Source organism: Entelurus aequoreus, linkage group LG07, assembly GCF_033978785.1.
Source record: "Entelurus aequoreus isolate RoL-2023_Sb linkage group LG07, RoL_Eaeq_v1.1, whole genome shotgun sequence".
NCBI classification, from domain to species: domain Eukaryota; kingdom Metazoa; phylum Chordata; class Actinopteri; order Syngnathiformes; family Syngnathidae; genus Entelurus; species Entelurus aequoreus.
The window spans coordinates 47,503,536-47,647,714 of NC_084737.1; positions in this window are offsets into that span (position 1 = coordinate 47,503,536).

Genomic DNA, 144,179 nt, shown 5'->3' on the forward strand with positions numbered 1-144,179 from the left:
CAATACCACGGACATATATTGCGAGCTGGGCAGTGTCTGTGATGTCTGTGGTCTCATCGAAAGCGACCGAGTATGAACTGAAATATTTGGCTTTCTCGCACAGTTGATTATAAAAGTTAGTTGACAAGTCAGAAATGTGCTCTGCCACGGTATTGGCAGAAAGGCTGATGTTGCTAAACTGATCTTTCTTTTCCGGACAAACTATACTTGCAGCCTGTAACATGCACTTTTTAATAAATTCACCTTCTTTAAATGGCTAGCAACCATCTCACTCACCATGTAGCTAGCTTTAAATGCTGCATCAGTCTTTTCGGTTGCTTTCTTAAAGAAATCTTGTTGCCTCAGTTGACTGCTTTTAAAATGTGCAACCCGGTTCACTCTTTCATCTCCCTGGTATTTTGCATACTCCTCAGCATGTCTAGTGGTATAATGGCGTTTTAAATTGTATTCCTTGTGCACGGCAACTTTCTCTGTGCAAATAAGACACGTAGGGGTGCCCCTGTGCTCAACAAAGAAATATTGCATCTCCCACTTGTCCTGGAATTGTCTTTGCTCATCACTAACCTTTCTCTTCACTGCACGCTTTGAAAAAGACATGTTTGGGGTTGTGGAATATATTTGTATTTAACCGAATAATAATGTTATTTCCGCAATGTGTGTCGTTCCGCTTTTCCTCCCGACAGCAACACGGCGGTGGCGGAAAGTACCGGGAAAAAGTGACTGCTCCCAGAGTGTTATATGGCGTCATATAAAAATATATGTAGTGTTCATCGTGTGAGGCAATGCAAATTAAACAATAAAAAAAAGAAATAACGGTTTGAAATGGTCCAGGTTATCAGGAACTTTATTACTGGCGGACAGGTGTCGCGGTGTGACTGCGCGCAGGCACGTAAGACAACCCTCGTCTCCATGGCAACGTTTCTCTCGCTTTCACTCATTTGCCGCTTTTCCACTAACGCAGGGGTATTTTGGACCCAAATAACAAAAATTGTCTCTGTCCGGAGCCAACGGGAGGGGGCGGGGAGTTTACAGTCACGGTAGCACAATTAGCCCCGATCACGACTAAGAGAGAGAGAGAGAGAGCGAGAGAGAGAGAGAGCGAGGGAGTGAGGGAGAGAGGGAGGGAGGAAGAGCGCGTACCGTCTCGTGGAAAAGCAGCAAAACGTTTCTCTGCTTGCATCACGCAAGTGACGTCAATGTTCGGCCCTCGAGATTGATTGGTAGACTCCTTGCAGCCCGGAAGAGTTAGGGCTACAAGGGATTCTGGGTATTTGTCCTGTTGTGTTTATGTTGTGTTACGTGTGGATGTTCTCCCAAAATGTGTTTGTCATTCTTGTGTGGTGTGGGGTTCACAGTGTGGCGCATATTTGTAAGAGTGTTAAAGTTGTTAAAACGGCCACCCTCAGTGTAACATGTGTGGCTGTTGACCAAGTATGCCTTGTGTGTCTGTAGAAGCCGTATACAACATGTGACCGGGCCGACACGTTGTTTGTATGGAGAAAAAGTGGACGCTAAAGGCAATGCCATCACGGCCCGCCCGCCCTCAATAGTGCCCTCAATATTGTTGTCCTCAGTATTGTTGACGGGTGAAAGTCGGGAGGGTTGGCAAGAATGCTTCAGCTCCGCACACAGCGCTGTCAAGCGCCGTTCATATAAAACTTGTGGGCCGCACTAACATTAAACGTTCATATTAAGGTGCGGGCCGCACAACAACGTCTCGCGGGCCGCAATTGGCCCGCGGGCCGCTTGTTTGAAACCCCTGCTCTAGGCCTTCCTCTCTTTCTCTTGCCTTGCGGGTTCCATGTTAGAGCATGTTTCGTGATTGAGCTATTGTGTCTACGCAGTGTGTGACCAATCCATTTCCATTTCCTCCTCCTGATTTGTGTTTCTATTGTGTCTTGTCTAGTGAGGTCCCACAGGTTGGCATTGTTAGGCCAGTAGATACCTAGGAGGCGACGGAGGCAGCGGTTGAAGAATGTCTGTATTTTGTTGAGTATGTTGGCAGTGATCTTCCAGGTTTCTGAACTGTAGAGAAAGGTGAATTTAACGTTTGAGTTGAAGATTTGCAGTTTGGTCTTGAGTGATATGTTTTTTGCTTTCCAGATTTTATTTAGGATAGTGAATATGGTCCTTGCTTTTCCAATTCTGGCACTGACATCCTCCTCCGTTCCTCCGTCCACAGCAATAATGCTTCCTAGGTATGTAAAGGTGGCAACCTCGTCTAACTGGTTATGATCCATGTTTATTGGGGAGTTGTTCTTGTTGTTGATACGCATTAACTTAGTTTTTGATGTGTTGATTTTGAGTCCAAGTGAAGCAGCTGTTGTTTCCAGTTTGCATGATTTCTTCTGCATACGTTGGTGTGTGTGTGCTAGGCAGGGGCGCCGCTAGGGATTTTGGGCCCCATGAAAATAATCTTTACAGGGCCCCCTGTATTATAATTTCATCATCATTAGGGGCCTCTCTGGGCCCCCCTCCATCATGGGCCCCTAGAATCTGTCTCCTTTACCCCCCTTTTCGGCACCCCTGGTGCTAGGAGTGCTAAATCATCAGCAAAATCCAGGTCTTCCAACTGCCCGGTCAGGCTCCACTGTATGCCGGTTCGGTTATTGCTTGTTGTTTGTGTCATGGTCTATTGAGCAGTTCTCTAAAGTGTTCTGTCCATCTCTTTAGTTGATCCTCCTTGTTTGTGAGTAGTGTACCCTGTGTGTTTTTAATGTGTGATTGTGACTGTTGAAACTTGCCTATGAGTTTTTTTGTAGTTATGTAAAGTTCTTTGAGATTGTTTTTCCCTGCTGCCTCCTCTGCCTGTTGTGCCAAATCCTCAATGAACTTCTTTTTGTCCTTTCTGACACTTTTCTTCACTTCTTTGTTTGCTGCTTCTTATTCCTTCTGTGCTGTGGGCATTGTTGCTCTGGTTTTGCTTCTATTTAGTACCTCCTTTTTTCCCCTTCTCTCACCTACTTTCTTGAACGTTTCCATGGAAAGCAACGGTTTGTTATTTCCCTTTCTTCTCCCAACCACTTCTTGACATGTCTCTTTCCATATTGTTTTCAGACTATTCCATTTATCCTCCACTGATGTAGGAGTTTCTTGCAGACCTTGTAGTGCTTGGAAGCGGTTGTGGAGTGTGACTTTTTACAGTTCTGATGTTCCTATATCTTGAAATTGCTATATGTTGAATTTGACTCGTTCTTCTCAATGTGTTGTGCGTTTTAATTTCAGATGGATTTTTGCTGGAAGTAGGTGATGGTCTGATCCAGCGTCAGCTCCCCTTTTCACTCTGACATCCAGCAATGAGCGTCTAAACTTTTGGCTAATGCAGATGTGGTCGATCTGGTTTTCTGTTACATGGTCAGCAAACACCCAGGTTGCTTTATGCACATCCTTGTGTTGGAAAATTGTCCCACCAATGACCAAGCTGTTGTCTGCACAAACTGCTGCAAATCTTTCTCCGTTTTCATTCATGGTTCCTAGTCCTTGTCTTCCCATGTTCAATTCATAGCCATTGTTGTTTCCTCCTAACTTTGCGTTCACGTCTCCCATCAGAATCATGATGTCCTTTCCTTTTTTGGTCTCAAGTATGTGGTATATACGGTTGTAGAAATTATCCTTGATTTCATCGTCTGCGTCGTTAGTGGGAGCGTAGCATTGTACTACGTGGAGGTTTATTTTCTTGTGTGTAGTTTGGAATTTGGCTGTGATAATCCTCAAATTGACGGGTTCCCAGCTGATGAGGGCCCTCTGTGCCTCTGTGGAGAGCATGAACGCAACTCCCTCTGTGTGTGATGCCAAATCTTCTGGGTGTCCAGAGTACAGAATGGATTCACCGCTCGCCAACTTGACCTGCCCTGACTGGAGCCATCTGGTTTCACACAGACCAAGGAGAGATAGTCTGTACCTCCTCATCTCCTCCGCGATTACTGCCGTCTTTCCGGCTGCATACATAGTTCTCACGTTCCATGTAGCAATGTTGGTGGGTCGTCTATGGTTCAGAAGCTTCGGACGCACTGCCTCCTTGCGGTTTTCCATGTACACCGTCATTTGCTCTTCAGTGTGGGGCACTGAAGAGGCTTCCTTTCCAAGACGTTGGGGTTTAAAGTTTTTCATCAATGTTTCTGTAGCATAAGATATTTTTTACAGGTTTGGGTTGCTAGCCCAAAGCCCAACCTTCCACAAGTACTGGCTTCCGGAGTTTTTGGAGTCGGTTTGTTAGTCCCCTTCCCCTAACCTATTGTCCTCCAGGCAATGGATTACAGTCTCATACCACGTGAGACCAGACCGGTTTTGGGTCGTGTACAAGCTGCCCCGGCACGTCAAGCCCAACCAACTCCTGTTACTGTGTAATGAAAAGGTGCATTTAAGGCGAGCATTTCATACCAGCAGCGCGAGGCAGAACAACATAACAATAACATATGTTTCTGAAATGAACTTCAATTTAATAATAAATTTAAGTGCAAATGAAAATACAGAAAAATACTCGAAGACTTCTATGGAAATACAACAACCGAGACTCAGTTTTCTCTCGCCAGGACACGGGTCACCGGGGCCCCCCTCTGGAGCCAGGTCCGGAGTTGGGGCACAAAGGCGAGCGCCTGGTGGCCTGTCCCTATGGGGCCCAGCCGGGCACAGCCCGAAGAGGCAACGTGGGTCCCCCCTCCAATGGGCTCACCACTCATGGGAGGGGCCATAGAGGTCGGGTGCAATGTGAGCTGGGCGGCAGCCGAAGGCAGGGCACTTGGCGGCCGATCCTCGGCTACAGAAGCTAGCTCTTGGGAAGTGGAATGTCACCTCGCTGGGGGGTAAGGAGCCTGAGCTAGTGCGCGAAGTGGAGAAGTTCCTGCTGGATATAGTCGGACTCACTTCGACACACAGCAAGGGCTCTGGAACCAGTTTTCTCGAGAGGGGCTGGACTCTCTTCCACACTGGCGTTGCACGCAGTGAGAGGCGACGAGCTGGGGTAGCAATTCTTGTTTCCCCCCCGGCTCAAAGCCTGCACGTTGGAGTTCAACCCGGTGAACGAGAGGGTAGCTTCCCTCCGCTTTCGGGTGGGGGGACGGGTCCTGACTGTAGTTTGTGCTTACGCATCAAACAGCAGTTCAGAGTACCCACCCTTTTTGGATACACTCGAGGGAGTACTGGAAAGTGCTCCCCCGGGTGATTCCCTTGTCCTACTGGGGTACTTCAACGCTCATGTTGGCAACGACAGTGAAACCTGGAGAGGCGTGATTGGGAAGAATGGCCACACGGATCTGAACCCGAGTGGTGTTTTGTTATTGGACTTTCGTGCTCATCACAGATTGTCCATAACAAACACCATGTTCAAACATAAGGGTGTCCATATGTGCACTTGGCACCAGGACACCCTAGGCCGCAGTTCCATGATCGACTTTGTAGTTGTGTCATCGAACTTTGAACATGTCATTAGGGAGGTGCTGGACACTGAGTCCGAGTGGACCATGTTCCGCACCTCTATTGTCGAGGCGGCTGATTGGAGCTGTGGCCACAAGGTAGTTGGTGCCTGTCGTAGCGGTAATCCTAAAACCCGCTGGTGTCCAGCGGTGAGGGATGCCGTCAAGCTGAAGAAAGGGTCCTATCGGGTTCTTTTGGCTCATAGGACACCGGAGGCAGCGGACAGGTACCGACAGGCCAAGCGGTGTGCGGCTTCAGCAGTCGCAGAGGCAAAAACTCGAACATGGGAGGAGTTCGGGGAAGCCATGGAAAACGACTTCCGTATGACTTCGAAGCGATTCTGGACCACCATCCGTTGCCTCAGGAAGGGGAAGCAGTGCACTGTCAACACCGTGTATGGTGAGGATGGTGTTCTGATGAGCTCGACTGCGGATGTTGTGGATCTTTGGAGGGAATACTTAGAAGACCTCTTTAATCCCACCAACATGTCTTCCTATGACGAAGCAGTTCTTGGGGAATCTGTGGTGGGCTCTCCTATTTCTGGGGCTGATGTTGCTGAGGTAGTTAAAAAGCTCCTCAGTGGCAAGGCCCCGGGGGTGGATGAGACCCGCCCGGAGTTCTTTAAGGCTCTGGATGCTGTGTAGCTGTCTTGGTTGACAAGACTCTGCAACATCACGTGGACATCGGGGACGGTACCTCTGGATTTGCAGACCGGGGTGGTGGTTCCTCTCTTTAAGAAGGGGAACCGGAGGGTGTGTTCTAACTATCGTGGGATCACACTCCTCAGCCTTCCCGGTAAGGTCTATTCAGGTGTACTACAAAGGAGGCTACGCCGGATAGTCGAACCTCGGATTCAGGAGGAACAGTGTGGTTTTCCTCCTGGTCGTGGAATTATGGACCAGCTCTATACTCTCGGCAGGGTCCTTGAGGGTGCATGGGAGTTTGCCCAACCAATCTACTTGTGCTTTGTGGACTTGGAGAAGGCATTCGACCGTGTCCTTTGGGAAGTCCTGTGGGGAGTGCTCAGAGAGTATGGGGTATCGGACTGTCTGATTGTGGCGGTCCGCTCCCTGTACGATCAGTGTCAGAGCTTGGTCCGCATTGCCGGCAGTAAGTCGGACACGTTTCCAGTGAGGGTTGGACTGCAGGATTAGGTCTCTGCTTTTTGCAGATGATGTGGTCCTGATGGCTTCATCTGGCCAGGATCTTCAGCTCTCACTGGATCGGTTCGCAGCAGAGTGTGAAGCGACTGGGATGAGAAGCAGCACCTCCAAGTCCGAGTCCATGGTTCTCGCCCGGAAAAGGGATTGTCATCTCCGGGTTGGGTAGGAGACCTTGCCCCAAGTGGAGAAGTTCAAGTACCTCGGAATCTTGTTCACGAGTGAGGGAAGAGTGGATCGTGAGATCGACAGGCGGGTCGGTGCGGCGTCTTCAGTAATGTGGACGCTGTATCGATCCGTTGTGGGGAAGAAGGTCTACGTTCCCATCCCCACCTATGGTCATGAGCTTTGGGTTATGACTGAAAGGACAAGATCACGGGTACAAGTGGCCGAAATGAGTTTCCTCCGCCGGGTGGCGGGGCTCTCCCTTAGAGATAGGGTGAGAAGCTCTGCCATCCGGGAGGAGCTCAAAGTAAAGCCGCTGCTCCTCAACATCGAGAGGAGCCAGATGAGGTGGTTCGGGCATCTGGTCAGGATGCCACACGAACGCCTCCCTAGGCAGGTGTTTAGGGCACGTCCGACCGGTAGGAGGCCACGGGGAAGACCCAGGACACGTTGGGAATACTATCTTTCCTTCTTTGGGATCTTACCGAGAAGAGCTGGACGAAGTGGCTGCGGAGAGGGAAGTCTGGGCTTCCCTGCTTAGGCTGCTGGCCCCGCGACCCGACCTCGGATAAGCGGAAGAAGATGGATAGATGAAAATACAGCTTTACCACTTTAGTCATAGTTTTTGCGCTTAAGAAACTTCTATTTGTTTGATATTATCATTACTGCCACACGTGGTGGCAAAGTGTATTACAACTGAGAGCCGCTGCGGCCCATACGGACCGCAGCTGAGAAGCAGATATTTTTTGACGGCCCTCCAGGGCGCGCTTGCGGCCCAGCAATGGGCCCCGGCCCTATGGTTAAGAAGCGGCTCTACGGCTTCCAGCTGGAGGGGAGAGGGTCAACAAGAGGATGTGCAGTGTGGGTGGAATATTTGAGAGCCATCTTTCTGCATTTGCTAATGAACATGTCAGTTTGTGGTGGAAAGGCTACTCCCCACCACTTTCTCTAGTGTAGTCCTCTCTTCTGCGTGTAGCTGCTGTGCCATGCCGTTATGCTGGTGCTGAGGGTGCTCTCCACCACACAGGAAGTGTTATGATTCCAGCTATGGTCTCTGAATAGATGAACCCCGAGATACCTGAAACTGGAGACGACAATCCAGACGTTACGCCAACAAGCCAAATAGATGGTAGCTCGCAGCACCGACGTCATGCACCAAGCCCTGACGACGAGTCAAAGCAGGGGCGCCCAAAGTGTGGTTTGCAAATCGTTTGTCATTGACCCTTGACACACTGCAGAAAGACAATTAGACTAAATCAAAAATTGGAAAATAACAAAAGGCTGAATGAGAAAAAGCCAAAATGTTCACACCAACCAATAACACAAAGCTTTATCTTCAAATAGATATTACTTTTATAAAGACTTTCTACAAAACACAAAACCAGTGAAGTTGGCACGTTGTGTAAGTCGTAAATAAAAACAGAATACAATGATTTGCAAATCCTTTTCAAGTTATATTCAATTGAATAGACTGCAAAGACAAGATACTTAACGTTCGAACTGGAAAACGTTGTTATTTTTTGCAAATATTAGCTCATTTTGAATTTGATGCCCGCAAAATGTTTCAAAAAAGCTGGCACAAGTGGTAAAAAAGACTAAAAAAGTTGAGGAATGCTCATCAAACACTTATTTGGAATATCCCACAGGTGAACAGGCTAATTGGGAACAGGCGGGTGCCATGATTGGGTATAAAAGCAGCTTCCATGAAATGCTCAGTCATTCACAAACAAGGATGGGGCGAGGGTCACCACTTTGTGAACAATTGTCCAACAGTTGAAGAACAACATTTCTCAACAAGTTATTGCAAGGAATTTAGGGATTTCACCATCTACGGTCAGTAATATCATCAAAAAGTTCAGAGAATCTCGAGAAATTACTGCACGTAAGCGATGATGTTAGGGACCTTCGATCCCTCACGCGGTACTGCATAAAAAAGCGACATCAGTGTGTAAAGGATATCACCACATGGGCTCAGGAACACTTCAGAAAACCACTGTCAGTAACTACAGTTGGTCGCTACATCTTTAACTGCAAGTTAAAACTCTATTATGCAATGCGAAAGCCTTTTATTAACAACACCCAGAAACACCGGCAGCTACGCTGGGCCTGAGCTCATCTAAGATGGACTGATGCAAAGTGGAAAAGTGTTCTGTGGTCTGACGAGTCCCCATTTCAAATGTTTTTTGGAAACTGGACACAATATATATATATATTATGTATGTGGGCTCTGTACCGAGGATGTCATTGTGGCTTGTACAGCCCTTTGAGACACTTGTGATTTAGGGCTATATAAATAAACATTGATTGATTGATTGATTGATTGATGTGTATATATATATATATATACATATATATATATATATATATATTAGGGCTGTTAAAGTTAACGCAATACACAGAAAATATACACACAGAAAATAAACCTTTTCATACCGCTAACTTCCTGGTTGCATGCAAACTTCCGTTTTCTTTGCACGTCCGAAGTTGCAGCATTTCTTATTATTATGCATGGGTTTTGGCAGTTTGTGTGGGGTTTTTGGTATGTGCAGAACTTTTCCTTTTGTGATTGTTTTTGATATTGCAGCATTTATCTGATTGCACCATTTTTAATTTGCAAGAGTTTCCTTGTTGCCCGTGGTTTCTGGTGTTTGTGTGGTCTTGGTTTTGGCATCATGTCTGTGGTCGGCTATCAAAGAAAAGCAGGATGAATTTGTACAGCAACATGTTCTCTTTGCCTGAAATGACATGAGCGTGCAGTGAGATTCAACATCAGCACACTCACAGTAGGTACTGTCTATCTTTCAAAATTGAATATTGAATGTGCACGCTAATGACGCTCTCTACTTGACTATGTTTGTGTAGATTTGTATTTAAGGAAAAAAAAGTTAAAAGATACATCTTTTAAATTATTTTTTGAGTTGTTTGGCATTTTTCACTGTATTTGCTTCTTGGGTTTAGAAAATAATATTTCATGTGATGATATATTGACCAAGCATCAGTAGTGTCTGAAGATACAAAGTGAGACTGTGCCTTTGTCTTGTGACATGTGCCTTTGTCTTTATTAATTATTGCTTCTTGCAAGTATTTCAATAGTATGCTTCCCGCAATCCGTCTTAGTTTGTTTCATCTACTGTAGATGTAGGTGTACTGTACTAAAATTGTTCTCCATGGGTTGAGTCTGTAGCTGTGATGGAGTTTATTCTTTGTGTTTCTTCCATTGATCTGGCAGCCTCTCGGTCTACTTGTTTAGGGAGGCAATCGGTGGCCCAGTGTGCTTATAGATATGCTCTTGGCCCCCTTCCAGTTCACAAAGAGACTGAGACATCAGATGCAGTGCACCCATTCCAACCCTGTAGAATGTCACTTTGTCTGCTAATGAACAGATTGTTGGTAAAGTCTCATCAAGGGCTACACTGCTTCAAACAAGTGTTTCATCACCAAGGTTTTTTTTTGTAGTTTCAGTTATAATCGTTCAATAATCTAATGAAGTAAATAATTCATGGTACTGCACAAATCCAACATAGTGCTTGTGTTCTACTTGGCTCCTGTCAATTGCTGGGATGTTTCAAACGTCACGTCTCGCTCACGTCCTGCCCAATGAATATGTCTGGTGGTCAAGCTAGCTCCGTTTTCAGCAGGTTCTAGGGGCCATTTAGCCTTTTTCGAAGAACAAATGCCCTATGTTTGTGTTGTTTTAATCTGTACAAATCGCGAAAATAATAAGCGTTTCTTCAGAGTTCCTCGAGAGGTAATCAAAAAGGGCAGAAGAGTGCAAGATTTTACGAAACGGCGACGAGAAAAGCAGCTCACACTCCATTCCAAGGGAGCAAAGTCGAAGAATGCATGAGTTTGCAGTGATTACTCTGTTAAAGGTTTGTTTGATATACTTTAAACGTTTATTATTTCCCATTTAAGTATTATTTTTATATTATTTGTAATTCTTGAACACGTTTGCTCGAAAAGCACCAACTCTGCAAGTCTAAATCAAAGACAGCAAATGTGAGCAATCAATCAATCAATCAATCAATGTTTATTTATATAGCCCTAAATCACAAGTGTCTCAAAGGGCTGTACAAGCCACAACGACATCCTCGGTACAGAGCCCACATACGGGCAAGGAAAAACTCACCCCAGTGGGACGTCGGTGAATGACTATGAGAAACCTTGGAGAGGACCGCATATGTGGGTAACCCCCCCCCCTCTAGGGGAGACCAAAAGCAATGGATGTCGAGTGGGTCTGACATAACATTGTGAAAGTCCAGTCCACAGTGGATCCAACACATCAGCGGGAGTCCAGTCCACAGCGGGGCCAACAGGAAACCATCGCGAGCGGAGACGGGTCAGCAGCGCAGAGATGTCCCCAACCGATGCACAGGCTAGTGGTCCACCCGGGGTCCCGACTCTGGACAGCCAGCACTTCATCCATGGCCACCGGACCTATGCAACTCCCCCTCGCAAGGGACAGGGGAGAAGAGGAGAGAAGAAAAGAAACGGCAGATCAACTGGTCTAAAAAAGGAGGGTCTATTTAAAGGCTAGATTATACAAATGAGTTTTAAGATGGGACTTAAATGCTTCTACTGAGGTAGCATCTCTAACTGTTACCGGGAGGGCATTCCAGAGTACTGGAGCCCGAATAGAAAACGCTCTATAGCCCGCAGTCTTTTTTTTGGCTCTGGGAATCACTAATAAGCCGGAGTTCTTTGAACGCAGATTTCTTGTCGGGACATATGGTACAATACAATCGGCGAGATAGGCTGGAGCTAAACCGTGTAGTATTTTATATGTAAGTAGTAAAACCTTAAAGTCGCATCTTAAGTGCACAGGAAGCCAGTGCAAGTGAGCCAGTATAGGCATAATATGATCAAACTTTCTTGTTTTTGTCAAAAGCCTTGCAGCCGCATTTTGTACCAACTGTAATCTTTTAATGCTAGACATAGGGAGACCCGAAAATAATACGTTACAGTAATCGAGACGAGACGTAACGAACGCATGAATAATGATCTCAGCGTCGCTAGTGGACAAGATGGAACGAATTTTAGCGATATTACGGAGATGAAAGAAGGCCGTTTTAGTAACACTCTTAATGTGTGACTCAAACGAGAGAGTTGGGTCGAAGATAATACCCAGATTCTTTACCGAGTCGCCTTGTGTAATTGTTTGGTTGTCAAATGTTAAGGTGGTATTATTAAATAGATGTTGGTGTCTAGCAGGACCGATAATCAGCATTTCCGTTTTCTTAGCGTTATGTTGCAAAAAGTTAGCGGACATCCATTGTTTAATTTCATTAAGACACGCCTCCAGCTGACTACAGTCCGGCGTGTTGGTCAGCTTTAGGGGCATGTAGAGTTGAGTGTCATCAGCATAACAGTGAAAGCTAACACCGTACTTGCGTATGATGTCACCCAGCGGCAGCATGTAAATACTAAAGAGTGCAGGGCCAAGAACCGAACCCTGGGGAACTCCGCACGTTACCTTGACATAGTCCGAGGTCACATTGTTATGGGAGACGCACTGCATCCTGTCAGTAAGATAAGAGTTAAACCAAGACAAGGCTAAGTCTGACATACCAATACGTGTTTTGATACGCTCTAATAAAATATTATGATCGACGGTATCGAAAGCGGCGCTAAGATCAAGAAGCAGCAACATAGATGACGCATCAGAATCCATCGTTAGCAATAGATCATTAGTCATTTTTGCGAGGGCTGTCTCCGTAGAGTGATTTGCCCTGAAACCGGATTGAAAAGGTTCACAGAGATTGTTAGTCACTAAGTGTTCATTTAGCTGCTGTGCAACAATTTTTTCGAGAATTTTGGAAATAAACGGAAGGTGGGAGACCGGTCGGTAGTTTACCATGAGGTCAGGATCGAGGTTAGGTCTTTTGAGCAGAGGATGAATAACCGCTTTTTTGAATGCTAGGGGAACAGTGCCGGAGGAAAGTGATAAGTTTATAATATTTAACACTGATGGACCTAATAATACAAACAGTTCCTTGATAAGTTTCCCAGGAAGTGGGTCAAGTAAACATGTTGTTTGTTTTATCCCACTTACACGCTGTAATAATTCATCTAATGTTATTTCATCAAAAATAGAGAGACTATTTTGGAGGGCAGTGTCCGTCGTATATACAGTCGTATTTGTGTTAATAGAACCCAGTTGTAGCTGGGATGCGTTGTCTTTAATCTCCTTTCTAATGAGTTCAATTTTCTTATTAAAGAAATTCATAAAATCATCTGCCGAGTGGGTGGAGCTACTGGGAGGAGTCCCTTGTTGGGTTAGCGATGCTACTGTACTAAACAGAAATTTAGGATCGTTTTTGTTGAGGCGGATGAGATTTGAGTAGTATTTAGCTTTAGCTAAGGTAAGCATGCGTTTATAAGTTATTAAACTATCACTCCATGCTTGATGTAAAACCTCAAGTTTAGTCGCGCGCCATTTGTGTTCCAGTTTTCTACATGATCATTTATGAGCTCTAATTTCTTCTGTAAACCATGGGGTGCGCCTTTTAGGGGCCCTTTTTTGCTTTAGCGGTGCTAAACTATCAATAATTTCGCGCAAGGCATCGTCAAAGTTGTTAGTGAGGTTATCAATAGAGCCGACATAATTTGGGAATGGTGCCATTACCGAAGGCAGTAGGTCAGCAAGAGTCATCGTTGTGGCAGCATTAATGTTGCGGCCGCTATAGCAGTTATTATTATTATTAGCTTATTAGCAAAACCTAAAAGAGTTTAGCTTTTACCAAAGGCAGCAATCATAAATGAATCTGTCAGCACATACACAATGTTGACATCTATGGTAATATTTTGATAACGACGGGGAAAACACGCTACTTGTAAATGGCGCGTGCAACAACAACAAACAGCAGTAGACGACAAGTTAAATCATGAAATGCAACCTGTTGCGTCCGACCAGATGTTCCTCCAGGGAATTTAAGTTTCTGGTCACTCCCAAGTTCTTTTGATGACATAAACTGAGCTCAAATTTGACCACCAGACAGAATGGGTATTTTGTGATTTATTTTCAAAGCTTTGAAAACAAACGTGAGACCAATCCAGTACAGAAGCGTTCACTAGCGCAGCTAAGATTGATCTCCCCCCAAACCCCCGGAAGTGCTGTCTTCTTCCATCTGTTCCTCGCTCCCACCCACATTGTTATGGCTACTCCCTGAGTTATGTCTACTCCCTGCATACCGGTTCTTCAAGGCCGACACACAGTACTTGCAGACCAAAAGAGCACAATTGGAAGAACACTAGCTGTTTTGTAATAAGAATATGAAAATAAAGAAGTAACACTTAAATCTGCTTCCGTCAAACCTTAACCGAGCAAAAACTATCCATATTTTGTTAGATTTTTTTGATCGTATCTGCTTTTTGCCAGAATTTTTAAGCCTCTTTTGTACTTGGATAGTTGCCGTGCTGCTTGCTGTACAACAACCATCTTAGCTTGGTTGACCACCACTGGTTTTCACTTCCGGGAAAAAGTCACATGTCGAAATACAAGCAATATCTCATAAGAGTCGACTGTGAGATTTAATTGAACAAACTGATCATTCTCAGCTTTGCTGTCTGGGGGCAAAAACGCTGGAATTCAACTCTGACTTGCTGCACTGAATTTAGTTTTTCCTGTTTCCTCTGGGGCAGCATGGTGGAAGAGGGGTTAGTGCGTCCTGTCAAAAGGCACTGGAGGAGGTGCGTCAGGCAGCAATGCCCAGCAGGAATTCCATCACCTGTATCTTGATATGTTCAATCTGGAAGCATCCAGTGACTACTGTGAAAGGGCAGTTGGCATCCAGGGAAGTCTGGAAGACAACCAGGAAAGACTGGATGACTGCAGGAAAGTCTGCACCGGGAGTGGAAGGCTAGTTACCTCACCCACTAGTCCTGTAAAAGGGACACCCTAAACTTACTACGAAGACGAATAAAGAAGGTGACCACCTTCAGAGGTTTGCGTATCCACCAGGGAAGGAAAAAGTGCAAAGAGAGAGGCCATCAGCAACATTGCACTGCAACCGCAGGTCAGACAAGAGGAACCCAAAGCCAGGTGGCAAACCACAGTGCTGAGGGATCCACCGTTGCTGATGAAAGGCAGGTGGAGGACACAGTAGGGTCCTTGGTGGACGCCAATGCCTCAGAGTGGCACTGACGAAGATGCACACTGAACACAGAGCAACCCCAACAACCAGGAGCAAAGCCAGAGAGCAGAGAGGAAAGAACCTGGAAGGAGGCAGCTGGTCAAATGGCCTAAAGCAAACGAAGTTGCGGTCTGGCAGAAGCTGGACAAGGACCTCAGCCTTATCTTGGAGCACTCACTGCGTGCCCAGGTGGAAACCAAGCTGAATCGCATTGGAGACATCCTGTACGACGAATGCAGAGGCAGATTTGGAGTAGCCGCTGAAAAGCGGAAATCTGGCTCCGCCACCATGAGACGTTCTGGGGTTAAAGGAGCGAAACGTTGATGAATGGTGGTCCCCAGCTGATGACCCGTTTATGCCCACAGAGTTGTTCGGTGAGGTGTCACAGCACACCTGTCAAAAGGCACTGGAGGAGGTGCGTCAGGCAGCAATGCCCAGCAGGAATTCCATCACCTGTATCTTGATACGTCTGCCTCACAATACGAAGGTCCTGGGTTTGATCCTGCGCTCGGGAGCTTTCTGTGTGGAGTTTGCATGTTCTCCCCGTGACAGCGTGGGTATTCCGGCTTCCTCCCACCTCCAAAAACATGCACCCGGGGATAGGTTGATTGGCAACACTAAATTGGCCCTAGTGTGTGAATGTGAGTGTGAATGTTGTCTATCTATCTGTGTTGGCCCTGCGATGAGATGGCGACTTGTCCAGGGTGTACACCGCCTTCTGCCCGAATGCAGCTGAGATAGGCTCCAGCACCCCTGCGACCCTCAACGGGACAAGCGGTAGAAAAAAATGGATGGATGTTTCCTCTGGAACCACAGTCAGAAGGGTAAACAAGTTGTGAATTTTTTACTCATACAAAAAAATATTTAATACATCCACTTTTTCCCTACATAAAATTCTGCTACTGACGTTTCTTATTGTTTTTGATAAGTGGGAGAAAGCATGCGGCGAACACACAACTCATGCAACTCTCCATCTTTCAACTGCAAAGCCAACTAGCTAACTGTGGCCTACAATGAATACAATACATTTTAAATCCACCATGTGTGTATACAAAAATACTGTTCGACTATACTGTGACAATCACATTGTTTTCAGTCAAAAAGCTGGTAGTAAATAAAATTGTTGCAACGCACTGCCACGCGTTTTTATTTAGGGAAAACACGAATTAAGTCATCAGCGGCTAGTCTACGTTGAATTGACTGTCATCATGTCAGAGTCAACTTTAACAAATCTAAAATCACGCAAATCCTACTACAAAGTTGGAGTGGATCCGAAACAAATACAAGCATGTTATTTATTCTGGGCTATTCTGTGGTCCTACAATATGAGATGGATCGCCCGCAACCACCACAACCTCGTATTGATCGGGTCACAGGAATATGACAGAAGATCATTCTTTGTTCACTAAAACTTGTCTGATTCTCCAGCTTGAATTCCCTCACACCAGCGACAGTTTGCCTCCAGGAGTGGTCAAAAAACACAAAAATGTACTTCAGGTAGGTTTGAGCATGCTTTAACCAGATGAGAACCAAAACCATATGAAAACCAGCTAGGAAGAGCCAAGTGAGGTGGCTCGGACATTTGGTCAGGATGCCCCTCAGGCACCTCCCTGGGGAGGTGGGGCACGTCCAACTGGTAGGAGGCCTTGGGGAAGACACATTGAAAAGACAATGGGTCTGGTTTACCAAAGACAGCGTGTGCCAAAAAAAATAATGTCTACCATGAGTTAGCGTGTTGCGTGTGCAATTGAAAAGTGGTTCAGACCACGTTTTTTAAATGAAGATATCCATGTTGCTGCTACCTGTGTTCGATGCGTTGAACCCGCGGCACACATCTAGAATCTGTAACACCTTTTCTGAATCGCAATCTAGACAACAGAAACATGTGTTTACTGACAATTCAGTGCCCGAGGCTGTTAATCACATCTCCAGAGCATTTGTGCGTTTGGAATAACTCAATTGCAAGAAAATGCATATTAAAAACAAATTTTCATGTTATGTATTAACAGGCACCTTTATAATAACATTTAATATTTCGGTATTTTTATCATTTTAAGCATTTTTTTCATCTTTATCACTTATTTCTGCTCACTGCAGACTAAATGAGAGCTAGCAAACATAATAAAACATCACTTACTGTACAATATCAGTTGTCATTAGGAAGCCGACTGCTGGGATGTTCATGTATTCCCATTTAGACGAAAAATGTCCCATAATCCTCGCGAAGAAACAGGGTGGGAGTAACTAGCTGTTTTCGTGTCTTTATCAGTACCAACTTGTTTTTGAATGGTTATTTATTGGATTTTATGGGCGAAATAGTGGAGTTCCTATTGACTCCGATGTAAGTGTACTTTTATTTACGCTTATTTAATATTTTGAATGCATTAAAAAAAAAATCCATCCGTCGTCATGTATTTCAAAATTATTGTGAACGATAGACAAAAAAATGCAGTTCTCCTTTAAGTCTTCCAGCAGCAATACATCTATGAAAGGAAATTGATAGATAGACGATGAAGTGTGCTATCACTCTGACACGTATTTTGCTACACGCAAACCTTTAGTAAATCAGGCCCTATGTCTCTTAGCTGGCCTGGTAACGCCTCGGGGTCAATCCGGAAGTGTTGTCCGAAGTGACCGTAGAGAGAGAAGTTTGGGTTTCGCTGAGGCTACTTGCTCCGCGACCCTACCGAAGAGGAAGAAGATGGATGGATAGATGGATGCATGAATGGACACAATAGTAAAGCCCTGGTCTCTGCTGCAAGTCTAGTTGATAAAGACTGACAAGGTTTTGTTGCAATAGTGTTATTAAAAGCACAAATACAGCTCTGTTTTTGGCAACTGTATCGTTATCAAAAGGTAGTGGTTTACCTTTCTGGACAATAGCAACAAGGCGGCATTAGCAGACTTTCCCAGTTCTCAAAAACTAGTTTTACAGGGATCGCAGAACACCGTTGCTGTGTGGATGGAAGGGTGAAACAATACATTAGTTTACTGATCCAAGCTAAAAACATTCCCATGGGGGCAGGGCCTAAAGCATGTATCGATTATAGTAGGTTGAGTGACGTCATCGATGACGTTCGAAGTCTTGCTTCCGGCAAATGACTCATGTAGTGGATTATCATTTTATGAAGTTGTTAGAATAATTATGTATATATTATCACCCAATTTTTATGCTTAAGGGCCGTTGCTATAATTATTGTCAATTGTGTTCGTGGTATTTTTCTTTGTCTGTGCAAAGCTGGCAATCCAAAAGATTGCAAGCCAGTCTGGTATCAGTGTTTGTGTCCAGGAACGGCATGTTGACTGCCAAGGCCGAACACCGCCGTAACGCAGACAGAGCAGAGACAAGGCAATATCACCAGCGTCAACACATTTGCATTTTTGTATAATCATATATTGTGTCTAACCGGAGTTGTCGAGATTACCCCCTTCCCTCAGCGACAGCTTCAGTGATGTAAACAGGGACCTCCCAAATAAATAGAGGAAGCACACGGGCTGGACTTTTAGAACGTAGTTTGGATCTGTAACTAGAATACAGCCCAAAACACATGTCTCCTCATTGAGCCAAATTGAACTCTGTCTCTGCATGATTCCTTGCTTCTCGTCTGTTTAATAGATGTCATCAGTGTTTGAACCTGACAGAAGTGCTTGACTCAGAAATTATGCTTAGAAGCTTACATGTTGGAGAACTGCTTAGGTAAAAGGGATTAAGAAACATTTTTAAAAAAAACTGCAACTTTTTATTTTTATTTTGCCACAATCCCTATGTAAGACAAAAACACATCTCTCTATTTTCGTGCAGTCTAAATCGTAAATAAACTCGCTGGCTAAAAACTAAAGGGAGGCAACTATTCCACCTATAAAGCTCTTAAAAAAACACCCAAAAACGTCCGACAGTGCTCCATTTAGCATGCTCCAATTATTAGCGAAATTGTTATTATAAGAGTTAACGCAGAGGAATATTTTTAGGAACACAGCGTCTTGATCACAGAGGAACTATTCCAGATCTTGACAAACTGAGGTCCTGAATCGCTAGGTTATAAATCATGCCTTTCACCTGTTAAGTAGAAGACTGGCAATAAAATGAGAAGTTGGTCAACTATGAAATTCAACTTAGACCTGATTAGACATGAAGCTTAGTGTTTCAATGTAACTGGATCTGCTTAGCACCCAGCTTCCAAAACTTGTAGCTCATCCTCCTTATTTTCAGACTAAAAAGATAAGGTTCTGGATTATCATCGTCGCAAAGTAGTGGTTGTTAGTGTAATGTTTACTGCTTACACCTTTATTGTGAAAGTCTGTATCCTTCCTGCTGTAACAGGATGTATTGGCTTCACTAACCGGAAGTAGGAGAGGAAATGTCGGTGCTCGACCAAGAGGTAAAGAATAAACAAAACTCCCGGGCTAAACTGAGAAATAAGAGTTTTCTACGTCCAGTTATTATCCATATTAGTGTATAGCTAATCACAACAGTTAGCTCACATGAAGAGTGAAATGATTAATAATAGTGTTGCTGATGAAAATAGCAAACGTTGCGATGCGCTCTGTGAAATCAATGCACCCAAAAACAAAATGTTGTGGCAACGCGTAAAATGATCTAAATTGCATTGCATGGTATTATCAATGTGCCTGTTACTACATTACATACATACTTACAGCATGTATTAAAGCAATAATGGTGATTGTTGGATGTTTTTAGAAGGCTTTACAGGCGGAATAGATCAAATCTCCCTTACCTCCACTGTTAGCCACCTCTTGCTAGGGTTTATTTACGATTTAGAATGCATAAAAAAAGAAAGACGTGTGTTCTTGTTGCATGTATTGATTGATTGATTGATTGAAACTTTTATTAGTAGATTGCACAGTGAAGTACATATTCCGTACAATTGACCACTAAATGGTAACACCCGAATAAGTTATTCAACTTGTTTAAGTCGGGGTCCACTTAAATTGATTCATGATACAGATATATACTATCAAATATATACTAACATCATAATACAGTCATCACACAAGATAATCATCAGAGTATATACATTGAATTATTTACATTATTTACAATCCGGGGTGTGGGATATGGATGGGGTGGTGGTGGGGGGGGGTGGTGGTGGAGGGGGGTTTAGGTTAGGTTGGTATCAACACTTCAGTCATCAACAATCAGCATCAACAATTGCATCATCAGAGAAATGGACAGTGAAACAGTGTAGGACTGACTTGGTAGGATATGTACAGCAAGTAGTGGACATAGAGAGAGAGAGATCAGAAAGTATAAGAAAAAGTGTCTACATTTGATTATTTACAATCCGAAGAGGTATTATGTGGAAGGGAGGTTGTTAGTTTAGGGTTGTAGTTGCCTGGAGGTGTTCTTTTAGTGCGGTTTTGAAGGAGGATAGAGATGCCCTTTCTTTTACACCTGTTGGGAGTGCATTCCATATTGATGTGGCATAGAAAGAGAATGAGTTAAGACCTTTGTTAGTTCAGAATCTGGGTTTAACGTGGTTAGTGGAGCTCCCCCTGGTGTTGTGGTTATGGCGGTCATAAGTAGTTTGACATGTACTTCGGTATCAGGGAGGTGTAGCGGATTTTATAGATTAGGCTCAGTGCAAGTTGTTTTACTCTGTCCTCCACCCTGAGCCAGCCCACTTTGGAGAAGTGGGTAGGAGTGAGGTGGGATCTGGGGTGGAGGTCTAGAAGTAATCTGACTAGCTTGTTCTGGGATGCTTGGAGTCTAGATTTCAGGGATTTGGAGGTGCTAGGGTGCCAGGAGGTGCATGCGTAATCGAAAAAGGGTTGAACGAGAGTTACCGCCAGAATCTTCATGGTGCTTTTGTTGACCAGAGAGGAGATTCTGTAGAGAAATCTTGTTCGTTGGTTGACCTTTTTGATTACATTGGTTGCCATTTTATCACAGGAAAGATTAGCCTCTAGAATGGAACCTAGGTAGGGATTGAGAATGATAGGCAATATTTTTTAAAAAAAGTGCAGTACCCCATTAAGAACAAATTTTTACTCATAATGAATTATTTTTTTGTTTTCATTATCCACACAGGAACAGTTATGTGTCCTCAGCACTCAGCCATAAGCACAGCGCAGTGCATTAAGGCAGGGGTTCTTAACCTTCTTGACCTGGGGGCCCGACATGTCCACTCTAGAGGAGCCTGGGGCCCACTCAAATAGTAACACTAAATAGGTAATCTTACTCTTGAATTCAATAATTATTTCTAACCTACTTACAGGTCAACAGGATAAATCTTATCAAATGATATGAAACCATGTGTTAATCACAAAGATTAGCTGCTCCTGTTGAGGCGGTACGGCCTACCTTCACTGCGACGTGCGCTTACTAGTGATGTGCGAATCGATACTACAATATAGATACCGCAGATACCAGATATTTATGCTATAATATCGATTCTCTTTTGATACTTTAGTTATTTGAGAAAATGTATATCACCAACAGCAACACAGTGTAAAGTCACTTAATAACTAAGATCTTGTCTAAATGAAACATGATTGGTGGGATCTACTTTTTCGTCCGCCTAGGTAAGTACGTAATGTGCAAGCAAGAAAAAAAACTGGCAATTAAAATGAGTCACTCAGTATTATAAAACAAGTGTATGTCTACTTTTATTGTAGGCTATTTGGAGGCACTACATACAGAGTACAAGTTGAATAAGATAATGTCCAGTGCAGAATAACAACATTATTTGTTTTTTCTCGTGATTTTTTTTAGCGTTTGAAGACAATTCCCCACGAGCAGCAACACTTGAAATGTACTACTTTTTAAAGTTTACCAGACACATTAGGTATATTTACATTAAGTATCGGATAGGTATTGCTGATACCAGCCTGAGATTTTTACTCGGTATCGGATTGGAAAGAAAGTTAAAGTTAAAGTACCGATGATTGTCACACACACACTAGGTGTGGTGAAATGTGTCCTCTGCATTTGACCCATCCCCTTGTTCACCCACTGGGAGGTGAGGGGAGCAGTGAGCAGCAGCGGTGACCACGCTCGGGAATCATTTTTGGTGATCTAACCCCCAATTCCAACCCTTGATGCTGAGTGCCAAGCAGGGAGGTAATGAGTCCCATTTTTATAGTCTTTGGTATGACTCGGCCGGGGTTTGAACTCACGACCTACCGATCTCAGGGCAGACACTCCAACCATAAGGCCACTGAGCAGGTTAAAATCAGTAGTATCGTACATCGTTTGCGCTTAGCTCCGTGGGACGACCGCAACGAGCTCCAGAGAGGTGCTGAGGGATCGCCTTTTCAGGGCCACATCCTTCTGCCTCCTCCTGTGCAAAATAACGAGAGAAACTTCCCGCTAACGCAGACAAAGCAGCCGTTACAGACACGCACGCGCTGGTTGCGACTGACCCTCAAAGTTTCCTGCGCTCTGCTTCGCCTAAGACACAGCTGGCAGTACAGTGCGCAGCTGAGGACCCGTTGCGGACAATGACTGTCGAGGCGAACCGACCGATTCATCACTGCAAGCGTCCGTGGGCTCTCTCGCGCGTCTAACCTGCAACTCATGGCGCACAAAGACCACTACAGCTTAACAAGCAGGTGCGCCTGCTGAAAAAGAGACCGCCGCCGATCGGCCAACACTGTGGCTTGGGGCGCCACAGCTCACCAGACAAACTGAGGCTCTATATTGCACGCCTGAAACAAGGCGGGTGCGGTATTTGGATTTGATGTAGTTCTTTTTTCAATCAATCAATCAATGTTTATTTATATAGCCCTGAATCACAAGTGTCTCAAAGGGCTGTACAAGCCACAACGACATCCTCGGTACAGAGCCCACATACGGGCAAGGAAAAACTCGTCGGTGAATGACTATGAGAAACCTTGGAGAGGACCGCATATGTGGGTAACCCCCCCCCTCTAGGGGAGACCAAAAGCAATGGATGTCGAGTGGGTCTGACATAACATTGTGAAAGTCCAGTCCACAGTGGATCCAACACATCAGCGAGAGTCCAGTCCACAGCGGGGCCAACAGGAAACCATCCCGAGCGGAGACGGGTCAGCAGCGCAGAGATGTCCCCAACCGATGCACAGGCTAGTGACCACCCGGGGTCCCGACTCTGGACAGCCAGCACTTCATCCATGGCCACCGGACCTATGCAACAACCCCCTCGCAAGGGACAGGGGAGAAGAGGAGAGAAGAAAAGAAACGGCAGATCAACTGGTCTAAAAAAGGGGGGTCTATTTAAAGGCTAGATTATACAAATGAGTTCTAAGATGGGACTTAAATGCTTCTACTGAGGTAGCATCTCTAACTGTTACCGGGAGGGCATTCCAGAGTACTAGAGCCCGAATAGAAAACGCTCTATAGCCCGCAGACTTTTTTTTGGCTCTGGGAATCACTAATAAGCCGGAGTTCTTTGAACGCAGATTTCTTGTCGGGACATATGGTACAATACAATCGGCGAGATAGGCTGGAGCTAAACCGTGTAGTATTTTATACGTAAGTAGTAAAACCTTAAAGTTGCATCTTAAGTGCACAGGAAGCCAGTGCAGGTGAGCCAGTATAGGCGTAATATGATCAAACTTTCTTGTTTTTGTCAAAAGTCTTGCAGCCGCATTTTGTACCAACTGTAATCTTTTAATGCTAGACATAGGGAGACCCGAAAATAATACGTTACAGTAATCGAGACGAGACGTAACGAACGCATGAATAATGATCTCAGCGTCGCTAGTGGACAAGATGGAACGAATTTTAGCGATATTACGGAGATGAAAGAAGGCCGTTTTAGTAACACTCTTAATGTGTGACTCAAACGAGAGAGTTGGGTCGAAGATAATACCCAGATTCTTTACCGAGTCGCCTTGTGTAATTGTTTGGTTGTCAAATGTTAAGGTGGTATTATTAAATAGATGTCGGTGTCTAGCAGGACCGATAATCAGCATTTCCGTTTTCTTAGCGTTGAGTTGCAAAAAGTTAGCGGACATCCATTGTTTAATTTCATTAAGACACGCCTCCAGCTGACTACAATCCGGCGTGTTGGTCAGATTTAGGGGCATGTAGAGTTGAGTGTCATCAGCATAACAGTGAAAGCTAACACCGTACTTGCGTATGATGTCACCCAGCGGCAGCATGTAAATACTAAAGAGTGCAGGGCCAAGAACCGAACCCTGGGGAACTCCGCACGTTACCTTGACATAGTCCGAGGTCACATTGTTATGGGAGACGCACTGCATCCTGTCAGTAAGATAAGAGTTAAACCAAGACAAGGCTAAGTCTGACATACCAATACGTGTTTTGATACGCTCTAATAAAATATTATGATCGACGGTATCGAAAGCGGCGCTAAGATCAAGAAGCAGCAACATAGATGACGCATCAGAATCCATTTTTTGAGAATATCTGCTCGCGCAGGTATTTGTTTTGTTTGCAACAGCCACTGTTTTTTTAGCCGTGCTAAAAGTGTTGACAGAAATGTTGAAATGTAATATTAATTCTGCACATTTTTACAGCATTGTAAAACATTAACAATGTTTGTGTCATGTTTTTCCTCCTAAAGAATCCATATTAAAACAAACAAAAACATTTTTCCCCCATCTTTGACAATCCAAGGAGCCACTAGGACGCTAAAGAGCCGCATGTAGCTCTCGACCCGCGGGTTGCCGACCCCCGACCTGCGCCAATGCAACATTATCTAATGTTGTGAAATGTGTGGCGGATTCAGAGGGTTTGCATAGATAAAAGAAATATGGGAATGTTGTCTGCCAGACAAATTAATCGGATTAAAAGAGCACTTGCTAAAAAGCCATTACAAAGCAGCAAACAGATATTTGAAGCTGTTGGTGCCTCTGGAGTCCCAAAAACCTCAAAGTGTAGGATGCCCCGGAGACTTGCAGTTGTTACAGAAAGTTGCAACGTCGGCAACGAGGTGGCAAAGTCATGTTTTGGGCCAGAGAGCTGGTAGGATCCTTTCAGTATATAGAGTTTATGACGGACTACTTTCTTCCATGGTACAGAAGAAATGTAGCAAAGTGATCTTCATGCACCATCATGCTGCAAAGAATACCTCTATGCTATTGGCTGCAATGGGCATAAAGGGACGGAAACTCATGGTGTGGCCCCCATCTTCCTAAGACATCAACCCTATTGAGAGTCCAGCAAAGAGGTGGGAAGCAGTTCACATCAAAACAGCAGTTGTGGGATGCTATTCTGACTTATTCGCTAAATAGGCAGAAACTGTCCAAACACTCACAAGTTCAATGGATGCAATAATTGTGAAGGTTATAGCAAATAAGGAGCCTTATACCTACATATAACTTGGCCTGTTCAAATTTAAAAAGCATTTACTTTCAGTAAATATAATGAATGCATTTTCGGTAAGGCTGCAGCTAACGATTATTTTTCTATCGATTAATCTATAGATTATTTTTTTCGATTAATCTATAGATTATTTTTCCTTTTACCGATTATTTTTTTATTCAAAATGAAGATGAAAAAATAAATGTAGGCCCGTTTTTTCAAAAGGCATGGCTTTTATTTACAAAAAAAAAGAAGTATGGCCACTCAGTCAACATTGACAACAACATGACTAAATATTCTGTAACAATGTAAACATTTAAAACTTTTAACATTTAACAAAATTAAAAGTAGCTCATTTGCTTTTTAATGTGCAAATATAAAAGTCAACATCCAGTGCAAATCTTAATATTCTGCAATAGTATAAGCATTTCAAAAGTAAAAGTATTGCTTATTTTGCTTTAAAATGTGCAAAAATAAAGATAAACATCCAATACAAAAAAGTGCAAAATGAAATATTCTGTAACAACAGTGTAAACATTTCAACAAAAGTGAAAGTATTGCTTATTTGCTAAAATGTGCAAAAATAAAGATAAACATCCAATACAAAAAAGTGCCAATCTAAATATTCTGGAGCATTGTAAACATTAAGTATTGCTTTTAAAATGTGCAAAATAAACATCCAGTCCAACACAGTACACAATAACCAATTCTACTCATTCCAGTGAGTGTCTAACAGTTGTAATGAAGAAAGGTTAGCATGTCTACATGCTTTGGTTCTTTTCTTGTTTACAATATTCCCAGCAGCTGAAAATAGGCGCTCAGAAGAGGTCGATGTGGCTGGAACTGAGAGCTAATTAGCCTTCACCTCAAGCCAGGATTGTGAGTGAGCTGAGCTGAAGTTTAAGTTTCTAGAAGGTCAACAGGCTCATAGTGATGTTACTAGTAGTTGACTGGGAGGTGTTTATTATCATTTGGGGAGAGTCCGCTGCCTGATGCTCACCTGCTAAACACCTATCTGCTCCACGCTGAAGCGCTGACTACATGCGCTCTGAATACGCACTGCTGATTGGCTGACAAGGCTTCGTGTGTACCAATCAGATGGTTGTGTGGGTGGGACAATGCTGCGTGCTGAGACCGAGGCAGACGGAGCAAAGCAGCTTGTTAAGACTTTAGCTTTAGCTTAGAAACTCGTTCGGTACACCCCCGTACCGAACCGAAAGCCCCGTACCGAAACGGTTCAATACAAAACACGTACCGTTACACCCCTAGCAGATACAAATGACACATTCATGGTTTTGTGTAATGATGACAACGTATGCTCGCGCGGACGATTGACTAGTTGATGGTTTTCTTTTCAAATGTTCGTTCATAGCCGTTGTGCTGCTATGATAGGCCATTTCCGCTCAACACAGTGTGCATACAACAACATTATTAGGCCGTTTATTGAAATACTCCCACACTTTTGACCACTTTTGGCATGCTTTTCCTCCCTCGCTCGCACCGCTCGCATCGTCTTCTTTGATCGTCTGCTTTGCGCTTCGCCGTGACGGTAGTGTGACGTAAATATGCGACGTGTCGACGCACAAAAACGGCGTCGACGTATTTACGTAACCGATGACGTCGACTACGTCGATGCGTCGTTTCAGCCTTAATTTTCGGTTCCTAACAACTACTAAAATATTCTGTAACTCTGTTGTGCATAATACTTTGAAAAGTGGATTTTTTTTAACTTTCTATTCTTGCAAAAAAATTAGGGGGTTTGTTCAATAAAATTTAAACGGTTAATAACCTGAAAGTTATTTTGGCTGGTGTTTGTATCAACTATGTAGGAAAATCAGCGATGAATATAATTTGCATACAAATGTGGAAGGTGGTGTATATGCACAGCCATAACATAACATAACAATACAATCTTAAAACTAAAAATCTAAAACTTACTGCAATAGGTTTCTCCAGTTCGAAGTGGAATTTTAGTAGGCTGAAATTTTTCTCTATAAGGTAAACATTGATTAAAAGGGTGTTATACCATCTATGTGATGTTGCTGTTTGATTCTGATTCTTGGGGTGACGGGGGGTGCTGGAGCCTATCTCAACTGCATTGGGGATGAAGGCAGCGTACACCTTGGACAAGTCGCCACCTCATCGCAGGGCCAACACAGATAGACAGTCAACATTCACACTCACACAATTTAGTGTTGCCAATCAACCTATCCCGTGACTGCGTGGGTTCCCTCCGGGTACTCTGGCTTCCTCCCACCTCCAAAGACATGCACCTGGGGATAGGTTGATTGGCAACACTAAATTGGCCCTAGTGTGTGAATGTGAGTGTGAATGTTGTCTGTCTATCTGTGTTGGCCCTGTGATGAGGTGGCGACTTGTCCAGGGTGTACCCCGCCTTCCGCCCGATTGCAGCTGAGATAGGCTCCAGCGACCCCAGAAAGGGACAAGCGGTAGAAAATGGATGGATGGATTACTATTTGTATTGTTACTGATGTCCATCCATTTCCTACCGCTTATCCCGTTCGGGGTCACGGGGGTGCTGGAGCCTATCTCAGCTGCATTCGGTAGAAAATTATTTTCAAAATTGAACAAATCTGTATGATCCTAGAGGTTCCACTGCATCATAATAATCGGAAAAATGGAATTAAAATGCAAATGGAAGCACTATGGCAGGGGTCAGCAACCCAAAACGTTGAAAGAGCCATACTGGACCAAAAATACAAAAAACAAATCTGTCTGGAGCCGCAAAAAATGAAAAGCTGTATATACAGTAAGTCTTATAATGAAGGCAACACATGACAAGTGTCTATGTTAACTATAATATCCTACTATCAAAATGACTATGTGTCGCAGGCTGCAGCAATTCATTGTTGACAGAAATGTTGAAATGTGATATTTACTCTACACATTTTTACAACATTAGAAACCATTAGTAAATCAGAAGGTGAGGTAACTCCTGGAAATTACTGGCTTTTAATGGCCAAAGGTGTATATCTGTGTGTCCAAGTTAAAGGAAACAGCAGGCTGTCTTCTTTTAATACATTTATTACAATCTTTGGCAAGCTAGGTAATGTTTGCTGTGGTCTGGAACAACATGGCACTCAAACAACAATCTGAAATGCAGCCAATATTACATACAGATAATGTGTCATGAGACATACAAATATAAATGATATACAAAGAGGATAAAAGTAAAGGATATTAAATTAGCTCAAATATACCTACAAATGAGGCATAATGATTCAATATGTACATACAGCTAGCCTAAATAGCATGTTAGCATTGATTGACTTGCAGTCATGCACTGAGCCATAATGTCTGATTAGCTAGCACTCCAACAAGTCAATAACATCAACAAAGCTCACCTTTGTGCGTTCACGCACAGCATGAAACTTTTGGTGGACAAAATGAGACAAAGAAGGAGTGGACGATTTTACATGTGAACAAACTATTGCGTCACAGTCCACACTATGGTGAGTTGAAGAACCGCCAAAATTAGTAGGACAACATTATGTTCACCAAATACTTTCATCAGTGACGCATACACACAAACATATTAAACTGTGGGCTTTCTAACAATTGGGAAGGTTTGTGTCATGTTTGTCCTCAAACAAAAACCATACTAAAACAAAAAAAATGTTTCCCTTTTCTTTTTCCATTTTCAATCCTTTTTTAAAAATGCTCCAGGGAGCCACTAGGGCGGCACTAAAGAGCCGCATGCGGCTCGAGAGCCACGGGTTGCTGACCCCTGCACTACGGCCACAAAATAGACACATGAAGGCAACAAAAAGGTACATTATGTCACTTTGGTGGCATATGACGGTGGATTATGACTTGATCAAATTTACAAGTTGTCTATTTTTTTAAGGAGACGAGAAATACTCGAGAGGGTTATTAGACGCTTGCTATTGATCGTTCGTTACCTTCAGGCAAGGAGATGGGGTGGTGATTAATTCGACTATGGGTGACCATGGCAACATATGTTTGCAGTAAGCTTCTCATGGGCATAAATTAATTTGTGTTTACATATGTGCTCATCAACATTAAATCTCGCGAGAAACACCTGTTTCAATAGCCTATTGATGCTGCATCACTTTGCTTATCATGTTTACCTCATTTTCTGTTAAAATGTAACTCCATGCACGTCAACATTCCCTGCCGTCCCCACAGAATATGCCCAGGGTTTTGATCTGTGCAGGAAGTGCATCCTAATCCTCATATCCTAGAGCAAAGATTTGTTATCTCATCTGTGCATGATAGTCATTAGAGCGGTTTGGTACAAGGTTTGCCAAATGGCGTATTGGAGATTTGGGTCTAATGAAGTAAACAACTCTTGGCTCACTCATAAAGTAGTCAGCTCTGGAAAGCAAGATGTTCATTACGAGCATTGGGTAGGGAAGGGCGAACAAATATTTGTATAGAAATAAGTTAAAAACACTATCTTGAGTATTTCATTAAAAAAAAAAGTCATACATTTCCAATACTTGATATCTTCTTTTTGCACATATTGTGGGACTTGAATAGTTTGTATTTATATTGTGTTTATCTGATCCCAACCACGTATTTAAAATGACAAGAAGCAAAATTGTTTCTCTTTTGCAGCCCAAAAAAATAAGAGAAGGACACAATAAAGATGATGAACCTTTACTGTATTCTTTTATATCATTGCTGTGATTTAAGTATCTACTGCACGTGACAAAGCTGTAGAGCTAATGAAGTTGAAGAATTGTCAAACTCCATCAGACTCCAACAGTGAGAAAAACTTGATTATATTTTGCCTAGTAATAAATACATAATACACCTATAGGAAATGTAATTTGAATACAGTTCTATGATTAACTACATTGCTTCATAAAATAGATAAACAGCTCTGATAAATTTCAATTTTATTTAAGAGAAAACTGGGTTTGTTTGATAAAATTATACCTAAACATTTACTAAAGTGGCTGGACAGAAAATATATTTTGGGGGAAAAAAAACTAATTTTTGATTTTCTTTCTTTGATTTTTTGACACCCCTAATACCGTATTTTCCGCACCATAAGCCGCACCTGAAAACCACAATTTTTCTCAAAAGCTGACAGCGCGGCTAATAACCCGGTGCGGATTTTGTATGGATTAATATTAATATTTGTTTTCATAAAGTTTAGGTCTCGCAACTACGGTAAACAGCCGCCATCTTTTTTCCCCTTAGAAGAGGAAGCGCTTATTCTTCTACGATAAGCAACCGTCCCCATAGAAGAGGAAGCGCTTCTTCTTCTACTGTAAGCAACCTCCAAGGTGAGCACCCGCCCCCGTAGAAGAAGAAGCGCGCGGATAATACGATTCATTTCATTTGTGTGTTACGATTAATTTCATTTGTGTGTTACTGTAAAGACGGCTTTTTTCACACAGCTCCATCCTTGTTGATTTACGACTCCATGCGTGCCCACATAACTGATGGTGTAAAAAAACAAGTGAAACACACTAATTCAACACTCGCCGTCATTCCGGGTGGATTAACCAAAGAACTCCAACCACTGGATATTGGTGTAAACAGCGCATTTAAAGCTCGACTGCGAACGGCGTGGGAACAATGGATGACCGAAGGCGAGCACACCTTCACTAAAGCAGGGAGACAGCGCCGGACAACATACGCCAACATCTGCCAGTGGATTGTAAATGCCTGGGTGGATATATCGGTCTCAACTGTGGCCCGAGGTTTCCGGAAGGCAGGATTCACGGAACTGCTGGACAACAACAGCGACACTGACTCTGATGACTTCGACGAGACGGAGCCAGCCATTTTGGATGCCGTGTTCGCCCAACTTTTTAATTCAGACACCGAAGAAGAAGAATTCGAGGGATTTATGGATGAAGAATAACTTCAGAAAGTGAGCTTTAAATGTTTATTTTGTGTGTTGTGTGACATTATCATTCGAGCAACGTTGAGTTATTGATGTTGCTATTGCTCTGCTCTGTACTATTTTGAGTGTTACTATTTTTGTGATTGCACATTTGCACGTTACATGATTGCACATTACATTTTGGGAGTGAACAGAGTTGTTAGAACGCTGGTTTTTAATATATTAAAGTTTGACTGACCTCCATCAGACTGTTTTTTTGACATTCCCTTTAGCGCAGCGTAGGTGCGGCTAATAACCCCGGTGCGGCTAATGGGTAAACAAAGTTTTGAAATATGCCGTTCATTGAAGGTGCGGCTAATAACATGGGGCGCCTTATGGTGCGGAAAATACGGTATATATATATATATATATATATATATATATATATATATATATATATATATATATATATATATATATATATATATATATATATATATATATATATATATATATATATATATATATATATATATATATGTGTGTGTGTTAGGTCAGGGGAGCAGGGAAAGCTGCGAATCAGGCTTTTATGGATGATATTGTTATGTACGTGAGGGTTGGAAGGAGACGACACCACAAAGGACTTAAGGTTACCAGGTTTATTGTAACCTTTGATGATTGTGTGGGATGTGTATGTATGTTGGTTGCAGGATTAAGTGTAATATTAACCATGTAAATAATTCAAGACGATGTTGTACATGCGTGATGGATGAAATCTTCGTCTGACCAAGAGGGAAGGCACAAGGGAGATCCGGGGACAAGCAGGAGGTCGAGGGCAGGCGGCAAACAACAATGTTTGAGTCCAGGCGAGTGATCAAGGATCAAGGGAGGCAGTCCAATTTCCGGGTGGAGGTCGAGGTACAGCGCTCGAGCACACGGGACAAGACGGGCACTGCAAGGAGGACAAGGGACATAAGTCAACCAGACAAAAAGGGGTGTACTGGCATGCTGCCAGATAGAGTGTGGGAACTTGCTGCGGAAGAATCTTGGGTTCGCATCCGCACCGTGACAGATATAGCCTCTTGTGTTTTTTCCTGACCTAACGTATATTCCGCTCTACCCAGGTATTGAGCACTGTATAACGGATAAACCACAGAAACCTCAACTATATATATATATATATTATGTGTGGGGGAAAAAAATCACAAGACTATTTCATCTCTACAGGCCTGTTTCATGAGGGGTTTCCTCAATCCTCAGGAGATCTCCTGAGGATTGAGGAAACCCCTCATGAAACAGGCCTGTTTTTTTTGTTTTTTTTTCCCCAAGATGGCGGCGCGCACAGACGCAGCGGCTCCGGCTCTCCTTTTCAGTGCTCTTGACTCCTTCTTTTCTTCTTGTTTTTTTTCCTTTTGTGCACCACCTGTACTGCAAACACCCGGTACACCCACCAGTCACTCTTGGATATCGGGAACTCGCACCAGATAACTGTTTCGAGTGACTTTCACCACGAGCACAACATCCCAGACGACATAGCAAGAGCACCGGGCTCTCCGTGGTTTGTTGTCGGGTCTGGGAGACGGCGCAGACGGAGGAGGGAGAGGAAGCAGAAGCGTGGCCGCAGGTCCAGCGTCTTGCTCAGGCTTAGGAAACAAACCCACAAGCCACCTCTATCGAGCCTGTTCCTCTCCAATGCCAGATCCCTCGTACAGAAGATGGACAACCTGGAGTTACAACTCGCTGGAAACCGCTATGTTCGGGACTGTTGTGCTATGATTATCACCGAAACCTGGCTTCACCCGGGAATACCCGATGCTAGCATGCAGCTAGCCGGCCGCACTCTGCTCCGCCGGGACAGAACTAAGGACTCCGGTAAGAGCAGAGGAGGGGGGCTCTGTATTTACGTGCATGAGAACTGGTGCAACAATGGGTCAATCATTGAACAGCACTGTTGCCCGGACGTGGAGTACATGTCTGTTAGATGTTGGCCTTTTTTTCTCCCGAGAGAGCTGTCTGTTGTTATCATCACGGCTGTGTATATTCCACCGGACGCCAAAGTAAACACAGCGCTCTCTCTTCTGCTGAACACCGTCAACGAACAGCAGCGGGCCCACCCCGACGGTGTTCATATCATAGCAGGGGATTTTAATAAGGCCAATCTAAAGACTGTACTCCCTAAGTTCTACCAGCACGTGAAGTGTTCTACAAGGGGTAAGAACACCCTTGACCACGTGTATACCAACGTGAAGCACGCGTACAGAGCTACACCCCTCCCCCAGCTTGGACAGTCAGACCATCTTTCCCTCCTGCTCTCTCCTACCTAGACCTCCATCAGACGCCAGGCCAGGCCCATCACAAAGACTGTTATGACCTGGCCTGACGATGCACTCCCCAAACTTCAGGACTGCTTCCAACACACAAATTGGGACCTCTTCCAACAACAGGAGCTGGAGACAGCCACAGGAACAGTGCTGGACTACATACAGTTCTGCATCGGGAATGTGACTGTGGAAAAAACCATCCGGGTTTACCCCAACAAGAAACCCTGGATGACCAGCCAAGTCCGCACACTCCTCAGGGCCCGCGACGCAGCCTTCAGGTCAGGGGACAGGGCACTGTACAGTGCTGCTAGAGCCGACCTGAAGAGAGGGATTAAAAAAGCAAAGGCGGACCACAGGAGGTGCATAGAGTCCCATCTGTCCAGCAATAACTCACGGGAGGTGTGGCGGGGCATTCATGACATCACGAACTACAGAGGCTGCAATGTGACAACTGCGGATCAGAGTGCGACACTGGCAGAGGAGCTTAACTGTTTCTTTGCCCGTTTTGATACCCCCCAGCGACACTCATCTGCTCCAGCCCTGCCCCCGCCCCCAACGGGCTCCGGCACCATTCCACTCACTGTACAGGAGCACAGTGTCAGACGAGTGCTCCTGGCTGTGAACCCCAGGAAGGCTGCCGGACCAGACGGAGTACCTGGAAAGGTGCTCAGGGCGTGCGCCCACCAGCTCGCTCCCCCCCTCACCAGGATTTTCAACCTCTCCCTGGCTCAGGCAGTCATCCCATCCTGCCTGAAGTCATCTACAATAATCCCGAAGAAGTCTCCCATCACCAGCCTGAATGATTACCGACCAGTGGCCCTCACTCCGGTAATCATGAAGTGCTTCGAGAGACTGGTTCTCCAGCACATCAAGGACCATATCCCTCCAGACTTTGACCCCCACCAGTTCGCATACCGGGCGAACAGATCCACAGAGGACACCATCGCTGTTGCTCTCCACTCTGCTCTGAACCACCTGGAGCAGCAGCAGAGCTACGTCCGGATGCTCTCTGTGGATTATAGTTCTGCCTTCAATACAATAATCCCGGACAGACTCTGCAATAAACTGGACACTCTTGGCCTCCCCCCTCTCACAAACGCCTGGATAAGGGACTTCCTAACGGACCGACCCCAGAATGTGAGACTTGGCCCCCACCTCTCATCCACCCGCACGCTGAGCATTGGCTCCCCACAGGGCTGTGTGCTGAGCCCCCTCCTCTACTGCCTCTACACCCATGACTGCAGTCCAGCCCACAGTGACAACCTTATCGTCAAGTTTGCTGACGATACCACAGTGGTCGGGCTCATCTCCAGGGGTGACGAGGCTGCCTACAGGGAGGAGGTCCTGAAGCTGACGGCCTGGTCTTCAGAGAACAACCTCGCTCTCAACACCAGCAAGACCAGAGAGATCATCGTCGACTTCAGGAGGAGCAGCACCGACCCTGCCCCCCTCTACATCAACGGCGAGTGTGTGGAAGGGGTCCACACCTTCAGGTACCTTGGAGTCCACATCTCTAACGACTTTTCCTGGACAGTCAATACCACAGCAATCATCAAGAAGGCTCAGCAGCGGCTACACTTCCTGAGAGTCCTCGAGAAGTACAACCTGAAGCCTGATCTGCTGCTGACCTTCTACCGCTCGTCCATCAAGAGCCTGCTGACCTACTGTATTACAGTATGGTACGGCAGCTGCACTGCAGCAGACAGGGAGAGGCTGCAAAGAGTGGTCAAGACTAGGGATGTCCGATAATGGCTTTTTGCCGATATCCGATATTGTCCAACTCTTTAATTACCGATACCGATATCAACCGATACCGATATCAACCGATATATGCAGTCGTGGAATTAACACATTATTATGCCTAATTTGGACAACCAGGTATGGTGAAGATAAGGTACTTTTAAAAAAAAAATTGTAAAATAAGATAAATACATGAAAAACATTTTCTTGAATAAAAAAGAAAGTACAACAATATAAAAACAGTTACATAGAAACTAGTAATGAATGAAAATTAGTAAAATTAACTGTTAAAGGTTAGTACTATTAGTGGACCAGCAGCACGCACAATCATGTGTGCTTACGGACTGTATCCCTTGCAGACTGTATTGATATATATTGATATATAATGTAGGAAGCAGAATATTAATAACAGAAAGAAACAACCCTTTTGTGTGAATGAGTGTAAATGGGGGAGGGAGGTTTTTTGGGTTGGTGCACTAATTGTAAGTGTATCTTGTGTTTTTTATGTTGATTTAATTAAAAAAAAAAAAAAATTAAAAAAATCCGATACTGATAATAAAAAAACCGATACCGATAATTTCCGATATTACATTTTAACGCATATATCGGCCGATAATATCGGCAGGCCGATATTATCGGACATCTCTAGTCAAGACGGCTCAAAAGATCATCGGCCGCCCTCTCCCCTCTCTGATGGACATCTACACCTCCCGCTGCCTCAACAGAGCCAGTGCCATCATCAAGGACAGCACCCACCCTGGCTCTGACCTGTTCCACCTGCTGCCCTCTGGGAAGCGCTACAGGTGCATTAAAACCAAGACGAACAGGCTAAAAAACAGCTTCTTCCCCAGGGCCATAACCACCCTGAACAGACTTCCCCATTGACCCTCATAACTGCCTTCTCTTCGGTGCAATAACCCATTCCACCAACCACCCTGTTTCATGTAGATATTCATGTACATATTCATTTCACCCTCTGTATAGAGTGTACTCTTGTTTTATCGCACTGTATGGAATGGCCTCAATCTCGTTACCCTGCGTAATGACAATAAAGCTGATTCTGATTCTGATTCTGTTATATACTGTATATAGTTAGCATGGAAACTGGGACTTCACATTTGGTGAGAAACTAGAAAAAACTTATTACTTGAGAAATCACACTAATTTAGCGCATGGAAACGTACCGAACGTGTTTTTGTTGTAGCAACCGGCTAGCTATACGGTGTTATGCGGTATACGGTTTCTGTGTGTTCAGGTCGGCAACGAAGTTTAAAAAGATTGTCAGACTCTGTGGGCTCCTGCCGTGACACTACATTAATCAACATTAATATCACCGTCAAGCACTTGTTGCAGGTGTCTGAGTCAGCATTTATTTAGCACCAAATCGAGGCACCAATAGCTACTTATTTTTTCAGTGCGGTTACGTTTGCAGTCCAAGGTGTCCACTAAGGCCTCATCCCAGTTAAAGGGGAACCACACTCTTTTTTTGGCATTTTGCTTATCTTTTACAATCCTTATGAGAGACAAAAAGACAAAGGTTGTTGTTTTCTTTTGCAGTTTAACATGTGAAAATCGGCATGTTCTAGGTGGCTAGCAATGCAGCTAATAGGACCATTCTATTCTACCTCTAAATCACTTTAAAAGTGCATTCATAAACCGTCAACAATACTTCATTTATGTTCTACAACCTGTATATTAACCAAGCTTTAGTGACATTGTTATTGTAAGAGCGAACACTGAGCTACTCGTTTTCTAGCGTACTAACACTTCGGCATGCTTCGGTATTAGCCGTATAAGCTAGTTATGGCAAGATATAAGCGAGCTTCTATGTCAGCACCTGAATTGCATTTGATTTTGTAATGCACAACACAATACGATAGGATGCCAATCTGTATTGACTGAAAAACATGAACAATAATATTACGGTATCTGTAAAGTATTAGCCCACATTTCATGTTTTGTTTGTACACTGCTAGCCAGACTGTAGTTGTAATAACATGCATGATGTGCTGCGTGTATCATGATCAATACTAAAGTGACTCACTCGATGGACATTTGTCTGTTTGGTCAAGCTGGTTGGGGACATTGTTTCCTACATATTTTGGGTGAGCACTCCATTTATGTCTAAATAGCTTGGCTCCAAGTTCCTCACTCTTATCGGCTTCCGTCTGCTCCAACGTTTCACCCTCTCTTCGCGCTCGCTTCTAGAAGCAGTGATTCTTTCTCCGTATGTTCAGCTTCAAAAAGATAAGATTGTGAATCCTCATTTGTCCAAAAATATTTGTCTTTGTTGTCTGTTACCAAGTCTGCCTCTTCCATCTTCCTTTTAAAACAACATCAACAAAAACACAAAAGTTAATCATTGGTGCTATTGCTCTATTAAATTATCGCATTAATTAAAATAGGATCAAATAAGGATAGTCTCCAGCAACCCCTGTGACCCCGAGAGGGACAAGCAGTAGAAAATGAAAAAGACATAGAACTGATGAAAAACTAAAGTCTATGCAATGCAGATAACTCAATTTATAATACAATGTAATCTGGCCCAGTGTGCAGCATATGGCTTGGTTCCCCAAGCCGTCATTGTGTTCTTGCTGAAAATGCACTTCTGGCCCCAAACCGGAGCATAGAAAGTTGCACAGTGCATTGAGGAAGCTCTTCTCAAGTTGATTACCATAAATCAGACAGACACCCAAAAGATGTAACATTCCAGTGGAGACTTGTTGAATTTCTGTTTGCTGAGTCAGCTTTTCAGTGAAGGACATATGTAGAATAATGCTGCTGCGTAGTGTACTAGCTAGAAGAGCACACAAAGTTTTTGTCCAAGTAAAAATTCAAGCTCAAGCAAACACAGGCCATTGTTTTTATTTTTATATTTGATTCAATACTATATTTGCAGAGCCTATACTTGTGCAAAACCATCTAAAATTGTACATTTCACGCATGGGACTCTGCTGCGCATGGGCTCATCTTTGTTGTTTTGAATCAGTCAAGAGGAAGGAATTGTGATAGTGATGGAAAGCCCAATAACGCTACTAGCATCTACTCAAAAGATGCATCGTCTCTGGCAAGCCGAGTGGAGCATAATAAGACGCTGTGATACGCAGTTATTGATCACCTCTGTCAGACCAAGTCTGGAATTCACAGGAGCTTATCCTCAGCGCATTATGCTCCTGATTAAGACGTGTCACCCAGTCTTTGCTGCTCAACACATGGATAGAAATGACAAACTCTTTGAATGCTGCTACTTTTATGAATTAACTAACCTTGCTGGCTGCTGAACATTACACAGATACTGTTGTGTACAGACGGAAGGAGACGGCACAGACAACAGGGGTGTAGTATTTAGCTCTATGTTTTATTATATATATACTATATACAGTATATAAACAACAAACAATAATATTAATAAACTAAAGAATGGCGTGTGACTAAATCCAAAAGTATATGGTGTGTGACTATGTGTGGGAATTAGCTGTTGAGTGTTACCGTGAGTGTTGAGCGAGAGAGGCGGAAGTCCAATGGGGGAAAAGCAGGCTCGAAGGTCTGTAAGACAAGCAGGTAGTCGGAGCGATAGCGAGACGTCAGAGGTCTGTGTCCAGGCGGGAGGTCGAGATCCAAGAGGCAGCCAGGGAAGCAGAGGGAACGCGGAAAGACGAGACACACAGCTCGTAACGTGAAAATGGAGGTATACTGAGTACAGGACAGGTCGCTACGTTCTGGCACGGGATAGCAGGCTTATGAAGGCAGATCCCCTGATCAGCCACTGGTGCTCTGATTGCTGGTGATTGATTGCAGCTGCTTGCAGCAGCCGGAATAACGAGCGCCCGGCGCGCTCCCAGAGGTGGGTTTAGCACACTGAGGTGCGCTTGTGCCGTGACAGATACAAGACTTTTGGGTACATTTGGGTACATTTACATTAGTATACACAGTTTAAAATAAATGCATGAATTTTCAGGCATAGTCAAAAAAGGGTTATAAGTTACCATGGAGCACAATTTACCCTAAAGCACATCTAATACCAGTGATGGGCAGTAGCTCGCTACAAGTAGCATGTAACATAACTACATTTCCCAGTAGCGTGGCGGGAGCGGCCCTTTTTGAAAAATAGCGATTCCTGTCGCTTTGCTATTTTTAGAACACTGTAGCGTAGTAGCGCCCTTCAAAAGCTATTTGCTACAAAAGAAGAGAGAGGGAGAAGAGAAAGAAAGGAGAAAGAGAGAAAATGGACTGCAAACCCACGGGGGAAAAAAACAAAAAAATACGGAGAAAATACATGACCGTTGGTGCGTTTACGTATGATGAGTCACGATTGGCTAAGGTTAGGGCAAAACATTACGAGCAGACCAATCAGAGGCAAATTAGGGCAAGTCATCAAATCAGGACGTAAAATCATAACACAACTCACAGCGGCGGGACAAACCACATGAGGAGAGGGTCTCACCTGGGCCGAGGTCATGAGAGCATTTACTGTAGAGATGTAATATTAGCTAAAATGGAAAAGGATGTCACTTTAGAAGAGCTTCCAAAATAAAACCTTGCACGCCGCAAACATCGTATTTTGATGCATGGTTTGTTGCTTTGTTTGTTTAAATAACGATGTCTCTTCCAGGGTGAATGCATGACTAAGCCATTTGCTGGTACTTGGTTTTTTTTTTTACATTATCTTTAACATTTTATGAAAGTTCTGTTTTGTTCTGGCTAACCAGACAGTACACAGCTGTGTAAGTAAACCACTCAAGGAGGAGGGAGGCGATGGGAAGTGTCAATCTCGATTACCCCTTGCTGCTTAGTTAACACTGGTATAAAAGGATTCCAGGCCTGGCACAAAAATATGTTCACTTTTATTGATTTCTGTTCATGAGAAAATGGAGTTTGGTAATGCCTGTTTTGTGACACAAATGTTTTGCACTTTAACTTTGTCATTTTTATTGTCATTTTGCCAGTGGGGTTTCTGTTGAAACCGCAATTTACCCTGTGCAGAAAAGTCTCAATTCCAACAGAGAGTATATATTGTGGTGTTTATTTAATATATTTATTATTGTTTAACTGCCTTTTATTTACTTTGTTTCCAGTGTTTTTCCCCTCATTTTGTACATGGTACAGCAACTTTGTTCAATTAAATACACTGCAAAGACAAGATACTTAACATTCAAACTGGTAAACGTTTCAACATGTTTAAAAAAAGCTGGCACAAGTGGCAAAAAAGACTGAGAAAAATGAGAAATGTTCATCAAACACTTATTTGGAACATCCCACATGTGAACAGGGTTATTGGGAACAGGTGGGTGCCATGATTGGGTATAAAAGCAGCTTCCATGAAATGCTCAGTCATTCACAAACAAGGATGGGGTGAGAGTAACCACTTTGTGAACAAATGCGTGAGCAAATTGTCCAACAGTTTAAGAACAACATTTCTCAACGAGCTATTGCAAGGAATTTAGGGATTTCACCATCTACGGTCTGTAATATCATGAAAAGGTTCAGAGAATCTGGAGAAATCATTGCACGTAAGCGGCAAGGCTGAAAACCAACATTGAATGCCCGTGACCTTCGATCCCTCGGGTGGTACTGCATCAAAAACCAACATCAGTGTGGAAACACTTCAGAAAACCACTGTCACCAAAGTGGAAAAGTGTTCTGTGGTCTGACGAGTCCACATTTCAAATTGTTTTTGGAAACTATGGAGGTCGTGTCCTCCGGAACAAAGAGGAAAATAACCATCCGGACTGTTCTCGGCGCAAAGTTCAAAAGCCAGCATCTGTGATGGTATGGGGGTGTATTAGTGCCCAAGGCATAGGTAACTTACACATCTGTGAAGGCACCATTAATGTTTAAAGGTACATACAGGTTTTGGGGCAATGTATGTTGCCTTCCAAGCAATGTATTTTTCATGGACGCCCCTGCTTATTTCAGCAAGACAATGCCAAGCCACATTCTGCTCGTGTTACAACAGTGTGGCTTCGTAGTAAAAGAGTACTAGACTAGCTTGCCTGTAGTCCAGACCTGTCTCCCATTGAAAATGTGTGGCGCATTATGAAGCGTCAAATACCACAACGGAGACCCCGGACAGTTGAACAACTCAAGCTGTACATCAAGCAAGAATGGGAAAGAATTCTACCTGAAAAGCTTAAAAAATTGGTCTCCTCAGTTCCCATACATTTACTGAGTGTTGTTAAAAGAAAAGGCCATGGTAGACACTCTGGGGGCCTTGTACACATGCATGTGGGGGGGTTGGGGTTCGGCGCACCCCTCATTGCCTCGTCGGCCGGCGCGGATTCCGGGGACTGCGTTCTGGTGGCCAGCCAGGCTTTTATTAATTCATTATTATTATTATTATTATTTTTATTTTTTTTAAAATAATTTTTATTATTTACTTACTTTATTTTATTTTATTTATTTATTTGTATTTGTTATTTTTAATTTAATTTCATTTGTATTTTATTATTATTAGTATTATTATTATTTTTAAATTATTATTATTATTTTTGTTTAATCTTATTATTTATTTGTGTTTGGCGTCGCGCGGGTCTCGCTTCCTGTTGGGTGGGGTCCGTGCCCGTGTGGCCCGACCTTGCACTGCGGGGTCTCTGTTGGCGACTTGATGTGGTGGCGGCGCGGCGCCCGTGTCTGGTCTGGATGCTGTGTCTCGGTTGTTTGGGCGGTGGTGTGTTTGTGCGGGTTTGGGTTGGGGTGGTGGGGTCTTTTGGTGGGGGGGGGGTGTTGGTGTCTCTTGTTTGCGTGTTGGCGTTTGGGCTTGCTGGCGGGCTGGCGCTGGCTGGTCTCCGTGATCCTGTTGGCGTGTGGTTGCCGGTCACGTTTTTTTTTTTATCACTTTGATTTGATTGGGTGGTGCTGGCTGTCTGGGGGTGTTGTGGCTGCTGTTTCTGCTGCCGTTTGTTTGTGGTGTGGGCGCCCGTGGCTGCTGGGTCTGGTGCAAGGGGGTGGCTGATGTTGTGACTGGTGGCAGCGCGCGCGCGTGGTGGTTGTCGGGGCTGACAAACTGTGTATATGTGTGTGTATGTGTGTGTGTGTATGTATGTATGTATGTATGTATGTATGTATGTATGTATGTATGGATGTATGTATGTATGTATGTATGTATGTATGTATGTATATATATGTGTATGTGTATGCATGTGTATGTGTGTGTATGTGTACATGTGTATGTGTATGTATATATATATGTATGTATATTTCTGGGGGTACGTTCTGGGCCTGCCTGTCGGGTGGGGGTCGGCGCCTCAGGCTACTGCATCCGGACTGCGTGTCTGGAGCTCCTGGGTCCCGCCGTCCATCCCTCCCGGGTGCCCGTCTTGGTTGGGGCCTGCTGGGTCTGGTCCCTGCGTCTACTGTGGTAGCTTGGTGCAGCAGGGTATTCCGAGGTGCTGCGAGTCGGCCAGTTGTTGGGGTAGCGATCTTGTGTGTCAGCATGTCTGTGATCTTCTTTTAATTCTTTTTTTTAAAATTTTTTTTATTTTTTTTAATAGATTTAATTATTTATTTATTCTTATTTTTTAATATATTTGATTAATATTATTATTATTATTATTATTTATTTATTTATTTTCCCCTACCTCAGGGGGGGGGGACTCGGCGGGGCGGTTGCTGGTTGTTCCATCTCCATCGTTGGGGTCCCTGCGGGTGGGGTGGGTGGTTCCCGTGGCCCCGTGCTGGGTGGTCCTGTGGCGGCCGGCTTGGGTGGGGTGGCCGTGGGCTGGCCTCGCCGCGCTCTCCGGGGGTGGGGGGGGGCTCGTGGGGGCCCGGTTGCCGGTGGGGGTCTTCCCATCCGGTTGCGGGGGATCTCCGGGCCCCTCGGGTGGGGCGTCCCGCCTTTCTGTCTGTGTGGGGTGTGGTCTCTCGCTGGCTTGGGGTCTGGCTGCCCCCTGCTTTTCTCGTGCCTTGTCCTCTGCCGGGTGCGTCTGTCTGCGGCCTGCTGCTGGCCCTTGTGGGCGGCACGGTGGGCCAGGCTCTGGGGTTCCTGTCGCTGTCCGGCTTGGCTGCGTGGGGGCGGTGGCCCCTGGTTCCCTAGGCACCGCACCTACTGTTTGTGGGATGGGCTCTCGGGGAGGCTGGGGCCGTACTCTGGCTCCCGCACACACTGGGAGTCAAATGTATTGTACATGCAAATTCACATATACTCACATACATACATACACACATACATAGGTACCTACGCTCCCACATATATATACAAATACAGTACATATTTACACACTCAAAGTTTGTACATCCACACGCACATTCATTATACAAACATATTGTATACACATACTGTACATATACATTCACTGTAAAAACATACATATACACGTACTGTACAAACACACACATACACATACTACACATATACATTCACTGTACAAACACACACATACATATACTGTACATATACTTTCACTTTACAAACACACATATACACATACTGTACATATACATTCACTGTACAAACACACATACTGTATACACATACTGTACATATACATTCACTGTACAAACACACACATACACATTCTATACATATACATTCACTGTACAAACACACATATACACATACTGTACATATACAAGTACATATGCACACATACACTCATGCACATAATAACGTTTCATCAAACATATATTAACGTTGTTGCCCTAGGGTAAACTGGGTATAACACATGGCACACTGACAAAGCTTAACCTATTGTTACTATAACAATCTACAAGCTTAATGTAGGTTGCTTCTCTTTCTTCCCCTCCATTTTTCTGCCTTCTTTCGTATCTCAAGTTATCATTACGTATATGTATTGTTGCATTTGAACAATTGTATTGTTGATAATAAAGGTAAAGTATTGGTATTGTTTATTATCAATAGCACTATTTCTATTGGTATTCATATTGCTCCATTTTTAGTGTAATAATGCTCATTGTCATTTCTGTATTATTTTCGCTAACTGCTTATTTGCTATTACTTTTACCATCATATTTGTACATGTCGTATTTGCTGATGTTGCTCTGTTGTTGTTGTTGTTGTGTTTGCTGTTGTTGTTTTTGTCCCTCTGTCTAATCCCCCTCTTGTCCCCACAATTCCCCCCTCTGTCTTCCTTTTTTTCTCTCTTTCTATCCCCTCCTGCTCCGGCCCGGCTGCACCAAATGATAATATAAATACATTTAATAAAGTAAAAATACAAATAAGGCAACAAGAGAAGTATACTACACTTCTCTTTTGTAAAGTAAATCTGATCAGCCGATATGGGCATCTACATCTGCTATATGATTTGCCCGAGAAGCTGGGCAGGACATTATTAAAAAAAAGAAAGAAAGAAAAAAAAAGGCCATGTAACACAGTGGTAAAAATGCCCCTGAGGCAACTTTTTTGCAATGTGTTGCTGGCTTAAATTCAAAGTTAATGATTATTGATGGCACCTAGGCTATGGAATAAACTCCCCCTAAATATTAAGTCCGCCACCACTCTGGACTCTTTTAGAGCACAGCTTAAAGGCCTACTGAAACCCACTACTACCGACCTCGCAGTCTGATAGTTTATATATCAATGATGAAATCTTAACATTGCAACACATGCCAATACGACCGGGTTAACTTATAAAGTGCAATTTTACATTTCCTGGGAAACTTCCGGTTGAAAACGTCTAGATATGATGACGTTTGCGCGTTACGTCAATGGTTGAAGCGGAAGTATTCGGACACATTGTATACCAATACAAACAGCTCTGTTTTCATCGCAAAATTCCACAGTATTCTGGACATCTGCGTTGGTGAATATTTTGCAATTTGTTTAATGAACATTGGAGACTGCAAAGAAGAAAGCTGTAGGTGGGATCGGTGTATTAGCGGCTGGCTGCAGCAACAAAACCAGGAGGACTTTGAGTTGGATAGCAAACGCGCTATCCGACGCTAGCCGCCGACCGCATCGATGATCGGGTGAAGTCCTTCGTCGCGCCGTCGATCGCTGGAAGGCAGGTGAGCACGGGTGTTGATGAGCAGATGAGGGCTGGCGTAGGTGGATAGCTAATGTTTTTAGCATAGCTCTGTGAGGTCCCGTAGCTAAGTTAGCTTCAATGGCGTCGTTAGCAACAGCATTGTTAAGCTTTGCCAGGCGGTACAGCATTAACCGTGTAGTTACAGGTCCAGGGTTTAATAGTATTGTTGATCTCCTGTCTATCCTTCCAGTCAGGGGCTTATTTCTTTTGTTTCTATCTGCAGTTAAAGGCCTACTGAAATGATTTTTTTTTATTTAAACGGGAATAGCAGATCCATTCTATGTGTCATACTTGATCATTTCGCGATATTGACATATTTTTGCTGAAAGGATTTAATAGAGAAAATTGACGATAAAGTTCGCAACTTTTGCTCGCTGATAAAAAAAAGCCTTGCCTGTACCGGAAGTAGCGTGACGTCACAGGAGCTAGTATTCCTCACAATTCCCCATTGTTTACAATGGAGCGAGAGAGATTCGGACCGAGAAAGTGATGATTACCCCATTAATTTGAGCGAGGATGAAAGATTCGTAGATGAGGAACGTTACAGTGAAGGACTTGAGAGACAGTGATGGACGTATCTTTTTTCGCTCTGACCGTAACTTAGGTACAAGCTGGCTCATTGGATTCCACACTCTCCTTTTTTTATTGTGGATCACGGATTTGTATTTTAAACCACCTCGGATACTATATCCTCTTGAAAATGAGAGTCGAGAACGCGAAATGGACATTCAGTGCCTTTTATCTCCACGACAATACATCGGCGAAATGCTTTAGGTACGAGCTAACGTGATAGCATCGTGCTTTAACTGCATATAGAAACAAAAAAATAAAGGATAGAAGGAAGGATAGATAGAAAATCAACAATACTATTAAACCGTGGACATGTAAATACACGGTTAATGCTTTCCAGGCTGGCGAAGGTTAACAATGCTGTGCTAACGACGCCATTGAAGCTAACTTAGCAACTTAGCAACGGGACCTCACAGAGCTATGCTAAAAACATTAGCTCTCCACCTACGCCAGCCAGCCCTCATCTACTCATCAACACCCGTGCTCACCTGCGTTCCAGCGATCGGCAGAAGGACGAAGGACTTCACCCGATGCGTTTGGCGGCCCGGAGACGTAGGAAGTCAAGGTGAGGTCGACGGCTAGCGCGGCTAGCGCTCCAACAAAGTCCTCCTGGTTGTGTTGCTGTAGTCCGCTGCTAATACACCGATCCCACCTACAACTGTCTTCTTTGCAGCCTTCATTTTTCATTAAACAAATTGCAAAAGATGTCCAAAATACTGTGGAATTATGAAATGAAAACAGAGCTTTTTGTATAGGATTCTACGGGTACCATAACTTCCGTTACTCTGACTTCGTCACGCGCATACGTCATCATACCACGACGTTTCAGCCGGATATTTCCCGGGAAGTTTTAAAAGTCACTTTATAAGTTAACCCGGCCATATTGGCATGTGTTGCAATGTTAAGATTTCATCATTGATATATAAACTATCAGACTGCGTGGTCGGTAGTAGTAGGTTTCAGTAGGCCTTTAAGCCCCATGCTATCACGTTAGCTCTGTAGCTAAAGTGCTTCACCGATGTATTGTCGTGGAGATAAAAGTCACTGTGAATGTCCATTTCGCGTTCTCGACTCTCATTTTCAAGAGGATATAGTATCCGAGGTGGTTTAAAATACAAATCCGTGATCCACAATAGAAAAAGGAGAAAGTGTGGAATCCAATGAGCCCTTGTACCTAAGTTACGGTCAGAGAGAAAAAAGAAAGTCCTGCACTGCACTCTAGTCCTTCACTCTGACGTTCCTCATCCACAAATCTTTCATCCTCGCTCAAATTAATGGGGTAATCGTCGCTTTCTCGGTCCGAATCTCTCTCGCTGCTGGTGTTAACAATGGGGAAATGTGAGGAGCCTTTCAACCTGCGACGTCACCCTACTTCCGGTACAGTCAAGGCTTTTTTTATCAGCGACCAAAAGTTGCGAACTTTATCGTCGATGTTCTCTACTAAATCCTTTCAGCAAAAATATGGCAATATCGCGAAATGATCAAGTATGACACATAGAATGGATCTGCTATCCCCGTTTAAATAAAAAAAAATCATTTCAGTAGGCCTTTAAAACTCACCTTTTTACCGCAGATGACTTTTGATTTATGTGTTCACTGTGAGTCGTAAATGTTTAGTTTAGATTCCTTTGTGTGTCTCAGTCTCTGTTTCTGTTTTTTTGTTTTTTTGTTTCCCCACTCGGGCTGCGCCCCTGGCTGATGTAACAGTTGGTTGGGGGGCGCATAATAAATGAAAATAACATAACATAACATAACATAAAATAACATAACATTTGCAAAAAAAAAACAAGTTTCTCAGTTCTTTGCAGTGTATTCAATTGAAAAGGATTTGCAAATCGTTGTATTCTGTTTTTATTTACCATTTACACAACGTGCCAACTTCACTGGTTTTGGGTTTTGTAAAAACAAGGCAGAGTTTTTATTTAACAGTTATATTTATTATTTTTTGGCACTGTAACTTTACTCACAGTTTGAACTATAACACTGTTTGAAAATAGGAAAATAAAACACTGTACTTTAATCAATTGATTATTTAATGTACCACTAAATGAAGCCCGCTTACCACAGTTTGAGAATTATGTTCATATTTTATCTAGTGATTGTTTCCGTGATTAAAAAAAACCAGACTGAACAACAGACTATAATGTAACGGCTCTCTGAAAGAAATGGCTCCTCAAGATCCCTTCAAAGAGCCATACATCTAATTTCTAAAGGATATAATGTACACAGAGCTGCCAAGATTAATAAAGACTTTACTATGTATTTCCCACAGCAATTCCCGTACTGAAAGGGTGTTAAGTATGGTCCAAAAGATTGTGACTGAAAGAAGAATGTCTTTAGACAACATCATTGTCTATGCTTTACCATTTATCTTCTTCCGCTTATCTGAGGTCGGGTAGTGGTCTAAGCAGAGAAGCCCGGACTTCTCTCTCACAAGCTACTTCATCAAGCTCCTCCCTGGGGATCCCGAGGCGTTCCCCGGCCGTCAGGAAGATGGTCACTCCAACGTGTCCTGGGTCTTATCGTTATCCCTCCTTGTCATATCCTCCAGAATGAGAGAGCTTCTCACCCTAACTCTAGGAGAGAGCTCCACCACCCAACGAAGAAAACTAACTTCTGCCATTTTTGCAAGCAATTTTTTCCTTTCAGTTACAACTCAAAGCTCATGACCATAGATAAGGATAGAAACATAAATCGACAGGTAAATTAAGATCCCGAGCTACTTCAACACCTCCACTTAGGGCAGGGCAGTAGATGTCACTTCACCCTTTTTCAGTTGAGAACAATGGACTCGGACTTGGAGGTGCTGATTTCCATCCTGGTTGCTTCACAGTCAGCTACGAACCAATCCAGTGAGAGCTAAAGACCTTGGCCAGATGAAACTAGCAGGACCACATCATCTGAAAAAAGCAGAGACTTTATCTCACAGCTACCAAACCAGATTCCTTCAATGCCCTGATTGCACCTAAAAAGTCTGTCCATAAAGGTTATAAACAGAATCAGTGACAAAAGGAAGCACTAGGGGGACCCAACCTTCACGTGTCTGACGTATTGCTGGTAATGCAGACTGGGCTCTTACACCAATCATACAGGAAGCAGACCGCCACAATCAGGTAATCAGATACCAAATACTCTCTGAGCACTCCCCACAATACTCCCCGAGGGACACGGCAAATGCCTTCCCCAAGTTCACAAAGCCCATGTAGAGTGGTTGGGCAAACTCCCATGTACCCTCAAGGACCCTGCCAAGAGTATAGAGCCGGTCCACAGTTCCACGACCACGACAAAAACCACACTGCTCTTCCTGAATACGAGGTTTGACTATCCAGCGTAGCCTCCTCTCCAGTACACATGAATAGACCTTACCAGGAAGGCTGAGGAGTGTGATCCCGCGATAGTTGGAACACATGCTATGGTTCCCCTTCTTAAATAGAGGAACCACCACCCCGGCCTACCAATCCAGACGCACCGCCCCTGATGTCCACGCAATGTTGCAGAGTCTTGTCAACTAAGACAGCCCCACAGCATTCAGAGCCTTAAGGAACTCTGGGTGGATCTCATCCACCCCCGGGGCCCAGCCACAAAGGAGTTTTTTAAGCTTTTTTACCTTGGAAACCTCAGCCCCAGAAATAGGAGAACCCACCGCAGAGTCCCCAGGTACTGCTTCCTCATAGGATGATGTGCAGGTGGGATTAAGGAGGTCTTCAAAGTATTCCCTCCAACCACAAAAATTACTTTGCACTCCTTCCCCTTCCTGAAGCTGCGAATAGTGGTCCAGAATCCCTTAGAAGTTGTCCGGAAGTCGTTCGAGTCTGAGTTTTTGCCTCCAGAGGCCCATGAGCCGAAGGACTCCTGTCGCCCTTATTAATCCCTTATTTCCCCTTTTTTCTGGGAAATATCATATATTTTGAGATACAAATATTGACAGGTATGCTTCCTAGGAATGTCTTCTGTTCTCAGGGGAATTTTAAAGTTAACCAACTTCTCATTTTATGGCCACAACCTTCTACTATGCTACTATATAATCTAGTACAAACTTCTACATACTCAGAGTCGATGCAGCAGCAGGAGCATTAGTAGCTGCAGTAGTTAGTTTATGCCTTCGTGAGCAAGGCGCCATACTTTTATCTGCCTTAGTTCTTACAATAACAATGTTGTTATAGCTTGGTTAATATTCAGGGCACGTTATGTAAATGGAGTAGTGTTGGCAGTTTTTGGATATTCTTTTAGAACGCTTTATAGGTGGAACAGGTGACATTACACCATTGATGACATTACATAACTACATTGTTAGCCGTTTTTTTACATTTTAGACTGCATGAAAAAGAAAAAGACGTGTGTTTTTGTCTCACATAAGGTTGTGAATGATGGGCAAAATCCCTCAAAAAGTGCAATTCCCTTTTAAATAATAAAAAAAAAGTGAAGAAATGTTAATGAGTGTTATGTATATGTCAAAGGGAAGGAGGCGACACCAGGGCGGAACTGCGGTTTACCAGGTTTATTTAAACCTTTGATGGAATGTGTGGGGTGTGTATGCTACCAAAAGTGAATGAGTGCAGACGATGTGTGGAATTAACAATGTGAGTTTTACCAGAGGATGTTGTTGGTGCGTGTTTAATGAATCTTTCGCCGAATCCAAGGGAGAAGGCAAAGAGGCAGTCAGCGGGGAGGCAAGCAGTCGGGGGCTGGAGAGAGGCAACGATGTCCGTGTCAAAGCAGGGGTCAAGGATCGAGGGAGGCAAGCAGAGATCCGGGCGTAGGTCGTGAGGCAAGACACGATCACAGGCAACAGGAAAGACACTGTGGAAGACACAAAGGACATCCACACGGGAACGAGGAAGAGCACAAAGAAGGCGAGCAAGGATCGAGGGAGGGGTGCCAGACGTGATGCTTTCTCAGGGAGATTGGCTACGTTCTGGCAAAGGTCTCTTGGGTCCGCTGGCTTTTATGCCGCTCCCTCTCATCAGGCCCAGGTGTGCTGATGCGCAATTGCCTGCAGCCTTGTCGCTGCGTGGGCGTGCTGCGCCCAGCATGAGCAGGGGCGTGTCCAAGCGTGCTGCCAGCAGAGGTCCCGGCAGCTCCAGCTGCCAGGGAAAAGCGGGTTTGAGTCCGCGCCGTGACATTGAGTTTTCAAATTGTTATAATAAATATTGTACATATTCGATATTATATAATAATATAGTGCACTATACTATTAATATTAGTATATATAATTATATTTAATATATTACATTATATAATATTCAGCAATGGCCCCCCTCAGCTTCTACTAACATTGAAAAAGGCTGAGACTGAAGGAAGCATTTCTTTATCTGTTTCAATGAGCTTCATATTGCATGATGCTACTGCAAAGTGTCCAGCTATACCACTAGGTCTGCCTTTCTAGACTGCTGCATAAAATGTACATATTGTGTGAATCTTATTCCTCTAACTTTGCAGTCATCACCTTTGATAATCTTGCATGAACATTTGTACACTTACAAAACCCCAGCGAGTCAATCATAAAATGCATTCAGACAACCTTGCAGTCTTTGAGAAAATATATGAGATTCATTAGGCCTGCCCACAAAACATGTATGTTCTCAATTCCCATTTCATCACACATCAATAACAGGCGGAGCATCTGAGCAGAAACGTCTGTTTGCTCAGGGCCATATCTCGCTGGAGTTGTCACATAATGTTCATTTAACTATGATACATGTGTCAAAACATTCAAAAAAGACAGAGGGCCTTGAGCTTGCTGCTGCTGACATCTTACTATTCCAATTGATATGAATTAACATAATAATACCGAAAATGTAATATTGATCATATGGAAAAGTTGAGCTATCCAACTGGATGGATTTGGTCTGACAAGGCATCATAGATTAATGGTATAGCTTTTATTAAAAAGCTTCACAAAACATGGGAATTAAAGGCCTACTGAAACCCACTACTACCGACCACGCAGTCTGATAGTTTATATATCAATGATGAAATCTTAACATTGCAACACATGCCAATACGACCGGGTTAGATTACTAAAGTGTAATTTTAAATTTCGTGCGAAATATCCTGCTGAAAACGTCTCGGTATGATGACGCCTGCGCGTGACGTCACGGATTGTAGAGGACATTTTGGGACAGCATTGTGGCCAGCTATTAAGTCGTCTGTTTTCATCGCAAAATTCCACAGTATTCTGGACATCTGTGTTGGTGAATCTTTGGCAATTTGTTCAATGAACAATGGAGACAGCAAAGAAGAAAGCTGTAGGTGGGAAGCGGTGTATTTCGGCCGGCTGCAGCAACACATCGGCCGACTGCAGCAACACAAACACGTAGGCGGTGTTTCATTGTTTACATTCCCGAAAGATGACAGTCAAGCTTTACCATTGGCCTGTGGAGAACTGGGACAACAGAGACTCTTACCAGGAGGACTTTGAGTTGGATACGCAGACGCGGTACCGTTAGTACGCAACCAGAATGTTGCCATAAGCATTTTGTTTAATTTGTATGTGTAACGCAGTACGCAGCTGCGGCTTCCAAACATTTGATCGCTTGCCCGTACGTGCGTGCCGCTATGTGCATGTCACGTACGTAACTTTGGGGACTTTGGGGAAATATATGTGCTGTATGAACTTTGGGGATGTGAACGGTACTTTGGGCTGTGGGATTGAGTGTGTTGTGCGGGTGTTTGATTTGTATTGGCGGGTTATATGGACGGGAGGGGGGAGGTGTTTGTGGCATATTAAATATAAGCCTGGTTGTGTTGTGGCTAATAATAAGCATCTTCCCTATCGGAATCGCTTCCACTGCCCTCTAGTCCTTCACTCTCACTTTCCTCATCCACAAATCTTTCATCCTCGCTCAAATTAATGGGGAATTCGTCGCTTTCTCGGTCCGAATCTCTCTCGCTGCTGGTGGCCATGATTGTAAACAATGTGCAGATGTGAGGAGCTCCACAACCTTTGACGTCACGCTACTTCCGGTACAGGCAAGGCTTTTTTATCAGCGACCAAAATTTGCGAACTTTATCGTCGATGTTCTCTACTAAATCTTTTCAGCAAAAATATGTCAATATCTCGAATTGATCAAGTATGACACATAGAATGGACCTGCTATCCCTGTTTAAATAAGAAAATCGCATTTCAGTAGGCCTTTAAGGACTGATTTTCAAAAGCATTACATTTTGGGATGTTATATTATTGGCGATTAACTATCGGTTATTACAGGCATATGAAGCTAGTTATATTTTTTATCGCGTTCATTAAATTTTTTTACCTCTAATGTTAATGTCTATGTATGCAAGTTGCCTCACGCTCCACAACGTGCAGCACAAATTGTAGCCATGGCACAAAGGATGAATTATATTGAACAAGTATTGTAAAATGTTTATAATAAACTTAAAGACGTGTCAGAAATGTGTGACGAAGTCGTGCCTCCGCATCCAGCACAGTAGTCTGGGCACTGCACAACCTTGCGGTCGTCACCGCAACTCCTGCCTTGGCCACCTTTGGGTCCCTCGAGTCTCTGTACAGCAACACCTCTCTGGTCCGAGGTTACCTTGAACTTCTCTTCCGGCGACTTCAAAAGCAAGCCGGAGCTTTGTGGTTTTCCCATAGAGGTCAATCTTACTGAGGCTTCTGGGTAACCCCAACCATCTCCTGAGACAGGTGCTGACCTTCCTCTCCTGGGTCTAATTGTGACAAATTTAAACATGTATTTGTTTATTCACCAGTTCTCTTAACCCCGTGTTGGTAGCATTCTAGTTGTCTGTGGTGGTCTTATATTTTTCTGGTATAAAACAAGTCTTGAGTCGGTGACATACACCAGTTTTAGGGGAACCCTTACGCTTGTTTTACTCACCTGTCTTGAAAATAAGTTTGATAAAGGTATATATTTTATATATTTAGGTACACATATTTTAGACAAAGGTGTCAGTAACTCCCATTTAGAGCACATTCAATTATTAAAACATGTTTCCCTCATAATAATGTTTTATTAATTGCACATATAGTTATGGTTGATAAGCTTTTTTTTTTTAGGTCCCACTCCACTCTTTCACCAGTTTAATAACAATAATAGCTTTAATAATAACATACATGTAGACATAAAGAGTTGTCAGCATAATAATGTTTGCAAATAATATTGTCAGTGTCTGTAAAAATTATACAGTAAGGTATAACATAGATTATTTTGTACTGTTTTCTTATTTTCTGTGTTTGTTTCCTGTTCAGCACTCTTATTTCTGTTCATTTCCTGTCTGGTTACAACACTCTGGTCTGAGAGCTGTTTCCCTTACCTGTCCCTGATTGTCAACCTGAGCACACCTGTTTATGGATGCCAAACAGGCTCTTAAGGCAAATTATCTGTTTCCCTCACCTGTCCCTGATTGGCAACCTGAGCACACCTGTTTATGGATGCCAAGCAGGCTCTTTAACAGGCAAGTTATCTTTGTTTTTGTCACTGCCTTTAAGTGCTTTCCTATGTTGTGTTATCAAGACACTTTTCTTACCTGCACAGCGTCCTCCACTCTCCTGCATCTTGAAGTCACAACTATGGCAGCAATGCTCGCGTGTGATATTTCCAGTGTGAATATGCACCCACTTCATTTATCTGAAACGGTTGTACCATGTCTTTCAGTTCATCTGTCATGTTCAAGCCCTGACAGAAAATGAAAAATTTTATAAATAAAAGACCTTCTGATGTCTTTAAATCTCACTTATTAGGCATGACAACAATAGTAATTAAATGTATATGGTGACACATATTGATATCGACTGACTATTATGAAATATTTTTTTTCAAAACGCTTTAGTTGATTTTATTTAAGCACCTGATTTTGTGACGGTGAACAATGTTATGTTCTAATATACAGCACTGTGATTGATGGGTCTGTTTTATTTATTTCATATTTTCTAGAACCGACAGAGGAGTTCAACATTCAATACTTGTATTATTTACAAAAGGGTTCTTGCTGTTTTTTGATGAGTTACTTCAATATTTTATTAGAACCTTATGTTTTATTTTAGGAAATGATTAAGACGGCATGTGTTAATGTATGTTAAACAATACATTACTTTATGTAGCCACTTATTAGGTGATAAAGTAATACATCAACTTTAGAGCTTAATTGGTTCTTTGACGCAGCGCTTAATTTAAAACACTTGTATAACAAATCAACGTCTCCCATTAAAATTGAAATTAATTTAATCTGTGACATCACAATTTTAACATGTAACATTTAAACATTAGTAAGTCTTTTTTTTTTAAAAACAACTACAAATTAGATGACAAATATTTTGTAAAAAAACAATACAATACGTACTACAAACAACTACAGTAGTTTTATGAAGAAATGTAGTAATAATGTTCAGCATTTACCTTGGAGAGCGGACTTCTATGATATCTTCTTGTGTGAACGCATTGCTGTGTGAAAAGCTTGGATGCGGTGTTTGCGTTGAGCTTGGGGGTACATTGAGCGATGCCGCGGTGATGGTGATGACAGTGACTGTTCGGTCGCGATGACTTTGTTTGGACCTTTCACTTTTTCTTTTTGTTGTGTTTATTTGGAGGTCCCCCGCCAGGGGATTGGGCCGATGTTGTTGCTTTTGGTTGTGATTTTTGTTTAGATAAGGGACTCTGTTTGCCTCGAGGCGCCTGTGGGGTCCTGGGCTGTGGGGGTCGGCCTTCTGGCCGTAAATCTAAGTTGCCTCCTGCATTGACTGAGGGGGCTTTGAGGGATGTGTCTGGGCCCTATGCTCCTCCTACTTACAGCGCACACAGACACACTCATATAGGACTTTGAGGGAATTTCCTGCAGGGAGGCATGACAGGGGGATGAGGATGCCTCTATGGGGCTCCAGTCCTCCTGACTTGTCCCCTGATTGTCCATCCCTCAATTTTAACTGCATGTTGGACACTTAGGGTATGGGGGGCTCGGACCCACCATGACCTTGATGTCCCCCCATTTTAATTGCATCATTAGTCCCCACCTGCCTACATACTGTATCTCCCTCATGCTACAGCACACACATTAAAAGGGACTGTAGGTTGGCTGTAATGGTTGACCTCCTACATCACATGTACGGATGGGTTGGGGTTCAGGGGTGTGATGCGCCCCTCATTGCCTCCTCGACTGGCACAGGCTCCGGGGACTGCAGTCTGATTGCCTGCCAATCCTGTGCAGAAACCTTGCTGAGGATGTGAGGGTGAGGCGTACTCTATCTTGCGCCTGGTTGAGATTGCGGCCGGGGGCAGTGGGGTGGGTTCTATCTTTGTTAGGGAGGGAATGGGGGACACTCAGGTAGGCCTGGCCGGGGCGGTGAGTGGAATAGCTGGATGGAGTTGTTGTATGGGGTTGTGGTGTTGTTTAATGTACTCAGGGGATGGTTGTGCACAGGTTGGGGCCTTAGCAAGAGTGTGGCTTTTTTTCCCCCCCCTGGATAACTGGGTTGAGTGGCCTTACGGTAGGTTTTCCTGGTGGAGGGGCCATCCGGTGTTGTTCTGGCTTCATGGGGGCTATGGTATTTTTGTTAGTGTTTGTGGACGTGTCTGTCATATTTTCCTACACGTATATATACAAAACCCAAAACCAGTGAAGTTGGCAAGTTTTGTAATTCGTAAATAAAAACTGAATACAATGATTTGTATATCCTTTTCAACTTATATTCAATTGACTACACTGCAAAGACAAGATATTTAATGTTAGAACTGAGAAACATAATTTTTTTTTTGTGCAAATAATCATTAACTTAGAATTTAATGGCAGCAACACATTGCAAAAAAGTTGGCACAGGGGAATTTTTACCACTGTGTTACATGGCCTTTCCTTTTAACAACACTCAGTAAACCTTTGGGAACTGAGGAGACCAATTTTTGAAGCTTTTCATGTGGAATTCTTTCCCATTCTTGCTTGATGTACAGCTTAAGTTGTTCAACAGTTCGGGGTCTTCGTTGTGGTATTTTAGGTCAAATATTGCGCCACACATTTTCAATGGGAGACAGGTCTGGACTACAGGCAGGCCAGTCCAGTACCCGCACTCTTTTACTATGAAGCCATGCTGTTGTAACACGTGGCTTGGCATTGTCTTGCTGAAATAAGCAGGGGCGTCCATGATAACGTTGTTTGGATGGCAACATAAGTTGCTCCAAAACCTGTATGTACCTTTCAGCATTAATGGTACCTTCACAGATGTGTAAGTTACCCATGCCTTGGACACTAATACTTCCTTATACCATCACGGATTCTGGCATTCCTCAAATTTCTCTAATCTACAAGGTTAATACAGTTTGCTTCTCTATTATCTGCTTTCCTTTCTAATTCAAGTTATCATTACATATATATATATTGTTGCATTTGAAACAATTGTATTGTTGATAATAGAGGTAATTATTGTTATTATTGTTTATCAAAAGTGCTATTTCTATTGGTATTTTTATTGCTCCATTGGCAGTGCAATAATGTTCATTATAATTTCTGTATTATTAATATTTACTTCACGAACTGCTTCTTTGCTATCACTTTTTGTGTCATATTTGTACATGTCGTATTTGCTGATGCTATTCTGTTGTTGTTATTGTTGTTGTTGTCTCTCTGTCTTATTCCCCTTTTGTTCCCGCAATTTCCACCTCTGTCTTCCTTTTTATCCCACACTTCTCTTTTGTAAATTAAACCTGTACAGCAAGTATGGGCATCTACATCAACAATATGATTTGCTTGAGTAGCTGGACAGGACCAAAAAAAAAAAAAAAGTATCCACAGCATGAAGAAATAAGAAGCATAAAAGTGCCGTGAAGCACGTACATTTCCACGTTCAGTTCACTCTTGATACATAGCAACTTTGCCGTGAAAAAGGGCGTACGCCAGGTTTTTGTGCTTATGCATGCTTAATACATGAGGCCCCTGCTCTCCTTCGACTGTTCATCTATTCACCCTCTATTCATCTATTCACCCCCTATCCTTCTCCTGTCATTATTTACCTGTGCAAATTTCAATTAAGAAAGCCGTCTTCATCCTTTTTGGATACTTTTAATTTTTTTCCTACAACTCAAGGCGTGACGTGCCTTCTAAACCCTCAACAACCTTCCTCATCTCAGCTGTTAGTTGTCCACTTTTCTATTCTCCACTGTCCCTCCAACTAATCTCTTTGGATGCTTTGCCATCATTCACTTAAAGTTGCAGTTAAAGGGGTCGTTTGCAACTTTTATGCGGCTGCATCCAGGGAGCTAACTTTCCAATGTTTTCTCAGCATTATAGCCCGCCCTCTTCTGGCTTTTAGCATGGAAACTATGCCCTGCGTAACACACACGGACACACATTAGCTTTGGGGTTGACAGCTAATGATCGTGGTTTGTCAGAGTTTAGCTACTAATGTTAGCTATCATTGATACACACACTTTTTCAGCAGGCGACCTATACATACACACACCCTGGATAAGTCGCCACCTCATTGCAGGGCCAACATAGATAGACAGATTTTACTTATTTATTGATGCCAATCAGCCTATCCCAGGTACATGTCTTTTGAGATGGAATATATATATATATATATATATTCAGAGTTGTCATGTACTGTTTTGTCATGTCCGAGCCAGTCAGTGTGTGTGACGTCACGAGAGCGGGGGAGATGTTTGACTCTCGAGGTTGGTAATAAACCGGAGCCATCCGAGGCATTGAGTTGAAATGTGTTGCCTGACTATTATTACATTAAGACACCTAAATAAGTATATAGGTGAAACAGAGGACATAACAATGGTGAAGAGTGATGCACAGAGCCTGCAAGCCAAGTGAGATAACGCCAGCATACCGAAGTTTAATCTGAAGTGTAACAGAAAATTGCTGCATAGTTAGCATAGCATTAGCATGGAGAAGACGAGCCTGCCTGCGTTTGATTGCTACTCCGACCCGGCGACGTTGGGACCGCGGTGGACAAGATGGCTAATGTCACTTGAACTGTTTGCTGATGGAAAAGGTCTGATCATCACAGAAGACGCAGATGATTTCGTGAAACAGCGGCGGAGAGCACTTCTTTTGCATCATGCAGGACCGGACACACAGGACATCTTCTCGACGCTGGATAACACGGGAGGTGCAGCAGACTATGATGATGCTGTTGCTGCTTTGAACGGATACCTCGTGCCACAAGTAAACGTCACTTTCGCCCGCCAGACATTTCCCAAAATTACACAAAACCCAAGTGAGACTGTACAACAATTCTCCACACATTTAAGACGTGCTGCAAAGGACTGTAGTTTTGGTGCAAGTGCAGACGATCAGATTAGAAATGCTATTATTAGCAAATGCACATCGAGCTATGTTCGCTGTAAACTGCTGGAAGAAAGACATGGGTTGGTGCTCGCTCGCACACTTGAACTGCCGGCACAATGTGAGCGAATTGCGGGACAAATGGCGGAAATGTCTGGGAAAGGGGAGAGAGCAGAGGCGTTTGTGAACCGCGTCACACAGAAAGGAGGGAAATATCAGAAGAAAGGACAAGGAAAATTGGGCATGGACAGAGAGAAAACAGACAAAACTTGCTACCGGTGCGGACATGCTGACCACTTCGGGAGGGATCCTAAATGTCCCGCACGCGGTCAAACATGCCGCAAGTGTAACGGTAAAGACCATTTTGCCAAACAATGCACAACGAAAGTTGGAACAGGAAAAGAAAAAGTGCATAACATAGAGATAGAGCAACATGACTATGCTTTTATACTAAATGACACTAACCGGTCAGAGAGGCTTAACATGAATATGGGAGGAGTTAGCTTGAAGATGCTTATTGACTCGGGGGCTACATGTAATGTGATAGATGAAAAGACATGGGAGGGGTTAAAAGCAGAGAAAATAAAATGCCACTCTTATGTCCCAAAATCAGAGAGGAAACTGTTTTCTTACTCATCCAACCAACCTTTACCTATTAAAGGGGCGTTCACATGCCAATTAAAAATAGGAGAGCGCAGTGAACAAGCAGAGTTCGTAGTAATCAGAGGTGATGGGGAACCTCTACTGGGAAAAGAGTTAGCCATGAAACTAGGTATACTGAAAATAGGGGCCAACATATCAGCAGTCACAGACCTGAAACAATCACTTCAGCAACAGTACCCGGTTGTATTTCAGGGTGTAGGGAAGCTGAAAACAAAACAGATAAACCTACACATAGACCCAGCGGTGACACCAGTAGCACAGCCACTCAGGCGTATACCCTTTAACTTACGGGCGCCTGTGGCGGCTAAGATTAAAGAACTCTTAGACCTAGACATCATAGAACCGGTTGATGGACCAACACCATGGGTAAACCCAGTGGTCATCGTATCCAAGGCAAACTCCGAAATCAGACTTTCTAGATATGCGACAGGCAAACAAGAAATGAATGGATCAGTGGTGTTCAGCAAACTGGACTTAAAGTGGGGCTACCACCAACTCGAAATGACCCCAGAATCACGTGGTATTACCACATTCGCCATCCACCATGGAGTCTACAGATACAAAAGACTTATCTTCGGCGTGTATTCAGCCAGCGAACAGTACCAGCATGAAATCGCTGCTGCTCTTGCTGGTATAGAAGGGGTGGAGAACATCTCAGATGATGTCATAGTTCACGCGAAGGATGAGGAAACACACAACGAGCGACTACATGCAGTCTTGAGAAGACTGGAGGAATGTGGACTGACGCTGAATTCTGACAAGTGTCAGTTCAACATGGATCGGCTGTTCTTCATGGGAATCCTGCTGTCTGAAAAGGGAATCGGTCCAACAGAGGAGAGAGTGAGGCAAGAGAGCCGGAAAATGCATCGGAAATGAGAAGCTTCCTCGGATTTGTGAGTTACAGCAGCAGATTTATTCCACAGTTCGCAACATTGTCAGAGCCACTGCGACGTCTGACAAGACAATTTTGAATTTGGTCCGAACAGAAAAAAGCATTTGAGGCGCTGAAAGAGGGCTTAGCCAAAGCAGGGACACTAGCCTACTTTAACAAAAATGCACCAACCAAGATTATCGCAGACACTAGTCCAGTGGGACTAGGAGCAGTGTTAATACAGAGCCAGAAGGGAGAGAATGTTCCCATATGTTACGTCAGTCGTGGTCTAACTGACTGTGAACGTAGGTACTCTCAGACAGAAAAAGAGGCCTTGGCTCTTGTATGGGCCTGTGAGAGGTTACACCCATACGTATATGGTAGACAGTTTGATTTGGTTACAGACCATAAGCCTTTAGAATCTACCTACAGTCCACGTTCAAAACCATGTGCTCGTATAGAGCGATGGGTTCTAAGGCTACAGCCTTATGATGTTAAAGTAATACATATCTGCGGCAAAAATAACATAGCAGACCTGTTATCACGTCTACTAGGAAACAGCGTACTGAAACAGAAACATGCACACGGATCCGATGAATACGTGAGATTTGTGGCAGTGAGCGCGACACCCAGCGCACTGACAACCCGTGAGGTTGAGGAAGCATCAGCCCACGATGAAGAGCTGAGTGAGGTGCGTAAAGCCATCGCTAGTGAACACTTTGAAAAGTGCACAGCATATGCTGTTGTAGCTAGTGAGTTATGTGTGATAGGACAACTGGTTCTACGCGGGGCGCGCATTGTGCTGCCACAAGCACTGCGGGCACGCGCTCTCTCACTAGCTCATGAAAGACACTTGGGAGTCGTCGGTACCAAACAGCACCTCAGGAGCAAAGTCTGGTGGCCAGCTATGGACAAAGCAGCTGAGAGACATTGTAAATCATGCCACGGTTGCCAAGTTGTTGCTCGCCCAGATGCAGCGGAACCTTTGAGACCAACACAGTTACCGGAGGGGCCTTGGCAAGATGTTGCCATCAACCTACTCGGACCCGTGCTGACAGCTGACTCAATTCTAGTTGTAGTTGATTACTACAGCCGTTATTATGAATATGACGTGTTAAAATCCACAACTACATCAAATGTGATAGACAATCTAGAGACAATTTTCGTTCAACATGGACTTCCCATCACACTGAGGTCAGACCATGGTCCTCAGTTTAAATCAGAGGAGTTCAGTGAGTACTGTGATACCAACGATATTAAGCACGTGAAAACGACGCCACGATGGGCGCGAGCAAACGGCAAGGTGGAGTGTCAAAATGCTTCGCTGATGAACAGCATTCGCATCACTGTTTCAGATGGACTTGATTGGAAGCGAGAACTCAGAAAATGTGTCACAGTATACCGGAGTATCGATCACACAACCACGGGGAAGAGCCCCGCTGAGTTGATTTTCAACCGAAAAATGAGGGGGATGTTGCCAAGCATCACGGCAGCAGCACACGCTGATCTGAAAGTAAGAGACAGAGACGCAGAACAAAAAGGACAATCCAAGATCTATGCAGATGAACGCCGTGGAGCCAGATATTCAGATGTCAATGTTGGAGACACTGTCCTGGTGAGACAAGAAAAGACTGATAAACTCACCACACCTTTCCACACAACGCCACATAAGGTGGTGAGCAAATCAGGAAACCAAGTAGTTGTTGAGTCTCCAACAGGAGCCAGATACACAAGGAATACAACATTTGTGAAATGATACACCAACGCTCATGAGACACTCACCAGAATGCATGCATCCCAGGACGCTGAGGACTGCACAATGAACAGAGAGACACAACCTGCTCAACGTGCAGAGCAGAGTATCACCAGCAATGACACCCGACAGACACACAGAGGCATTCTAGAGAGATACATTTGCCACAGAAGTTGGCAGACTATGTGATGACATAGACTTTTAACTTTATTAAGTATAGTGACAATATTGTGTGATGTTGTAATGTGAAATGAACAAGTTCAAGAGTGAAAATGTGTGTTAATAGTGAATTGATGCATGGTTGAGAATACTGAGAAAACATACAGAATATTTTAGTATGCATTTAATAAGAAATGCTTTGAATACTGCCTGTTTATATTTGATATTTGAAAATAACCTGACGTTTATTTCTCAGGAAAGGAGGGAAGTCATGTACTGTTTTGCCATGTCCGAGCCACCGTAGCCGGTGTTCAGTGTGTGACGTCACGAGAGCGAGGGAGATGTTTGACTCTCGAGGTTGGTAATAAACCGGAGTCCTCCGAGGCATTGAGTTGAAACGTGTTGCCTGACTATTATTAAATGAAAACACCTAAATAAGTATATAGGTGAAACAGAGGACATAACAATAACATTTGTTTTTTGTTAACATGTTAAAAGTCCTTAATAAAAATACAAGAATGTTTAACAAATATAGATTCCTTTCCTTCATGAAGACAAGAATAAAAGTGTGTGTATTACCTGATTCCTGTGACTTGCATTGATTATAATCAGACAGAAGTCACACAATTGCTGATAAGTTCCAGAGCTTCGAATTTTTATTGTGGAGGAAAACAAATGTCCTCCTTTCTGTCCAATATCAAATGAAAGCTGTTTGTTTTTGTCATCTTATTGTCCAGTTTCCATACTTGTTTTTAGACACTTTCCAATAAATACATTGACGGAAAAACTCCCTAACTTGCTAGCTTGTGTGCGCTAGCTTTCTGAGACTCTTATTTTCTTAGCGCAGGCAGGATAGAGCAGCACTTTTATTGTGAAGACGGGAACTGTACGGTCGGTCTTTAGACTTTTGACAGCAGGTACGGCGCGAGAGTCTTTTGAAATTAAAAGTGTTTCTTGCGTTGCTGCGGGTCGTTTTTTTCTTCATATTGAGCTCGCAGCAGCGAGCGTCATGTCACAAGATCATAGTCAAGACTGATTGTGGCTAATTTTTAAGTTTATTTTTTTCTTTTTTCTAATGCCAGTAGCCCGCGATCGACCTAATGGGCATCCCTGGTCTATCATAACAACAACATGACTGTGAATTGATTGACTGCTTTCCTTTGACTGCTTTTCAAACTGTTTGGAAGTGTGTACGAGACAGCAGTGAGTAACAAATAAAACTAAACAATATATAATTAGTAATTGTGAGAAATAGGCAATTAAAATAATATTTTATTTCAAACCACTAATAGTAGTAGTGCGCTAATATTTTTTGGTTTGAAAAATGTACTGTAACCTTGAGCAAGTTGCATGCAGCCCCTTTCATGATGAATGACACAACCCTCTTTAGGGCTCAATCTTAGGTAACACTGTGATTGCAATGGACTGTCCACTGGACTTTCTACCCTACTTTTTATTCATGGGTTACAGGTCTTCTGCGACTATGGCTTTGTCACTCAGATTTTGAAGGGGTTTCATTTCATTTTGTAATTGAGTTTCACACCTCAGTTGTGTCTTTGTTCAAAACAGAGCTTTACTGTGTTCTCTTGACAGACCAAATGATCCTACCCAGACATGTCATCTTTACCTTAATACACTGATATCTTTCCAACAACCTTCCCAATAGGTTGCAGTGTTGAAAACAATACCATTGAATGTTCAGTCAGTGCTTTGGTCATCTAGGACTGCAGAATATACAGGCAAATGGCGGTTTAAACACCGTTATCTTACTGTTCATTTGTAGCGGTATAATCCCCATTTGAATATGCTGTATCCTAGCATCCTATAGCATTAAAGTGAACTGAAGTGTTCAAATTCTCTCCCATCTGGGGGATTATTTTGCTGGTTTTAAGGCTTCACTGTTCCGCTTTTTGTGCAAGAAGGCGAGTTATCGTTTCTATTAATGCGCTGTTAAATGCAGTCGCCTCTTTAAGCACTATTCTCTTGAGAATAACACAACAGTCAGAGAGACATCAACTTCCAGCTTCTCAAGTGTGAGGTAATCCAAGCAGAATAGATGACAGTGCCAGAGGTTCCACTGAAACTCACACTATCAGAGGCACAGGAGCCCCCCTTTGAGCAAGCGATCGAACAAGTCTAATCTGCAGGATGTAAATGAGCAGAGCAAATGTCCTAAGAGACAAAACTAAGAGACTTATTTCAAGTTTATGCATCAGTGTCTTTCAACGCACCCCTCAGTATGGAGATTAATGCTGTTGTCATTCATATCGAGTCGTAATAGTCTAATTTTATGTTGGTCACAACTCACATCCATGCCTCTTTATTGGCCTGTATTGGTCTGTCTATACCAATTATTGCAAATTTGTCAGGACTCATTTACACACATAATACTAATAGATCAGGGGTGTCACACTCATTTTAGCTCAGGGGCCGCATTGAGGAAAATCTATTCCCACGTGGGCCGGACGGGTAAAATCATGGCATAATAACTTAAAAATACAACTACGTCAACTTCATATTTTTTTCTTTGTTTTAGTTTGGGCTAAAATAGAACAGGCACATTCCGAAAATGTACATATTACAAATAATCCTCTAGACAAAACACTTCAAGTTAGTTGAAAATTCTGGGGGAAAGTTTGTGCAGTTTCAAAAACACCATGAAGAACACATAACAGACCTAATCTCATTGTGTTTACAAACCATTAAACTTTAAATCTCAGCCCATCTAGGATTAAACAAACAACAAAATAAAGCATAAATGAAAACTATTCTATGTATCAACTACCTCATTTGTCATTTGTACTTATTAATCCTGTGCTAACTCAACAAACCATACAAACTAAAGTTGGTACCATTATAGTTTATTGAGTTACTATCCTGCCTTCTTGGCACCACTGTGTATTGATTAAAAAAAATGTGAGTGAACAATTTCATCCATCCATCCGTCCATTTTCCTCCGCTTATCCGAGGTCGGGTGGCGGGGGCAGCAGCCTAAGCAGAGAAGCCCAGACTTCCCTCTCCCCAGCCACTTTGTCCAGCTCCTCCCTGGGGATCCCGAGGCGTTCCCAGGCCAGCCGGGAGACATAGTCTTCCCAACGTGGTGAGGCGTTCGGGTGGCATCCTGACCAGATGCCCGAACCACCTCATCTGGCTCCTCTAGATGTGGAGGAGCAGCAGCTTTACTTTGAGCTCCTTCCGGATGGCAGAACTTCTCACCCTATCTTTAAGAGAGAGCCCCGCCACTTCGGCCGCTTGTACCCGTGATCTTGTCCTTTCGGTCATAACCCAAAGCTCATGACCATAAGTGAGGATGGGAACGTAGATCGACCATTAAATTGAGAGCTGCATTGATGTCTTGGCAGATTTAGATTTTTGTAGTCATATAAAATTTGTAGGGCAGCACGGTGGAAAAGGGGTTAGTGCGTCTGCCTCACCATACGAAGGTCCTGGGTTCGATCCTGCACTCAGGATCTTTCTGTGTGGAGTTTGCATGTTCTCCCCGTGACTGCGTGGGTTCCCTCCGGGTACTTCCTCCCACTTCCAAAGACATGCACCTGGGGATAGGTTGATTGGCAACACTAAATTGGCCCTAGTGTGTGAATGTGAGTGTGAATGTTGTCTGTCTATCTGTGTTGGCCCTGCGATGAGGTGGCGACTTGTCCAGGGTGTACCACGCCTTTCGCCCGATTGTAGCTGAGATAGGCTCCAGCACCCCCCGCGACCCCAAAAGGGATAAGCAGTAGAAAATGAATGGATGGATAAAATGTGTATTCCTGTTCTAAGAGCACTTGCATTCAGATAAGAGGAGCTACATTTCCGTGCTTAGATACCAGTTTCAAACAATAATAAAACAAAATATGGATTGTTATGATCATGGTTTGATTGTCAATGATAGGTCATGTAAAATGTGATATTTTTACCTGTTCATTACATGTTGCACAAGTTAATGGTATTCATATGTCTGCATTACAATGCTTTAACCTTCTCTATTTATTAATGAGATGTAATATTCAGTCTGCTAAACATTCTGTATCCGCTGACTATCAATCAGAACAAGTAATACAATAATTTACACTTGAATTCATTCTGCTATAAAAAGTTTTTTTAAATATAAATATAAGTTAAAGTACCAATGATTGTCACACACACACACTAGGTGTGGTGAAATTATTCTCTGCATTTGACCCATCACCCTTTATCACCCCCTGGAAGGTGAGGAGAGCAGTGGGCAGCAATGACATTACAAAAAATTGACAAAGCATGATCCTAATGTAAGCTGATTTTTCATTGTTTTGGAAGTTAGACCGGATGCGACGCGTAACACTATTATTGTCAAACTGGAAGTGTGTTATTGATATGAAAAGGTGTCTTGAAGTGTTTTGATAAAAGTGACTCAAGGCTTTCTTTCTACCGTCTTTTATTCTGCTGAGCATTTATTCCATCTTAATAAAGCAGTTCGAGTAACAATCTCCATTTTATGTTATTAATACACTCAACTGTAATGTAAACACCGACGTGAAGCTCCTCCTTTCTCCTAGCATCAAAGGCGTTCGCTCCAATGATATCATCTTACAGCGATTGAAGATACATTTGTCTTGTTTTGTCAGGAGAACAACTTGCCATGGCTTTGGACCTGAGATTTCCATAATGTCCCCCCTTTTGCATTTCTGCTCACTATTTTTAAGCTTGTGGCTCAACAGTAACTCGACGCCATCAGATTTGCCCACGCTACGTAATGGACCGAGGGTCAAAAAGGTGTCAGGACGCATGCTAAAAAAAATTGCCGGTAAAGGAACTTATAGTTAACATGTTATTGCTTTAACTTTGATAGCCTGTGTATTCTATCCATCCGTTTTCTACCACTTGGCCCTCTCGGGGTCCTGGTATTTAATCCACCTAATTGTTACATCAATATAATGAACATTAGTCAAGCTCTGAAATAATATATGTGAGAAATATTTTATATTATGTCCTTATTAGGTGACAAAAAGGAACAATTACAAACCATATTATACTCAGTAATATGCAACTATATATATATATATATATATATATATATATATATATATATATATATATATATATATATATATATATATATATGTATATATATATATATATACATATATATATATATATATATATATATATATATATATATATATATATATATATATATATATATATATATATATATATATATATATATGTATGTCAAAGTTAACGCGGTGATAACGCGTCAACTATAAATTCCATTTTTGTCACACTATTAACGCCGTGGTCTGAGGAAGTCTAATGGCGACCACTGCGTCCAGTCACTGTTGAGCCACAACAGTGTGGCAGGAAAAATAGCGATCAGATATGCTCAAAGAAAAGGTAACAATATGGAAACATGATATCCAAAGCCACGACAAGTCGTTCTCCAGTCAATACAAAATCATTTTTTCTTCAATCGCCGTGAGACGACGTCACTGGAGCGGATTCAGGCTGGCGTGAATTGCCGCTTGCAGGAAAGAGGAGCTTCACGTCCGAGTTTACATGCCAGTTGAGTGCATTAATAACATAACATGTAGATTGTTACTGTAACTGCTTTAGTAAGATGGGGTAAAAGCTCAACAGAAAGGAAAGACAGAGGCAGGAAATACAAACCCCGTTTCCATATGAGTTGGGAAATTGTGTTAGATGTAAATATAAACGGAATACAATGATTTGCAAATAATTTTCAACCCATATTCAATTGAATGCACTACAAAGACAACATATTTGATGTTCAAACTCATAAACAAAATTTACTCTAGAATTTGATGCCAGCAACACGTGACAAAGAAGTTGGGAAAGGTGGCAATAGATACTGATAAAGTTGAGGAATGCTCATCAAACACTTATTTGGAACATCCCACAGGTGAACAGGCAAATTGGGAACAGGTGGGTGCCATGATTGGGTATAAAAGTAGATTCCTTGAAATGCTCAGTCATTCACAAACAAAGATGGGGCGAGGGTCACCACTTTGTCAACAAATGCGTGAGCAAATTGTTGAACAGTTTAAGAAAAACCTTTCTCAACCAGCTATTGCAAGGAATTTAGGGATTTCACCATCTACGGTCCGTAATATCATCAAAGGGTTCAGAGAATCTGGAGAAATCACTGCACGTAAGCAGCTAAGCCCGTGACCTTCGATCCCTCAGGCTGTACTGCATCAACAAGTGACATCAGTGTGTAAAAGATATCACCACATGGGCTCTGGAACACTTCAGAAACCCACTGTCAGTAACTACAGTTGGTCGCTACATCTGTAAGTGCAAGTTAAAACTCTCCTATGCAAGGCTAAAACCGTTTATCAACTACACCCAGAAACGCCGTCGGCTTCGCTGGGCCTGAGCTCATCTAAGATGGACTGATACAAAGTGGAAAAGTGTTCTGTGGTCTGACGAGTCCACATTTCAAATTGTTTTTGGAAACTGTGGACGTCGTGTCCTCCGGACCAAGGAGGAAAAGAACCATCCGGATTGTTATAAGCGCAAAGTTGAAAAGCCAGCATCTGTGATGGTATGGGGGTGTATTAGTGCCCAAGACATGGGTAACTTACACATCTGTGAAGGCGCCATTAATGCTGAAAGGTACATACAGGTTTTGGAGCAACATATGTTGCCATCCAAGCAACGTTACCATGGACGCCCCTGCTTATTTCAGCAAGACAATGCCAAGCCACGTGTTACATCAACGTGGCTTCATAGTAAAAGAGTGCGGGTACTAGACTGGCCTGCCTGTAGTCCAGACCTGTCTCACATTGAAAATGTATGGCGCATTATGAAGCCTAAAATACCACAACGGAGACCCCCGGACTGTTGAACAACTTAAGCTGTACATCAAGCAAGAATGGGAAAGAATTCCACCTGAGAAGCTTAAAAAATGTGTCTCTTCAGTTCCCAAACGTTTACTGAGTGTTGTTAAAAGGAAATGCCATGTAACACAGTGGTGAACATGCCCTTTCCCAACTACTTTGGCACGTGTTGCAGCCATGAAATTCTAAGTTAATTATTATTTGCAAAAAAAATAAATAAAGTTTGTGAGTTTGAGCATCAACTATCTTGTCTTTGTAGTGCATTCAATTGAATATGGGTTGAAAATGATTTGCAAATCATTGTATTCTGTTTATATTTACATCTAACACAATTTCCCAACTCATATGGAAACGGGGTTTGTATTTACAATTATTTAGTCTTGTCGTCAAAACACCTTCTCAAACCAATCACAGTTCCAACTTCACAGTAAAAGCGCTACGCGTCACATCCGCTAGAGCAGTGTTTTTCAACCACTGTGCCGCGGCACACTAGTGTGCCGTGAGATACAGTCTGGTGTGCCGTGGGAGATTATCTCATTTCACCTATTTGGGGTATAACATTTTTTGCAAACCAGTAATTATAGTCTGCAAATGATGTGTTGTTGTTGAGTGTCGGCAGAGTAACAGTGTAATACTCTTCCATATCAGTAGGTGTCAGCAGGTAGCTAATTCTGATCACAATTTTTCAGATGACAGTGGGAGGCAGTGTGCAGGTAAAAAGGTGGCAAATGCTTAATTTAAAAAAACACTTTAAGACTAATGTCTTGAAAAAATATATCACTCTTGAATCAACACAGTAGTTAATACTATGATCAATGTTAATTCAAATACTAAATGTGGGTTATAAATAATAATGGAAGTACAATTGTTTGTATATAGTATATAAATTGGTACAAAGGTTTAACATGTCTACAAAGATATTTCACATGCCTTTACTGTGTATATAATTGAATTGTGTTTATGTTATGTATAATGTGTATTTATAATATGTTGTACAAAGGACATTTGATAATTTTCGGAAGTTTATTTTGTTCTTGACATTGTTTATAGGGTTAGGCGCAATAAGTGTTCAACTTCAACCTAAACCCTTTCGGTCTGCAACATTTTCATTTTCAATTTATGAATGTACAACTGTTTGTTTATTTTGTTGACGATTGACCGAAGAATAATAAACTTGAAAAATAAACTAAAGGTGAGTGCCCCTAAATAAAAGGCATTTAAGCTTAGGGAAGGCTATGCAGAACGAAACTACAACTGAACTGGCGACAAAGTGAAGAAAAACAGAATGCTGGACGACAGCAAAGACTTACAGCGTGTGGAGTAGACGGCGTCCACAAAGTACATCCGAACATGACAATCAACAATGTCCCCACAAAGAAGGATACAAACAACTGCAATATTCTTGATTGCTAAAACAAAGCAGGCGCGGGGAATATCGCTTAAAGGAAGACATGAAACTGCTACAGGAAAATACCAACAAAACAGGAAAAGCCACCAAAATAGGAGCGCAAGACAAGAACTAAAACACTACACATAAGAAAACAGCAAAAAAGTCCAAATAAGTCAGGGTGTGATGTGACAGGTGGTGACAGTACACCTACTTTGAGACAAGAGCTATAGTGTTGCATGCTTAGTTATGCTTTAAAATCATATCCGACGACTTTTTATTGTCAATATTGAGTTTCATATTTTAATGATTTCTGCTGGTGGTGTGCCTTTGGATTTTTTCAATGAAAAAAATGTGCCTCGGCTCAAAAAAGGTTGAAAAACACTGCGCTAGAGTAACAAAATTAAAAATGTATTTAATTACAATCATGCTTTGATTGTCAAAGATGTTTTGATGTAATCTGTTGTTTTTCTACCTATATAAATGTTAGTACATCAGTTTAGGAATATACTGTAGAGGAGGACATTTTGTGGCAGGTTTTTAGAAAATAACATGCTCTAATTGATTGTCCTCAATCACAGAATGTTTTATCAGGCTGAATATGACAAATTATTGATAAATAGAGAAGATTAAGACATTGTCATTGTTATGTACGGCAGAGGGAAGGAGACGACACCACGGCAGAACTGCGGTTTACCAGGTTTATTGAAACCTTTGATGAGTGAAGACGATGTGTAGAATTAACCATGTAAATGTTACCAGGGTTGTTGTAAGTGCGTGTTGGATGAATCCCTTCGTCAGTCCAGAGGGGCTAGACAAAGAGGTAGTCCGTGGGAAAGCAAGCGGTCGAGGGCAGGAGAGAAGCAACGATGTCTGTGTCCAAGCAGGGGTCGAGGATTGGGGGAGGTAGTCCAAAGTCCAGAGAGGAGTCGAGGCACACAGCTCGATCACAGGGAAGAGGAATGACACTGCGGAAGACACAAGGGACATTAACTAGGGACACAAGGAAGGAGCACAGAGAAGGCGAGCAAGGTACGAGAGAGGGATGTCAGACGTGATGCTTACTGTGACGATAGAGGCTACGTTCTGGCAAAGGTTCCATGGGTCCACTGGTCTTTATGCCGCTCCCTCTCATTACTCCCAGGTTCGCGGATTATCGATTGCCTGCAGCCTTGTCGCTGCGTGGGCGTGATGCGCCCAGCGCGAGCAGGTCTGGGCGCGCTGCCAGCGGAGGTGCTGGCAGACCCAGCTGCCGGAGAAAAGCGGGTTTGAGCCTGCGCCGTGACAGTCATGCATCAAAATAAGTATGATAAACTTGTACAACATGTGATGTACAGAATATCAGAAGCATTTATTCAGATAGATTTTATATATATATATATATTTACTGTATGTATATATATTTACTGTATATATTTACTGTATACATTTACTGTATATATATATATATATATATATATATATATATATATATATATATATATATATATATATATATATATATATATATATATATATATATATATATATATATATATATATTTTTGACAATCAAAGCATGATCATAACAATTCACATTTTGTGTAACTAATGCGTGAAACTGGTATCGAAACATGGAAGTGTACCTCCTCCTCCTCCGAATGCAAGTGCTCCGACAGCAGGAATACAAATTCAAAAATACAAAATACAACATCTGGCAAGACACCAACTCATTGCAGGTAATTTTTTTAATACTCATTAAAATTATTTTATGTCCGTTTTGTGTTGAGCTGTTTAAAAAAGCAAAATGTTAAAAAAAAATTCATTAAAGCAAACTAATTGTCCAGTCAACGTAATAAAAACTTGAAAATAATCTGTATGTGGTACAATTATGATTGACGAAAAATTATATCTATCTGTGATTATTTACGATTAATTTTGAGTTAACTATGAACAAACTGCGATTATCTCGATTATATATTTTAATCGTTTGACATCCATCTCTCTCTCTCTCTCTCTCTCTCTCTCTCTCTCTCTATATATATATATATATATATATATATATATATATATATATATATATATATATATATATATATGTATATATGTGTATATATATATATATATATATATATATATATATATATATATATATATATATATATATATATATATATATATATATATATATATATATACATATATATATTAGGGCTGTGAATCTTTGGGTCACGATTCGATTCAAAATCTTTTTTTTTTTAAATTCAACACGATTCTCGATTCAAAAACGATTTTTTCTCGATTCAAAAGGATTCTCTATTCATTCAATACATAGGATTTCAGCAGGATCTACCCCAGTCTGCTGACATGCAAGCAGATTAGTAGATGTTTGTAAAAAGCTTTTATAATTGTAAAGGACAATGTTTTATCAACTGATTGCAATAATGTAAATTTGTTTTAACTATTAAATGAACCAAAAATATGACTTATTTTATCTTTGTGAAAATATTGGACACGGTGTGTTGTCAAGCTTATGAGATGCGATGCAAGTGTAAGCCACTGTGACACTATTGTTCATTTTAATTTATTTTTATAAATGTCTAATGATAATGTCAATGAGGGATTTTTAATCACTGCTATGTTGAAATTATAACTAATATTGATACTTTTGTTGATAATATTAATTTTTGTTTCACTACTTTTGGTTTGTTCTGTGTCGTGTTTGTGTCTCCTCACAATTGCTCTGTTTATTGCAGTTCTGAGTGTTGCTGGGTTGGGTTTGGTTTTGGAATTTGATTGCATTGTTATGGTATTGCTGTGTATTGTTTTGTTGGATTAAATAATTAAAAAAAAAAATACTTTTTTTGGGAAATAATTAAAAAAAATAAAATAAAAAGATTTTAAAAAAATGAGAATCGATTCTGAATCGCACAACGTGAGAATCGCGACTCGAATTCAAATCGATTTTTTCCCACACCTCTAATATATATATATATATATATATATATATATATATATATATATATATATATATATATATATACATATATATATATATATACATATGTATATATGTGTCATGATCTGGCAACGGTTTTGTTTAGTTTTGTTCTATTAGTTCCACTACCTCAGTTCTGTTTTCAGCACCCCTGGGTTTGTGTTTTAGTTGCCATGGGTGCTGATTAGTTTCACCTGCCTCTGATTAGTGTTTGGCACGCTCACCTGCTGCCGGGCACTAATCAGAGAGCTACTTATTCACGTTGTTCGCCACACACTGCCTGGCTTCCTTGTTTGCTGCATGCAACAGTTACGTTGGCTTATTTCTTGTTTCCTGGCTGAATATTCTTGTGCTAAGTTTTTGTCTTAGCTCCCCGTGCGATCGGTACGCGTCTATTTTGTTTGTTTCCTGTATTTTTGTATTTTGTATGATTTATGACAAATAAATCATATCCTTACCTGCACGCTTCGTCCAGAGTTTTCCGTCTGCATCCTGGGAGAACGACCACGCAGTAAAATGCGACCCCGACGTGACAATATGTAGATATGACCAGAGCGCTGTATCACTATGCCAAAAAAGTAGTTTGTTGGTGTTAGCTACAACAATAACAATGTTGCTAAAGCTGAGCTATTTTGCAGGTCACGACATGTAAATAGAGCTTTGGTGGTTTTTGGATGTTCTTTCAGAAGGCTTTATAGGCAGAATAGATGGTTCCACGTTACATGTCTTGTTAGCCACCTTGTGCTAGCAGTTTTTCACCATTTAGAATACACAGCAAAAGGAAAGACGCCTGTTCTTGTCTCACATGAGGATTGTGTATGATGAGCAACATTTTATAAAAAAGTGCAGTTTTCCTTTTATGTCAGACAGTCTTTTCTTCTCCTGACCTCTTTCAAGCCTTATCTGTTTATCCATATACAAAAGCAGTGGTCATCCACATTATTCAAGACTGCCATATTCAAAGCTGAACACATAATAAATGACTTATCGTAACGGGGTTACATTCCCTTGCAGATAACTCTCCTCCAATATTTCTTATTTATGTCATTATCTGCTTGAAATGCCAGACTAGTAACATTATTTACATTTTCTGACATCAGCTACACCCACATTTATCGCATACTTGACCTGTGCATCTGTATGTTTTATTCATCTCGACTGTCACATGAATGTTTTATAAATGTGTCTCTCTGTATAGCCTTTCATTTCAACTGATCTATGGGTATACAAATAAAATCCCACACATTCCTGTAAGTGTTCTAATACTGTAAGCTCAATGCCTTTTAAGTAGCAAATTAATTGGAGGATCCCTGTGCATATTGCTCCGGGTAAAGAAAGATTTAATTAGATGATCTAAATGGCTAATACATATGAAATATTCATGACTTAACACAAATCTTCCATTGATATCCCATGGCACTATTCTGTTCCGCAACAAATTGATAAAGAAAATATCAAACTTGTACATATGATTGCCCCAAGCTATTTTACAAGATGATTTTACCAAAAGTGTGTTGGTCTGTGGAATCTACTTGGATGAAATAAGGCACAAAAAATAGTTTCCGTTTTTAATCCCCCGCGACTCCCAATGGGACCAGCGGTAGAAAATGGATGGATGGATGGATTACTACCTTATTAAGTACTGTACCTCCACTATCAATGTGCCCGTGTCTTTTAACGATTTGAGCATATCTGGTTTTCACAAACAGATGAGGTGACAACCTGATTAATTTAAAATCAACTTAACATGTGGCGGGGGACAGCGTGGCCTGGGTGGTAGAGCGGCCATGCCAGAAACTTGAGGGTTCCTGGTTCGATCCCAGCTTCCGCCAACTTCGAAATAAACTGAAACTGAACTGAACTGAACTTAGTCACGTCTGTTGGGTTCTTGAGCAAGACACTTCACCCTTGCTCCTGATGTTAGCGCCTCGCAAAGCAGCTTTCGCTATCAGTGTGTGTGTGGGTGTGTTTGTGTGAATGGGTGATAATGTCAAAGGCTTTTTCTATCTTGAAGGTAAAAAAGCGCTATACAAGTATAATACATCTTCATGCTATGAGATATGTTATTATTTCAAATACACAACTTTTTCAATTTTAGCAGACAAAATAGGTATATTTGCAGAAAGTATTGGATCGGCATCACTGATACCAGCCTAAAATGGTACTCGGTATCGGTTCGGAAAGAAAATATGTGGTATCGCACATCACTACCACCCATGGCATTTGTTTACATTCAGGAGCGCTAGCTAGCTGTAAGCTATTGTATCTCCTACAGTGTGTAGTAAATCATGTTTAGCAATTATTTTCCTGCAGGGATGATATTTGTAAGAAACAGATTATTTGTTGCCATGGAGGCAAGAATTAATGATTTAGAAGTAGCTAAAACACTGCTGACTGCAGAAGGACATTAGCCGTGAGCTAGCTAGCTATGTATTAAAGCACTTCTTGCAGAGCTGCGCTTCAGTGTTTACATATTCACCTTTATTGTTAGTTTTTTAACCAAAATGCGTCCATTTTTCCCTTTCTGTCTCCACTCTATGTCTGCTTGTAAGTACTTTGTACGTGTGCGTTGCCTGACATGTGCCTCTTATCTTTTTACCAGCGATGTCACGACGTGAGGACGGCATGCCGTCATATCAGTAAAAAAAAAAAAAAGTACCAGTATTTTTCAGGGGCAGTATACAGTAGTACCATTTTTGATTCATTAGTACCACGGCACTTTATAAGTACCAGTATACCATACAACCCTTGTCAGAACTCCTACTGTAAGATGTATGGAATGGCCTCAATCTCGTTACCCTGCGTAATATCAATAAAGCTGATTCTGATTCTGAAGATGTCCAAAATGACTTACGGGGAGTAAAATAGTTTTCACCCAAGGCACGGGCACAAAGAATGTCATTTTCACAAGGTAATGAGTTTGGTTTTTCAATTAATTCAGATAGAATAGAGCAAACTGATGCACATTGTATAAAGGGATTATGGAAAGATCAAGCACTTGAGCATTTAATGTGTCCCAGAAGTATGTCCATTCAAAATTGTGTCAATGGTAATTTAAAGATTTTACGATGATAGTGTGTTCAGAAATGAGAATTTGTGAATACAAGTTTTAATTCCCTATAAGGGTTTTGATGTCTAACTCTATTCATGTCAGTTTCCCACTCCTCCAACGTGAATAGTATTCTCAAGATCACAGATTTTTATTTTCCAGTTTTATTTTTCTTCTCTGATGTGTTTGTCATTGTTGAAGAGACCACAAGAGGCGAAGATGTGAAAAGATTATATCAAGAGATTATCAGAAACACACACTTGAGGTGGAAAGAGTATTGAAATACTGTACTCGAGTAAAAGTACTACTTCTTCAATGAAAATGTTAGTCGAGCACAAGTAAGATTACTGGTCAAAAACTGCACTAAAATTAACTTGATATCAAATAAAAAGAGGCAGTTTACAGCAGAGATGTGGCTGAGAAACTGATTTCCAACTTGGAGACCGGGCTCTTTATTGTCAGATTTGTAAAATAGCCACAGGCTCTTTAAAGACATCACATGGACAAAGATAAGACCTTCTGGAGGAAAGTTCTGTGGTCAGATGAAACAAAAATTGAGCTGTTTGGCCACAATACCCAGCAATATGTTTGGAGGAGAACAGGTGAGGCCTTTAATCCCAGGAACACCATGACTACCGTCAAGCATGGTGGTGGTAGTATTATGCTTTGGGCCTGTTTTGCTGCCAATGGAACTGGTGCTTTACAGAGAGTAAATGGGACAATGAAAAAGGAGGATTACCTCCAAATTCTTCAGGACAACCTAAAACCATCAGCCCGGAGGTTGGGTCTTGGGCGCAGTTGGGTGTTCCAACAGGACAATGACCCCAAACACACGTCAGAAGTGGTAAAGGAATGGTTAAATCAGGCTAGAATTAAGGTTTTGGAAGGGCCTTCCCAAAGTCCTGACTTAAACGTATGGACAATGCTGAAGAAACAAGTCTATGTCAGAAAACAAAACAAATTTAGCTGAACTGCACCAATTTTGTCAAGAGGAGTGGTCAAAAATTCAACCAGAAGCTTGTGGATGGCTACCAAAAGTGCCTTGTTGCAGTGAAACTATGAGAAACCGGACCTTAAGTATTTGCGCCAGAAAAACAATCTCTTCTGCCTCAATGGTGTTCAGAAAAAGGTTTGTGTCGCTACAACAGTCACATTCTACACCACAGAGCATAGTGAGTTAAATACATCTAAAAAGTAATGACATGTCCCGCCATTAATATGTCAGCCTAATGAAGTGTATAAATTAACTCATATTATTTTCTACAAATGGTGAATGTTCATATTCATCTTGGAGAAAGCAAACCTTCAAGTTTGAGTACACAATGGTATTTCAGTTTGAGCACATAATAAGATAAGGCCCTTTAGTATGATATTCGCAGGTGAATTGGATCACTTCTCGTAGGAAGGAGACCCTAATTGGGACCGCGGACTGCAAAAGTGAAAACCATATCCTTGAGAGGAGACTACCTGTCTAGTACAAACACCAACCTTTAAGTTATTACTTTAAAGGAGTTGTTTCCCAGACATTTACACACGAACATATCATTTTATGGTCAGGTGGTGCTGTTTAGACTTCGCGCACACCCAGACAGACAAAGACGGAATATATAAACTAATGGTTTGGCTTCTCCAGGACAGGAATCCTCCATTTTTGACTAAGATTACTCCGGGTACTGCAGACCTGTTTAAATGAGGCTCGCTTGTAATAAAGCAACTTTTGGTTCAGCAAAGCGTCTCTGACGTCTCTTTTGATCCAACTACGCAGCCGCGTTGTCCTTCGGCACGGGAGGTGACGGCAAGACCAGAATTACACTTCACTAGGCGAAAGAATAACAAGGAAGACTACTTTATGTTCCAGCTAGCGCAGGTGCAGAAAAAGTGTTGATGTATTTCACACTGTACCTGTGCACGTTTGTGTATATGTGCTAATAATACAGGTGAATGTGTCATTGTTTAAATGGTGTCTGATCGAAGGTGTATACGTCAGATTGAAAATATATAGGATGTGAATATATTTCAAAGCTTGTAATACGAATTATTTGTGATACTACAGCAAAATGCCATATTTTGTAGTTTTTAAAGGTACTTATGATACAAGACCTGAAACAGAAAAATAAAGCTACCTGTGTTTGTCATTGTTGAAAAGACCACTACTCGACGTCGAACTGGCAGCCTCAATGTATTATTTTAACTGACCCCGTTTGGAACACATTTAGTGAATGAAATGTACTTTTGTTGTTATTTCCCCACAATAACCCAAATATGCTAACACGATTAGGGATGATGTTCATTAAGAAATTATCGATGTCGATGCCATTATCGAATCTTCTTAGGGAACCGATTCCTTATCGAATCTCTTATCGAATCCAGATAGGTTGTTGTGTGTGCACTGAGTTCCAAAAGCCATAGATGTTATATGACTGGGCCGGCACGCTATTTATATGGAGGAAAAGCGGACGTGACTGAGGACAGCATGCAGGTGAAGGTTTCAGGTGAGAGAGGACGCTAAAGGCACGCCCCCAGTGAGCATATAGTGCTGCTATGTGCGTTGTAAATAAAAAATTTGCCGACATACACATCACCAACATGTACGAGGTGCCGCTCACTTTCGACATCCAGAAGGGGACCAGCACGGTAGCGAATCTATACGCACAACGGGGCAAGAGAAGTCGGCTTTTACTGTTGTGCTAGCTTGCTATGCTGATGGACAACGAGACTGACTTTGAAAATGAGGAGAGGGAATCTGGCGTGTTTGATGAAGAACTTGCCCAGCTGTTCATTTCGGACACAGAAGATGAGGACTTTTAAGGATTTGTGGATGAGGATTGATCAAAAAATAATGTGAGTACATTGATAAATACTTCAATAAAGTACAACCGAACTCAGCTTTGCTCCTGCTGCCTTTTTAAAACAGCGTCCATGCATGCTAGCGTATGTTTTAAGCTAGCGTATGTTTAACCATGCCTGCGCCCCAAAATACGCTGCGCCTTATTTATGCGTTAAATACAGAAGTAGCACCCGTAACTGACACAGCGCCTTTCAATACGGTGCGCCCTATGGTCGCGAAAATACAGTATAGTGGCTTCGATAACGGGAACCGGTTCTCAAAAAGGGATTTGAATCCATGGAATTGTTTCTTTTCTTATCGAAGCATCGGGAGAACCGGTCTTCGAACATCATCCCTAAACACGATCGAGCTGTGAGAATATGTAGTGATTTTTTGTCCAGAACATATTGTACATAATTCTTTGACGTATTTCCTGCCACCTTATGTTGTATATTTTATTATAATTTATTATTATAATGTACCTAGACATTTTAATTATTTTACGTTGTCAATGTCTAATAAGTCGTACAGTTTGACTTTCTCTTTTACTGTTATCAAATAGCGTTATTTTAGTTTTACTGAGATTCAAGGATAGTCTCTTTTTGTCAAACCATCTCTTTAATTCACTTCATGTCGAGTTGTTGATTGTCATGCTGTGCAATGATTGTGGTCTAAAATATTTTTCTATATTTATTTAAAAGCTTTTTTGGAGATTGATGCTTTTTTGTTGATGCCTCTGATTACGGACTGGAATTGTTTGCTTTTTGTTTGGCGCTGCGCCGCTAGCAACTAGTGGTGCGGGGCCGTGCTAACTCCTAGCTGACCGCACTCTGAGCAGTTGACTGGTTGGTGCTGTTTTCGGCATGGCCCTCAAAAGAAGCCCTCTTATCAGAAGAGGTTGAGGAGATCAAGGACTATTTTACACAAAGTTGCCCAAATCGGATTTTTTCTAAATCAGATTTTTTCTAAATCAGATTTTTTCTAAATCAGATTTTTTTCCAGCTGACTGTTTACACTGCAGGTAAAATGTCATCTTTATCAGACTCCAGTATAAACGCACACAGGCTCCAATTATTACCGAGGGGGTCGCATGGCTATGCGCAGGTCGTTTCCCCAAGATACAAATGGACATCCGGAAGCAGTGAGGAGGTAAGAAAAATTATTTATTGTAATAAATAAATCAGGCAAGAATACAAAAACAGAAAAAGCGTGCCGACAGCACGGGAAGCTATGATAAAGCTAAAGGAAAAGCTTAGCACAGGAACAGGCGCAAGAAGTAAGGATAATCAACGTTGCGTGTAGCAAACAAAACAGGCAGAGTGTGTTGTCCTGAAGTCAATCGTAAATATTATTTCCATAATTACCTGATAATACTTTTGTATTAGTGACTGCAATGCTTTAATTTGGAGCCAAAGTTGTTTTTATTTATTATATGCTATAATCGGTAAACAGCAGTTCGATGATGTGACTTCCTCTAAATTACTTACTGTTGGTTGACTTCCGGTATTCGTTCGAAAGCAAGTCGTACATGTTGCGGTCTTCTGTAGTAATTTCTTTTGCCATCCTACCCAAAGCGGCGAAGAAGCAATGCCGTAAGTTATCTTTAACAAGTTAACATGTCAGACACGTTAACAAGTGAATAGTTCCGATATGTTGAATAGAATTGTCGAATTAGATACAATGTGTTCAAGTCATTCAGGCAGACGGGAGTCTCCCTCTGCTGGACATTTTGGGACATTACAGTTATATTTTGTATGTCATAGTAGACAATTATGTACAGAGGCAATAAGTGTGTTTGTGTCTTTGTTCTTTTCAGTTTTTCACCATCTTGTCGATGAAGAAATGTCAAAAGTAAATGGTCAAGCTTACAACGACGTTCTCTTCATTGACTCCGGTTTGGCTTGGTGTTTCTACACATCTCACGAGAACACTAAACAGAGTGTGGCGAGAGGCAGGACTAAATAGCTCTCTGATTAGAGACGGGGAGCAGGTGAGCGTCCCGACCACTAATCAGAGGCAGTTGAACATAATCAGCACTCATGACAACAAGGAACACAAAAACAGGGGTGCTGAAACAGAAACAAAGGAATACTAAGTTTAAACAAAACATGATCCAGGCTATGGATCATCACACCAATATTGCCGTGACGTCACTTGTATGCGCAGTTCGATAAAGTGAAAACAAAGGAAATTGACTGGAATACATAAATGAACAAGGAAGTTGCTACAACTACTACAAAATTAAATAAAAGTTGCCGTACCTTAACATTTTTTATTTTTTTTTACTTTTTACATTTTTTTTTCAATGAAATTGTCAGCATAATTTGATGTTTAATATGATGCGATGTTGGTTTTTTCTGTTTCTGTTTTATAAATACACTTGGATAGGTGTATCCTGCCTATTCCATTTGGACTATATGTATATTTAAAAAAAAAGGTCTTCTCTTTATCTGTTAAATGTCTGAATAAATAAAACTTGGACGGTATACGCTGACATTTTTTTACACTAAATTTGTATACACTGATTTTTACTTCAATGAAATTGTCAGCATAATTTGATGTAAAAAAATATTACGTTCACCAAATTCAAACGCAAAAATTTCAGTTACATAACTTCAGTGTCAAAAAAAGCTTTCATAATAAAGACACAAATTAATCTCCATGCACTTCACTCTTGCTCCTGATGGGTCGTGGTTAGCGCCTGGCATGGCAGCTTTCCATCAGTGTGTGAATGTGACGTACAATTTAAAGAGCTTTTGGTTACCAATCCAGTAAAGCACTATATAGATATAGACCATTTAATATTTAAAAAAAAAAATCAAATCACTTACGTAAACAACTTATACGATGTATGCAACATGTAAGTAAATACACCACAACATCAATTCCAGTCCTTCAACAATCGCAATTTTTTCAGAACCAAAATATATATTAATATATTACATAAAGCCAATTATTTATGCACTGTTGTTGAGTGATGCACCGAAAATTCGGCCGTTCAAAACATTTTTTCTCACCAAAACTGGATGTTGGGATGAAGTATCCGTTTCCGCTGGCTGGGTCTTTCCCCAAGCACACGTATGACGCAGCTCCTAAAATGTCGACGTTACATACATAGTCCCATTCAGGTTGCTTTGCGTTTGGACTGAGGTCACATTTCAATCAAATTAGGACTCCCTCCTGATGTAGCCTGAATCTCATGCGAAAAGATCAGATTTGAAGCACATTGGAGCGTTTAAGACTGGCAAAAAATATCGGATCTGTGTCACTTGAGGGTAGGAAAATCTGATTTGGTGTTCAGTGTAAATGGGGCCAAGAAGTCAGATTTGGTACATTTGCAAACGGCTAAAATGATGCACAAAGCAAACAATAACCTGTTACCCAATTATGTACAACATTTCTTCACAACAAAAGAGGATAAATATAACCTTACAGAAAAAAGTAATTTAAAACATTTGTATGCACATACAGCACTTAAAACCATACAAAATGTATATCAGTATGTGGATTTAAATTATGGAATGGATTAAGCAAAGTCAAACAAAACACTAATATGATCCAGTTTAGGAAACTGTTCAAACGCAAAGGGTTTGCAAAGTACAAGAAAGAATAATCTTGACAAACATCTTGAGCCTTATTGAAAATTATAGAATCTTATTAATCTCATCATGTGAATCATAACTTATTTAACTATGTATTTAAGAGAACGGTTGAATGTATTATTAATTGATTTAAGTTGTGTTACAAAATGACAACAGGAAGTGAACAAAATGTGTTAGAAATTGCTTTAAAATAGAAACGCTAGATAAGCTCTGCTTCTTCCATCTCCTTTTTTCGGACATGTTGTAATGAGAACATGAAAATATGTGATGTATCATATTGTAACTGTATGCATGTTCGAAATAGACCATAGCTGTAATGTATTTATGTCTTCTGTTATTATCTTTATTAGCTTCAGTGTGCCTCCCACCGCCGAACAAAATGCAGTCGTGTCGCAAAAGCCCAATGCAAAAATAAAGTATTGAAATGAACCTTTAACATTATTTTGTATGCATCTACAGAAATTCATGACCTTTAACAACACACAACACGTAGCTTCAGGTCTTCAACAGCACTTTTCATTTACGTCACTGCAGAGCACCGTGGGCCACTAACCCAGCACCAGGGTAGAGGTGCCCACTGTGAAGCTCTCAGGAAATAAAACACATACACACATTCACATGCATGTCCCTCCCACTGTGAGAAATCTGAAGCAAAAAACATCAAAGGCTTTTCACTTCAGGTTGAACAGCGAAGGCTGCACTTCTGCACTTTAACAGGCTAGGGTTCAAAATACTCACATATAGCCTACTTTCAATAGCAAAATATTTTTACTGACAGTACGTATGCAAAAAATCTAAATCAAATCAATTATGGTTATCACAAAGTGACGTTATTTTTGCACAATTTAATTTGAATGTAATACTGTTTACAAACTGTATTATACGTTTTTCATACAAAAATCACCCCAACTCGTCAGAGTGCACAAACCATTTCTTTCGACATTCCGTTAATTAGATTGACCAGTCACTTTTCTAGTTTTACGAAACAACAAATGGTGTGAAGAAAATAATTACCAATGCAAATGGGGGGCGGTGTGGCGAAGTTGGTAGAGTGGCTGTGCCAGCAATCGGAGTGTTGCTGGTTACTGGGGTTCAATTCCCACCTTCTACCTTCCTAGTCACGTCCGTTGTGTCCTTGGGCAACACACTTCCCCCTTTGCCTCTGATGGCTGCTGGTTAGCGCCTTGCATGGCAGCTCCCGCCATCAGTGTGTGAATGTGTGTGTGAATGGGTGAATGTGGAAATACTGTCAAAGCGCTTTGAGTACCTTGAAGGTAGAAAAGCGCTATACAAGTACAACCCATTTATCATTTATTTATTTATAAATGAGTCTGTTGGCTCATAATCATTGCGTGAGCCACATGAAATCAAAGCACAATACAGAAATGTCAACATGAATTAATTTCATAAACATATTACCCATAGAGTAAATAACTCAATCATAACAGTTACTCCAAAATTTAAGCTATTTGAATAATTCATAATTCAGTTAATTAAACTTCATCCCCCTCCAGCCTTCTTGTTGAAACTAATTAAATCTGGTGATTATTGGACATTTTCAGGCGAGAGCTCCCCTTGGATAAAATGGCAAAAAGAGCGGCAAGTCAAAATGAAATATGTTGAAGTGTGACTCTGGCTTAACCTTGACAGCTGAGTTGAATTATGAAAGTAATCTTTACAAACTATTTTGCTACTTTCCGATCTGAGGCAGCCTGCAGTATTTTGGGTAGGATCATTCAGGCCACTACTAAAGAATACTTACTGTAATTGTGCTTTGGATTTAGTTGACTTTCCTGTCTTTTGTCCTCATTTTCTGTGACCATGAATGTTTGTGAATTTGAAGCGGCACTGCACCTTTTTGGGAATTTTGCCCCTCGTTCACAATCATTATCAAAGACATGACGACGGATGGAATTGTTTTGTAATGCATTCTAAATATTAAATTAATGCAAACAAAAGTCTGCTTACAATGGAGCCTATGGGAGCCCTTCAAGTCTGCCTATAGAGCCCCTAAAAAACATCCAAACAACTCAATTAAGGTTTTATATACATGATGTAAGTATATATTTAATGTAGTAATTGCCATATTTAAAATATTTAATATTAACATATTTTCTCATTTTAAGCATACGCGGCACGTTATTTTCAGAAACACTTTTTTTTTTCTTCATCACTGATTTCTGCTCACTGCAGACTTTATGAGAGCCAACAAACATAATAAAACATCACTTACTGTATAAGATCTACTGTCATTAGGATCCAGACTGTTGGGATGTTCATATATTCCTATTTAGATAAAAAATGCCTCATAATCCTCGTGAAGAAACGGGGTCGTGGGAACAAGCACTTCTTTTTTGTCATTCTCGCCAGTTTCAGGTCCTATGTGGCTGTGAAAGTGTCCCAACTTGTCGGACTACCTACTCAGACGTTTCATGTCCAGGTGAGATGCATGATTTATGATCTAAAATAAACTTACAGGGAGCAGGGAAGCGAGGAAACAGCAGACCACTCGATGATGTATAAACATAAGGACACACGGTAGTTATTACGGCACCGCTATGAATAGTTTGTCTGTGTTAGCGCTTACAATAATAATATCACTAATACTTGGTTGATATTCAAGTCACAATATGTAAATGGAGTATTGTTGGCGCTTTTTGAATGGTTACTTATCAGATTTTATGTGCAGAATAGTGGCACTCACATTGGCCTTGCTGTATTTATTTAATATTTAGGATGATTTATTTCTTTTTATTCATCGGTCGTCATGTATTTCATAATGATTGTGAACGATAGGCAACATTTCAAAAAAAGTGCAGTTCCCTTGTAAAATAGATTATTTAAAGCCAGTTCGAGAAACTCCAGCTCGTCCATACGAAATACTAGCATGTGCAAACAATCAGAATTTCATAATATAAATTCCTGTACTATGGTCATGAGCTTTGGGTTATGACCGAAAGGACAAGATCACGGGTACAAGCGGCCGAAATGAGTTTCCTCCGCCGGGTGGCGGGGCTCTCCCTTAGAAATAGGGTGAGAAGCTCTGCCATCCGGGAGGAGCTCAAAGTAAAGCCACTGCTCCTCCACATCGAGAGGAGCCAGATGAGGTGGTTCGGGCATCTGGTCAGGATGCCACCCGAACGCCTCCCTAGGCAGGTGTTTAGGGCACATCCGACCGGTAGGAGGCCACGGGGAAGACCCAGGACACGTTGGGAAGACTATGTCTCCCGGCTGGCCTGGGAACGCCTCGGGATCCCCCGGGAAGAGCTGGACGAAGTGGCTGGGGAGAGAAAAGTCTGGGCTTCCCTGTTTAGGCTGCTGCCCCCACGACCCGACCTCGGATAAGCGGAAGAAGATGGATGGATGGATGGAAATTCCTGTACTATGTATACAATCGTAACAGCTTCATGCAAAGGTTGTTGTCTGTATGAATAAATATTGCAATTGCAGTCCCGAAATGATACATCGTCTGTCATAAATATTAATTTAGCAGTGCAATAAACATAACACTTACCTCAGTTACCTGTCTGTGATCAGTGAGGCATGTGGCGGCGGAAGTGCATGAGCCACTGTTTGCTGTCTGATCTGAAGTCAAAGCGGCAATGGTTCTCTCCTGACAACAGCCTGAGGGAGCCAAGCTCTACACAACTATGAGCAGCGGTTTCAAAATGGTGTCAGGGATCTCCAGCACACTGTAACCGAGGTCTCCATAGTCGTTACTTACACATAGATAAGGTGATAAATAAGGTCCTCCACAACGGATTTGAGATAGAGGGGGAGTATTGAAAAATTTGGGAGTGAGATCATGACCCCCGAGAGGTCCATTCTGTCCTGTCATATTTGCTATGCTTGATGGACAATCTGTGGGTTGGGTCACACATGAGCTTTGGTAAAGTAATACAAATAAGAATAAGACAAAAAATAAAAGATTGTTTGAACTTTACTGCCATTGCAGAGAAATGGGGAAGTGCTGCACATTGTCCATTGCTTGATGGTTTTCATATGAGTCAATGATCTAATAAATGCATGTAGATTGTGCTTTTAGATTATGCGATTATGCTCATATATGGATATTCTACACACATCTATTGACAATAAATAAATATTGTGACTTACTGCCCATGTTTGTCATTCTATAAAATAGTGAGCTGAATTCAACATTTTATTTCAATCATGATAAACAAATACATTGGATGAAACAAACCACATTTACCTATCTTTAAAAATCTACTTTAGCAAGTTGCTGTCAATGCTTAAAACAGGTCAAACATAGATGGTTGAGGCCCTTATGGAGAAAGATGGCTCATATGGTAGAGCAGTATTTCTGAAACTTGAGGGTTCTTGGTCTGAATCCAGCTACAGCCATTCTAATCACTGCCGTTGTGTCCTTGGGCAAGACACGTCTACCATTTTGCTCCAGGGACCACCCACATTGGTGTATGAATGTAGAAGCAGGTCTCCCTTGAAAAGGACATTATCATCCCATGTTTAATGCTTGGTCCAATTAGGTGGATGCAGGATGCTGCCATATGAGGAGTAAATGGGTATTGACGGTTTTATGTTCGAAACCTATTGAGAACTTTGGATAATGAAGCAGAAAGGATCTCATCTGGAAATGATGAATGTGTGGATATGAGTTTAAGCAGCAGAAAAATAATTGTGGCCTCTGAGGCAATAATTGTTCATTAAAAGCTCTTGTGGTTATGTAGATGATGTGGTGTGGTATCTCTCAGCTACTGTTGAACTACAAATGAGAACAAACAAACTGGTCCTTGGAGAGGAGACATACCGTACATATTAGCAAGGTTGTCATTTGACTGGTTTCACAATAATGTCTGATATGAAAACGATGATAAAACTAATTTTATAGGTCATGACCTATTCCAGTTGTGTTTCAATTAAAACTGCTTCTGTTAGAATCCGAAAGATTAAGACAAATTTAAATTCATTGAGAATAAAAGTCAGTAAGAGGTGAACTGCACTTTTTTTTTGGAACTTTGCCTATTATTTACAATCCCTACGAGAGAGAAGAACACATAGTTTAAAAAAAAAAAACATTATAACTTAAGAATTAACATTACAATTCTGCTTACTATGGAGCCAACAATTCTGAGCCACGACGTTGTTGCATCCATTGTCTCTTTTATGACCATAAAAAACAATAAATAACCTTCCAAAAAGCGCCAACAATACTCTATTTACATTTCGTGACCTGAATATTAACCAAGTAATAGTGATATCTAAAAGTATTCATATTCTCTTCATGTCATATTATGCACGTTCCAGTACTGTTGTTTTTAGTTTGTATCCAATCAGAATTCAGCTAGCTGATGTTGCCATGCTGTACCAAATCTGCCGGAGGCCTTCAGAATCAACAATGCAAGCGTCCGTGCACTGTAAGTGAACGGGGACATACAGTGATAGACAGTTGCGATAGCCAATCAGATCACGAGTTGTTGTCAGTAAGGCCTTCTAGATGGCCTCACGTTGAACGTGACATTTACGCGTCCTGTGATTGGATACTTACCGGGATCGTTAGCGGATGAATTTGAGAACACAGAGTTGAGAGACAGTTGTGATAGCCAATCAGATCGCAAGTTGTTAACAGTAGCCTATCCCAGTAACCTGATGTTAACAAGACTGTGATTGGATACTCACTTGTCATTCCAAAGTGAGTATCCATTCACAAGTTTCAATTTAGCAGGAAGCGAGAAGTGTTGCACCAGAGCCATACCGGGATAGCAGAGAAGGAGAACAAAATGTTGATTAGGTGGCAGATATATTGTAGTGTCCTGGAAGAGTTGGGGCTGCAAGGAACTCTGGAAATTTGTTCTGTTGTGTTTATGTTGTGTTGTGGTGCAAATATTCTCCCGAAATGTGTTTGTCATTTTTGTTTAGTGTGGTTTCACTATATGGCACATATTTATGACAGTGTTGGCGTTGTTCATACGGCCACCCTTCGTGTGACATGTATGGCTGTTGACTGAGTATGCTCTTCATTTCCGTGTGTGTTCAAAATTAACAGGATCACTAAAAATGGCAATGATCGGACAGAGTGAAATATTTTCTTGACATCTTCAACTAAAGACCATTATAAACCCATCAAATGCTATATTTGCAAAGCCATTTTCAAGGATATTTAAAGAGAAACTACATCTTTTGAGACTATGTCGACCAACCCTGGAGGCTAGCTCAGCGATCAAATGGGGAAATGCTCGACATTTCCACTCGAATTAGCCGACGACGAGGGGTACCACTGGCTTATACGGCATCGAACAGTGAGTTCTAATATTTTATTTTTTCACTTTTAATATGTTTTTTGCAATTTTAATTTTGACAGTACCACATAAGATATGTTGTATTTGCTAATGCATTTTAATTGATTTTTAAATGCGCCAGAAAAGAACCCGTTTTGTATACTGTTGAGGTGATTCAATGCCCAGTAGGGCGTAAATGTGTTTCTGTATAGTATTTCTCCAGCAATGGTCATGTGGTGACATAAATTATGGTATTTTGAGAGGTAATCATTGAAGTAGGATATCATTGAAGGCTTAGGTTGGAAACGCACGGCCCACCACTGAAATCATGCCTCTTACCTTGATAGTATGTACATCCGGTTTCCCGTGAATGACTGCTGGCTGCTGTTGCCGCGAAAAAAGCTCAAGGTGCTTTTGCCAGTTACTGTAATTAAACACAAGTTGTTTAATGTTCACAATCGACAAACCTGTCCGGGCTAAAACAAGACGGTGAACACTCTGTATAGAGTCAGTGAGCAGTGATTGGAAACCGAGCCGCTAAGCTACAAGCTAACAGCTGTTCGGCGACGAGCGGATACAGCTTACGCAAACAAACGTCTATCCCAAGTTTGCGCCGTGGTGTCTAAAAGGAAATTCACAATGAAAGACATTGAGCACATCAAAGTGTCACTTAGCTTTTTATCGGACAAAGTGACTGATCAGAACACAGCAGAAAATTATCCTCGATATTGTAAAGGAAGTGCAAGCGCTGCGAGTGATACTCAAAGAAAAAGACAAGAGGATCGTACAGCTGGAGAACAGAGTGGAAGATTTGGAACAGCATAGGAGGATGAATGATGTGATTGTCACCGGGCTCCCAATAAGATCCAGGTCGTTTAATGCCGCAATTTCTGGTGACATCAGAGGGAACTCTGAGGACCAGAAGGCCATCGCTAACACGACGGAGCAACAGGTGGCAGCCGTTTTGCAGTCAAGAGGGATTGAGCTGGACTGCAAAATTATTGAGGCTTGCCATCCTTTACCCGGTAGAAAAACGGTGAACAACGCTATTCACAACACTGCCATCATCATCAGGTTTGACAACAGGAAACAGAAAACTGTTCTTCTGAAACAAGGATGAAAATGAAAAGGATCCAAAGTCTACATTAATGAGCATCTCACAAAACAAAATTCTGAAATTGCAAAAAAAGCCAGAGAGCTGAGGAAGCAAAAGAAAATCCAGAACAAATGGACCAGCTACTGTAAAGTCTTCATTAAACTCAATGGCACACTTGAGGAGGCTAAAGGGCTTCTGATCAAAAAGGTAGAGGAACTGAATAAGTACATGTGAAGGAGGAAGATGGAAGGTAAAACACAGATACACGTAGACACTTTATGAATATGCCATTGACTGAAGACATTCAAAACTCACCATGAGAGACTATATTGGCAACATGTGTACAATATTAGCAGGAACTGGTCAATTTTGAATATACTGAGCACAATATGCACAAAGTGGACTATGGAATAGACTCGGCCAATAATTTATTTCCGTCCATTAACAAAGAATGTAGCTATTACTCAGATGAGCAATTTATGCTGACTTTCAATTGTAATGACACCTTATCGATTGTGCACATTAACTGTAGAAGTTTAAATGCAAACTTTAATAATATTAGGGATTACTTACAGCAATTCAAACAACCATTTAATATAATTGCCTTAACAGAAACATGGATTAATAAAGATAGAGAGTTGAATTTTGCATTAGAAGGCTATGAATGTACGTTTGTATGTGGGTACATAGACAAAATAAGGGAGGAGGAGGAGTAGCACTATTTGTGGACAATTCATTGACATTCAAAATTATGGATAACATGACAGCAGTTATTGATGATGTATTGGAGTGTATACCAATTGAGGTTATTAAAGAAAAACAGAAAAATGTAATAGTAAATAGTTTATATCAAACACCAGGGTCTTATCTTGAACAGTTTACAAACTGGATGGAGGAAACCTTCTCTCAAAAGACACACACTAATATGTTCATCTGTGGGGACTACAATATAGATCTGCTTAATTCAGGAACTTACAAATCAACTGAAGACTTCATAAATACAATATATAGCATGGGTTTATTTCTGTCATTATCCGCTGCCCGGATCATGTTTGTTTTGTTTTCGATTCCCTCACTTTCCGTTTTCAGCACCCCTGGGTTTGTGTTTTAATTGTCATCAGTGCTGATTAGTGTCACCTGCCACTGATTAGCGTTCGGGTCGCTCACCTGTTCCTGGGCACTAATCATAGCTATTTTAGTCCTGCCTTTTGCTACACACGGTCTGGCTGTTTTGTTTGCCTAACTGCTACAAGTTACGTGGATGATTTCCTGCCTCTTTGTTCTTTGTGTTTCTCGCACTAAGTTCAGCCTTAGATCCCCGTGCCATCGGTAAGCGTCTCTTTTGTTTGTTCCTGTCTTTTTGTTTGATTTATGCAAATAAATTATTCTCCTACCTGCACACTGTCTCCGGAGTTCCTGCTGCATCGTTGGGAGAACAATCCGCGCATCACCATGTGCTCACCTAGTAACAGTAAAAAGCCAGCATCATACTGTTGTCTCGCAGCAGATCCTGACAAGTTTGTCGAGGGTATGTGGATGGTGCTAGAGGCAATGGAGGCGGAGACTCTCCGCTATTTCCCGGAGGAGTTTGAGGACTTGATGTGGAGTCCCAACGGTTCCCTGGTCCCCATCAACTCCGTTTGGCCAAGGGACACGCTGCACCGCCTGTCCGGACGCGTCAGCGTAGGAGAAGGCCACTCAAGGAAACTCCGACCCGCTGCCAGGACGCACCAAACCCTCAAGCTTAACACCTCTGGGCCGAAGCAAGCCGCTAATAGCCCAGTCTTCCTCGCCGATGTTTGGTAATCCAATTCATCACTTCGCCAAACAGTTCACTGACTGGGCTAGAAGCAAAATGGATACCTGCGCCGATGACATCACTCCACCGGCCCCCTCCGATGTCGTCACCCTAGAGTCGCTTGGCAATGACGTCAGAGAGGATTATTTTTTTTCTGATCCATTCTGTCAGCCTCCTACTAAGGACATTCACCAAACCATAGCGGAATTTCAAAACTATTTTTTACAGACTCGCTCACCAAGTCAGTCCCCTTCGCCAAGGACTCTGACTCCGCCCCCAATGACTATGGCTCCGCCCACTTCACAGACTTTTGCTTCCCCATCTCCTTGACAGTCCCCTGTTGGGATTTCAAAGTCACTCCAGCACGAAGGCTAGTACCTGTTCCAGCACCAAGGCTAGCACCTGCATCACGGCTGGTCCCCGCGCCTGCACCTGCTCCACTGCTGGTCCCCGCGCCAGCACCTGCTCTACTGCTGGTCCCCGCGCCAGCACCTGCTCTATTGCTGGTCCCCGCGCCAGCACCTGCTCTACTGCTGGTCCCCGCGCCAGCACCTGCTCTACTGCTGGTCCCCGCGCCAGCACCTGCTCCACGGCTGGTTGCCACGCCAGCACCTGCTCCATGGCTGGTCCCCGTGCCGGCACCTCGGCTAGCACCTCAGCTAGCTTCTGCGGCAGCACCACGGTTGGTCCCCGCAGCAGCACCTGCTCCACGGCTGGTCCCCGCGCCAGCACCTGCTCCACGGCTGGTCGCTGCGCCGGCACCTGCTTCACGGCTGGTCGCCGTCCCAGCACTTTCTCCACGGCAGGTGACGGTCTTTGAATGCATTTTCAAAGTGATTTAGAGGTAGAATGTATTGCTCCCATTAGCTGCATTGCGAGCCACCAAGAACACGCGGCGCTTTACATGATAGAAAGCCAAAAAACAACAACCTTATCTTCTTGTCTGATGATTGTGAATGATAGGTAAAATTCCCAAAAAAGTTCAGTTCCCTTTTAAGTCCTAGTAATACATATTGTGATTATTGGTCCATTCCACTGTATTTTCGCTGTCCATTTTCATGACAGAAACTAAAAGCTTAGTTGTTGTTGTGCAGGAATGACCCCACTATATATCGTCTTTTGTGATATTTGTTAGCATCAAGAAAATATCCTTAATAGTTTTAATAAACGAGATTAATAAATCTCTCGTAGGCTCAACAGCACATACTGAGTCTTGATATCGCGAACAAACATTGCTGAACAACAAGGACATCTATAATGAAATAATGAGACAAAATATATACTTCACAAGATAAAAACAACTGCCATCATGAATTGTAGATGAGGCTAATATTTGTGGCAGGAAATCAACTGCAAACAAACTTATCCTATTTCTCATTAGCGTCACAATCAGCAGCATGGCTCTAGTTATGTCAATAAAATACGTTACTTAACGATGCACCTAAATCCAAGTTTGTCTTTCACAGATGAATGTTAAATCTGTGAACCCCTCAGATGTAAAGACATGATGTGCTTCATGTAATCTTGTCTTCTCTAAATACTGTGAGTGTGTAAAAGGAAGTTACATTGTAGCGAGCCGTAACGTCTTGGTGATGATAAATGATTTAAATCATTAAAAAAAAAAGTTTTTCCTTAAGAGTGTAAAAATCCACTACATCCCATTTTCAATATTTATTTTATGATCGCTTTTATAATTGCCTCTAAATTCTTCAAAATACGCCCAAATCTGCACTGATTCAGGTAAATAAACAGTAGCCTAATGGGACTCCAGACCATCGCCTTAAACCCGGAAATGCCAACGTGATTGCAACCCAGCTATTGTAACTGAACCTACTCAAAAATGTGGGGCTTTTATTTTGAAAGATATGCGTTGTGAGCAGTGGCGTGCGGTGAGGTTAATGTCTGGTGAGGCACGACTGCATCATCACAGTCAAATTTACAAACATATGAACCTGCAGTGCAGGTGCACCTAATGTTGTGTCCCTGCGGTCGTTTGCGGCTCCTGCAGCGCGAGCATTGTTGTTTTTGCACTTTTTGGCTTCTTGTTAAGTGACTTTTTTTGGGTGGATTCGGTCTTGCACGTGGAGGGTTTGGGTGTGGGCTTTGGTTGGTGTGGCCGCGGTGCTCCCGTCGGGCGGTGCATTCTGCGGCGGAGGTGCTTGGCACCAGGAGGCGGGGTTATGTTACGAGCCTCACACAGTGTGTCTCCGCAGCAGATTTATGATCGCTCAGCACTAAAAATACGTTACACACATACAGTTGTTGACAAAATACACTGTACATTATATACCTCAGCTAACTAAACTATGGAAATGTATAATATAATTCATATAGCAATACGGTCTCACTGCACAGCAGGCCAGCAGTTAGCCGAGTCGCATGTTGTTATTACTTGCACACACAGGAGACAGCAAAGCATACTTACTCATCAGCCACACAGTTTACACTGACGGTAGCCGTATCAAACAACTTTAACATTGTTACGTTACAAATATGCGCCACACTGTGAACCCACACCAAAAAAGAATGAAAAACACATTTCTGGAGAACATCCCACTGTAACACAACATAAACACAACACAACCATTACCCAGAATCCCATGCAGCCCTAACTCTTCCGGTCTACATTATACACCCCCGCTACCACCAAATCCCCCCACACATCAACCCCCCCCCCCCAACACATCAACCCCCCCCCCCCCCCCCCCCCCCCCATTCTACGTGTGGTCGAGCAGGTACACCGTTAGGGCAGGCTGTAGAGGGCGCCAAATGCAGTGTCATCACGCTCTGATATTCGGGAGTCTCCCGGGAAAAATGAGAAGGTTGGCAAGTATGGCGCTATCAAGCGCCATTCATTCAAAACTCGCGGTCTGCACTAACATCAAATTTCCACATTAAAGTGCGTGCCGGTGCGTGTGTCGGAGACCCCTGGTTAACATAGCACAAAGCATTTAAGCTTTGTATGCAGTGTTTTTCATTTAAAAAAAATTTTTGTGGCTCCCATTACTTTCTTTAATTTGTGAAACTTGCCAAAATGGCTCTTTGAGTGGTAAAGGTTGCCGACCCCTGGTGTAGGCAAACACAATGCATTGTCCTGAGTGCTGTTTGCTGTCCTCCAGGGTTTCTAGATCTTAATAAGATGTCCGCACCAACAGGTAATAGGCCCACGAAAAAGTTTGGAAGCCGATGGAACCGTTTGTATTTTGACGGAGATTAAAATAATTATGGACTGTGGGAAACTAAGTTTTTAGTGCACCTGCGTCTACTGGACTTAAAAAAGACCATACTCGGTGAAGGTGAAGACGATGTTGCGGGAGAAGATGTCAATAAAAATGAGGAGGCGTATACAGCCCTGATTCAAATATTAGATGATAAAAGTTTGTCACTCGTAATGAGAAATGTTGCGGATGGTGGCAGGAAGGCGCTGCAAATTCTGAGAGATTATTATGCCGTTAAGGGGAAACCATGCATGAATAATTTGTACACAGAATTGACATCTCTTCAAAAAGGAGTGAGCAAGAGTGTCGTAGCTGCGTTTCCATTAATCCTAGAAACGTGCCAAACCTAAATATCACAATAACAAAACAAACATATTTAGAAAAACCTCTCAAATATTGCTAACACATTTTTGCACTCTCATGAGGTGGTTTTTTGAGACATTTCGAAGTTGAAGTTTTTCGCAAAACCATAATGGAAACCCTTTTTTGCATTGAGAGGGCACCTAAACACTGAACCGGCGGGGTCTCTTGGTCTCGCTTCGGTCGGTCGGAGTCCAGCAAGGCAGCACCGCCGCACCAGGCGGTCTAGCGCCTCCCTTCCAATAGAGGCCGACCCACAGGCTAGGAAAGACCCACATGCCCGAACAAGTGTCAAGTGGGCCGTAAGGACATTGCCTTTATCATCTATTGACATCACGGCAACAGCAGTGGCTGCAATATCTTCCTCAAAGTGAAGTCTCTCGGGATGAGCACGGCTCATGATGCAAAACACCCTTTAATGAAAACACCTACAAGTCACAAATGTACTTTATCGAAATGTTTGAATTTTCACTTCTATTTTGAGAAAAACTGCAACAGAAATGCAGCTACAGAATACATCATCTGTGCAGGGAACTGTTTTGGTTTGTCTAAGAGTGGGTCCATAATTTCCTGGACATCAAAAAAACAATCCACAGTTGCTTTATCCATTATCACGGTATTATGCCCATGTTATGACTTTAAAGACTTTAAAATGTTATAGTGTGTAAAACGAAATGGCAAGAATGTTAAGGATCAACACACTTACTGTAATTGAACAAAAACGATGCTCGAATCTTCTAATCATACTATTACAACAAACAAGCAGAGGTGTGGACTCGAGTCACATGACTTGGACTCGAGTCATGAATTTGATGACTTTAGACTCGACTTGACAAAATGTAAAGAGACTTGAAACTCGACTTGGACTTTAACATCAATGACTTGTGACTTCACTTGGACTTGAGCCTTTTGACTTGACATGACTTGCTACTTTCCCCAAAACCCAACGATTAAAAAGTTATTCAGGAGCGCTCCATATCTTCCAATGTGTACGTGTGTGTCTGTCAGGGAGTGTGCGCTCTGTCAGCGTGTGTGCTGCCTGTCAGTACAAAAGCCAATCAAATTAGATCCACGTTGTTTTCGTCCCACAGCATTCATCCAATCAAATTGCAGAACAACCAACGAAGAAGAGCTCTCAAACAACGCGCCAGTGAGGATAAATGACACCAAAGATAGTTTTGTTCGGGTATTAAAACTATGACTTGGTCAACAAAAAACGAATTGCAACAACTTCCAACTTCGTTCGACATTTGAAGTTGCACACAGAACGGTAAGTTTTGAATGTGAGCTAACGTTTATTGTCTAATTAACGTAACTTTTATTTGCTGTGTAGTTAAATCAGTGAGGCTGTAAACTCACTGCTAACGTTATAACAATAGACATCTTATAAGTAGACGCAGCATCGAGCGCTACTGCCTACTGGCGCTGACGAGACGCGGGGGCGCCATCTTGGAGTGGTGATCCGCTCCACTAAGTGCAATTCATTTGGCAGGAGCAATGAACTGTCAGCACATTTAATTCATCTTACCTCACTGAATATCACTGATTTTCACACGTTTTTTTGTCATACGTGTAGCTATGATAAAGGACACATGTTTTGGCGTGTTTTATTATTCATAGTTTGTTTAACAGTAATAGAATATTCTTATATGCTATAAGTGACCAGACGTCCGAGATCAAAACTGGGAATATATCCCAGAGAAGGGGGAAAAAAACAGTCAGCTATTTTTAAATTAAAAAAACAATATGATTAGGTTATATAAACATATATATGAGTATATGTATGTATATATATATATATATTTATATGTATGTGTGTGTATATATATATATATATATATATATATATATATATATATATATATATATATATATATATATATATATATATATATATATGTATCTGTTTATATTTTATTTTATTTCTGATTATTATTATTATTAATGTATTGTTTTTTTTCCTTCTTTGTTTATTTAATCAATGTATTTGTAGATATTACTTTGTTTGTTTTGTTGTTTCTTTTTTTTGGGGGGGGGGGGTGGTATGGGTGGGATATAAACAAAAATATTTTGACATTTAGGGCAGACAATAGATATATGATGTATGTGAATATGATGTAATGGATAGGAATGTCTGATGCTGGATGTCAATAAAAATGAAATGAAAAAAAAATAAAATCCAGATGGCGGTCAAATTGCTCGCATCACAGCAGCCAATGCTGCGTCTACTTATAAGATGTCTAATGTTATAACGTCATTGCAAACACGGCAATCTGTTGCGTCCACTGCAGTTCGCTACCTTATTCATACTTTTTGTCAAGTGATTTTTAAGCAGGGTTGCATGAGGTACCTATACATAACGTTATGTTAATCAATGTATCACACACAGTAACGTAACGTTAGAAGGCGGTCAGCAGCACCGCGTATTTTAGCAACCTACAAAAAGACAAACATAGTCAAATAAAGGTCAGTTCAAATGTATACTATATTAAGAATATGTGTACATATTGCATAGGGCCCTGACATCTAAAAAGTACAACTCTGTTCATTGTTATGTTCATGTATTTGTTATGTTTTTCATGTGTACGCACACATAAACACACATACAGTATGAGATGAGATCAATGAGATAAGGTAAGAACAGGATAGAAACTGCTGTGGAACTAGTTACAATGCAATATGCCATGGAAATACAATGTTAACACTTTTGTGCAACTAAGTACAGTTGCACTTGTTTTTTCAAATGTATTTATTCTGTACAGGAATTAGTTAAATGTTTAAAATGACTGGTTAATAGTGCTATTATGAAGTGCAATGTCAGCACTATTTTTTTTCCCTGCAATTTCAAATGCACTTGTTTTAATAAATAAATACAGCGTTTTAAAAGCATACACAATCTGTGTAAATATATTAGTCTGTGGTTAAAAGCACTTGAAAGGACTCGAAACTCAAAATGCAGGACTTGGGACTTGACTTGAGACTTTCCAGTCTTGACTTTGGACTTGACTCGGGACTTGCCTGTCTTCACTCGGGACTTGACTCGAGACTTGAGGGCAAAGACTTGAGACTTACTTGTGACTTGCAAAACAATAACTTGGTCCCACCTCTGCAAACAAGTATATGTATACATATTTTAAAATATACTTTCAGTTAAGTGACTTTAAACTGACAAAATAAACATCCAGCGCAACAAATGTAAAACAATAATGTTCACGTTAGTATCTTACAACTTTTAACTTCAGAGAAAAAGTGTCCTCCTTATTGGACATCTTATATCACTTTGGAAAATGCTGATTCTCAGAAAAGTTAGCTGACAATTTAAGGTGTAATTATGTAAACACCTCACAAATTGATACTTGACCTTGTTGGTATCAAATACATTTTCCGGGTGACAATTTATCAAATCACTTCTCATATTATTTGTGTTCCCCACAGTTCAGTGTCACCAAACGCTTTCTCTTGTCTGCGCTGCCGCCTGGCGCGTTTCCTACTGTTGTATATTTGATGGTCATGTGATGGGTGATGAGCCAAGAAGACACCAAAGAGGAATCGTCAAACAAAAAGCTTTATTTTGTTTCAGCGAGCCTCGGACTAGAGCTGCAGCTCTAGGAGAAGAAGTATGCCGAATCTCTTCATTCTGCTGTCCTGTCGGAACACTGTCAATTAAATACCTTGCCTGTAGACCCCCTCTCTTTCTGGGTCTAATCTTGATGTTGGACAGTCTGGCCTGTCTATCTTTCCTTGTCATTATTCCTATGATTAGTTTAAGTCGGGTGACCTCCGAACCCTATCCTCTGTCCCTATCTGTGGACCTTCTACCAGGTGTTGCTAATGTCTTTAATCTTCCTCCTGACACCTACATTTTTATGGGATTCCCAATCTCCTGTAGACACCCTCTTCAGTACCTTTTTCACTTTGACCTTAGTAGAAGAATACCTTTAAAAGATTATGTGGCCAACTACAAAAACATGCTACTTTCAATCCTATAAGATAATTATACATGATATAATTAACCACACTACTTAAAGCATGGATAACAAATCCATTTAAACCACGAGTTGATTCAATGTTATTGAAAAAAATGTGGGTTAAAACATCACAACTTCTGACCGGCTTCATGTGTCGTCTTGGAAACACTCCTGTGAAGACGGCGACCAAAGAGGTTGTCTTTTTCGCCAGGGTTTGTTCGTCTGTTATCAATAAAATCTATCCAAGTTATGGATAGATTTTATTGATAACTCCAGGAATTGTCAGAAAAAACTATCCCTTCTTTCTCCTTTACAACCTCGCACACACATGCTATGAGTTCACTTCCAAACCGTCCAATTCAAAAGTGCCAACAAAAAACTACACTGACTAAGCTTTCATTTTATACTTTCTATAAACAGTATACAATTGTTTTATTAAAACACTGAGATTGTGTTATTGTGATGATTTCGATACCCAAATACAGCGGTATTTATAATACCGTTACACCCCTACATGGTGTTATCAACAACTACACAGGAAAGCATCTATCTGCTACAGTCACTGAATGAAATGGACAGGAATATGCAACAATAACAATTTCTGAGGACAATCAAGGTGCTATTGGGCTTGCAGAAAATCCTGTGAGTTGTCAAAGATGTAAGCACTTTGACATTAGATATAATTTTTTCTGATGGAAAAATAAGTCATCATTACTGTCCAACTGCAGGTATGGTAGCTGACATTTTCACCAAGTGTGTAATCAAAATGAGAATGGACAAATGTGTATCTTTTATTTTTGGGATGTAAATATATGTAACTAGATATGGAAAAATGTGTAATACACTGTGTTGTATTCTGTCAAACCAAGAACAGGTGGGGGTGTTGAAGTTTTTCATTGTATGTTCTTGTTGGCTATTGGTCTTACTCTTACTGTGGGTGGCGCTAACACACCAGTGCACCTAATTAGCAATAAATGGCTGCAGAGGGTAGAGTAATGCTATTTGTAGGCCAACGCAATGCTGAGTGCTGTTTGCTGTCTTCCGTCCTCTGGCGTTTTTACCTCTTCCTATAATGTCTGTGCCAACAATGAGAATACATATTTTAAAAATACACTATTTTGAATGCAAGAAAAATGAACTCATATTTGAAAATGCTTAGATCTTTTTGATGAGGAATGAACGGGTGGAGGCCAAAGCTATTAAATTTTTGATGGAATTTTGACCAGCGCTACAGTTTCAGAGCATGTGAGATACATGATAGAACGAGATTCTGGAAGAATAAACCCATATTGATCCATTCATTCACTTTTAAAGATTCAGTTATCTGCATCAGCGTTTGTTTCTTAGTTATGAGCAAGCCAGGTTCCTTTCATTTACTTCCTATTCACTCTGTATGTAAACAAACGATTTAATTGGCACATTTTAAATGACTTAACTCGCTTTCCCCGATGCAACTGTATTAACTGTGGTAACTGCGCCAACAATCCGCCACTGCGATTGCCGACGGTCTTTGACCATTGTTATACTGTGATAGTGTTATATTTTCCTTTGACTTCAATTGGTCACAGGTCCTGAGAGGGCAGTCACTTGGTCTGTATGCAGACTAATGTCTGAAATTTGTTGATGGCTGATCTCAGCTATGAAATAGTAATTGTATCCTTAGACATTAAGACACTGAGCTAACCAGACAGACCAAATTACAGAGTAGAGAGTTGAACACAACTAGTTTTTGTATTATTGAACCAAACTCTATGTCAAAATGCATCTGACATTAGATAGAACAAACCACAGTTGTAGAGGCAGAAAATACTAATATATAAAGTAGGTGAATATACTGTATATATTACCCACAGGCAAGTGGGAGAGGAAATTGCAATTTGGAAGCACTTCTCAAGAAAGAAGAAAAATATGGGAAGAGCTTCTTGGAACAAAATGTTCCCATCTGTAATGTTAATGGGTATGTTAATTCTTATAAAGTGTTCATGGGATTATCTCAGAAATTTAAAGTTGAACAATTAGATATGTGAGCCCTCGTTGAACATGCCCTTTGATTTTTTTTACAGTCTGTTCTTTTAAGTTCTGGCAGAGGTTTTACATTTATTCTAGAACCAGATACTACAGGTATGAGAGTCAATACATAAAATACCGTAAATTCCGGACAATAAGCAGCTACTTTTTTCTTACACTTTGAACCTCCAGCTTATAAAACAGTGTGGCTAATTTGTCGATTTTTCTCTGATAACAGCCATAATAAAAATAGTTTAAAAAAAACACAACCAAATACACTGAGAAAGAAGAACGTGTTTTATTGTTTGTGATATGCCATATGTCCTCCCATTTACGGTAGTGCTTTGTTTTTTCAACCGGAGTGCTGTTCAGCTTCCAGCCGTAAATGTCATTGCGAGTCATATGGATTCTTCATTCATCACTCCAAGCAACGTCTGTAAGTTTTACAATATAACTAAAACTGTTTATACTTACTAAACCACCCCATGTGTGATGTCTGTAGCAGTGTTTGCATGCATATTTGTACATGCTTTCTTAATATAATGATACTAGCATCGTTAGCATGAACTAACGATGCTAAGTTATTGAGTCTGAGAGAGCTAGCTTCAGCAGCTAGTTGGTACATGTTTGATCAGCCGTGTTACTGCCCTGTTACACAGTTTGAAAACAATTAAGGTATGTAAATAAACATTTACAAAGTATTTCATATCGGTATATATATGCGGCCTTATAGTCCGGTGCGGCTAATGTATGAAAAAATATTTAAGTTTAAAATATAGTGGGTGCAGCTTATATCCCGATGCACTCTAAAGTATTTATTAACATGTCACGTTGATACTACACTTTTTGGTCAATATAAGAATCAGATCATCCCCAGGCTTAGTTTTTTGTCCAGACCAAGGATGGGATGTGGCTGTAATTTCAAGTCGAGGGAGAAGCATCCATTCAGTTTCTAGAGCATAAAGGTCATTTTGTTGACAAAACACTAGATTTCCATTATGCTCAATGCAGGCTGATTTTGGGAAGCAGGAGTTTAATCTGTCACAATACAGCCTGTGCCAGGTCTCACGACAGTTAACTGACCCAATACTGTCAGCCAAGAGAGGAAAATTGACCCAAAAAAGAATGATTGCAAAAGAGGTGCGGAAACGGGCCTACAATAATATTTGAATGAAGACATTTGAAAGGAAAAACAATCTTAATCAGTCCTATATAGTGGAGGCTTTAATTTGAGGTATTACATTGTTACTTCATAACCACCAAAGCAAACACCAACACATTGCTTAACTTGGTTTCGAATTAATCCGAAAATAAATGCAGGTCTTGTTACTAAACCTTTAATTTGCAGAAAATGTAATTGTTGCAAACCTTTCGTGTTATTCTTTTATTAATCTGAGTGCTACAATTACATTTGGCGAGAAAGCCTCCATCACTATTGGTTAGACCTGAATGCCCTTTGCACTATGTTAAGGAGTGGACCAAGAGGGTCAGTGAACATGAAAGTAGGCTGAATGTGAAAGCAAAAAGTTGTTAGGAAAGCGTTTAAAAAAGGATAGGAACATCCCAAGGGCAATTTATTTAAGCCAGTTGGGTTCATTGGTCGGTACAGCGCTGGTTGTGCAAAACTGCTTTCAAAAACAAGCGACAACAGTAATAAAAAAACTAAACTAAAATCTCATCAAGCAATCTTAGACATGAACAATAGTGCACATTCCACTCGTCTGATTTAAGAAAGGAATTAAATCATAGTTTTCCATCTTCCAATAAACCTGATATTATACAATGAGTGCTTGAATAGTGTTCAATTCTTCAAAACTTCATTAACAATGGTATTGTGAAAAAACCCCCACCAGTAACTAGTCATGGGAATTTTGAACATGTGCATGTTTTGCATGTTTTGCTCTCTGAGCTGCCACCTTAACGTGGTAGAGGAGTTTGCGTGTCCCAATGATCCTAGGAGCTATGTTGTCCGGGAGATTCTATGGCCCCTGGTAGGGTCTCCCAAGACAAACTGGTCCTAGGTGAGGGATCAGACAAAGAGCAGCTCGAAGACCTCTATGAAGAACACAAACAAAGGACGACCCAGATTTCCCTCGCCCGGACACAGGTCACCGGGGCCCCCTTCTGGAGCCAGGCCCGGGGTGGGGCACGATGGCGAGCGCCTGGTGGCCAGGCCTGTCCCCATGGGCCCCGGCCGGGCACAGCCTGAAGAGGCAACGTGGGTCCCTCCTCTTATGAGCTCATCACCCATAGCAGGGGTCATAGAGGTCGGGTGCAGTGTGAGCTGGGCAGCAGCCGAAGTCAAGGCACTTGGCGGTCCGATCCTCGGCTACATAAGCTAGCTCTTGGGACGTGGAACGTCACCTTGCTGGGGGGGAAGGAGCCTGAGCTAGTGCGTGAGGTCGAGAAGTTCCGGCTAGATATAGTCGGACTCACTTCGACGCACAGCAAGGGCTCTGGAACCAGTTCTTTTGAGAGGGGCTGGACTCTCTTCCATTCTGGCGTTGCCGGCAGTGAGAGGCGACAGGCTGGGGTGGCAATTCTTGTTTTCCCCCCGGCTCAAAGCCTGCACGTTGGAGTTCAACCCAGTGGACGAGAGGGTAGTTTCCCTCCGCCTTCAGGTGGGGGGACGGGTCCTGACTGGTGTTTGCGCTTACGCGCCAAACGGCACCTCAGAGTACCCACCCTTTTTGGATTCACTCGAGGGAGTACTGGAGAGTGCTCCCCGGGTGATTCCCTCGTTCTACTGGGGGACTTCAACGCTCATGTTGGCAACGACAGTGAAACCTGGAGAGGCGTGATTGGGAAAAATGGCCGCCCGGGTCTGAACCCGAGCGGTGTTTTGTTATTGGACTTTTGTGCTCGTCACAGATTGTCCATAACAAACACCATGTTCAAACATAAGGGTGTCCATATGTACACTTGGCACCAGGACACCCTAAGCCGCAGTCCTATCGGGCTCTTTTGGCTCATAAGACTTCAGACGCAGCAGACAGGTACCGAAGCGGTGTGCGGCTTCAGCGATCGCAGAGGCAAAAACTCGGACATGGGAGGAGTTCGGGGAAGCCATGGACAACGACTTCCGGACGGCTTCGAAGCGATTCTGGACCACCATCCGCTGCCTCAGGAAGGGGAAGCAGTGCAATGTCAACACCGTGTATGGTGGGGATGGTGTTCTGCTGACCTCGACTGCGGATGTTGTGGATCGGTGGAGGGAATACTTCGAAGACCTCCTCAATCCTACCAGCACGTCTTCCTATGAGGAAGCAGTGCCTGGGGAATCTGTGGTGGGCTCTCCTATTTCTGGGGCTGAGGTTGCCAAGGTAGTTAAAAAGTTCCTCATGGCAAGGCCCCGGGGGTGGATGAGAGCCACCCGGAGTTCCTTAAGGCTCTGGATGCTGTGGGGCTGTCTTGGTTGACAAGACTCTGCAATGAATGGTCTATTTTCGATCTTTTTTCATATGTAAGGTGCACCGGATTATAGGGCGCATTAAAGGAGTCACATTATTATTATTTTTTTCTAAATTGAAAACACTTCCTTGTGGTCTACATAACATGTAATGGGGGTTCTTTGGTCAAAATGTTACATAGATTATGTTTTCCAGATCAACTTTAAGCCGCTTTCTGACAGTCGCTTCCATGTGCGCCGTTTTGTGGGCACTTTTATGTATTTGGCTCACCTTCGGCAACGTCTTCCCGTCATCTTTGTTGTAGCGCTGTAGCGCGCAAGGACAGGGGTGGAAGAAGGGTCAAAAGATGGAGCTAACTGTTTTAATGACATTCAGACCCCGAAAGGGACAAGCGGTAGAAAATGGATGGATGGATGGCCTTTACTTAAATCAATAACGGAACAGCATCTCCTCATCCGGAAACAACAACAAGGCCGGAATTAAGTCCCGTGAAAAACCGTCAAACCGGAACTCTAATAATTAAAGTTCCTTCGGTGAATAATGTAAACTCATGTTTAAGCGCTTTCATGGCGAGTTTACTGACAGATATAAGTAAGATCTTTACACTACTTTATAATAGAAATGGCAACAGCGGAGAATGAAGAGACTTCCTTTCATTGTAATTCAAATTTGAACTTTACAGTACAGATAAGAACAACATTTTGTTGCATTAGCTCGTTGTAGTGCAGGATAAAAGAGCAATAAGGTGCAGATATAAATACATAGATTACTGTACAGATAAATATATTTGCACTTTTGCATATGTATCCGCGTTTATGGATGTGTTATATTGTCTTTACATTTCAGCGAGTTAATCTGTTTTTGGGGGGAATTGAGGGGATTATTTTGACGTGTTCAAGAGTCTTATGGCCTGAGGGAAGAAGCTGTTACAGAACCTGGATGTTCTGCTACAGAGGCTGCGGAACCTCTTTCTATATTCCAGCAGTGAAAACAGTCCTTGGTGGGGGTGGGAGGAGTCTCTACTGATTTTCTGAGCCCTGGTCAGGCAGCTGCTTTTTGCAATTTCCTGGATAGGAGGAAAAAGAGTCCTGATTATCTTTTCCGCCGTCCTCACCACTCTCTGCAGAGACTTCCAGTCTGAGGCACTGCAGGTTCCAGTCCAGACAGAGATGTAGTTGGTCAGTAGGCTCTCTATAGTGCCTCTGTAGAATGTGCTGAGAATGGGGGAAGGGAGCTGTGCTCCTTTCATCTGACGCTTAAAGTGCATGCGCTGTTGAGCTCTTTTTACAAGAGTAGTGTAGGGACCAGATCATATTGTCAGTTATCTGCACCCCCAGGAACTTGGTGCTGCTTACGATCTCCACTGCTGTGCCGTTGATGAGGAGTGGAATGTGGCTGGACTGGTGCCTCCTGAAGTCGACGATGATCTCCTTGGTCTAGTCGATGTTCAGGACCAGGTTATTGGTTCTGCACCAGTCAACCAGATGTTTCACCTCCTCCCTGTAGTCCATGTCGTTGTTGTCACGGATGAGGCCCACTACTGTTGTGTCGTCCACATACTTCACAATGTGGTTAGTAGTGGACCTGGCGTAGCAGTCATGGGTCATCAATGTGAACAGCAGCAGACTCAGGACGCAGCCCTGGGGGGAGGCGGTGCTCAGGGAGATGGCACTGGAGGTGTTGTCGCCCACTCTCACAGACTGGGGTCTGATTGTGAGGAAGTCAAGCAGCCAGTTGCATAAGGGGGTACTGAATCCAATGGGGGGCCAGTTTGCTCACCAAGTGCTGCGGGATGATTGTGTTGAATGCTGAGCTGAAGTCTAGAAACAACTTAGGTGGAGTGCAGAGGAGATGGCGTCCTCTGTGGAGCGGTTAGCGCGATAAGCAAACTGGTATGGATCGAATGTGGGGGGAAGTCTGGAGACAGTGTGTTCCTTTACCAGCCTCTCGAAGCACTTCATTATGATGGGGGTGAGTGCCACAGGATTATAATCATTAAGGGATGAGATTGTGGGTTTTTTAGGCACTGGGATGATTGTGACCGTCTTAAAATATGATGGTACTACAGCCTGGGTCAGCGAGGTGTTGAAGATGTCTTTGAGAACCCCAGCTAGCTGGTCTGCACATCCCTTAAGCACCCTGTCCGGAATGTCATCAGGTCCCGCTGCTTTCCGGGGGTTCACTCTCCTCAGGGTTCTCCGGACATCCGCTGTGTCCAGGTTGAGCGGCTGCTCATCAGGGCGAGGGATGGATTTCCTCGCCGGAGTGGTGTTAAGTGCCTCAAACCTCGCAAAGTGGTTGTTGAGGTCGTTAAGAAAGCTGATGCTGTTGTCACAGGGACGGGGGGTAGCTTTATAGTCCGTGATGACATGTATGAATGTCCCATGACAAGAAGATAGAGAAAAATAAGAAGCTTATCGACTACACGGACTAAAAAGGAGAACGTGCGCAATTTTTCAGGATCTATGCAGATCCCAAATACAGATCAGCAGGTACCAGAAGGTAAGAAAAGTTGCTTTTGCATAATATTGTCAAACAAAACGCCGGATATGTCTTACCTTATACACACACCATAATAATACTTGTATGTTTAATGCGCCAACAATTAATCAAGCGGTGCGGCTTCATAGCTTACCAAAGTCGTACTAAAACATTTTGATAGATTTTTTAAGCACAGTGTGTAATGTTCTATATTTTCAATGGAACATATAAAATGTTGGTGTTGTTTACTTGAGTTATATTGCCATCATAGTGCAGTCTACATGTATCTCTTATGTTTGACTGCAATCTACTGGTCACGCTTATCATTACACCATGTACCAAATAAAATTGCTTTGAAGTCGGTAAGTAAAACCAGAATTCCCGGGTTTTAAAGCGCAATTTTGAGAATTTTTTTTTTTTTTAAGTGTGCCTTATAGTCCGGAAAATATGGTACTTATATGGTGCCAGCCGGTACCTGCAACAGTTTTATGACAGTATTGCATGTCGACTTATGTGTAATGGATGTGTATGGTATATATGGTGACTGAGTAAAATGATTGTGTGTGAATATTGCATACAATTACAGGGGCTGTAGCATGAATTAGCGTGCAAGTGTAGTTTGACTAGGTGTCTCTATGGCCAGTTACTGAGTAAACTGTGGCGTCCGACTGTGTAGAAGGTTCACCTCATGACTCATATGTGAGAAACTGACATGGCCTCCTATCACAAGCAGACATTGTAACCTGTGAAGTATTGAGCTCTACAGGAGGTGTCAAAGATCTTCATGACCAAGATCTTCATGACCAATGTTGTGTCCCGGCCCGAGCGCACACCAGTGTGCATTCATCTGTGCGCTGCGCTGAGCACACCTCCAAGCGTGCGCCACTCCGGCTGCAGTAGGCGGCTGCCTTCAATCTGTAATCAGTCAGCACTCAACACACCTGTCGCTGATGAGCTCCCTGGGCTTCTTAAGTCAGAGCTAACCTGCCAAACTGTGCCGTACGGTAAGCCAACTCGTGTCACGCTCTATGCTCACTCTCTCGCTCTTTGTGTTCGTCCCCGTCATGCTCATTGTGTCCTGTGTTGTGTCGTTCCAGCAGCATTCCTCAGTCCCCTGACTGCGGAATGTGTGTCTCGTCTCCCCGTGTTTCCCTCTGGTTCCCTGGCTGCCCCTTTTGGATCTCGACCCCCCGCCTGAACACAGACTTTTGACACCTCGCTCTTGCCCCTGACCTCCTGCCTGTCTCTGGACCTTTGAGCCTGCCTTTCCCCCTTGGACTTCCGCCTCTCGCTCAACACTCCTGGTAACACTCAGCTAATTGCTACACATAGTTGCACACCACACATAGTCGCACACCACACATATTTGGATTAGTTACACACTTCATAATATTGTATAGAAATAAATAGAGCTAAACTACGTCCCTGCATTCTGTGCAGGGACGTAGTTGCAACAATTAGAGTCATGTTGCCTCTAATTGTTTCAGTGTCTGAGCAAACCCACAAACTTCCTGAGCATACCGTGGACCATCAGACATGCACACTGTAGCCATGCCATTATCCAAAATGTGAAATCATAATAACTGACACGACTTACTAAAATAATCAATCTACAGCAATAACTCATATTAGATAAATTGTAATGTACATTATTTGGCCCACATACAACAAAAATAGCATGAACTTTGCTGTACAGGGATATTCAACTAAATTACTTTACGGGCCACATTTCCAGAAAGCTAAGGATTGGACGCCAGACTTTTTCCTTCAGTATTATTATTTTTTGTATATTCAGAAAAACTGACGTCCTCTACAGTAGACATTTAATTTTGGTCTATTTTGTCAGGGTTACTTACAGGAGCGCGCTGCTGTTTTTAAAGACCTTCTCCAAAAAAAGCTAGCCAAAGATCATCTCAATGACAGCACTCTTGTGCTTTTAAGAATCTTCTGCAAAAATAGTCTCTCACAAGTTTTTTTTTTACTGAACTTGCCAGTTGAATAGCCCAAATGATGAAAAAGAGAGGACCTAAAATAGAACCTCGAGGCACACCAAGAAGTTGTAAAAATGACTACTGACAGTATCTGAAGTAAACAAGAAACACTTTAGTTACATAAATCAGTGGTCCCCAACCACCTTGGCCGCGGCCCCGTACCGGTCCGTGGATCGATTGGTACCGGGACGCACAAGAAATTTAAAAAAATAAAATAAAATAAAATAAAAAAATATTTTTATTAAATCAACATAAAAAACACAAGATACACTTACAATTAGTGCACCAACCCAAAAAACCTCCCTCCCCCATTTACACTCATTCACACGAAAGGGTTGTTTCTTTCTGTTATTCATATTTCTGGTTCCTACATTATATATAATTATAGATCAATACAGTCTGCAGGGATACAGTCCGTAAGCACACACGATTGTATTTCTTTATGACAAAAAAAATAAAAAAATAAATACATACAAATACCATACCCCCCACCCCGGTCCGTGGGACACATTTTCAAGCGTTGACCGGTCCGCAGCTACAAAAAGGTTGGGGACCACTGACATAAATAACATTACAAAAACATTTTAACTGCTAAAATGAAGAGAACCTAAAGGGGTGCCTAGCAGTTTAATTCTTATTAGACTGTTAATTAACAGATTAATTCATACCAAATACTATATATAAAAATACAGTTTCTTTATTTGCAATTCTCCTCATCATGTAATAGCATTTACTGATTGACACCTATAATTTAACCTTCTTAATTAATGTCAATAGCACAACTCTGATCACCTTTTTTCTCGCATGTCCTTTCCACTTCTCCAGTGATTATAGACCTTGTCCAGATTGATGACCCTGTCGGCTTTTTGCTTTGATTTTATGTGCAGCAGCCGGTCCAAATGTGTCACTTGCAGACGGTTTCTGGATGTTGTTTTGATACAATTCAATAAACTGAAGCCTCTCTCACAATCTGCACTTGAAGCTTGAAATGTAGCTCAGGATGGACTTTTATTCATCCCAAAAGGGGGAATGTAAATGATAAATGGGTTATACTTGTATAGCGCTTTTCTACCTTCAAGGTACTCAAAGCGCTTTGACAGTATTTCCACATTTACCCATTCACACACACATTCACACACTGATGGCGGGAGCTGCCATGCAAGGCGCTAACCAGCAGTCATCAGGAGCAAGGGTGAAGTGTCTTGCCCAAGGACACAACGGACATGACTAGGATGGTAGAAGGTGGGGATTGAATCCCAGTAACCAGCAACCTTCCGATTGCTGGCACGGCCACTCTACCAACTCCGCCACGCCATTGTTGCAGCGCAGGTTTTTAAATACAGTCACAGAAGTAAAACGGAATATCCCCAATATCGACAAGTTGTGAGATTTCCTTTAGCGCCTCACAGTCACCATATTTGAAAAGGTGCATCCTTGTTTGAGTTTTTGTTTCATGATATACTTGAATTTAACATATTCATTGTTAATGGCCTCTATGGCCTCATACTTCTTTGCCAATGTATGTGGATCCATAAAAAAAATCAATATTTGAGCTCAGCGCTTCAATGTCAAATGCAGACCACTCTTTCAATTCATGGATGGAAGTCCGACACAAAATACAAACCTAATAAGTCGACTTGTGCAGCACGTAGGTCAACAGTAAATATACGCATATGGCATCGATTGTCTGCGTGAGTAAACACGCGTTGTAAACTGCATTTTATCACTGGCAGCAGCGAGGGTCAGCCCCGCCATGGAATGCTGCAGCTGCTTGTCATCCTTGTCCTGTCATCTGTAGTTACCGCTGGTTGTATCAAACACATTAAGTTGAATGGCAAAGTGGTACATACTTAATATATGTGTTTAATTGTTTACAGTTCAACTTTAATTTTATTTTATTGAGAAAATACAATGATTTCTTGATAAGGGTGGAGTTGTAGGAGCGGTGCTTTTGGACCTGAGGAAAGCATTTGATACAGTAAATCATTCTGTTCTTACCAAGCTCTCAAAAGTTAACTTGACTCAAAATGCTGTGAGCTGGATTGAATCATATCTGCATGATCAAACACAATGTGTATCAGTTAACAACTGCAGATCTGACTCTCTTAGGTTAACCTCCGGAGTCCCTCAGGGGTCAATATTAGGCCCCCTTTTATTTAGCCTCTATATTAATGATTTGCCCACTGTTTGTCCTGAAGCTGAATGCTTAATGTATGCAGAAGACACGGTTTTCTTCGTTCATGGTCACACCAAAGATATTGTTGCTGCTAAACTCACTAAAACAATGTTCTATGTTACAACTTGGTTGCAGGAGTGCTGTCTGCAGCTAAACGTTTCTAAAACTGTAGGAATGTATGTAACTAGAACAAAAAAAGTATAATCTGACCCCGACATACAGTACATATTATTGGAGAACGAACACAAATTGTCAGCCAATATAAATATCTTGGATTAATAATAGATTCAGAGCTTTCCTTTAAAGCCCATATTGGCAAATTGTGTAAAATAATCAAGTTTAATCTTGCACATTTTTGTGCAATTCGAAAGGAAATGTCAACTGAAACTCCAAAATTGTATTTGTAATTCGAAGATTTTCAGCCACTTCAACTATTGCCTTACCAGCTGGTCTCAGGCTGGTCAGAGTTTAAAAAAAAACATTGGAAATTGTGTACAAACAAGCAATTAAGGTTATGGATAAAAAAAACCTAGGCACTATCATCACTGTGCCATTCTAAAAAAAATACAGTATTTTAAACTGGGACAGTCTTCACACATTTGCAGACTTAAAACTGACCTATAAAGTACTCCCTGAATTGGCTCCAGATCGTCTGGCAGAGTTCATCAGACAAAGAAACAGCCGTGAGCGTGTCACTCGAGGCTCTGTCAGAGGTGACTGTTATATTCCTCTGCGCAGGAGCACTTTCAGTAAGTCGGCCTGGTCAGTAAGGAGCGCAAATGTGTGGAAATCAGCACCTGAGGAGGTTAAACTGGTCACAACTTAGAAGGCCTTCCCCCAAAAATTTAAAATATGGCTTATCAACGCCTACAGCGGCCAGCACTAAAAGATGAGCCTGTTTTGATGGTATGATAAATGTTATGTTGTGATGTTGTATTTTATTTTGTATTATATCGTATATGTATAGAGTGCTTTTTTTCTTTTTCACTCTCTTTCTTTTCTTTTTCTTTTAAATTTTAATTTTACTGCCTTTTTTACATCGTGGCCAGGGGACTACAGATGAAAACTAGCCTTTTGGCTAATTCTGGCTTTTTTAACCATGTGTAGTCATGTGTTTTAAGAAATTGCATTGTCCCCTTTGAAATAAACTATTCTTAATTTTATGCGCAGTTCAAGAGTTGCCGTGCGTGCCAGATGTGGAAGCAGTGCGCAATTGCACACGCACGCACCTTGTAGGGAACATAGTTCATGACATTTGTTTCCATCTCCTTCCACACGGCCTGTGGGTAGGCCTTCGGGTTGGTTCTCATCAGCATCTGGTTCCTTTTCAGCAGCACATTCCACTTTTTAACCTTTTTAAAAGGTCGCCTTAACTAATATCCCAAATCATCATCGTCATGTAAATCATTTTCGCTGTCATCACTCGTTTCGTGTCTTTTGTGTCTGCCAGTCTCTTGTTTTCGTCTGTAACTTGCTTCCTTCTCAAGAATAGGTCTGGTGTTAGGTAAAGTGTCATCCACAGGTGAGTCATCCAACAACAACAGAAGATTTTGAGACAGTGTCCTGGTTTTATTTTAGTCTCCAGATTTAGGACAAACAATTTACACTGGGTTCTCAGCAAGTTAACTTTTGACAATGTATACAGTCTTCTCCCAGTAAGACGTTCATTTTACCGGCCCTCTTTGCTCACTGAGGTTTCAGACCATAACTCTGTCCCCTGGTTGCAGTAAACTCCTCTTGCCTTCTTGTCATGGGTCCCGTTTCCCCTTGAGCTGGATTTTTTCTGGCAATTTGATGGGCTTCAGACATATTCTTAGCCATTTACGCTGCAAATTCTCAAGGTGAGTGTGGTTCATTCTCTTCATCCAATCCAAACAGTAAGTTCACTGGGAGGTGTGAATGGTGACCAAAGGTGGAAATATGGTGAGGAGCTGGTAGGTTCATGTCTGGTGCAGTTGTAGGTGTTGATAACATGATAGGTGATCCTTCCACAGCGGCTACTGGTGGTGGTGCAGTTGAAACGCTCAGTCATGTTGCAGTGTGGGTGGTAAAGCAACATCCATGAGTGGCCAACCCCTGACAGTGTTTGCAACGCTTGAAACCACTATTTTCAAATTCACCACCCTGGTCATGATGTAACTTAGGTGGATATGCGAACTGGGATATGAAATCATCAAAGATGCTTACAGCAGCCGAATTCCCACTCCTATCCGTAGTGGGGTATCTAGTGAAATGATCGACTTCTTCTTCGAGTCCTTTGCAATATCAGATGTCATTCTGCCAGTATCTGGCGCAGGACACAGCTATTTGAGTGGGTTCAGCCAGGTCATGGGGGCCGCACTGGGGGGCGTCGCCACATTCCAGCAGGTGGGACATTGTATGTACTGCTCCACAGCCACACGTGACCTCTGTATGATAGTTTCATGTTTTCAACAGTGCTTTGCACCTCCCCTGTTCCACCCGTAGTCTGTTGAGGGTCTTCCAGGTCGGCCATGGTAGGTTGTGTCCGCTGGTGAGGCATTCAGTAGGTGTTATTCCTCTCTCATCCATTCTTGGGTTGGGGTGTTCGGGAGTTGGTTCCATTCAAGCCTCCAGATGTTGGTCCGTGCCGTCTCCTTGGTGGACTGGAGAGGAGGGACTGTATGCATGAAGCTGGCCCTGGATTTCAGTCTGGATGGATGTGCTGTGTGTAAAGGGTGTGCCTCATGTCAGATTCCTGTGCTTTCCGCTCGTCTTTGGCGACAATGGAATGCCTGATGTGGGCGACAATGCCGGCCAGTGCATAGAGGCACTGGACTGATGTTGACTTTATGCAGCCCGTGATGGCCATATCTACCAGTTTGGTATGGTGGGAGCGGCTCCAGAATTAGCAGGCATGCTCGGCTGTGTAGAAGCACAGGGCTGGGGCTGTTGTACGGCTGGTTGGTGGATCAGCGCCCCATTTCGAGTTGACCAGTTTGCGCAGGATGTTATTGCGGGTGTTGATCTTGGCTTTGGTGTTCTGAAGGTGGGTTTTAAAAGAGAGTGTCCTGTCGAGTGTGAATCCAAGGTACACAAGGTGGGGATGGTTCAGAAGTTTGTGGCCATCCCATGAGACGCTCAGTTCTTTTCCTGCGTCTCGGTTTTTCAGGTGGAAACTACATAGCTGGGTTTTGGATGGGTTGGGTTTCAGGTGTTTTTTATTGTAGTAGGTGGACATCTCTTGGAGGGCACTTTCCAGGACAGATTCGATTTTGTGAAAACTCTTTTGTTGGGTGGTGATGCAGAGGTCATCAGCGTAGATGAAACGGCAGCATTGTGGGGGGAGTGGTTGGTCATTGGTGTAGATGTTGAACAAGAGAGGGGCCAGTGCGCTGTCTTGTGGTAGGCCTTTTTTTTGGGCTTTCCATTTGCTCTTCTTGTCGTTTAGTTGAATGAAGAAGTGCCCGTTGTTAAGGAGACTTTTTACAACTTGGCAGAGGTCAAGGTCACCAGTCATGTCCAACATTTTCCTAATTATGGCACGGTGCTGGACAGTGTCATAGGCAGCGGTAAGGTCTATGAAAGCTGCTACGGTGATGAGTTTGCGCTCAAAACAATCCTTGATGTGTTGGGTGAGGTTCAGTAGCTGCCCAGCACAGGAACAGCCAGGACGGAAACCAGCTTGATCTCTAGTGAGCTTGGAGTCTATGAGTGGTGTTAGGCGTTGGAGTAGCAGCCTCTCATATAGCTTGTAGGTTATGCAGAGGAGGGAAATCGGTCTGTAGCTCTTTGGTGATGATGAGTCCTTTCCAGGTTTCGGGATAGTGACAGTCTTGACTTTTCTTCATACGGGTGGGGTGGTTTTCTTTACCATGCATGAGTTCAGCCAGGTCTTTGCTTTTGGTCCCAGGTTCTGAATCATTTCCGCCAGTACGTCGTCAATTCCTGCTGCTGGTTTCAGTAAGCACAGTGCTGTTTCAAGTTCTTCTAGATCGAAAGGCTTGGTAAGGGCAATTGCTGGTTGTGGGCGGTCTGGTACCGCTGTCCGGCGGGATTCTCCTGTGGGTCTGCGGCGAGCTTGGCTGTCCCCGTTCAACACCAGCTGTGCTGCAACCGAATTTGCTGTGATTGTTGTAATTGTGGGTAGTGTGGTGTGGTCTGCGCCAAGGCGGCGAATCGTGGCCCACACCTTCCTGCTGCAGTTGGCCATGTTGGTATTTTCTATCAGGTCCTTCCAGACTTGCCTGCGATCTTCCCCAAAGTGGTTTAGTAGGATCTCTCTGAGTTCCGTGGTGGTGGAGGAAAAAGGGTCCTCGTGTTTTGCCGTGTGATAGGCTTGGAGTTGGTCAGTAGATGTTTCTTACCACCCGGGGATGTACTGGGTCTGGCAACCTCTTGGGATGTGTCGTCTGGCAGACCTTTTTAGCAGGTCTGTAAACGTGGTATAGCTGTTGAGGTGTGGAGGGATGCTGGGGATTGAGTCTTCAATCTCCTGTTGGTATGACGGCCAGTCAGCCTTCCGCAGGTTGAACCGTTTACGGAATGGGACGGTTGTTGCTTGGAGAACAGAACAGATCGGATGGTTATGGTGATGGGTCAGTGTTGTGAGTGGGGAATGGGGTCCAGGACCTCTCTCACTGCTCTGGATGCTAGTTTGCTGCGCACACAAACAACGTCTGGGTTATATCCTTGTTTCCATCTGGCGCTATGGAAGTATTTTGGCAGTTTGGCGTCATGAATCAGGGTCAGATGTTTTGACTCAAGCCAGGCTTCGATTGCATCTCCATCTTGGTTGTTCTCTTTATAGTCCCACGATGTGCTGTGGGCATTGAAGTCCCCAATGCTAATCTGGAATTTCCTCTTGCATCTGACTGGCAGTTCAGTATGCGAGAATGGACTTTGGTGGGGTTTGTACGCTGATGTGACAGAGATATTTGGGAGGGCAACTGTGATGGTTGAAAGCAACTTTCAAGAGACTCCACTCGCAGTCTTGCATATGCCAGCTGTCAGTTTTGTGTCTGACTCTTTTTAAATCCAAAATCTTTGGCTTGATCCTCTCTTTGAGCAGTCACAAGATCACCATGGCCAATATTTGGGCGACAAAATAGTTGCGGGGTAAGGTCTATGGAACGCATGTTGAGTGCTGGCACCCAGGCCACATTCTTCCATTCCGTTGCATGAATGTAAGAGCTCCTTTGTACTGACTATCCCATTCTTTTCCATTGCCAAGGGGAGGCAAGCCAGTGTGTTTGCATCTGCATTTGACTTCCATAGCCCTTTTTATTTGACTTTATACACACCCCATTTCAATCCCCAGTTTACCGCTGTACGGATAGATTGTAATTGCTTTCAGCCATTGTAAACGCCTTTGAGCCATAGCCAATGACTCTCATCTGTCCATTGAGGCGTTGGAAAAGCACATCCCTTTATCCTTTGTTAGAGTTGTTTGTCTGCAGCATGAAAGAGAGGTTCAAATCAGGCTAGGCCAAGACAGGTGGCTTTGTGAGGAGAGCGACCAGTTGTTCTAAACCTTTCTGATTTTCAGGGGTCTAGTCAAGAGGCTCTCGGGAAAACACCTGTGGTCATTTGGTATATCTTCCATGCACTGGGATTTGGGCTATTATTTTATGATAATAGATTGGTTTTGCAATCCTAGAAAAATCCTGTATGCAAGAGCGATGGTAGCCAAGAAATCCAGTGAGCTTTCTCACCATACTAAGTTTTTAATTTTTTTTTAAATTTCAGGCAAATTCATACTTTTAAAACCTTTTCTGTTACAGACTAAAAAAATATTGTTATTACAGTTATTTTTTTGTAAGCTGATCTATATTCATATTTTGTTTTCAATAATGTTAATAAGGATACAATGTTATGCAGAGGTGTACTTACTGTATAACAAGTTTATAGACAAATTATATTGTTTATAGTCGCGGTGGAAAGTGTGGGGGTGAAATGTTTACTTTTTCCTAAGGGGGGGGCGAAACAGAAAATAATTGTCTTACACTGTCTTAATGTATGTACACAAATAGATAAGGGTTTGAAATACAAATACAACGTAACCATATTTGTATGCACTTAACAGTGAAGCAGAGATATACATCTCATATCAAAGCACAAAGAATAGAGGGGGTCAACAGATCCCACCAATTGCCGAAATTTTCTCTCAACCTTGGGTGAGGATGACTTTGTCCAAAACATACTAAGGGACTTTGTGCAGCACAATCAGTGCCCATGTGTGTAAGCTGGAAAGCAAACATTAGAATGGTTCAGAACTCAATCATAAATGGGCTTATTTATATCCATCTCATAAAGTCTTCCATGCATCAGTTGCACATCCTTTTATCCTCTCATCTCTTTCATGCAGAATAAATTCAGACTAGAAAGACACATGCTGAAATAGTCCAATAGCTCAAGAGATTTTGGACAGGAAAATGTGTTTAAATCTCTAACAGCAATACGATGACCTTCAAACCAAGGGAAAATCTTTCTCTCAAAGACATATTGCCCATGTCCACTGGACCCCGTTGTCTTTTCAACTCAGAATTAGACATTCAGCACAGCTCTACTGATCACAACACAAAGCCCTGATTATCAATATTTAGAAAATGGAATGTGATCATAAACATGATAAGAACTGGTCATGCATTCATAACCTGCTCACTCCCTCTACAGATTTGCTGATGAGCTCTCTCATTTATGTTTTGAGGTCTTTGTCTACAGGGAGGCAGCAAGGCGAAAACAGATGAAAATCACATATCATGAATGTAAATTGTGGCTGGTTAGTCATCATGGACTGTATAGGCTCACCAGAAATATGTGTAATACTGTGCAAACCAATATCACCTCTAATTCCAACAACCTTTAAAAGACAAAACATAACATATTCTACTTAAGTAGTTGGATCATGTACCCCGTCTATGTATATGAAGTACAAAAAAAAAAAGTATAGACTGTACATTGAAGATTAAATTGTACATTCAATTGTGTAATCAGCCAAACTCGCTCAGTTAGTAAGGTGTTGAATTACATTTTCTAGATAATCACAATGTTTATTTAGCATCAAAAGAGAGTGTAGTTTGTTACCACAGTAACAATGTGCCATCTGTCAATGCTTTAAACTTCAAGGTTGATTTCACCCAGATTGCAACTAGAAGCTTTTATTGTGTGTGATGGCTTGTGCAAAGCTGGTTATTGTAGATATATGATGCAATATTTTCCTTGAGGGATGTCTTAAGGAGATGAGTATTTATAATACATTCATAGTAGTATCTATTGAATCAAATATGATGTTGACTAATCTGTAGCCTTCACTCTGTTATGTCTATAGAGGGGTGAAAGGAGATGGCACAACAGCAGAAGTATAACTCAATATATATTTATTGAGAGATTGATGAATACGTAGGGTGTGTATGCTACTATGTGTTTGAATTTGAGCTATGTGCTGGGATTAACATATGAATATACCGTAAGGGGTGTTGTCAAGCGTGTTTTTTTGCGTGGGAGTAAAAAGTGGGGAACTAGCAACTGTTTTAATTTGAGAAACGTGGACCACGGGGTGTCGCTTGACTGAGGGAGGTAGGGAAAGTTTAACAGCTACGGGGTTAATTATGGCCTCTATAGTGTATGGGCCTACAAATCGGGGTGCGAGTTTACGAGATGGTACCTCGAGATGAAGATCCTTAGCCCGTAGTAAAACGTGTTGACCCGTAGAGTACGAGGGAGCCGGGATGCGTCGCTGATTAGCACTGCGGCACATCCTTTCAGAAGACTTAAGTAGAGAGGCCCGGGGGGCTTTCCAAATTTGATGTCATCTTTTGATGTGATTACGAGAAGAGGGAACTGCAGCTTCAATCTCCTGTTGAGGAAACATAGGTGGCTGGTAACCTAAGGAGCATTCAAAAGGTGGCAATCCGGTAGCCAAACTCCTCAAGGAATTATAAGCAAATTCAACCCATGGTAGGAACTTGCACCACAAGGAAGGTTGTCTGGTGGATATGCAACGTAGCATCGTCTCTACACTTTGGTTGGCTCTCTCTGCTTGACCGTTACTTTGAGGGTGGTAACCGGAGGTAAGACTGACCGTGGCCCCAATTCCCTTGCAAAAGTTCTGCCACACCCGGGAGGTGAACTGGGGACCACGGTCCGAGACGATGTCCACAGGAATGCCGTGTTGCCTGACTATGTGGGTTGTGAGAAGATCAGCAGTCTCGGAAGAAGATTGAAGTTTGGGAAGGGGAATGAAGTGTGCTGCTTTAGAAAAACGGTCAATAATAGTGATAATAGTGGTGTTACCTTGGAAAGGTAGAAAACCAGTGATGAAGTCCAGAGATGTGTGTGACCAAGGGCGACTGGGAACTGGAAGTGGAAGCAACAGTCCTGCCGGCGGTCTGTGGGAAAGCTTATTACGGGCACAAGTGCAACAAGCAGCAATGAACTCACAGGTATCATTGGCCATGGATGGCCACCAGAACCGCCAGCGGATGAAGGATAGGGTACGCTGAAATCCCGGATGGTAGGTGAAAACACTGGAATGTCCCCAGTCCAGAACTCGAGGTCGTAGCTCACGAGGAACGAAGAGTCTGTTAGGAGGTCCTCCCTTGGGTCCCGGACTTACTCTCAGGGCTTCCTTGACCAGGCCCTCCACTTCCCATGTGACCATGCCAATAATCCTGGAGGAAGGAAGGATAGTTTCCTCCGTGGTGTCGTCAATGGTTTCCTCCGAGAACTGACGGGAGAGGGCGTCAGCCTTGGTATTATGGGAGTCCGGCCTGAAAGAGAGAATATAATTGAAATTACTAAAAAATTGGGACCATCGGGCCTGTCTGTCATTTAGTCTTTTGGCCGACCGGACATGCAGCAGATTGCGGTGGTCCGTGAGGACCTGGAATTGATGCTTTGCTCCCTCTAGCCAATGTCTCCACTCCTTCAATGCCTCGTGTACAGCGAGCAATTCTCGATTACCAGCGTCATAATTGCGTTCAGCAGAGGATAAACGTCGCGAGAAGAAGGCACATGGATGAACCTTGTTGTCCAGCTTGGAGCGTTGGGAGAGGACTGCCCTATACCAGAATAGGATGCGTCCACCTCAACGATGAACGGACTGTCTGGGTCTGGATACACGAGGATGGGAGCGGAGACAAAACTCCTTTTGAGGCACCAGAACGCCATTCCTGCTTCTCGGTTCCACTGAAAGGGTACATTGGTAGAGGTAAGTGCATGAAGGGGTGCGGCCAACTTACTAAAGTCCTTAATGAATCGTCTGTAGAATCCGGCAAATCCCAGGAAGCGTTGCAACTCAGTACGAGTTGAGGGTTGAGGCCAGTCAACCACTGCCTTCACCTTTTTGGGATCAGCCTTGATATGTCCTCTTTCAATAATAAATCCCAAGAAATCAACAGAAGAAGAGTGGAACTCACATTTTTCAGCTTTGATGAAAAGGCAGTTTTCCAGAAGGCGTTGTAGGACGAGCCGGACGTGCTGTTGATGCTCTTGAGGGTTCTTGGAGAAGATAAGAATATCATCCAGGTAAACGACAACAAAACGGTCTATCATGTCACTGAGGATGTCGTTAACGAGGGCTTGAAAAACTGCAGGTGCATTGGTCAGACCAAAAGGCATAACTCTATACTCAAAATGTCCTAGGTGAGTATTGAAGGCAGTCTTCCACTCATCTCCTTCCCTGATTCGTACCAGATGATAGGCGTTCAAAAAAGGGTTCAAAAGATTAATTAAGCAGGGGTAATGGATATTTATTCTTTATTGTTATGCTGTTAAGTTGACGGTAATCGATACATGGCCGGAGAGATCCATCCTTGATAGTCTCATTAAGCCCTCTCCTGTAGGCACTCAGAAGAGCTCTGTCATCCCAACCACTCTCAGCTGCCAAAGTGCGGAACTCCAGGGTGTAGTTAGCCACGGATCGGGGGCCCTGTCTGAGGGAATGAAGCCTAGAGGCAGCATCTCTTCCATCTGCAGGATGATCAAAAACAGCCAGAAATTATTTACGAAAAGTGGCATAATTAGAGTTGAAGCCCAAAGTTATGTTAAGGGCAGAAGTGGCCCACTTTAGAGCAGGTCCCGAAAATAGGGAGAACATAGTCAGAGGGCTGGTGTAGAAAAATAAACTCACATGGTAGAGTGGCCGTGTCAGCAACTTGAGGGTTGCAGGTTCGATCCCTACTTCCGCCATCCTAGTCACTGCTGTTGTGTCCTTGGGCAAGACACTTTACCCACCTGCTCCCAGTGCCACCCACACTGGTTTAAATGTAACTTAGGTATTGGGTTTCACTCTGTAAAAGCGCTTTGAGTCACTAGAGAAAAGTGCTATATAAATATAATTCACTTCACATTGAGTCAGGAAGCCACGACAAAGTTCAAAATTCCCCTCAAAAATTTTAGGACTGGCTATCTTGGGTTCGCGAAGGGAAGACGGTCCTTCGGTGGCAAATGTCTCAGAAGTGCTTAAACTGGGTGTGGGAGGTGTCTCCTGACCGAGACTGAGTTTGTCTATTCTAGACAGCAGATTAGCAAACGCGACATCAAGTTTGTCCTCCAAGGTGTTAAATCGTGCTTGGTGTTGTCGAAGGACAGACTCGATGGTAGATAGGTCTTTAGGAGGGGAAGATCGGACCAAAGTGCCGGGTGGAGACCTTGTTGCGCCGTCTGGTTCAATATTGCTCGGAACGTACTGTTATGTCTATAGACGGGTGGAAGGAGATGGCACAACAGCAGAAGTATAACTCAATATATATTTATTGAGAGATTGATGAATACGTAGGGTGTGTATGCTACTATGTGTTTGAATTTGAGCTATGTGCTGGGATTAACATATGAAGATACCGTAAGGGGTGTTGTCAAGTGTGTTGAATGAGGGCGTCCAAATCCAGAGGGAAGAGGCAGGGAAGTCCGATGTCCAAACGGGGTTGTGGGTAGGAGAGAGCAAGTCTGGTGTCCAAAAGGGGCCGTGGTGCAGGAGAGAGCGTCCAAAGTCCAGGCAGGGTGTCGATAGATCAGGAGGGCAATCAGGGTCCAGGGGAAAAGGAAGTTGACACTGAGACACGAGACTGTGGAACAAAAGGGAGACGAAGATGATCAGACCAGGACACAAGGAAACAAGCTACGAGAGATATACTGGTGGGAAGTCAGAGACGTGAAGCTTACTGCGAACAGGGCTATGTTCTGACTACGAGTAGTCAGTGGCGAGTCTCTTTATCCTGTCATCTGTAATCACTGCCAGCTGTGCTGATTGAAAATGGCCTCCGGCTGCGGCGGCGTGTGGGCACGGTCTGCACAGCGCGTGTGGGGGTGTGTCCAGATGCGCTCACAGTGGAGCCGCTGAGTGCTCCTGCAGAAGAGAGAGAAACAGGCTGCGCATGTGCGTACGCCGTAACACACTCAGCAATTATTCTATCATCCCATATTACTTAAAACTGGAGCAGTCAGAATAGGAACAATAGAGTTTACATGTAATTTAATCCCCTTGGATTAGGAGGATGTGAAGAATGTGGCGTTTTAAATAAATAATTATGAATAAATACAAATACCTATATGAATGCATTTGAATGTTAGGTACATTGTTTTACTTCAAATGGGACCATGAAATACTACAGAAGAGCACATTATGTTTGCACACGAGTGGCAGTGAGAAGTAAGTAATTTATACTTGATACTTTTGTATGCCATATTTTTCACTTTGGGTCAGCACATATGATAATTGTTGTATTAATGGCTTGCAACCACCTCACCTATATATATATAGGCATTTCCAGGTTTGACTTGGTGGTAAAGTATTCCATATGGATACTGTTTATTTACCTCTAAACAAGACAGATATCATCAAACCATAGTGGAATGTGATAGAGTGAATCCATACGCTCAAGAAGAAATACTTTTCTCAGGATTTAAAACATTCATTATCTCCAGAGGCTCGCCAAATGATGTATTCATATCTTTAAAGTTAAAATCCTTTATCGGTTTGTGCCAATTAATTTTTACAATCCTGATACACACACACGCACACACACACACACACACATACTCACACACACTTACACATTCATATATATTTATATATATATATATATATATATATATATATATATATATATATATATATATATATATATATATATATATATATATATATATGTATATATACATATATATATATATATATATATATATATATATATATATATATATATATATATATATATATATATATATATACATACATATCCATATATATGGATATATATATATATATATATATATATATATATATATATATATATATATATATATATATATATATATATATATATATATATATATATATATATATATATATACACATACACACATATATATATACACATATACATATATATTGATATATATATGTATATATATATTGATATATATATATACAGTATGTGTGTGTATATATATATGTATGTGTGTGAGTGTATATATATATATATATATATATATATATATATATATATATATATATATATATATATATATATATATATATATATATATATATATACTGTATATTTATATATAAATATATGTATGTATGTATGTATATATATATATACAAACCCCGTTTCCATATGAGTTGGGAAATTGTCTTAGATGTAAATATAAATGGAATACAATGATTTGCAAATCCTTTTCAACCCATATTCAATTGAATGTACTACAAAAACAAGATATTTGATGTTCAAACTCATAAAGTTTATTTATTTTTTGCAAATAATAATTAACTTATAATTTCATGGCTGCAACACGTGCCAAAGTAGTTGCAGCCACTGTGTTACATGGCCTTTCCTTTTATTAACACTTAGTGAACGTTTGGGAACTGAGGAGACGCATTTTTTAAGCTTCTCAGGTGGAATTCTTTCCCATTCTTGCTTGATGTACAGCTTAAGTTGTTCAACAGTCCGGGGGTCTCCGTTGTGGTATTTTAGGCTTCATAATGTGCCACACATTTTCAATGGGAGACAGGTCTGGACTACAGGCAGGCCAGTCTAGTACCCGCACTCTTTTACTATGAAGCCTCGTTGATGTAACACGTGGCTTGGCATTGTCTTGCTGAAATAAGCAGGGGCGTCCATGGTAACGTTGCTTGGATGGCAACATATGTTGCTCCAAAACTTGTATGTACCTTTCAGCATTAATGGCGCCTTCACAGATGTGTAAGTTACCCATGTCTTGGGCACTAATACACCCCCATACCTTCACAGATGCTGGCTTTTCAACATTGCGCCTATAACAATCCGGATGGTTCTTTTCCTCTTTGGTCCGGAGGACACGACGTCCACAGTTTCCAAAAGCAATTTGAAATGTGGACTCGTCAGACCACAGAACACTTTTCCACTTTGTATCAGTCCATCTTAGATGAGCTCAGGCCCAGCGAAGCCAACGGCGTTTCTGGGTGTTGTTGATAAACGGTTTTCGCCTTGCATAGGAGAGCTTTAACTTGCACTTACAGATGTAGCGACCAACTGTTGTTACTGACAGTGGGTTTCTGAAGTGTTCCTGAGCCCATGTGGTGATATCCTTTACACACTGATGTCGCTTGTTGATGCAGTACAGCCTGAGGGATCGAAGGTCACAGGCTTAACTGCTTACGTGCAGTGATTTCTCCAGATTCTCTGAACCCTTTGATGATATTACGGACCGTAGATGGTGAAATCCCTAAATTCCTTGCAATAGCTGGTTGAGAAAGGTTTTTCTTAAACTGTTCAACAATTTGCTCACGCATTTGTTGACAAAGTGTTGACCCTCGCCCCATCCTTGTTTGTGAATGACTGAGCATTTCATGGAATCTACTTTTATACCCAATCATGGCACCCACCTGTTCCCAATTTGCCTGTTCACCTGTGGGATGTTCCAAATAAGTGTTTGATGAGCATTCCTCAACTTTATCAGTATTTATTGCCACCTTTCCCAATTTCTTTGTCACGTGTTGCTGGCATCATATTGTAAATTTAATGATTATTTGCAAAAAAAAAAAAAAAAAGTTTATCAGTTTAAACATCAAATATGTTGTCTTTGTAGCATATTCAACTGAATATGGGTTGAAAATGATTTGCAAATCATTGTATTCCGTTTATATTTACATCTAACACAATTTCCCAACTCATATGGAAACAGGGTTTTTAATTAATTACTTATATGTATTTTACAACGCTGTTACCAATACATTGGAAGTAATGCGGCATGCTATTTTGATGTGATTGTATGTCAACAAGTTCAATGCCGGAAGAGACAATGTCACACAGCAAACAACACACAACATGTAAGTATACACACACATACACACTAATTTACACACTACTACTACTACTACCACCGGGAAATAATGAACTGCAATGCCAGAAATTAATAAAAAACAAATTTAAGTAACGCAATAAAATTACTTTCCTGAGTAATTAATACAATTTTTTAAAGAAAATTTCAGTTTGCACCTGTAATTTTTTTTTTTTTTGCCAAAGTAACGAGTGACTATAAATAATTACTTTTTGAAAGTATATTGCTAAACACTGATTAAGTTGTTCTAATTAATTGTTCTCCAAGCTAGATTTGTCAAACTTGCTCAATGTGTTGCATTTCTGTTGCTGAATTACTCTTTAGCTCTAGGGTGTTCAACATTAAGTTTGATTATTAGGTCAAAATGTGGACTCATTAGGCACATTTTCTGCTTTATTTGTTGCCACAGGCGTTTGTTGATTTCATGAGATAATATATCTAACACAATGATTCTTGAATGGTGCACATTTTCTCTCCCTTTATTTATAGAGCACCTCATAGAAACAGCACAAACCACCATCTGTTATGTGCATCTACAAATGACAGGCCACAGTTTCTGTCGATTTGAAATGGGACCATTCATTTATATGAGCTCAAACAGTAAACATGTGGCGAGCCAGGCAGGAGGGACATGTACCTGGGCTCCATTTCTGTGTAATGGAATTGTAACCACGGCCAGCCTGGTCATAAATCTCACTCAGAGCACGATTGGACGCTCCTGCTGGTACAGTGTGTATGGACATGGTTAGGTGATAAAGTAATGATTCGTGCAGAGGTGGTAAGGATGATGACAATTATGATGACTGCAAAGGCAGTGATGATGGTTGTGATGATGGCAATGGTGCTTACTGTGAGACCATCATACAACGGGAATGTGTACAACATCCTCAAAGTTACATTTTTCAAAGCAAAAACAGTAACAAGAACACCACAGGCGAGCGTACGTTACCAATGGTGGTTAAACACAACATTTACATTTTTTTAATGTCTATATTTGTATATATATATATATATATATATATATAAATGTGTGTGCGTGTGTGTTAAAATGTTGTGTTTAAATATGTGTGTAAATAAATATAAATATATACAGTATTATGTGTGTATATGTGTTTGTGTGTATATAGTGTTTGTGTGTGTATATATATATATATATATATATATATATATATATATATATATATATATATATATATATATATATATGGAACATCATCCCTACATACAGCTAGCCTTAATAGCATGTTTGCATCGATTAGCTTGCAGTCATGCACTGACTAAACATGTCTGATAAGCACTCCACACAAGTCAATAAAGCTCACCTTTGTGCATTCACGCACAGCATAAAACGTTTGGTGGACAAAATGAGACGTAGAAGCAGTGGCATAAAACATGTCGTACTGTGGCAATGTCCGAGAAAATTATACATGTACACATACTGTTGCGTCACAGTCCACACAACTAGGGTGAGTTCAAGGACCGCTGAAATTGGTAGAACAAAACGGCGCTGGCCTATTAGTCATCAGTGAAGCATAAACACAAACATATTAAACAGTGGGCTTTCTAACAATTAGGAAGGTTTGTCGTCCTACGGAAACCATATTTCCCCCATATTTTTCCATTTTCATAATTTTTTTTTTAAAACTACTACTTTTTTGCATTCAACACATTTTGTTTGGATTGTATTTTTTTTTGACATTTCATTAAGAAAAGCGCAGAAATGATATTTTGACGTGAAAATTCATGTTTGAAAGTATGGATTACCGCGTTTCCGCGGGAATTTCCAATGCATGCAAATATTCCAGTATTTTCTCCACAGCTCCTATTTGGCGCGGGCGTCCACTCCTCCGCCACTGACCTGCACAACTGCGTTTGGAAGCCTCGGACGCTTCCGAGCCGCCTTTTTCACAACATTGCTCCACGCCGAAGACTGCAATGCATTTTTACTCTCTTGAAGTGAAGTGAAGTGAAGTGATTTATGTTTATATAGCGCTTTTCTCCAGTGACTCAAAGAGCTTTAACATAGTGAAATTCAATATCTAAGTTACATTTAAACCAGTGTTGGTGGCACTGGGTGCAGGCGGGTAAAGTGTCTTGCCAAAGGACACAACAGCAGTGACTAGGATGGCGGAAGCGGGGATCGAACCTGGAACCCTCAAGTTGCTGGCACGGCCACTCTACCAACCGAGCTATACTCTTCCCATTGTTCAGGTGTCTGCACTAATGTAGCTTCTGCCTGTGCATGTACAGCCGCTCCGCCTGTCAGCTCAGGTACGCCCCGTCGGCTCTCAACAGCTTTTAGCCGGCGATCCATAGCTGCTGCTGTTACACCAAGGGTTTCATTCACCCTAGATTAAGTCTCCATAGCTGCTCTTTAAGTCGAGACTTCTTGTCTCAACTGCTCCTTTCGGATGAGCAGAGCTGAGGCATTCACCTTGCAAATCCAACCGGAGGTAATTCATCCAGGTAGTGTGATGCAAACCTGGGAATATTCTCATCACACTCATTTAGCACCTTTGGGCAGTCTATAATATTATTATTGTCCTTTTGAATGCCTTTCTGCCTTGTGCACCATATGGAAGTTGCACACAACTTGGTTCAAAAAGTTATGCAGAATATTGTAAAACCCTTAACTTCTTTTTGTAAACTGTCATTCCAGACTGGCCACTTTTCAAGTAAAATTGAAATTGCTGATTTAATTCCGCTCTTCAAAAGTGATAAACACGCCTTTACTAATTACAGACCAATTTCTCTTTTGCCTCAATTTTCAACATTTTTAGAGAAACTATTTAATTCTCGACTTCAAACGTTTCTTGAGAAACACCATATAATCAATGACGGTCAGTATGGTTTTAGGTCCAAAAGAACAACCTTAATGGCAATAATTGAAGCTATTGAAGAAATTACTGAAATGTATACTATTTGCAGACGACAGAAAAATATATTCAACAGTAGTGATGACTATAATGAGCTCATACAGTAAATACAGTAAACAGGGAACTAAACATAATAACAAAATGGATGGACACAAACAAATTATCCTTAGATATAAATAAAACTAAGATAGTTATCTTTGGTAATCGCAACATAACGTCTGAACAGAAAAGAAGTATTGATAGTACCCAAATTGAAATCGTAAATGAGAATACATTTTTGGGAGTAATTATTGATAGTAAACTATCATGGAAACCTCATGTCAGACACATTGAAACAAACATCTCTAAGAGCCTCTCAATTATAAACAAAGCAAAACTATACCTTAATGAAAATGCACACTGTACTCTATACTGCATCTTGGTACTCCCATACCTTACATACTGTGTTAAAGTATGGGGGAATACTTACCAGAACACAATTAATCCTTTGATCATATTACAGAAAAGAGCAGTGCGGATCATTCACAAGATTGTTTTTTTTAGAACATACTCATAATCTGTTTATGCAATCAAAGTTGCTAAAATTTGATGATCTTGTTAAATATAAGACATTAATAATCTTATATAAAGCATTAAATACATTTTCACAAAGGTTTTTATAACACCAGTGCGGGCTCATAACTTGAGAGTTTTTGGTTATTTCTCATTGCCAAGAGCTCAAACCACTCAAACGTTTGTGTGTGTCTGTATGCGGAGTATAACTATGAAACAAACTGGACTTACAACACAAGCAATACCAAACTATTCATCGATTTAAACTGTTATACAAACATCGGGTCTGGTTCAAATATAGAGATGAGGGTCTTTAATTTGAATTTTTATTATACTGTCTCATAGTGTTAACATGTGCTCAATGTTTCCTTACCATTGTTGGTATATTGTCTATTACCATTGTTGGTATTTTGTCTATTACCATTGTTGGTATTGTTCATTCTTCTTACATTGTTGCTACACATTTTTGTTACAGGGTAATAATTATTTGTTACCCATGGTAATGTCACCATGATATAACATTTGTAGTATAATCCTTGAATAAAGTAACACTGAAGCTCAATGTATCAATCATTGAATGGAGAACTGGGCGTGGGTTTGAATACATTATCTTCTTCCCACTCCTTTTCAGGCAAAACTGGATTGTCATGTTTATATAGTACATTACCCTTTGCATCATATGAATTAATATCATTATATGTTGTTGACCTTGTACTTTCTCTTTGTCATTGCCTGAAATAAATGAAAAAAAAAAAAAAAAATCTAAATAAAATATATATACAACTAATATATATATACATATATATATATATAGATTATATATATATATATATATATATATATATATATATATATATATATATATATATATATATATATATATATATATATATATACCGTAATTTCTGGACTATAAGCCGCACCTGACTATAAGCCGCACCAGCCAAATTTAGGGGAAAATACAGATTGCTCCATATATAAGCCGCACCCGACTATAAGCCGCAGGGTTTTGATGTGTAATTACCGTAGTATATAAGGGGTTCCTGCTACCACGGAGGGGATTGTCGGGACAGAGATGACTGTCTGGGAACGCAAAGCGTCCCATTTATTAACAATAAATCTTTCAATCATTCAATCAAACTTTCACATCTTTGACATGGCGAACAGAATTCGTGCAGAGTACAAATAATACAACGGTGCAAAGTAATACAAAGTGCTCGCCTGTACGTTATCAAAATAACCAGCCTACCGGTATATGAAAAGTCAGTCTTTAATCATTGTGTCATCGTCTTCCTCCTGCGTACTAAAACCACCGAAATCCTCTTCGTCGGTGTCGGAGAAGAACAGGCCGCAAATAAGCCGCACCCTTGTATAAGCCGCAGGGACCAGAACGAGGGGAAAAAGTAGCGGCTTATAGTCCGGAAATTACGGTATATATATATATATATATATATATATATATATATATATATATATATATATATATATATATATATATATATATATAATTAATATATATATATATATATATATATATATATATGTATAATTAATATATATATATATATATTATATGCATATCATATATATATATATATATATATATATATATATACTGTATGTATATATTTTATGTATATATTTTTTGCCGTGAGAAGAGGAAACATCAGTGCAGCAAACGCCTACTGCGCACGTCGTTCAGAGGTGGTTTGTGCTTCACTTCCATGTTCAGATTACAGTTAATGTGCAGTGATAACTAATCATTTAGATTGCTACTGTGACTAATTTAGGAGGTGAGGTGAACAGAAATGAAAGAAGGTCGGCAGCAAGTGGAAAAAGAGTTTTACGATCCTATATCAAAACATGTCAAGACACTTTCTCAAATCACACACTTTCCCTGCTTCAAAATAAAAGCGCTACGCTATACATCCGATTAAACTACATTTACAAAATGAAAATGTCTTAAATTACGATAATGCTCTGTCACAAGGTACGGGCACCGGATCCAGTATTTTTTTGCATGGACTGAAACCAGCCACTACAACTGGCCACCGATTTACGTAAGATCCATGTTTGGGTGCCTGGGTTGCGTGTAACATCACGTCTGTTCGAATTAACACTTGCGAGTGGCGAGTGCTTGCTAGCACTGGAGAGGAAAACAGGCGATTTCATAGCGGACATGCACTTAATAATAATGTTTCATGACAAAAACCCAACCATGACAAATAGAAAACGCTCTAAAGTGTGGCTCGTTTTTTCAAATGCGATGCAGATGCAGATTACACTCGGTGATTTTATGACGCCAAAATCAAGGCAAGTGACGGGAATACTTCCAAACTAAGGAAGCACCTGATTACACACAGGATTTTTCTCATAGCTGACGAGTGCAGCCAAGTTAAATGTACGGCTGCAACTCCTGCAGTTGGCACCTTTAGCGACTCTGCTGTAGCCAACAACATGGGGGACGAAATGGCGTTAACATTTGGTGATGACAACAGCGACATCATCCTCCTCTGCGTCTGCTCCAGGTAAAAAGCCTACTGTATAAGAATATGTTAGCTTTGTATTTCAACTATCAATAGTTATCATAATCAGCTCGGTTCCTCGTACTGTACTTTGTAGTGTTAATGTAAAGTTTTTGCTTCACTTTCATTTGTAGTTTAATACTTTTGAAAAAAAATGAATTGGACTTTATTTTTAATCCATTCTCCTTTGCTCATTTGTTTTGAACTTAATTCCCTTAATTGGCACCATAGACCCCCACCACATATTTGCTAGATGGAAAAAAATAGTAGTACATGGAGCTGGGTTTTATTTATTTACCACATGAACACACACAATCGTACTGTATCGATTCAAATGTGAACAGTACCCATCCCTATTTGTCAGAGATATTTTGTAATGTTGTTCTCTGATATGTGCACCCAAATAAATGCTAGTACATCAGTTGAGAAATATTAAGTGGGGGGGCGGGTGTGCTGAAATATTGCGTACATTCTTTTATAACATGTTCTGGTCGAGTCTTCAATTACAAAATGATTAGCAGGCTGAATATTGCATTTTATTAATTAATAGAAAAGGTTAAAACATTGTCATGCAGCAATATGAAGATCAGTACATTGTACAACATGTAATGTACAGAATATCAGAAGCATTTATTCAGGTAGAAATAGAAAATAAAAAGGGACAGGCGGTAGAAAATGGATGGATGGATGTTACCAAACATCTTTGACAATGAAACATGATCATAACAATCCACATTTTGTGTTATTTATGCGTGAAACTGATATCTAAACATGGAAGTGTAGCTCCTTTTCTGAATGAAAGTGCTCCTGCAGGAATACAAATTCTGTATTTCTATAAAATACAAAATATGGCAAAACACCAACACACAGTGGCCATTTTTTAAAAAATTGTCATTAAATCATGTTTGTCCTTTTTGTGTTATGCTGTTTAAAAAAGCATAATGTTTAAAACACATTTCATTAATACACATTGTCTGTTCCCGTTGTTAAAACTTAAAACAATTATATTATCATATATTCCAAAAAAATGTTTTTTTTTAAAAATAAAGATAAATACTTAAATATCTGCTTTACTTATGATCTCAAAGGAAGTTATCCATTCAAATTGTACACTGTAAAAATGACAATAGATTTTACAATAACATTTTGGCGACTGAGTTTTTTACCAAATAGTCTAACTTTGGTACCGTTTTTCCATGTACAGTAATACACTGTTAAAACTACAATCAAAGTTGCAGGATTTTTACTGTAACAAACTGGAGTAATTTTTATCCATTCCGATTCCATTTTTGAATTTGTTATTATATGCTGTGAAAAAAGAACACCGCAAATTCAGCGGTAACATTTTGGTGACTGAGCTGCCAGTTTTTACAGTAAAATCCAAATATTTTTGTTACAGCGTACGTAAAATAAAAAATATATATTAAAATGCATCGCAACTATATACATGTATTATACATACAAATGTATTTACTGTTACAAGTGATCCTCTGAGGGCAACCATAATTGTGATGTGGCCCTCAATGAAAACAAGTTTGCACCCCTGACCTCGAGAGAGGCTAATGTAACAGCTCTTAACTGTTGAAGTGCATAGGATGGAAGGGGGCAGATCAAACCATAAATCGGTGGTGTCGACGCCAAGGTTAATATCAGTATATGATCGATTAAGTGATTAAGGAGATATTTTTATTTTCTTAAACTATTTTGCTTTTGTTTACAAATTTAAGAAATAATTCCTTGGACGCAGGAGGACTTTGAGGGCAAACAAGATTTAAAAGAGTAATAGATGGTACTTTTTAAATTGTATTTAGTTATTTTGTTTTATTGACTTTGTTTTGATCAACAATTATATGTAATTAAAAAAGGTTAAGGAAGTGGTTTAAATATTGTTTTGATATCGTTGAACTGTCAATAGCACTCACCCTAAATAATTTGAAAAATGTACAGTTAAAACATGTGATCGGTCTTGAGATGATCTCACTCATGGATGATCAGAATTGGCAGCATAAATTGATTTGCACTGTAATAAGGGACAAAGTACGTCTCTTAATAACTCAATGCAGAAGGGCGGAGAGGGGTTTTATAGGAGGGGATTGATTTTGTTGCATGTAAAATAAAGAAAGCATATTTGTCAAAGTTGTTGTGTATTATTATCAACGGCACAGCAGTGGAGATCGTAAGCAGCACCAAGTTCCTGGGGGTGCATATTGACAATATGACCTCGTCCCTACACACCGGAGCTCTTGTAAAAAGAGCTCACCAGCACATGCCTTTTTTGCGTCGGATGAAAAGAGCAGAGCTCCCTCCCCCCATTCTCACCACATTCTACAGAGGCACTACAGAGAGCCCGCTGACCACCTGCATCTCTGTCTGGACTGGAGCCTGCAGTGCCTCAGACTGGAAGTCTCTCCAGAGAGTGGTGAGGACAGCGGAAAAGATCATCATGACTCCTCTTCCTCCTATCCAGGAAATTGCAAAAAGCAGCTGCCTGACCAGGGCTTAGAAAATCTGTAGAGACTCCTTCTACCCCCACCAAAGACTGTTTTCACTGCTGGACTCTAGAAAGAGGTTCCACAGCCTCTGTAGCAGAACCTCCAGGTTCTGTAACAGCTTCTTCCCTCAGGCCATAAGACTCTTGAACACATCATAATAATCCCCTCAATTCCCCCCAAAAACGGATTAACTCGCCGGAATATAAAGACAATATAACATACATCCATAAACGTGGATGCATATGCAAAAGTGCAATATATTTATCTTTACAGTAATCTATTTATTTATATCTGCACCTTATTGCTCTTTTATCCTGCACTACAACGAGCTAATGCAACAAAATGTCATTCTTATCTGTATTGTAAAGTTCAAATTTGAATGACAATAAAAGGAAGTCTCTCTCTCTCTCTCTCTCTATCTCTCTTTCTCTTTCTCTCTCTCTCTAGTATTCTTATTGTACACGTTTGTACATATCCTTGTATCTCGCTTAAATTCCCACAACAAACTGAAGAGTGCTGGAACGTGCGTTTGCCATAACACGTTAACATGACATCTCCAAGTGTTCAGACATGGTCAGATTCTAGTCATTGTGTTCTAATATATAGACAAACATTGATATAATCCTACCAGATGCACTAATATTGAAGTTCAGATGGTTGCATATTATTTCTGCTCGACTGTGCTGTCATACAATGTTGCTACATACTTGAGTGATCACTGTGATTACTCCATCAGTCATGGCCCTGCACCCGCCTCATAAAAATACAGAAAAGCTTGCAGTTTGTTAGTGTAAATCAGGGAGGCACTGACCCTTCATGGTCTATTTGTATGTTCAATTACAGGTGATCCCATGTGTGTGTATTTTTGTGTTCATGTGTGCCAGTTCTAGGCCAGCAGTGGCACAGAGCTTCTTTCGATCCCTTTTCATAAGTAAATCAATGCAAATGCTAACTACCGTATTTTTTGGACTATAAGGCACAAAAATCAACAGTGCGCCTTATAACCCAGTGCGCTTAATGTACGGCATAATTCTGGTTATGTTTACTGACCTCGAAGCAATTTTATTTGGTACATGGTGTAATGATAAGTGTGACCAGTAGATGGCAGACATACATAAGCGAGGAAGTGAAGTTAATATTTATATAGCGTTTTTCTCCAGTGACTCGACGCGCTTTACATTGTGAAACCCAATATCTAAGTTACATTTTTAAACCAGTGTGGGTGGCACTCGGAGCAGGTGGGTAAAGTGTCTTGCCCAAGGACACAACGGCAGTGACTAGGATGGCGGAAACGGAGATCCAACCTGGAACCCTCCAGTTGCTGGCACGGCCACTCTACCAGTCGAGCTATACGTGTAGACTGCAATACGATGGCAGTAAACAATACCAAAACTTTAAATGTTCCATTGAAATTATAGAACATTACACACAGCGTTTAAAAATCTGTCAAAATGTTTTTAGTATGACTTCGGTAAGCTATGAAGCCACACAGCTTGATGGATTGTCGGCAAATTAAACATACAAGTATTATTATGGTGCGTGTATAAGGGCCGCAAAACCTATTAGCAGACATATTACTTCACAATATTATGCAAAACCAACTTTTCTTACCTTCTGGTACCTGCTGACGTGTATTTGGGATCTGCATAAGTCCTGAAAATGTGCACGCGTCCAGTATTGTAGTCCACGCCAACGCCGTAGTAATAAGCTTCTTCTTTTTCTCTATCTTTTTGTTATCGGGCATTCATCCTCCGCTGTTGCCATTTCTAATATAAAGTAGCATAAAGTTCTTACTTATATCTGTCAGTAGACTAGCTATCAAAGCGCTAAAAACTGTAGTGGGTTTACATAATTCACCCACAGAACTTTAGTTAGTAGAGGGTTCCGGTCGAACGGTTTTTCACGGGGCACATTTCTGGCGTTGATGTTGCATTATTGAGCCACCGATGAGGAGATGCTGCTCCGTTATTGATTTAAGTAAAGTCTAAATGTCATTAAAACAGTTAACACCATCTTTTGACACTTCTTCGACTCCCGTCCTTGCACGCTACACCGCTACAACAAAGATGCTGGGTAGAAGACAATGTCAAAGGTGAGCCACGTAGGTAAGACCGCCCACAAAACAGCGCATCCTGAAGCCACTGTCAGAAAGCTACTTGAAGATGGTCTGTAAAACATAATCTATGCAACATTTTGACCAAAGAACCATCATCACGTTATGTGGACCACAAGATAATGTTTTAATTTTAGAAATAAATCGTAACATGACCCCTTAAGTTCGCCTTATAATCCGGTGCGACTTTTGTATGAAAATAGACCTGAATAGACCTGCTCATCGGCAGTGCCCCTTATAATCCGGTGAGCCCTATGGTTAAAAAAATACGGTATATGTAGACATGTTTGAAGATTGCTAATGAATCACTTTGCTGTGTCACGAGGTGTAGGTGACGAACCCCAAGATGCAGAGAAGGCAGACTTGGTGCAGGAAAACATGATTTAATGTCGAAAATAAAGAAAACACAAACCAGGAGCTAGGAATAGCCAAACTGAAAATAGGAACCAGCAAACAGAAAAACTAGAAACAGCTAATGGCTAACAAGATCTAGCTAACAGGAACACATGAAACAAGGAACAGCTTATCGCTATGACGACAGCGACAAGGACAGGTAGTTATGACAATACTCCAGCACAGACTGGATGGCAAGGCAGGTTTAAATAGTAGCTGGCTGATTGACACCAGGTGTGGCCAGGTGCCAATCAGCCACAGCTGAGGGAACACAGCGCTCAGGGAGACAAGCAGGAAAACAACCAAAATAAAAGCGCTGACAGGAAACAAAGACAAACTCAGAGGAAAAACTAAAACATAACCAAACTGTCAGGGACAAACCTGACATGCTGCTACTGAAGTCTTAAAGAACTCGGCGGAACATACATATATTAAATATTATTCATAGTTATAATTCATATTATTTGGGTAAAATATATTGACTTAGTATGTACTGAATTATTTTTATGTTATGCATGTCAACGATGGATTCAAGTCCAACTGTTTTCTCTTTACAATGAATGGAGTGGTAATTCGGTTTAATCACTCACGACAGCATGATTGATTGCCTTCATTTATCACAAGTGGCACATAAATTGAAGTGTGAATGATTGCACTTGTATCATTGTGGTCAAATGTGCAGTTTACATTCTGCATTTGTTCTACCAATGGGGTTAAAGTCACAGAACTGAAGTTTCTTCCTTCAGCCGTCATCTTTTCAGTGAATAATTTAGTGTGGTCAAATTAGAATGTATATATTGGCTGTGAATTAAACATGAACAGTAATTTGAGCAGGAAATGGAGTCTGATTTGCAATGGTACTATGTAGTTACTTTCCACTAAATGACTCACCAAAGCAGATTTGAGAAATATCTGTAAAAACACATGAAATATGCATGTTAGAAGGGGTATTATTAGACCACAGATGCTTTGATCAAGTTATACAAAAAGTAACCAGCACCTGACAAAATAGCACAATCGGTGTTGATTATCAAAATGGCAGTGGCGAATGTTCAGATTGATGAATAATTGTACCTAAATTAAATGATTGAAGGAAACCATTTTATTTGTATACAGTTGCATAGTTAATGAAACAACAAGGTTCTAATTCAATTGAACTCTTCTTGTTTGTGGAAGACGTTTCAACTTTTGTCCAAGAAAGTGTACCCGATCAAAACTGAACTGAAAAAGTTTTTGTTCACTTTCAACAACACAATGACAGCTTATCTTAGGCTGAATCCTGATTCTCTTCCTTATCCCTTTGCCTTATCATCTTACCTCTTAAATGTGAGGGTAAAGATGAAATGATATAAAAAAGGTATTCTTAAGAAATGCAACAACTCATTCTCAGCTACTTCATCAATTTAATCTGTTTAGTGTCTGAGACAGAGGCAATAATCATATAGTTAATTTCTACATTACATCACAGTAATTAGAAAGATACTAAGCTATAAAAAGCAAACATCCAAGTATGTCCATATGTCATGTATGGAATAGTTGACATTAAGAGTTGGAGTCTAAGGCCCAGTTTACACTGCACACCAAATCTGATTTTTTTCCCCCCTCAAGTGATACAGATCCAATATTTTATGCCAGTCCAAACACTCCAAAGTGCTTCAAATCTGATCTTTTGGCATCATATTTGGGCCACATCTTGAGGTAGTCCGAATCCAAATGGAATCTGATCTTTTAAACTGTGGCTTCAGTCTAGAGGGAAATGTGACCTTAATGCGACCTGATAGCGAATTGTATGTCATATTTGAGCGGGCTACGTCATTTGTGTGCGCAGGGAAAAACGCAGCCCACCAGCAAAGGTTGGTCCGTCATCACAACATCCGCTTTCGGTGAACAAAAGTATTTTTTCCGTTGGCCGAATATTCGGTACATCACTAGTTAATTGTGGGCTATATGTAATATATGAAGATGTATGTATATATATATATATATATATATATATATATATATATATATATATATATATATATATATATATATATATATATATATATATATATATATATATATATATATATATATATATATGTATGTGTGGGGAAAAAATCACAAGACTATTTCATCTCTACAAGCCTGTTTCATGAGGGGTTTTCCTCAATCCTCAGGAGATTATTATTAAATCTCCTGAGGATTGAGGAAAACCCCTCATGAAACAGGCCTGTAGAGATGAAATAGTCTTGTGATTTTTTTCCCACACATACATATTACGCTCTACCACGGTATCGAGCACTATTTTTTGGATAATCTAATTAAGACATATATATATATATATATATATATATATATATATATATATATATATATATATATATATATATATATATATATATATATATATATATATATATATACAGTATATACACACACACACACACACACACACACACACACACACGCATACTTCTATTCTGAAGAAATACCGATCGTTGAAGGACTAGAAATAATGTGTACGCTGTGGCGTATTTGTTTACATGTGACGTACATTGCGTAAGTTGTTTACGTAAGTGAGATGAAAAATAAAGCTAACGTAGACCCACGCTGATGTCAGTATTTCCTCTACTTAACAGCCCAAAAAAGATTAGAACCCTCCCAAAAACATTGCACTATGTATAAATCCATTCATACATTATATTATTTTAATTTGTTTTCACGTTTTAAAAAAATCTAATTTTTAAGGTGTGGTGACCTTTATTTTATTTTGGAGTAGTAGTAGCGACTTCCTTGTTCATTTACGGAAACTGGTCAACTTTCTTTGTTTTCACTTTATCGAGCTGCACATGCAAGTGACGTCGCGGCCACATTGGGGCCCTTTGTGCGTTTCCACTGGAGTCTGATAAAGATCACGTTTTACTTGTAATCTAAACACTCAGCTTTTGAATACATCCGATTTTGTAGACGTCGGCCTGCTGTGTAAACGTAGTCTTAGCTACAATATTGTTAATTAGTTCCGTTAGTTGGTCCTCATAACAAGCGATTTTTAAAAACAAACAACATTCTACGCATTGCTAATGTAAATAAGATTTACATTAGCTTTCTATTTATTTAGGAAATGTAGTCAGTTGTAGTGAAGTCAGTTTGCTGCTAGTCTGACACTGTAGTTTACTAGTTACAGCTACGTTAGCTAGCTTGTATGACAAGCTATTTTAAAACAAACATTCAAAACATGGTAATAATATCTACGTGGCGAGCTAGACGTTAATTATTTTTAAAATCAATATTACTTAGCCCTTCCCTTAGCCTTACAGAAGAATTGGGACGCCACTTGCTTGATATCGATGCACAAAATTGAGGGCAAAGTGCTAAGACAAGGGCTGAGCGGTAGAATTGGGATTCAGCCTTTATGTGGAGGTTAGACCTACTTTTGAACGGTCAAGCTTTGGACCAAAATTATATAAGGCCATTAATTTAAGCCACAAAGTATCTTTTTTTCTGACAATCTGTTCCAGATCTATTGTCGTTATTAACCGTTTCTCTGACCTGTTTTGACCATGGGTGTCATCGGCTATGCCGATGACACCCAAATCTATGTAGCGCTATCACCAAATGACTATCGCCCCATAGATCTTCTGTGCCAGTGCATTGAGCAAGTCAAACACTGGATGTGCCAAAATTTCCTACAACTAAATGAAGATAAAACTGAGATAATTGTTTTTGGTGCTAAAAAAGAAAGGTTTAAAGTCATCCAACACCTTCAATCACTGTCCCTGAAAACCTCAAATAAAGCCAGAAATCTTGGGGTTATTTTAGATTCTGATTTACATTTCGACAGTCACATCAAATCAGTAACAAAATCGGCCTACTATCACCTCAAAAATGTAAAAAGACTTAGAGGGCTCATGTCAGCTCAAGACTTAGAAAAACTTGTACATGCCTTTATTACCAGTAGGCTAGACTATTGTAATGGTCTCCTTGCAGGTCTTCCCAAAAAAACTGTCAGGCAGCTACAGCTTGTTCAGAACGCTGCTGCTAGAGTTCTAACAAAGACCAAAAAATGTGAGCACATTACACCAATTCTTAAATCCTTACATTGGCTCCCTGTACATCAGAGAATAGATTTCAAAATCCTCCTGCTCACATATAAATCACTACATGGTCTAGGGCCCAAGTATATCACTGATATGCTCCCACTATATACGCCCTCTAGATCACTAAGATCTTCTGAGACCAATCTGTTAGCGGTTCCAAGAGTAAACTCAAATCAAGGGAGATCATCATTCAGTCACTATGCAACACATAGCTGGAATAAACTTCCTGAAGATGTCAGACTCTCCCCAACTCTCACTACTTTTAAAACTAGACTGAAGACTTTTATGTTCACCTTAGCTTTCAGCTAAATCTTTTAATCTTTTAACTTTTAACGTCTGCACTGTTTTTATTTTTATTGTCTGCATTTTAATTTTGCTTTTATTTTCTTTCATTTCACTTTGTTGTCTGTGAAGCACTTTGAGTCTGCCTTGTGTATGAAAAGCGCTATACAAATAAAGTTGCCTTGCCTTGCCTTGCCTAAATGGCTGCTGATGTACTACTGTATCTATATTTAACGTAACCCAAGACATAACTGGGTTTTTTGATACATATTGAGCCATCTTGAACCAATTCAATACAACTGTCTGTCCCTCTGTAATAGAGTTGAAAGAAACAAAGATTGGATATTGATCTGTTTCTGTTCACTTTATTAAAGTAAATGTGTCTGTTTTCCTTTGAAATGAAGACATCTGTTACGATGAAGACACACAATTTTAGGCATGCGGGTGAGAGGATTTGGTAATGTAAAAAAAACTGACGTTTTATTCAATGAAATGTATTTTACCAAAATCAATGTACCCTGGTACCTCAAACCTTCAGCATGGGGGGTATATTTGACTGAGGAACATGATAACTAACTGATTGAAATGTCTGTTTTAGTCATTTCAATCTCTCGGAATGCAAAGACAAGTCTCATCATCCTCATGTTCCAGGTGTGCTCTGGAGAGAGTCATATGGGATGAAAAAACAACAAAGTCAGAGACTTGCGTTGGCTTGTGTCTGCAGCTGTCATCTCCTTGCTTCCAGGTGTGTCCTGTCCAGATGTCTCGCATTTTGTCAATACATTTACTGTTCATTGACCTATTCAGGTTGTTGATGTACTTTAGTTGTGCTTTATGTACAGTCATGCTGCGCCAAATGCTGCACTTTCCTTTACTGCTTCACATTTGCAGCATCTGTCTGTTAAACCCAGCTGCTTACATTTTGCAATGCATGTCTTTTGAAAGCTTTTGGAAATGTTCCTGCCACCCTTCCACATCTGTGTGTTTACTGCCTTGCTTTTGGGCACAGTACGACAACTTATCAAATATGAATAAAATAAGTTAAACATGATGGCTAGAACAGTGACTCTCAAACGGGGTCCATCTAGTTGTACGCAATATAATCACTTAATTAAAGTGCAGTGTTTTATTTTCCTAGTGTTATTGGTCAAACTGTGTGTAATGTCACAGTGGCCAAAAATTATAAATATACTTGTTAAATAAAACTCCTGCCTTGGTTTTAATAATTACAAAGGCCTACGCTACTGTATTTTAATATTGGTCATTTTGGTGGTACTTGGAGTGCCAAATGTTTTCTGAGGTAGTTCTTGGTGAAAGAAGTAACATTGAATGTAAAAGTTCAGTCACACTTTTCTTGCAGATATATTTCTCACATTTAGCTCATTTTCATCACATTTAAGTTTGAATTAAATGTTGCCTCTAAATATTATCCCTAAATGTTAAATCTAAAAAATTACATGTAAAATGTAAATGTAAATGGGTTACCGGTATACTTGAATATCGCTTTTCTACCTTCAAGGTACTCAAAGCACTTTGACACTATTTCCACATTCACCCATTCACACACTGATGGCGGGAGCTGCCATGCAAGGCACTAACCACGACCCATCTGGAGCAAGGGTGAAGTGTCTTGCTCAAGGACACAACGGACGTGACGAGGTTGTTAAAAGGTGGGGATCGAACCAGGAACCCTGAGGTTGCTGGCACCGCCACTCTGCCAACCGCGCCACGCCGTCCCTAAAAACAAACGCTTTCCGTGTCGTTCTCGCCAGTTCCAAGTCCTAAACGGCTGTTGTAATGTCCCAACCAGTCGGATTATATCCCTAGCCATCCACATTTAAGGTAAGAGGCATGATTTATGATCTACAATAAACAGGGATACAGGGAAGTGAGGAAACAGCAGACCCCTCAATGATGTAAACATAGGACCAAACGGAAGTGATCACGTCGCCGCTATAAATAGTTTGTCTGCGTTTGTGCTTATAATAACAATATCACTAATACTTGGTTAATATTCAAGTCACGAAATGTAAATTGAGTATTGTTGGCGCTTTTTGAATGGTTATTTACGGGCAGAATAGTAAGCAGACTTTTATTTACGTTTATTTAATATTTAAAATACATTTTAAAAAATCCATCCACCGTCATGTCTTTCATAATGATTGTGAACAATAGGCAAAATTCCCCAAAAAGTGCAGTTCCCCTCTAAAAGGCGCATATCGACATAAGCCTCTGACCAAATGACTTCACGCTCACTATGATCATGTTTTTACTATCTAGCTCACAATTCAGACATTCTTTAGAACCAATCCAAAGCGAGGATGTCAGTTGAAGCATACGTATGACCGTGATCAAATTGTTTACAGCAAAGTAATGATCATATGTGACACAGTCATGAAGTACCAGCGCAGATAAATGATGAAAAACACATACAAAGAGAAAAAGGTGCATTCCAAAAGACTGCATGCCTCGGTGTAAGAAACAATTCCATTTATTTTCAAACGCGCACGTGCAGTGTCAAGTGTTTGAGCGTGTAATTGTCTCTATGTATTGTCTATAGGTTAAACAAAATATAGAAATCTATTTGCATTATTTGTCACTAAGCAGCTGTCCCCTGCGATGATGTGGCGACTTGTTCAGGGTGTACCCCGCCTTCCGCCCGAATGCAGCTGGGATAGGCTCCAGCACCCCCGCAACCCCAAGAGGGACAAGCGGCAGAAAATGGATGGGTGGATGTTGCCTTCTTCCGCAGTAAGAAAGATGTAGGAGTGTCATGCACTGGGAGGAAGAGATGTGGGCCTCGGATTGGTGGAATATTGACATTGTATAAACCTACATCCAAAAAAAAGTCTGCATGCTATAGAGCGTTT